Source organism: Danaus plexippus (assembly GCF_018135715.1).
Source record: "Danaus plexippus chromosome 16 unlocalized genomic scaffold, MEX_DaPlex mxdp_23, whole genome shotgun sequence".
Classification (NCBI taxonomy): Eukaryota; Metazoa; Arthropoda; class Insecta; order Lepidoptera; family Nymphalidae; genus Danaus; species Danaus plexippus.
In genome coordinates, this window is record NW_026869851.1 from 1,221,116 (window position 1) to 1,365,294 (window position 144,179).

General features: G+C 30.8%; 6 protein-coding genes and 3 non-coding genes across 9 annotated transcripts; 5 read left to right on the forward strand and 4 right to left on the reverse strand.

Annotated features, from left to right (window-relative positions):
• Positions 1-330: 330 nt before the first annotated feature.
• On the forward strand, positions 331-3,518 carry LOC116772128 (uncharacterized). The gene is made up of 5 exons (XM_032664177.2): positions 331-1,149; positions 1,255-1,352; positions 1,679-1,998; positions 2,363-2,621; positions 2,836-3,518. The coding sequence occupies exons 1-5, from the start codon at positions 496-498 to the stop codon at positions 3,224-3,226; spliced, it is 1,722 nt and encodes a 573-aa protein (XP_032520068.2). The 5' UTR covers positions 331-495; the 3' UTR covers positions 3,227-3,518.
• Positions 3,519-3,631: 113 nt separating this feature from the next.
• Positions 3,632-47,983, reverse strand: LOC116771830 (uncharacterized). Its single transcript, XM_032663809.2, has 10 exons — positions 47,744-47,983; positions 38,671-38,702; positions 13,492-13,623; positions 11,730-11,867; positions 9,237-9,347; positions 8,989-9,122; positions 8,665-8,833; positions 7,521-7,948; positions 7,220-7,429; positions 3,632-7,126 (listed from the first exon to the last, which is right to left on the reverse strand). Exons 3-10 carry the CDS (start codon positions 13,583-13,585, stop codon positions 4,712-4,714), a joined length of 3,699 nt encoding a protein of 1,232 aa, XP_032519700.2. The 5' UTR covers positions 13,586-13,623; positions 38,671-38,702; positions 47,744-47,983; the 3' UTR covers positions 3,632-4,711.
• A 1,554-nt stretch (positions 47,984-49,537) lies between these two features.
• Trnal-aag (transfer RNA leucine (anticodon AAG)) lies at positions 49,538-49,619 on the reverse strand. Its single transcript has one exon. It is a non-coding gene; the product is annotated as a tRNA-Leu (tRNA).
• A 2,517-nt stretch (positions 49,620-52,136) lies between these two features.
• On the forward strand, positions 52,137-52,210 carry Trnai-aau (transfer RNA isoleucine (anticodon AAU)). Its single transcript has one exon. It is a non-coding gene; the product is annotated as a tRNA-Ile (tRNA).
• Positions 52,211-52,303: 93 nt separating this feature from the next.
• Positions 52,304-87,521, reverse strand: LOC116771831 (uncharacterized). The gene is given in 11 exon segments (XM_032663811.2): positions 52,304-54,492; positions 54,495-55,212; positions 55,301-55,585; positions 55,653-55,763; positions 55,831-56,090; positions 56,505-56,649; positions 59,445-59,578; positions 59,920-60,030; positions 61,025-61,174; positions 61,453-61,778; positions 87,319-87,521. Coding segments are annotated over 10 exon segments (3,633 nt in total). The 5' UTR covers positions 61,568-61,778; positions 87,319-87,521; the 3' UTR covers positions 52,304-52,888.
• Trnae-cuc (transfer RNA glutamic acid (anticodon CUC)) lies at positions 59,698-59,769 on the forward strand. Its single transcript has one exon. It is a non-coding gene; the product is annotated as a tRNA-Glu (tRNA).
• Positions 87,522-90,394: 2,873 nt separating the features above from the next.
• On the reverse strand, positions 90,395-93,521 carry LOC116771891 (DNA-directed RNA polymerases I, II, and III subunit RPABC1). The gene is made up of 6 exons (XM_032663882.2): positions 93,357-93,521; positions 92,792-92,880; positions 91,891-92,069; positions 91,526-91,688; positions 91,044-91,122; positions 90,395-90,490 (listed from the first exon to the last, which is right to left on the reverse strand). Exons 1-6 carry the CDS (start codon positions 93,411-93,413, stop codon positions 90,425-90,427), a joined length of 633 nt encoding a protein of 210 aa, XP_032519773.1. The 5' UTR covers positions 93,414-93,521; the 3' UTR covers positions 90,395-90,424.
• Positions 93,522-93,959: 438 nt separating this feature from the next.
• LOC116771892 (leptin receptor gene-related protein) lies at positions 93,960-97,602 on the forward strand. Its single transcript, XM_032663886.2, has 4 exons — positions 93,960-94,096; positions 94,430-94,504; positions 95,901-96,087; positions 96,493-97,602. The coding sequence occupies exons 1-4, from the start codon at positions 94,086-94,088 to the stop codon at positions 96,604-96,606; spliced, it is 387 nt and encodes a 128-aa protein (XP_032519777.1). The 5' UTR covers positions 93,960-94,085; the 3' UTR covers positions 96,607-97,602.
• An 827-nt stretch (positions 97,603-98,429) lies between these two features.
• Positions 98,430-100,062, forward strand: LOC116771914 (actin-related protein 3). The gene has a single exon (XM_032663914.2). It carries the CDS (start codon positions 98,531-98,533, stop codon positions 99,785-99,787), a length of 1,257 nt encoding a protein of 418 aa, XP_032519805.1. The 5' UTR covers positions 98,430-98,530; the 3' UTR covers positions 99,788-100,062.
• The last annotated feature ends 44,117 nt before the right edge of the window (positions 100,063-144,179 follow it).

The following is a 144,179-nucleotide window of genomic DNA, read 5'->3' on the forward strand; positions in this document are numbered from 1 at the left end:
ATTGTTTAATATTACAAAAACATTCGAAATAATTGCTTCATAATGTCACTACTTAAAGACTTGATATACACTTAAATAAACCCATTATGACGTAAATTGACTTTAAAAACCTATAATTATTTTAAACTTGCTATTTATTTATTTATTGTTGAAAAAATTATTATTTTTTCAATTATTACATTTTTAATATTATCCTCGTTTACACGGTAAATAAAAAAAGTTCAAAATTTTGTTGAAAGTTGCGCTAGTTCAAACTTTTAAAATTACAACATCCAATCGATCTCGACCTGTCAGAAACGGAACTTTGAAGTTTGAGTGGCCGCAGTATGCTGTATGTCAAATGACAAACAATAAAAAGATATTGTTATCAGTTATTTAAAACAACTTTAACTGAGGTTTTTTGTTTCAAAAATTTATATTTTAAAAAAGATACGTTTTTTAAGTTTCGGTATCTTAAAGTTCAATAACGTATGAAGTTTTCCAATCATTATTAAAATGAATACAATCGTTAATAATTGTCAGAATATTCTGCAAAATTTGCTTCCTGCATCTGCTTTATCAGACGTAAACTGTTTTGTATTCTATGATAATCATCCTATGGACCAGAGACCGTTAGACATTACTATCTGCTCGAAATGTGAAGTACGAGAATATTTCCAACGAGAATTGATATCTTCGATACAAATTTTTAATGCTTCCGATATAAGAATAGTTAGGAATGCTAAATGTCAATTATTTTATCTAGTTTCATGCCCTAATGAAATTTTTATACTATCATCAAGTCAAGGCAAAATGGGTGTATACAAACACATCCCACATGTTAAATCTTTCACAATGGAAGATTGTTCTTGCACAGGGAAAGAAACTCTCAAAATTATCCAGGAACATGATGCCATACCTCTGATTTTGGATGATAATTTTAATATTATTGAACACCAATTTGCTATGACCAAACCTGGAACGGATACTGAACATATGTTGTCTTTAAACTGTAAATTGAATACCAAATTAACTGAAGCAATGTTTATAACAAAATGTAATGAAAAAACTTTGGATGAGTATATCAAAATAAGACAATTAGCTTCATTTTCTTTATACCAAAAGGCATGTAATCAAGGTTATTCTGCCATAAACCTCAGTTTAGAAAGGGTAAGTTAAACTCCATTGTCAATAGTATGATTGTATTATGTGTGTATCCTGTGTATTTAAATGTCTAATTTGTTAACAATAAATTTGAAATAGTCTTAATTACAGGTATCCAGTGCACTGAAGGTTGAGACTAAAGATCCCATTGTAAAATTATGTAATAAAAAAATTCTAGTAATTTTAAAAATATGCAACAAAAATCCAGAGTAAGTTTTTCTATTTCATGTAGTTAGTGTATACAAAAAATTATATATGAATCTATAATTTACTAATGATTTAAAATAAAAATATAAATTAAAATTATTCAACCAACTAAATTTATATGTATAAATCTATAATCTATATATGATAATTAAGTCCATATATAATTAGTACTAGTCTAAATTGTCTTGTTCCAAAAATTCATTTAAGCTATAGCCGAGACAATTCTTTGCTTCTATGTGTTTTAAAGAAAAATTACTGTAAATAGAAATATTATTCATTTTATAAGTCTATAAATAGATACATTTTTAAATACTTTTTGAAATTTAAGGTCATTGGAAAATGTTGTAGTATTACTTCAAGGAACTAATTTACCTTCAATAGATTATACCACAATACTATTGAAAGAAACTTCTGATGCACCACATTTGAAGAAAATTGATTCTCAGATAGACAGTAACTCGGAGGTAATAGTTATAGCAGTTGTTGACTTAGACGAACTTAAATATAATGTTTCAAGTAGATTGGATTTTGATGTTGTTGTATCATATAAAAGGAATGACGAAATTTACTTGCTGCCATTTAAAAGTGTTTCAATATCAGCCATGGACACTATGGGGACAGATTTTGATATTTTAGCCTGTAATGAAGGTATGTTCTATATTTGAATACAATTAATTCCTTGCAAAGTTCTAGTACATCTGTATTGCATCTGCAAAAGCTTATTTTTAATCTGTACATTTATTTGCTCTTATACAAAAATGGACTGATTTAAATAGATATAACTTTGTATATAACTAGTCCTAAAAGATTTATATACAATTTTTTTGTCCCAATAATTCTACTCAATTAGATACAAATTTATCTAAGATATAGATAGAGATTTAATTTTATTTGTTATATAGTCATAATTTAGACAGACAATAGATACAGTAATTCTATATTTCATTATACTTGTAACTGAATATATTTTGTATATATCTGTTAGATATATTGAAAAAACTAATCATTTCAGATTACAAATCCATAGTGTTAGCTGTAATTGCAACATCTCAAAAATTTGATTTAAAATTAAGACACGTTAAGAGTAATAACGAAGCGAGTGTTGATCCTTCAAACATATTCCTGAATTACTTAAAAATGAGATCAATATCTAATATTGAGAATGTTGCCCTTCATAATGAATCACCCTTCCATATATTACATGGTGTGATGGTAGTTTACAACACCAGCATCATTCAAGATCACACCATAGACATTCAGGTGTATACGAGGTATTTATATAGTCATAAACAAGCAATATATCTTAGTTATTTTAATTATCAATTAAAATTATTATATGAAAATTAATTTAAAACTAACAGTTGAATTTCACTACAACAGTTTTTCTTGGATCTTCATTAACTATTGTATAATAATGAAAAATATATACTTATTCTATTAAAAATTTGAAACTTATATGGAATAATAACTAATTTTTTTCTTCAGACAACCATCACAAGTGCTGGCATTAATCCATTATATGTATCAGAAAGTACCGCACAGAATAATTGTAACCACATCTAGGTTACAACTTAAGCCAATTGTAGATGAATATAATTTAAATGATTTTAAAGAAGAAACAGACGCTATTAGATATGATTATCAAGATTATGCTATATCTATTGTGAAACAGATTGAAATAATACAGAAATATTTACATGAATGTTTGGAGAATATGAAAGAAAACGGTGATCAAACCCAGAATAAAGTTGACATTACGGCACAAGGATTACATGAATATAACAAATTTAGAGAGGAATTATTAAAAATATTACAATCGCAGAAAAATATCAAACAAGTGAAAGAAAATGAGCTCCAAATTCCCATGTCGGAATAATGTCTTTGGAAAAAGATGAATTAATATTGAAATATTCATCAGTGTAATTTAAATTTACATAAAAGAATTGAAGTAATTTTACATGTATTTAAGGAGGATAGATATTATATTTTTATTACCTATATGTTTAAGAAAGCGACTATTTTTATAGATATGATGCATAGTTACCAAAAGAAATATTTTATAATAAAAGTGAAAAATGTTGTGTCTTATTTGATATGAAAATACTGGTTGAATTGTACAGGGTTAAAAATGAAGTTGAATAAATTTGTAATACTTTTTTTTATTCTAACATCATGGTTCTAGAATATATTCTTAATATTATTTTAACCAACTCAAAAACGAAATAAAATAATTTAGTATTAAAATAAATATAATGTATTTTTATAAATAAATACTGTTTGTAAAGAGAGCATTTATAGAAACATGTTAACGAATACCTAAAATTATAAAAAAATTGAGCATTATAATTTCAAAGACAACATAACCTATTATTACCTTATAAATTATAGATTTTCACTAATTTAAACATACGAATAAATTTAACTAAAAATATAAATATCAATACCCGAATATTCCTTCTATTAGCACCATTCATCAGCAATAACTATAAAAAACTTATTTTTTATTAATAAGTTATCCTAATTGACATATAAATAACCCACAACCTTGCCCTTCAATGTTGGAAAAAACCAAGAATTTAACTTATCATTTTACTGACATACCATAGTTGTAACTATTTTGGCGGGAAAAAGTTCAATCAAACAAAATCTTAAATTTTTGTTATAAATATGTATCATCAAATTTATTCTACCTTTTAATTAAAGTCACAAAACACCTGTGCCTTAGATTTATTGTTTTTTATTTGCTTAGACCATGATAACGTGGCATTTGGTTATTCCCAACATTTCACAATGAAAATAATATTTCGCTCTGCGAACAACAGAGAGCAATCTCTCCGGAGCAATCTATGTATTTGTCAGGTACTAGGAAGCTTTAATATGCCGCCTGACTCCACAACTTCATATATATACATATTTTAAATTACTTAAAATACTTATTTTATTCATATTATCATAAAGTTGTCTATAATTTTTATTTACATAACTAAAAATATAACCTCCAATTAAGTTATTTTACATTAGATAACTTTGTCATATAATAAATTATATTGATTTTATTGCACGAAGCCATTCTTATGATACTATACAATACACAATCATATTAAAACGGAAATTAGAAATATAATATTTAGTAAATATAATTGCATTTCATGCACTATTACAGATTATTATTAATATAAAATTCTTAAGGCTAATTACACTATTATTGCATTGCACGACCGGCCATTATGTCATAAATTTACACACGATAATATTATAATAATATATTCTATAAAATTCTTATTATTTAATAAATACGCAAGAGGTATTTTACTTGACTACTGATATCTACGGAATAATATTTTATTCTATTTAACATTTTTTATTCATTATTTACATCATTATTAACTATAACTTTGCGTTTGCTGTCCCTTGTGGTTTTAATTGTGTTTTTGATGCTCTCCTCATTTTTACGTAATCTAGGACAATTACCAAAATATACGGAATGTGTTTCAACACTTTCTGCACCTGATTCACTTCTAGCTTCGTCTTCTGTTTCGTCACTGTCACTACAACTGTCAATTTTCGCTATTACTATTTTCCTTTGAAACTGTTTTGAACATGTTGAATCACTGCTGAGATATCCGGAATCTTCTATGTTGGAACCTTTTCTGCGACGTAATTTTGTTCTATTACTCTCGGCTTTTTGTCCTTTAATGAATGTGTTTGTATTTACAACGCTGCTACAACTGCTTGATGCTCTCCTACAGTTACGACCACTTTCTGATCTTTGATCATTTTCGCACAATTTTATACTATTCATATCATCGGTTTCTGCAATTTTTAATGAGCTACAAGATATTGAATTACGCGGAAATATTTGTCGTTTTTCAGTGATGGTTTGTGGTACCGGGCTTCCGTATGGAACCCTCTTTGGCGGGATTGTCGGCTTTTCGTATATAGGGGTGTCCTCAGTTGGCGGTAGAGGAGGCAAAATATCAGGTCGAGCCAAATTTTTCATTTGCTTTATAGACGGTGGCGTGGATTGTCGTTGCCGCTTCGAGTGTCTAAGCTCTAATGTTAATATTCTGCCTTCCTCAGAACTCCAACCTGCGTTATCATCCCATGTGTCATCAGTTGCAGTTTCAAGAGATTTTGAACCACTGTACAAAATAGGCGACAACTTAGTTCGATCAAAGCCATGCTCGTGGTCATTTCTTAAACTGTTAAATTTGTTACTATTCTCTTTTTGTCCGTTATTTTTACAGAAAGTTTCGCTGCTTCCTAGTTTAATTTTTTTGTCTCTTTTTTCGGAATTGTCACAGTCGGTTAGGAAGTCTTGTCGATCTAATTGAATACTCTCTACACTTTCTTTATGTTTAAGATGCTTACGGTCCAAAGTGTCTGGTTCAAAGCCATCCGACTCGTGAATTTTGATATAATTTTCAGGGGGATCTTTTAATTCTATGGTTAAACATCCAGGTTTTGCTACAGAATTGTTAAATTGAATCAATTTTCTGTTACCCATCGAAGACTCCGAACCACTAGGTGAAGTAGGCGCACTACCAAAATTGTAATTATTATTAACGTATACTTCGCTTACTAAACTGTAACTATTACTAGGCTTAACCGTAATGTCTATCGTTTCTTCGATATTGTCAGTTTTCTTAACGTCTATAGTCTCATAGTGATTCTCTTCTATGCCAATATGTGCTTCGGGCGACGGAGTATTACTGTTACCACTAGAGGGCGTCTTGTAAACAGCGTTTCTCATAGTTAGTTCTTCTTCTAACGGCAGAGCAGTACTTAAACTCGGAGAAGCTTGAGATGACGGTACTTCAAGATAATCAAGGGTCGTAGTTTTGTTCCTCTTATGAGACGACCTCTCAAGACTATCAGTTTCATATTCGTTTCCAGAAGGACTATCTGAATTGCTTTTTTCTGGCGCATTTCTAGAACATCTCTCCTCATCTGAACTGCTGGTATTATATAGAGATTTTGAAAAATGATCAAGTGCTATAGCCTCGTTGACCATGTCGGGTAAACCACTTTTATTTTTCAATGTCTGCATGTTTTGTCTCGAGACTTCTCTTTCATTTTGTACGTCAAACGCTCTTTCGTTTAATTCTATATTTTTTAATTCATTTATACGAGACATAGTTAGGTAGTTGTTATTTTCAGTGGTTTCGCTATTAAATTCTGGTAAAGGTATATTATAGTTTCTTAATGATGGCTCAGATCTCACAGAACGGGATGTGGATCTGTGTGACGTGAGGTTGTCTGTTGAGTGCGTCACATGGGAGAAGCTATTTTGTTTTTGTAATTTACATTGGCTTCCCTCGCTCGGTAAGGCATGCAGTGAATGCGTTAAATTGTTTGGAGCGTCACTATCGTTGAAGAAAAGTGAGTTTTTGACATTTGGGATGTTTTCGAGCCACTTCCGAATACTGTTTTGTTTCTCTCCTTTCTCGTTGAAGCAATTAGTGCATGATTTTGTAACGTTTTGTTTAACAAGATTTTGAATATCATTGCTTACATTGTTTTTACATCCTGGGCAACCCATACAATTTGTTGATCTTTTCCTGCTATTTTCTCTTTTCAAACTAACAAGGCTGCCACTACGTTGGCTCCCCACGCCGTGGTACATATCTATGCTGTTTGCGTTTGAAGGATATGTTTCTTCTTCTGGTATTTCGTTTAGCACTGGATGAAAACGTTTTGCTGCCATCTTTTGCTTAGCGATTGATATTACTTCTCGAATTTTTGAGAGAAACTCAATAGCTGCAGGAGGGGGATCCTGGAACAATTTATTAATTCTGTTATTTTTATTTTAGAATTAGAATAATTAATTTTTGCATAGCTAATTGATAAGGTTTATTAAGGTACTAACAGCCATTAGTTGTGGTTCAAAGTATGCTGGGTTGAAGTAAAGTTTCCGGCGTGTGGTTCCAACCGGTCGCGTTATTTCTCTATCATCTATAGTTTCTACAATGCTGACATGTTCGTCTGGTAATCTTTCAATACTCTCTTCTCTGTGATGATCTACATTATCACATTTCAAGTCTATATGTCTGTGTATCACTGCTGATGTTAGTTGATTCTGAAAATTTATATTTAATTACATTAATTGGGAATTTCGATTCAACAGTGTTATATCTAGTTTTGTTTATAAAAATATTTATATTTCTTACATGGCAGGAATTATCATCCTTGCGCAAAGTGTCCGCAAAATCATCTGAATCAGAGAGATCACTAGGAAACGTTTTGTTATCAAACTGCCGTCCTACACTCAATAGTGGATTTTTTTTGACAACACCGTCATCTTGACCCATAACATTTGGCAGGGATTGTATACGTTCATTGTTTATCCTTATTATATCACGTTCCGTTATAGTCAAGCCATCCTTTTTCAGTCCTTTAAGTTTTCTTAAGCCGTTCTCTTTTGCCGTTGCATTCCTTTTCTTTTTAATGTGTAGATATAAAAATACAGATGCTACATAAATTAAACCTAAAAGCAAGGAACTGATACCAATGGCTATATATTCTGATACAGTTAAACCAGTCGCTGTCGAGCCTTCTGATGTCTGTACGTTTGGTGCAAACTGAACTTCGGTTATATCTGTAACAAAGGCAAAAATAAAATATACACGCTAAAATAAAAGTAACAGTTTCGGATTTACTACGCGCAGGTTACGGGCAGACCATTCTCATTTCGCCTGCCCGTGATCACGGTTGCTGCAAAATAAGCAAAAATAATTAAGAACGGGTAGTAAATCCGAAATATTAGTTATATTTTAATGAATAGTCGCCAAATTCTTAAATTAAATATACGCTGTCCCTTGTTTATGATTTAAATAAATAGTTTCTCATTTCTAATAGCGATGTTATATAGCGCTTCATTTGAAAATAAGCAAAATGACATTCTTTCGTATGACTCAATATGCTCAACAAGTCATGTAAAAGAATGGTTCACGAAGATAGCGTCGGATGCAGTACAGTAATCCCTCCTATAACACGGTACTCTTATAACGCGTTTTCATATAACGCTATTTCATGTCCCCCATATAACACGGGGATTCCCAAATGTTCTTGGTTTGATTTTAATAAAACTCATATATTTCGTTCATAACATAGGTTTTCCTTAATATTCGATTTAAACCCTCTTTAACAAGAACAGTTAAACGTGAATCATTTGTATATAACACGTTATACGAGGTCATACGAGCGCGTTTTACGAGAATTTTCGTACAACGCGTTTTCCTATAACGCGGAACAAATATACCGTGTAATAGGGGGGATTACTGTATATGTACGTAAAGCTGGATCATAGCTCACTATTGGAATGTCGAGGCGGTGTTCCCTGGACTCTGAATGCAACGCATGGCGTGAATACTCCACGAAGGTCGAGCGGCGAAGACGCTGCGGCGGATATATCACGACACAGCAGCCTGACCACCATCATACGACCTGACATGCGCTTGCGCACTTCGTCCTCCCCACTCCACTGAAATTTACATCATGTATATGATTCGACTTTTTGCTGGTATATTTTCGTTAGACGTGGATATGGCCATCTTTTAAAAGAATTTGCAATAACAAAAACGGGTTGAATGCGCGAATATACGAATTATTTTTTTAAGTTCGACGTATTGCTATTACCTGAAGAAATGTTCTGCCTTCATCACGGAATAAATTAAACGGAACATCAGCGTCGAGTGTATTCCTAAGATCGAGGAATCCCTTTCGTGTTAAAAACTGTGCTCCCGAAACTGCGCATATTGGAGTCTTGACATCTATATAAGATGAAAAGTAATTTAGTCATGATGACTATTGTTACATCCAACATTACACTTGCATATGGTATGGTATGTTAATATATGGTATTTAAAATAAAAACATAAACTTACTTTGAAAAGTAATTTCTCTGGATGGATGGATTATTTGACCCTTCAATGGGAGATAAACGAAGGGTATCCTCTGCGTGCCAAGACCAGTGCCGAAAGTTGCGAGGGAGCATTCTGGATATAATTACAATTGTCTAAATATTTTGAAATTACTTCATTACGTCTTTACTGTAAAACGTATGATTTTTTTTATGTTCTAACATAAATGATAAGACGTCAAAGATTTTCTATAATTTAGTCAAGAAAATCTTATTTATTACATAGTTTCTTATTTATTACATATGTTTCGATTTAACGTGAACCGCTTTCCATGTTACCGAAACTTTACCAACAGTCATCGTGATATGACATTAAATTCAAATAAAAACTTTAAAATTTGTGAACATTAATTTTATTAGACATTAAAAACGATAAAATCAGATACCTTTCAAATGTTCTAGAAAAAATATGTTACAAAATGTTTGCTTTAAATGATCTTACTAAAATTAAGAAATGAAAATATTTATGTGTATCTGTATCCCTTTTGTGTGTTTGCTACTTAAACTATTAAACTGACTTTTAAAACTATTATATTGAGGTTGCTTTTAAATTGTACTCTTATAAAAAGTTTGTTCTGTCAAACTAAATGAAGATAGTTCCTACTTTCTCATTTATAGCTTCGTACATAATTATTTAAAGATTGTTCTTATTAATTTGTTGGTAAAAATACGATTTATATAACAATTACTGATTCCGTAAGATTAAAACAATTTTCCAGAACAGTTGAACAGTCATTTAAGTATAGACTGTATGTATATATATATATAAATACCTTATAATAAAAAAAATCAAAGATAACGTAGGGATGAGGAAGGCTGCCAACATTGAGGCGAATCAAACCTATATATTTTTAGGACGAAACTTTCTTAGAAAGAAAAAAGAAAACAAACAAAAAAATATGTACACAATAATAATACAAAAATTAATAATAATCTTGTTCTATATTTCGAAGATATATGAAGGAAGTTCTGACTTATTTAATTTGATTATGCTAACTAGTGATAATTATTAAATTTGTGTACATTAAACACTTCTGTAACCGCTAAACAAAGTTGTGGACAAAAACTAGTGTTATCTGTTGAAAATATAAATATAAGCAAATCGATATTTATCTTAAGTCAGTGTATTGATATCAAAAGAGAAAGCTTTAGGCAAATAAATATATCGTTTCTCAAATCCTTTCTAAATAACATATTCTAATGGGGCTTAATAAAATTAAATCTTTAAATATTGTCAGCACTAACCATCCAGTCATTATATATTTTAAGAGATATCTAGAAATGACTCAGCTCCTAATATAATATCAGCGTCTTAGAACTATAAAGTGCGGTACTTATTTACCATTTGAGTTTATCGGCTTAAAATCAATGGTTACTAGAAAATTATACATCGAAATTCTAGAAACATCCATAATAAATGAACTGACTGACATTTTAAACAGTTTTCATACTTTAATAGTTCTATTGATACATTTATTCGACGCTAATAATCTTAAAATGACTCCGCATGTGAGACGCCAAAGAAAACATCTGATGCAAATCTACGGAACGGAACATGACTTGCCAGATTCAGCTGACATTCGTGAAAGGCAGAACACTAACAAATATGTATTCAACAATCGTAAACAAATTATTAAAACACTTCTCAAACTTGACTATATCTTTTTTTTTTTTAAATAATATTTCGCTAAACTTCTATGTAATAGGACACAACTTTAAAGTTAAGGAACAACTCAAAGAAAAAACAAATTAAAAAACAATATGAATCGTTACATTCACTTAGCTTAGAGAAATATCAATACGACATACTTGTAGAGGAGAATTTCTAGGATTTAATACGTTAGGAGTATAAAAATTGCGTAAAAAATAATAACGTGAGGCCTTATAAAGCCACACATAGCAAACAACGTCGCCACAATTAACGGTTATCAAAAATTGAGCTATGCGTGTTAAACGCTATCTCATTGCGTTAATTAAGCAAATGGTGTATTTTTTTTAACAAATATTTATCATTTCGCCGATAGCCGAATTATTTCTCATATCTATTTAACTCTGATAAGGAATTTAATTAAAACATACACGCCGCTGTTTCAATAAACTAACCTGATACAGTTATACGTCGCGTGTTGATAATTTATATACATTATAAATTCTATAACTTTAGATTTAGTATTTCCATATATTCGGTAACATTGTTTTTTGAATTTTTTAAAATATTTTTCTAACGTAATTATTTTATGAAATATGTATTCTGTTATGAAAAAAACATCACACATAAACGTTTAAAAAAAAGACTTTAACGATACAAATTTTATTTCACAAAAATCATTTTATATTCTCATTTCTTATTGGCTATGGCTGAATTAGGTAGCCATTGATAGGACAATATTCATAAACGTAAGCAAAGTGATGATTTGTAAATGAGGTCAATGACTTCAGTATTGTAACTAGCAGGTACCTGGTAGGTCGTCAACACACAATTCCCTGTCCTCTCTGAACAGGGGAGCTCGTTGGGGACACGCGCAGGAGCACTCGAGGTCTTCTACGCCTTTTCCAGCTCCGTGCTCCGCGCATCTTGCAGCACCACATTCACCATCTTAAATATAATTACGGGTGTAAAATTTTTACTAAATATTTGTACTTGATAAATATTCTATAGTCCTTAAAGCGAAATACTCACAAATTTCAATAAGTATTTGTTTAAGCGTAACATAAAAATGATTAGAACATCTAAATGAATTAATTGACTTTGCCAAACAACAAAATGCTCTTTAAACATGTGTGACGATAAATAAATGAAAATTTAGAAACTGGTAATTCCCCGGGCTTAAGGAACTGGTAATTCTGATTATTTTTATAATATCAACTTGTGGTAGAGATACGGTTATAATCCTCAAACAGACATGAAATAATATAAGTCATAATTAATTAATGTTAAAATTATTCATTTACGTAATAAACGAGTTCTGAATTACGTAAAGGCTAAGATGATACAAACATTTATACCTGTTATATTATAAGCAAAATATAAGAAAATACAACAGCTTTATATCAGATTTTATTTTCAATATTAAGGATGAGAGAGAGTTGAGAGGAGAGAGACTTTAAAGTTTATCTCATTTTAATAAACGAAGTATTCATAATGTGCACTAGTGATATCGAATGTTTAATGAGAGATTTAAATATTGTCTACAACTACTGTAGTTATGTTTGTCTTAATCGAATGGCGGTTATTTGCAATTTCTCAATGTCATTGTATTTAAACATTACATACAGAGAAAGTTCTTGATTAAAAAAGGACTCAATTTTTAAATATCCACAAAGTTTTTTTTTAAATAATCTAGCGAAGTGAAAGATTTTCTTATGAACAATTAAAAATATATGCTCTGATCCTTTCTCTGTATATACTTTAATATCTGTTTCCTTACCGTGAGATTTAAACGCAAACTACATACAAAGTCTCCAGGTTTCCAAACATAGCTTTGATGGTAACACATGAAATATTTATGACCGAAACTGTAGAAAAGTTTGTAGTTTTGGCAAAGGTATTGAATTTAACTGGTCGGCTTTAATTTTTTTTATATACAACTTCATTAACATTATAATATTGTAAACCATACGTCGTTGGCTCTAATGCTTAACTCTCTAACACATGTGACGTAAACTTATGCAATTCAATTGTATTATTAAATACATCATAAAAGGCAGAATATAAATTAAAAATGTTAAATATGCAATTTGAATTGCAAAATTGTTATGTTCGTAGGTTATGCGAACATTAACATTTTTATTCATAGCTTAAGGTAGATGAATTAATAAAACCGAGTTACATGATCTGAATTAAGTAATTTATAATAATATTTTCAACTAGTGATATAGTTCGTTAAAATCACTTAAAGATAAAAGCCGACTTATATAAGAAATAGGCAAAAGATCAGCACAGATTAAAAAAATAAAAAAAATACTATCACATCGACCAAAACTATTTATTTCACGGCAAACTGTCCTAGTAAACCTTGTTCTATAATATTGTACCTTCGTTATCTTTCAAAGATATTATCTTAATATAAATAAATTATTATAATTCATATTCTATTAAATGAATCAAGATTGTTTGTTGTTTAAATTGTCTGTACTCAATACTGTTAAGAGTTATAAAATCTGTTCATCCTAACAAGCATTCTAGAAGCATCCACATTTAAACCGGTTTTAATACAAACCAAGTATAGTGAAGACGTCTCCAGAATCCTTTCTCGTGAGGTCTCCGAGGCTCGTTGCGCCCGCGACTGCCACCAGCAACAGCAGCAGGGCCATGCTAGCCTGCAGCAGTACATCTCTGCAGCATTCTCAACCTTTGAAAAAATGAAGAACCTTACAATTATAATTCATAGTTTGAGTACCTAATCATTAGCGAGCGGAAACAAATATTATACGTATTTTTATATATATCCAAAGTTGCAAAGGTTTTTGTATGAAGAGCTTTTAAAAAAAATTCTTATGCTGTAAATGAAACTTATATTTTTGGATTATTGATGGTTTTCCTCGTCTGCAAGGGATCACGGTTGGTGTGAAGGAACCGAAACGTCGGGAGTTTGTAGTCCGAAAACATTAGTTTCATTTAAATGAATACTCGTGAAAGTCTTAAATATCATTATTCTTATGCCGTGTTTTAATTATATAGAGCTTTAATACAAAAATACATTTCATTAATCAGATTTTTGCATGTTATGAAATGTACTTATTGAAAGATGCTTAAATTGTTCCAATAATGTAATGTGAACCAAAGTTTAATTTATTTATTTTTCAGTTAAATTTTATTGTTATTCTAAAAACAACAAGATAAATTGCCAATGTATTAGATATTATTTTTATTAAAAATACTCAAATTAAGATTGTTTATGTAGTAGGTCTTAAAAAAACGGAAACATTATAATATCATATAGATAATACGATACAAACAAGATATCTGATTTAAATGTTACATAGCACCATTTGTCACGAAAAAAGAATCTCTACTGTCGCACTTTGAAGAGCATACTAAAGTTGAATCATATTAAATCGGAAAAAAATGCATGAATTCATAAACAGTTTTATTAATAAATAATAAGAAATTTCAAGATTTTTTTTCTCTCAGATATCAAATATCCAATGATCTAATCGACTATACGGATTTCGTGTAACAAATTGTCAATAGTTCACACAAAGAATTCATATTTGCTTCGTCTGGGTATGTGTGTGTCACAACAGACAATTTGGAATTGAGTTTTTTATCTATTTCATGTTGACTTTCGCTTCCAATACATATTCAGTCATGTATTTACTTAAAGAATTTGCAATGTTACGAGTAAATTTTTTATGAGCAAGCTAACTACCAAAGCAAAAATCTTATATTCGGTATAATCTAACGGTCCTCTTTGGTTTTACCGAAAACAGTCACACATGAAAATAAATTTATCTTCTAGGAAATCCAAGTTTCATATTTGCTTAAAATTTATACTACATGAAATAACTATTAACTTGTATATGAAAGATTCTCTGAAAAACATAATAATAAATGAGTTTACGAGACAGTCGACGCTGAGAATGCTTTGGCCATTTTTCATTTACTTTTCTCTCCTTTACAAAAAGTGATAGCAAATAAACCTATCCCGTATACCCAGCACACAAATACAATATCCCCTTTTATCGTAAACTTCAAAATAAATAGCTAGAGATTACAACAATATTAATAACGAATAGTATATATATATATATATATATACTATTCGTTTTAGGTTTTAATGGATTTAATTTAAAATATTTTCAAAAATTTGGGTTAAAACAAGTTTTAAACAGGTTTTTTTTTAAAGTCAAGACTTTAAAAGTAAAAAAAAACATGTCTTAAGAAATAAAGTATTGGAATGATAAAAACTTTTCATATCTTATATACGTCCCACACGTAAGGATCATAATTAATCCACACGTAATTCAGGCGAGGCACTGCGACGGAATTGATGTTTAAAATCCGTAAATAGTAATTTGTACGAGCTTGTAATTAATTTAAACCACAACAGTTATGTTTCTCGTTTGTGTACAAAAATTTAAAATGCAGTCTAATTTGAGACAAAAATAGAATGAAATTAACCGCTAACATGGAGAAAATATTAAACAGATAGGAACATTGGTCATAAGTTTGACTTCTTTCAGACGTTTTTTGTACATTTGTAATTACTAAGTCGAATTTATAGTACTGTGGTCTCGGTACTCGGAAGAAAATAATGTTCCTTTAATTAAACCTATAAATAAATTAAAGTAATTTAATTAAAACATTGTCTTATCTTTTATCTTTTGAATAATTAATGTCACTGTCTAATATTTTAAAAACAGAACTGTCTGTCACACCTTGACATGTCAAAGAAGCAAATAAGTTTATTGCTAATAAATTATATATATTCCATTGTCCATTGTTTAAGATGCCTTTTGCGTGTTCTTAAACAAATAGCAAATATCATCCTAAACAAAATTCATCTGCGAAGCCTCGTTAAATATAAAAAAAACAATTTTCGTACTCGGTACTATAATTCATTAATAGAGACTCTTAACTATCCAACGTAACATACAAAATAATAAAATTACAGCAATGACATCTGAATGTAGAAGAAGTATGAAATGAGTTCCGATAAAATAATAGCCCAGTGAAAGCTCGCACGGTATTGCAAAAATTCATTGTGTTTTGTTCGATTTCACTTAGTTCACATTATTACTTGGCCAAGATAACCTTAGAAAATTGATGAGAAAACGTAGGCTTAGTTTACAATATAATGCATTGTCGATAAACAAAAAGTTATTTAATAAGCATCCGGATGGCGGTTTTAAGTTACACACATCAAATACTATTTATACACAGTTATTATAGATCGAATATGACGCGACGAATTGTGACAATATTTAGCTAATTTTGTATATATTTTAGTTTATAATATCGACGTTTTGATCGATGAAATTTTGTCTTTAAAAATATATACGTTTTTATAATAACATTATTTATATTCTAAAATCTTTCGAACCTGCATCTATTGAGGTTAAATCAAATTATTTTGCTCATTAATTAAAACAATACCGGTACTTTCATTGAGTAATTATTAAAAAAATATAGTCTAATATCAAAACGCCTTTGGCTGTTTACAGTCACGAAGCAACAGATCATTTATGTCCCACAATAAAATATTATTACACCATATTGTAATTCGTTATTCCCATGTCAGACGGCACGCGTCCACTACTGTTGACACTACCAAAATCTGTTTCCATGTTCAAGCGTTGGTAGTGTTTGCTCCCACGAACAAACAAGCCTCTAAAATGGACGCGGTTTAAGATATTATTGAAGTGACAATGTTTCACGGCGTTATGACATTGACGCAGTCACTCAGCGGTGGTCGGACCCCCCAGGGCCCGGGTTTCGATGATAAACAGACAATCACTTATCAAAATCTATTTATTAGATTTGAGAATAATGTTGATGTATTGTGATATATTGTAGCCAGTTTCGCACGGCTTGTTTTCCTTGTTTATCAGCTTTTGTGACGCGGGAAAGAGTATCAATACGGTTTTCACAGTCTCCGAAGGGTTATACGTATGGGCCATTGTTACCAAGCAGACAGCGACGGAGGTAACAAAGACCACAGAGTTTTCATTTAAGTTTTTACTGCTTGTCGTTGCCGAGTATTGCCTTCACAGAGAAGCGGCAATTTGTGGCCCAAAGTGCATAGGGCCAGATTATTAGCAATAGATACATATAAACTAAAGAATTAATTTAGAAAAGACGGTTACGTTAATAGAAAAGCATTGTAACGTAGATTTATGTTTGTAGGGCTTAGTTACTTTCAAGAAATAACGAGAGTCGGTTAGGTAAGGATCTCGTTGTATCTGAAGTTGTTAAACCTAGTAATAATTATACATTTTAAATGTTTAAATATGCGGAACCCGCTTTTAGTTCCGTTTGTGAATAACTTTGAATATTTTAGTGAAATTCTATGAAGAGTGCTTTTTAAACAAAACCATTAGTTGGACGAACATATTAGTTAAGTTACGACATATATAATTGTTAACTAATATTTATCTCATCTTTAAATAACTAAAAATTATTTTCTTAACGTAATGCACGCGGCTTTGCTTATGATAATTAAAAGCCATCTAAATCTGCACACTCCATGTTAACAGACACCTTCTCATTCATTAAAGTTGATTGACATTGCGATAAATATGTTCGGAATATTGAAAATATATAGTAATGATCGAAAGTTCTCCCTGGAATTCCATATCTACTGTTCTAACACGATTTATATGAAATGTCTGCTTTGTTTAATAGACCACGTATTTCAATTTCATTACAGATGTAGAACAAGAACAAGTTAATGTCAGTGTTCAGAGAGCCATTAGGTATTATTCCAGGAACCGCGGCTACCAGATGGATTGATGTCAATGATAATAATTGATGCATAGCTACCGTTTGAGGCACGGTACTACGATTATTTTAAGTAGCTCCTCAATATCTGATTCAGAAATTGATTATCGAAATACCTAACCGTCTTGCAATTCGTTCGAATTATACAAGGAAAATTAATTTAAATTTAATAGATCCGTTTATTTTAGATCTCCATTTCACGGATTAATTTTTATTTAGAACGTTTACAACGTTCCTTATTTGTAATTATTCGACTTTGTTTTTAAGCTTATTGTATTTATAGAATTTGAAATCGGAATACCGGAATATATACAACCTATTCGGATTGTCAAAAATTAATAGATTAATATATTATACATGCAAATCTCTATATTAGAACTCATTAGTGCCACAAAAATTAAAAAAAAAAATAGCTGCTATATAAACGTCAGGAGAATATCTACTTCACCATAGATTATATAATTTTATGTGTCTGTTTGATGTATTATGATTATCATTAAAAATACCAGTAGCTAAAATATAAAGTGTACCGTAAGGAATGTTATACGGAAACGTACCTTTAAATATATTATACTATGATCTATTTTCGTGTAAGCATAAATAACAGTCCAGCAACGGTGATTGACGCAGACTGACTAGTTAATTGTTAGCTATTATTTACATTAAATACGACTTCTTTGTACTTATGAAGATGAATGATTAGTGGTTTAAGGATTTCTACTTCGAACACTTCATACCCTGAGGATACATAATACGGTGTCATTTGAAACGGGCGTGTATTTGTCATGATTCTTACTAGTATTTAACGGGAATATATATATATATATATATATATATATATTCGTTCTACTCACTAGTTCCCATTACTTATTAAGTAATTTCGTTATTGTGTTTACCAATATGATTAATAATATTTAGAATATCTGCTCTACCAACTTTTGATTTCTTGATGGAGAGCCAGTTTCCCAGACAGGGCTGGGTAAATTTGTATAGTAGCTCTCTGTTTTATTAGAGCTCCCTTACTCATAAAATATGCCAAACAATTCAGTTTGTTCTAAGATTTGATGTTGGAAAATAATAACATGGTACATTCAAGAGAGGAATGGATAGTTACAATTGAAAGACAAATACATCCATCATTTGTGTGTCGTAATTCAGAAAATGGTTACTTTAAGTTGATTATGTAAAAGAAACGCTAGTCCATTGAAGCTGTCTGGAATATAAGCTGCAAGCAAAATACATCTTGTTTTTTTTTTTTTGTTTTTTTTTTGATGACGCAGGGAAACTCTTTTTACGAGCCGTCTCACCGGCCTTGGTGGGGCCGGAGAGGATGTGTGAGACTCGACCTGGGCAGGTCCCTACTCACTAAAACCACTGCGAAAGCCATCGGCCGCTATGTTGGTGCACCCCGGATCTGTCAGCGACAGGGCACACCAGCGATTGGCCGGTCCTGGCAAAGACCGGACTTACTCCCTCGGAGAAAGGGGGCGATCCCGGCAATTAGGACCGCCCCGACGACGCCGGGCTTTCACAGGAGCCGGGTTACCAGCCCGACCCCAGCCCGGGGCGCAGGGGCGCTATTGGAGGAGGCGTTGATATCGCCCCCGGCGCGCCCCCGTCCGTCGTCTGCGGAGGGAGGGTGCATCAGCCGCAACCTCCCGTTCCCGCTCAGATGCCTCCTTCGTGGACATGACCGTCTCACAGAAGGAGGACACCGCCATCCAGAACCTGTCACTCTCGAGCATCTTCTCCGCGACACTCGAAAGCGACAAGCCCACTCCGCCGAGTGCCGCCACAAGGTCTTGGCGCTGCGCAGCCCATCTCGGGCACACCTCGAGGGTGTGCTGGGCTGAGTCCACCGCAGCGCCGCACTCATGGCAGCCTCCTTCCGGCTCTCTCCTGGCCACCCGACACAAGTAGTCACCGAAGCAGCCGTGCCCGGTGAAAACCTGCGTCAGACGGAAAGTGAGAGGCTTGCGTTTCCGCCTCATCCAACGCTCTAGGACCGGACGGAGCGCAGCCGTTGTACGTTTACCGTACGGCTGGCCCGCCAGGTCCTCCCCCCACTCCCGCATAAGGCGCGACTCCCCCTGCCGGCGAACCGCCCGGATCTCCTCTGTCGAAGGGTTCTCTCCGAGAGCCCTCCTACCCGAGACGTAAGAGAACACCTCGGCGAGAACCGACGCCACAAGATCCCAAGGCGGATCGCCGGCAAGAGCCGTCGCTGCGGCCCAGGAGACCGTACGGTACCCCCTAACCACCCTCACCGCGGGCGCCCTTTGCGCCGAGCGCAGAAGGGCCTTGACCCCGCGGCTCATCGGGCGATCAGCCCAAACGGGAGCACCGTACGTGGCTATACTCCGACAGACCCCAGAGTATAGCCGCCTGCAAGCTGCGCTGGGACCTCCGAGGTTCGGGAGGAATTTCCCCAGCGCACCTGCCGTCCTCATGACCTTCGGCCCCAACTCTCTGAAATGGGGCACGAAGGTCCACCCTCCGTCAAGGGTGAGCCCCAGATATTTCATGGTAGGGCTCACCCTGACCCTCCCTCCTCCTATGAGGAGGGTGGCACCCGGCGGGGGTCCTTTCCGCCCAGTCCCGCGGAAGAGGAGGGCTTCGGTCTTGTCGATTCTGACCCGAAGCCCCAACCTCTCTATGCGGCTGACCACGAGAGCAGTTCCGACCTCGGCCAGCCGCGCCGCCTCCTTGTAGCTCCGTCCCCGAGATAAGACGAGGGTGTCATCAGCGTAGCATATGACACCCATCCCGGGGAGGAGGCGGCTCCGCAGGACCCAGTCATACCCGACGTTCCACAGGACAGGTCCCAATACCGAACCCTGTGGAACGCCGTTGTCGACTGTCCACCACTCTATGGACCCCCTCCGGTTCTCGACTGCCACCCTCCTCTGGGAGAGGTAGCTGCCTAACAGCCTCCTCAGATACAGGGGCACTCCGAAGTATACGAGTGCCGCCCGTATCGCGCTGTGTGGGAGGCTGTTGAAGGCGTTGGCGATGTCCAGCGACACCGCCAACACTACCTCTCCTCTGCGTTCCGCCTCTTCCGTCACCGCCCTCAGGCGTTTGAGGGCATCAACGGTCGACCGGTGGGCTCGGAACCCGAACTGGGACTCTGAAAGTCCCGGTCCCGAGCCTTCCTCCAGGTGCCGAACGAGACGGGTGGCTATAATCTTCTCAAAAGCCTTCCCCGCCTCGTTCAGCACAACCACCGGTCGCACCGCCGAAGCCGAGTCCGGAGGCCGGCTGCCTTTCGGAAGTAGGCATAGCCGGCCTTCTTTCCAGGCCCTCGGGAACTGCCCGGACCTCAGACAGAGGTCGAACAGCTCCTCCGAGGTGCACCAGGGAGAGGGCCAGAACCCTCCCGTGCACCCCGTCCGGACCCGGTGCGCTCTTCTTACTCTGGAGGCGAGCCAGAATCGCCTCCATTTCAGACTCCGTGACGGTGGGCGGAACGCGGTCGTCCTCTTCCAGCGTCTGCCGAGCCATTCTGGGGGGAGTGAATCCCGCCGGGGCGTCGGGGAAGAGTTCCCCGACGATCCCCCTCAGAACAGCCGGCTGGAGCACCTCCGTGATGGGAGCCGACTGGGCGCAGATTTTGTTCCGCGCCCGCTTGTACGGTCGGCCCCAGGAGTCTCGATCGAGCCCCTCCACCAGCTCCAGCCAGGCTGCCTCTTTGGCTCGGCAGATGGCCTGCTGCAGGATCAACTTTTTCGCCACGTAGACCCTGTACAGCCGGCCATCACGCTCCTCGTCCTGGGGGCGGCGTCGCCTGCTCCGGGTGTATGCCCTCCTGGCCCCGTTGCAGGCGACCCGGAGGTCGGAAATGTGGTCCGACCACCAGTACACCGCACCCCGCGGGGTAGGACGTCCAACGGGGGGCATCGCCGCTCTGCAGATGTTATGGAGAACGTCCCCAAAGCGACTAGCCCCCTCGTCCACCCCCAACTCCTCACTACCCGGGAGACTCCAGCGGCCGACAACGGCCGCTTCCTCAGCCAGTTCCCGGTTGAGCCTTGACAGGGCCCAACGCGGGAACCGACTTCTCTCCCGGGACGACGAGGAACTCGACGCTGGACTCCGGCGACCGGCAGGAGTGGCAGTCACTTCGAACCGTATGTAGCGGTGGTCCGAAAGCGTCTCCACTCCTGCCTCAACCCTCCATCCCTCCACTCTGCGTGCGATGGTCGGAGTGGCGAACGAGACGTCCACCACTGAACCTCCCAACCGTCGCACGCACGTCTGGACTGTCCCCGTGTTGAGTAGGGACAGCCCGGCAGTTAGCGCCCATTCCTCCAGCTCCCTCCCTCTGGGTGTTGTGAGGGGATTTCCCCACGCCGTGGACTTGGCGTTGAGGTCCCCCATCACAACCACCTGTAGAGGCGCTAACTGCCCTACCACCGGCCCGAGAGAGTCGAGAAATCTCTCAAAGGCCGGCAGGTCGCGGTTAGGAGAGAAATATACCCCGACTATGGCAATCTCCCCCCGAACCGCCGCCACATACCCATGGCCCCTCGCCTTGACTGCGAGGGGGGGCACGGCGCCCGGCCGCGTGACGATCGCCACGGAGCCGCCCGTGTCTCCCGCCCAATGAGGTAGGGCAGGGACATAGTACGGCTCCGCTATGACCGCCACGTCAACGGCCCACTCCACCATGGACTGCAGGAAGAGGTCCTGAGCCCCGGCGGAGTGGTTCCCGTTGGCCTGCAGGAAACTGAGATGTCCGGCCATTATTCGGACATCTCAGCTCCCGACGCCCGCCTCGAAACGCCCGCCCTTTGTGGCTGGGCCGGGAGTTTCCCACGGGTGGATGGGGGGCGGCACGAATGACCCCCCATAACATGGTCCGCCGGCTTGCTCGCGTCAGCGCACACAGCGCAGCGCGGTGACGCCCCCGGTGGTGACGCGGTGCCCCGTTCCCAAGCACTTGAAGCAGTGCTTGGGTCGTGCCTCCATGTGCGAGAGCCGCACCTGGCTCCACCCGACTGACAGGCTGCCCAGCTGCAGCAGCTTTTTAGCCGCCGTAGCCGGCACCTCCACCAGGGCGGAGCCTGTGCCGCGAGGCCCAGGCCGCACGCTACGAACCCTGACCTGGGCCTCGGTGCAGCCCCCCTCCTGCGCGACCGCGGCTATCAGCCGGTCCGCGGTCGTCGCGTCGTTGAGGCCCGTTACTCTTACGTCCGTGAATTTCACGGGCCTCGACACCTCCGCCTCCTCCGCCAGCACAGACTTCAGCTTAGCGGCCAAAGCGTCGGCTTTGTCCGCGCTGGCTGAGCCGGGCACCTCGATGATGCGGGCCCCTGTTGCCGATGAACGGATTTTCAGGGGCCCGATACCCAGCTCCTTCGTATTTACCTCCCTCTCGGCCCTTAAGAGGACCGACAAGTAGGTCGCCCCCTTAGCCGCTGCTTCAGGCCGTAACTTCAACATTACGGCCTGTGAGCGTGGGAGCGCCACTTTCTTGGGGCCCTCCTTAGGGCCCGCCTTCTTTTTTGGTTGTGGCGCCGGTGTTTTGGGTACCGGCACCACTTCCTTCTTTTTGGGGGCCTTGCGGCGGACCACCTCCGTCCACCCCGCCGCAACGGTCCCGGCCCCGGTAGTTATCGCCTCAGCCCTTCCACCGGAGGTGGATGGACCGAAGGCGGTCCAGGCAACCTCCTTCCCCCCCTTTGATTTCTTGGCCTTCCCCTTGGAGGGCGCAGGGAGGGAAGGGAAATCATCCTCTGACACTAATATTACCGGTGCCGGTGACGCCGGTAAAGGGGCTGAGGATTTGGCCCCTCTTTGTATGGCCGCCTGGTGGATCGCCGCTCTGGCAGCCACGGCGACGGCCGAGTTATCTCCCGCCAGGGGAGGGCGGGCGACCTCTTCCCGCCTAAGCCGGGACTCCAACGCGGTCAGCCGTCCATCCACCAGGTTGCCCACCAACCTGGCGATGTTTGCTTCAAGCGCCTGAAGCTGGTCCTGGCCGACCGGCCCACCTGCCTTAACCGCCGCCGCCCTCTCTCTCATCATCTCCTCGTATTGGAGACGGTGAGCGCGTACCTCTTCTTTGAGACCCGCGTTCTCCCTCTGGAGCCGACCAATGTCGGCTCTGAGGCGGTGGGTCTCTTCAGCCTCGGTGCGCGATACGAGCGCATCCAGGGACTCCCTCAGGAAGGCAGAGGCCTTCATAATTCGGGACGAGTAGCCCCCTTTGAGGTTTCTACTCTTTCCCACCAACTCTTTGATAAGGTCGAGGCTTTTCTCGGCCTCGACCTTTATCGCCTCCGCCCCCATTGCTTGCAGGTCCAAAGGGACCTCCCTCCCCTTCCCCTTCGCCGAGGCAGGAGTCGAAGGCAGCCTCCGACTCCTCCTCCTTCCTTTCCCTTAAAAATTTGCGGGCTCTCGCCAGCGTACGGCCGCGGCCCCGCCTTCCCGACACTACCGGACCCCGAAACATCCCACCCCCGGTCTCGGTGTCGGAACCAGATACGTCCGAGAACAGCCGTTTGGCTCCTAACACCGATTCCGGGCGCGATGACATTGAGTCATCCGCACACACACTCTCCTTCCACTCCTTACCCGGTATTTCCCCCCGGGAACCCCCCCCACCATCATACTCTCTCTCACTCATCATCTAACACTCAACCACACTCAAAACAACTTCTAACAAACACGAAAGCAAACGAAAAGCAGAAACGAAAAGCGATCAATTAGAACCGTAGTATGTCATGATATTGACATTTAAACCTACAACAAATGTTTTTTCAAGCAAAATACATCTGAACTATAGGTGATTAAGCAGAACTGACCTGAAAACTCTGCGCATATTCTCCTGTAACACCTGATAATCATACCTTATGTTTCTGGAAACAATTTTGGATCCCGACTGTAATTGGGACGAATAGAAATCGCTTACTTATAAAACTAATAAATAAAATGGATTCTTTAAGATATTTTTATTAATAATTCTTCAACGCTATAGACATATAAAAAGATTTATGAAGTAATGTTGATTGTGTTGGTAACATTTAAATCAGGTTGGTTAAATTAACACACAAGAAATAATTAATAATATCTATATAATTGGTAAATAGTATACCTACGTATTACGTAAACAATAGGTCCTATTATTTAAGACAGTGACCAATGACGGTATTAAGCTATGATATGTGAATTATTATAACATTAAAACGAGCAACATTCAGTGATTTAATGTACATTAAATATATTATAAATACACCGTTAAAGCAACAATTTACAGCCCCTGTATCCGTCTTAGTGTTTTTATATCATTTAGATGCGTCACTCCTGAACTTTGACTTTGACATTGACGTTTAAGATTATCATAATCAGTAGGTACTGGATAGTGGATACTGTACATAAATGAAACGATAAAAGTTTTATTACTTTGTGCACTTAGAGGATTAATTGATAAATCTATTCACTACTAATATATTGTTTATTATGTAAGGAGGCTGTACACTAAGTGCTATGTTGTACGATTTTAGAATTCCTTGAAAAAAAAAAAAGATATTTAAATTTGAAGCTCAATAGAACATATATTCTGTAGTTCTTTATGATATACGGAATGAATGTGTTTTATACATTAAAGTCACGAGTAATAAAACATTGGCATGAGAATCAATAAAATGTACGAGACGAATTGTATGTTTTTTTTTTTCAATTTTTCCATCTAAGCAACTGATGTTAATCTTTAAGTCGGTATGAAATTAACCATTAATACCCTGTGAAGTGTTAGTGCTGTAAACATTTTGCGTTGACATTAAGAATAATCAAATCATTAATTACTGAATTAATAAAGTTGACTTTTATTACAATCATAATTAAATACTATGTCTCTAGAAAATTATTTTTATGACTATATTTTACAACTGTTACACGATTTATTTAGAAATGTGACTGTTATGGGCATTTAATGCTTTATTTATAATAGACAAATATAAATTATTGTTAGGTATAAATATATTTTTGAATATCGTAATAATTAAAGGATTTAATATGACGTAAATCTTAATTTTTTTGTTTTGTACAATAATTATATCTTTTAATGTACTCCTATTAAGTCATTTAACAAGAAAATACAATAAGAAGAGGCGTTACAATGTAATTGATTCTCAAATCTGTCAATATCATGACTAATAACAGCACAATGAGATCTAAGACTTTCGCGAGTTTTATTCATTTACGATGTCGACATTCACATCTCGTCTGCCCGTGATCACGGTTGCTGAAAAGTAACCTAAACGTCGGGAGTATGTGATTTTAACAAAAAAATAAAGCACGCGTAGTATAGCCGAAAAAAAAAATTTATTTTAAATAATAACAGCACTTTATCTTATATTATTTTTAATATAAACATATTAAATGTAGCTCATGACTTAGTCTCGTTAAATATGATTAAAACGCTCACAAATATATTTCATCCATAGCTAATGATGGCTCTGATGGTACCGCGAGCCCTTCTGTCTGTCGGTTGGAAGCAAATATAAACAAGGGAAGTATACTTCAGCAGAAAGCAATAATAGAATTAGAAGACCAGGACATAATGGAGAAAGGTTCTTGAAATAAAACCGTATAATCATTCATCAAAGGTACCATCGCCCATCCTATTGACTACTATATAATTATGTTTAAAAATAATTCTATAAAAAAATACTAATATACAAGAGTTATTAGTCTGATATAAATAAATTATCCATGATTAAGTTACTAGCTAACGTTTACGAGACGCACAATTTTCTTTTATAAAACTAAATGACAGTCGCATTTATTATCTACATAAAAAGGGAAATTCAGAACGAGATACTACGAAATTTGACTTCTTTAAGTGATGTACACACTTAAAAAAATGTAACGACAACTACATATGTGAAATGTAGTCGAATGAGTTAACGAGTCGTCAAACTACTTATATATATCTTGGTTTACTTGTCTATAAAGAAAACCGTGTCGTTAACTAAATATATGTAAATATAAACTGAGTAACGTCTCCATATTAGTGAATATAAAGTTTTTTTTTGTCTTATCTTTAAATCTGAATTTAAATATGTTCATATTTATTCTTCTTTCAACAGAATGTTTTAATAAAAAAAAGTTTTTACCATATTTTTGACAGAACTTTTATTTAATTTGTTAATAATAAAATATAGTGGCCGCCATGATTATTCCTCGTTAGCGTCATTAATGAAAAGACAACAAGTTTATGTTTTTTTAAGCTTTTATAAAAAAAAAAAAACTTGATAATTTTGACAATTAATTAAGCCATCAGAGATTTACGTCAATGTTTAATAGTAATAACAAGAGCTGTGAAAAATATTTATCTGACAAATGGACATGTATTAACATACGCATATTAATAAATAAACGATTTCTTTTTAAAATACGTTGTCGATTACAAAGGTAAGAATCCAGGCGGAAATGTAACGTTCTTGAGAGAAAAAAATTAAAATATGGAAATTTAAGTTAATTTTTGCCTTTTTAAACACTATTTATGTATATAATTAATGGATATGTAACGTTATGTATTTCGAAATGATAGTCGTATAAATGTAAATACATTTAAATAAAAAGTTGATGAAATGTCCCCGTGGAACCTGTTTTATTCTTTTTTTTTTTCAAAAAACTTTCAAAGGACTTGTCTATTCTGACGCGTGCGAAACTGGTAATTAAAAATTTGTTTTTAAATCAGATTCTCAAAAAAACTATAAAATTAAATAGCATCGTAAATTTTATTGACGTTTAAATGCGAATTTGAGTTCGGTCGATGATCGCCGAAATCATGTTAGACGTTTGTTTGGTCATTCTTGAAAACGTTACAAAATTAAGTGTCACTTTGACGTCCAAGTGCGAGTTCTGGCGGTAAAAATCATCCATTTGTCAAAATTTTTGTGACCGTTACAGTAAGTGGCATGTTTACCTCCGAAAAAAAAAATTACTCATATTCATAATAGCCGTCAAGAATTCACTTATGTTTGTTTGTTAAAGTGATTTTTTCAAATATAAATTTAGGTACTTATATTATTCAGATCTATCACGATATATAGTAGCATTATCTGTATCCACAAGTAATAATGTTTGATAGTCTGTAATTTACAATGAAAGTATAAAAGAAACTGATATAAATCGAGGTGCTTGTAGTGTAATTGATGATGTTTAAAATGTGTAATGGAATTGCTCATTTTTTCCTTCTGAAACTATTAATTATATGTATTAAAATACCAAATGATAATCACATGGAACTATGTATTACCGAAATTTTGTAAATCATTGTCTTTAATTTCACACCTATTGCTATTAAAAAAAAAAACGATATAAAAGTCCGTCGATATTAATTTGAACTATCGAGACATAATTTAGAATCATCAATCATTAAAACGGAATGGATTTGAGGACAATACCGGCGTCTAAGAAAGTGATCAATCATTAGTAACGTCTCATTAATGCGGCTTACGAATGAGGTTATTGGTTTTAGTCGAGGATTAAAAATGATTTTCAACACCTGTCTACATTGATGTTACAACAGAGCAATTGAAAATATCGCTTGTTAAGACCTCACATTGTATGATACCCATTGTGTTGCTGTTGGCACAAACACTAATTATTTTTATTATTTTTAACAATATTTAAACACGTACACTTTATGTGTTCAAATGCCTATAATATTAAACGTTTTCGTCAATTAAACAGATAGCGGTGTCAACAGCATTTTGTTGAAGAAACTTTTAAATCGAAAAATATAATTTCATATAATAGATTGATGATGTGTACTTATTTAATGATATTTCCTCTGATAGTTAATATAAAATTCTTTATAAGTAACTGTACTTATATTAATTTAGAAAACAATATTGGTATTGTATCGTTCATTGTTGGAGAAGCCTCCGTGTGAAATGTTCTATCGTGATGTACGGCTGTCAATGCGATTTGTCTTCATTAATACCGTTAAGGGAATACCGCCATTAATACATAGCAGCATAGATCATTATATCATGTATATATTAAGTGGTCCTGTACAAATGAAGCATGTCAATTGTCAATCTGCTGGGTTCGGGCCGCAGACGCAGTTCCCATGATAGCGATTTCGCATACATACGTGACGCTGCGACTCTCATTATGAAGAGAGTTTTACCGACACAAGTGCCATTTTGTAGTTGCTTAGGTAGAAAGCGGGTGATCTAATTTGAAACCGACATTATATTTTTAAGATTAAAGTAATTCACAGCTACTAATTATAATAACATAGTTAATAAAGAATAAAGAATTCATCGATACATGCTAGCCTAATAAGGTCTCGTATTAGTACCCATACAAATTAAACTATCGTACATAGTCAAACTTCTTATTGGCTGTATAGATTAAACTTGTGTTTAAAAAAAACTATTATTGAGCCAATTATTGAGGTTATATATCAAATCACAGACAATTTACGGCCATAATATTTTTTATATAATCTTCGTATCTTCGGGAAAGTTTACGAAAACAGTTATAATATCAAAGGATGCTATATATTTACATTATCGAATATTAAGATGTCCTTAAATTTAAGTGATCTCTCAAGTATTTTATTTGCGTTTAATTTTATTTGATACTTTTAATGTGTCGGCGACGTAATAAAATACCTATATCAAAAAATTTATATACATCAATAAAATGTGATCCGTACCATTAACTTGGCTACCATGAGGAGAAAAAGCGTGTTAAAATGAAATTTAAGAAAAAACTTAAGTGAGTAAAGTAAATAAATAGTTTCCTTTAAATGAAACTAATATATTTCGGATATACTAAACAATTTTATTATTTAAAACTACATAATCGCGACGTTTCGGTTACTTTTCAGCAACCGTGATCCCGGGCAGACGAGATGTTTTAAATAATAAAATTAGCATAGTATATCCGAAATATATTAGTTTCATTTAAATGAATAAAACTCGCGAAAGTCTTAGATCACATTAAATAGTTTCCTTCGATTTAAAGTATAAAACAAGATAATTTGTTCCCATTCGCATGATATTTAACGGATTACCTTCAATCTGAATTTATATTAGCGAGTATTTGTTTAAATAAAACTAATATTATCTGATATACCAACTACGCGGTTTTTATTATTTTAAACTACATACTAGATATTCATCTCGTCTGCTCGTGATGACGGTTGCTGCAGAGTAACCGAAACATCGGGAGTATGTAATTTAAAATAATAAAAAAAACTCGTAATACATCCGAAAATGATAGTTTTATTTAAACGAATACTCGCTAAGTTTTAAGTATATTTATATTGTTAATATAGGTATTTTTTGCAACTTCAATTTCTCGTTAAATATAGCCTGTGTAATGGTAAATAATTTTCTTTAATATATTTTATATACTATGCGCCGATTCTCTCTATGGAAACATATTTAAATTTGTCTGAGAAGTTATTAATGTAGCGTTAAAATAACAGAGGCGATCATAAAACTTGACATCTTCATATTTACAGTAACTTCAAGTCAATGTTCATTATGCTTACTCCGAGTTCACGACGTCACTGCATACGGCGAGTTACCAGTTTTGCATTTATAAATATTCGCACATTACATTATTAACTTAGGTTGTTGAATGAGAAAAGGAAATGCTTCGTGTATGTGAAGATTCAAAGTTGTGCTGCAGATACGAGTAAACATATACCTAATATTCTTTATAATTGATCTTCTTTACACTTTTACTATATTAATATATAATCTTTAGAAAGCGTACATATATGAGATATATCACTTAAATAAATATTTCTTCCCAACAAAGAGTCGTAATTAAATAATACTCCCAAAAAAAAAAAATATTTTTAATACTCTTATCTTATTAAATGAATTAAACTTAAACGTCTCTCAAAAAACTCAAGAACCAAAAATTGAGGTCGTTATTTTTATAAGTAATGAATAGTTATATGAATCTAGAAGTTTTTATTGAGACAACTTCACCATTGATTCCTCTGACAAAACATTTTCAAACATATGCAAAAAACATAAATGCAACACGTCTGTGTATGGATAATCAAAGATCACTAATGAACCTAAGTACGCGTCTGACAGCGATAGTTATAACTTATATATTAAACTAAATTTAACAAAGTTTCCGTTAAATTAACTTTATTGAGTGACAATAATGGAATATTTGAATTTATTTTCCTTTAAACAAACACGAGCACAATGATTCGAATAAAAGCTCATAAAGTTTCAACTTTTGACAAATAAAGTCAATACTAATCCAACCTAAGGTTAAGATTAACGTTCGTCAAATATCCCAACAATGTAAACATACAACATACAAGTATATTCTTATACGGTCAAACCATTAGTCATTACCGCTTAAAACAGGATGGCCTGTGCCTTAAGGGCTCATACATTTACAACCAAGGATATCCTCGGCCTGTTGTTAGATGTCTTAGTGTTTTCACTTTATATTAGCCGGTAATAGACCATTCCATAACAATGTAGGCTTAGCGTTTGTATAGGCTCTATCCTGTTTTTGATCATCACACATTATTAGAGGTATCATTAGGTGTATTATGACTCTTAACCTGCGACTACATAGTTGAAAGTATGAATAAAAAATAATAAGGCGTGTACATATTTAATAATATTAATTTAGGTATAAATATTTCACGAAATATCTAACCTGACGAATATATTTAAGTATACAAGTTAATTAAAATTTAACTCAGTAATGCAAATTTTATTCATATACAGTAAAAGCAGCGGGTGATACGCTAGCAAATATAACTGTTAAATATTGTATGTCTAAGTTTCTAAAGATATAAAAAATTTGAACATAAAATTCGTATATTTAAATTAAGCATAAAGAAAATAAAGTTGGTTTAGTCATGTGTCAAATTTTCAATCAAATGTTTACAAAAAAAAACTGTATTGACACTTAATAGGTGAGTGTTGCATTATATTTAGGAAATAAAAAATTTTAGGCAAAAACTCCTTATTGATAGTAATTTTTCTTTCTTGAGAAACCATAAATCTACAAATGTATACTAATTGCATGGCAATAGCATGTTTTTTTACACAAATAAGTCGATAAGAGCATAATTTTTTCATTGTACTCCTACCATGCCACTCGGGATTCGTGTCTAGAGGCAATTTATATTATATGGCAACATTAGCTTAACATATGTCATTTATGACTGTTACAGTACAATGAAGTTAAAAAGCCGGACAAACGATCAGAATTCGCTATATCTTTTCACCTTTCTGTCAAAGTCATATCAAGAAAAGCGTCTATACAAGCTATTACAGTCAGTAAAATTGTTATTTCTTATTGTACAATGACCATCGTTAGGAATTTCGGTCTGCGGCCTCCTGACCTCAACATTTGTAGAAATTCTGTGTATGACAATAATATTTCTGAAACTGTTATAGTCCGTGTTACCGAGAAGTCGTAAATGGACTATGATAAATGTATTTTTTTTAGAGTAAACATTAGGTACCAAAATAATTTTCGGTAATCGGACAGTAAAATAAAAGAATACTTTTCTTATCAACATTCGAATGTAAGCTGACTGTTTTTAATTAAGTTGAAAGTGGATTTAAAACAAATAATGTTCCGTTAAAGAAATTTGTCAACGAAAATGAACTTGATTGTAGTTATCGTATCTCTGATATTTAAAATATCACAAGAAATATTACTTATGATATACAAGGTTTCTTATAATTTTGTTCAAACCTACTGAGAAAACAATAGCTTCTAGCTCAGAGCTACTGGTTATAGACGTCCGATAGTTATCTCGAGTGTAGAGCGAAAAGATTAAAATCGCATTTTCAACACTAGTGTAGATAGTAGTTAAGATATATCAATTGTCTTCTACAACGTTATCAAAGTGAGTAGTGACGGTAAGAGAGTAGTGTATGTACCTACATGTATACAGTTATTTATTCGATTACATATCAAAATCGATTTTAATATAATTCGTCTCGCATTTGAGTTCGCTTACGTGTCTATATTAGTGAACGTCTAACGGATGCTGTTGCGGGGTGTAATCGAAGATTGCGCACGCACATGATGCGACGCGATCAACTTTATATCGATTAAATAATCGATATAAATCGGGGATTCATTCATAAGTCCTAAAAATTATTAAATACTAGTTAATACACATGGCTTTGTCTACGTTGTTTGATTTGGGTTTAAATAATACAAGAACACACTGATTATTAAACAGGTAATGATAATGCGATTAATTGTTTTTAAAACCTTCAGTTTTATAAATATTTGCTAGATATCTATCGGCCAAGTGGTTAAGAAATAAAACTAAGAAAATTTTATTGAAATCCATCCTATATTTGACGCGATGCGAGCAAGATTACAGTCCTGTCTGTCTATAATTTTATACATATATGAAAATGTACAAAAAAGCTCACAATTTTCTCATATAATATACACGTATATTTGACGTCAAGAGTTAAACAATCTACGGGTGACATTCGCTAGATTTAATTAGATACATGGTTTTAATGTTTATTTATATCAATAGCCATTAGCGACTGAATGTGACCAAAGTCGTAAATGAGACTAGTATATATAATATTCATATGTAACGATCATTCTATATTTAAAACGAGTTTTCTTTGTTAAATTCAACTTGAATGAAGTAGTTAATCGTGGTATAATCACGTTAAAAAAAGAGGATCACTTAATTAATTTACTGCGTCTAGACCAATTTATGATTTGAGCGTAAATTATATGTATTGGGTCGTAAATTATTATAATAAGGCTATTTATTAAAGTTTTATAATTATTTATTTATTTGATGAAAAATAACATGTACGTGGTGATAAACTTCTGTTTTTTTGGTAACATAACGCTTAAATGTAAATAAACATCCAGGATAGCTCGCTATAGATAATAAATGATATTTAACAACTTTTCATTTTAGAACGATTTATTCAATATTGATTAATATTCATTTTTGAAACATCTGCCTTATATTGATTTCATTTAAATTAACTTGTTCTTTAATTATATTTGTTAATTTTAACGAAATCAATAAAAGACAGATTTTTCAAAAATAACATCACATTAAACAAAACGATGCCTTATTAATTACTTTATTTAAATTACTCATACAATTTATTGATTTATTTTTATTCTAAGTTGTTTTTGGAAAAAAAATATATATTTCTTATAAGCGTATGCTTATAATAAGATATCTATTTGAAGTTTCATTGGAAACTTTTCAATTATATGACGGTTTTGTATTCTTTCCTGTGCATTTAAAACATTGTCATGCCCACAAACATACAAACAAACAGACTTCACACAGCCTTCTTAAAGCCTTAAAGGTCACATGTGAATTTAGATTTCTAAAATATTTCTGGATGTGTGAATTTTTTTTTTATTATTATGACATATTACGTACATCCTTATATAAATTAATTCTGTATGTGCATGTTTGTATGTGGTACACACTAACTCACTGACGGTGTATGAAATCTAACCGACAATTATATTAGAAAAATTCATAGACCATTCTGTCTCCCACATAGTTATGAAAATCTATTATGAAGAAATATAGTAAAGAAACATAAAACGTCTTATTATAGAGCTTCCATTTTAGACTAATGAATAGGAACTCAGCTTTAATAGTTATTTACACATATTAACATATCGGGAGCTCAGAATGATTGAAACACAGCAATCTCTTGGCAATTACAGAGTCTCCTACAGTTTTTCCAACCCCATACAATTAAACTATGAAACTACAGCACGCCTTAAATCAACTCTCACGACACACGGCTCGTGCCACGAGAATATGTCCAAAGAAAAACATTTATTATAACACAACACTTACAACTACAAATATTTCGAAACATCACTTACAATAAAGGCGACGGTTATATTAACAGATTATTATCATTATACATCATTTGATAATCAAATGTATACTTTAAGTTATCAATAATAAGGGTTAACGAGCTTTCTGATATGTGACTGTTTGCTTTATAGAGTTACATTAATAGGATAAGTAAGACGTAATTGTTGATTTGGAATTGCTTGACCTCAATATAGATTTAAAAAAAAAATCATGACTCGTTCGTTATAAATGAATAGTTCGTAAATACTTTACGAAGTCATTTCGTTTCATTTGTATGAATACCACTGTATTTTTATTCAGACGGTAGCTATTTGAGCCCATTATGATACAACAAAAAAAAAATTGAAACATATTGTCCGTTTATTAAAATGTTAGGTTAAAATAAATTGGTAAGCAAATTGCTTGTATTAGGGTATGTTTGATGATAATTTATTATGTTTTCAAGTTTTCGCCGCCAGAGGTCGCTCGCAGCTATAGTTATGATTAAGCCGAGTTATACATGACGTGCGCAGGCGCAGGACGTCTTGTTAACGTAATTAATGATGTTGGGGGTAATGCAAATTTTCTTATACACCCACTGAGCCGGATCAAGATAACGCTATTAAATATTTTAATTGCATAGGCTTCTGAATTCTGATGTATAATTATATGAAAGAATATATATTACTAATCTCACTTATGTATTGTGTTTGATGTATGATAAAGTTATTACCTTATGTAGTTTTATATACAGTTATCGGACAATTAATTATGTGGTTGTGTGTCTATTAACTTAAAGGTAACACCCACTGGTCGGACGCACGCAGGTCGTTAGAATATCTGATCCATTATCGCTCCTTGATAAATAATCGCACATTCACAACGGTCTCGCTATGTTATGACGATGCTCAATTTTATATAAAATATACCATTACTATAAATAATTGTTTGTATTAACTATACTTGATGTAATGATTCATATCAAAGCATTACAGATAATAAAACAATTCCACGTTTATTTCGTCGGAGCTAAACCTCGACAAATATACGAGAGAACATTATGTTTTTTTATGAAACCTGTACGTTACGCTCCATAGAAATAACCCTTTATAGCTATCATTAACGGTGTGCAATGGAGTCAGACTTTGACGTTCTTCTAAGACATTCTTAAATACCTAAGTTGATATATAAACTTTTTAACAAATTATCTTAAAATCATGTAAAATGAGAACCCAGAACTGTTACTTTATTTATTTAAAATTTGATTTACTTTTATTCTTTTCAAACCATAAAATAAATAACTACACTGAAAATCAAAATGATACGTTGATTATTCAGTACAATAAAACTATCGTGTTAATTTTTTATGAAGTCCAAAATGAGATGTGACCCGAGAGTAAAAGATTTTTAACAAAGGTCAACTATCAGATTGTATTAACACACCAATAATCATCTCGCCTTAAAAATATCAATGGTGACCATCAGTGCCATAGACAACGACGAATTACAAAGATGTCTATTAAGGATTATGTGTTGAATTGTGAGAGACAATAAAAATAAATTATATTTGAGAAAGTATGACTGTTTCTTTCATATTATTTTAAGAACGAACTGTATTTTAAAGACGATTATAATGTATAATAAAAAATATTTTTTTATATGCAATGTAAATCGTTTGTAAAAGTATGAGCGGCTCTATGTATTTCTAATTGGAATTTCAGTACTGTTTATGATGAGTAACAAAAAAAAAATTCACATCGGACAATTTCTTTGATACGTTTGCAAGTATAGCAATAAAATTTTAAGAATTTCATAACGTTCTATGGAATTTGTAGTCAATAAATCAATCGTAAATCAAATTATGCAAGTCAAATTGCTCAACTAACAAGTAGAACCAGGTGCTCACCATAAAGAGTCAAGTAACGCTATTGAGAAAGTATCCGTTTTAATAGGAAAATACTTCAGTCACTGTTTACATTCGATCTTGTTCACTAGAAAGTTGAGATATTTTTAAATTGCATTCGATGTTACACATGATATGCGTGCAAGTAATTTTATTTGCAATTTTGCAATTCTCTATGACATATGGCAGACGGCGCACTTGCCATTATATAATTAGCTTATTATTTAAATATATATATGTTTAAGTTCATTATTATATAATATTTAAATCTGTCAGTAATTTTTTAAATCTTATTTGTCCTATAATATATTATTACCGTCTGGTATCTTTGCATCTAATTTAATAGAACTAATGACATCTAGTGATTGCTTATTCGAAGGGTTGGTTGTTATAAGAAAATGTCATTAATCAATGAACACAAGGAAGCGGCGGGAATCATGAAATTCCTATATGATTCTTAATCAAAAATCAAGCAAAAAGTGATAATGCAGATAAATAGCAAATTAAGAAGTAACCGATTGATTTATAATTCCGTCTATCATTTTATAATCAAAGATTCATTACGGGAATCCATTATTGGAGAACAATCATTGGATATCTGTGTTCTCCGCCGCTTTGGGTGGTGACCCTCTGACCTCGATCCGTTACCATCGATTTGAGGACCAAAATCTATACAAATGGTATTCTGCAAATCATCTTTAAATATGAGAAATGATGAGGAATGTTCATATTACATAGCGTATTAAAATAAATCGGCTACGTAATGATACTGTCCGTAACTATGGAGTCCATTTCCTACTTGAAGGTATTAGAAAAAAAAACTTGTATTGAGCTGCGCACGCGTCGTATTGCATTTATTAAGCGCTTCCAGTGCTGTTTTTATGACATATGTAATTTGTTCTGGGGACGCTGCTTCTATTGCTTGAGGTGTAAGAATGTCTGGTCTTCGTATGACAACGATCGCGTGCCTTAGTTATGCGTGGCTAATACCTTACTATTTGCGGTTGGTCACACTGAGTATAAACGTAATGTCCTGATAGGATGCAGCCATTAAATCAGGAAATAATAATGTATGGTTACTGGTATCTTATAAAATGTCATATATTCTTTATACTGCTGTACTTAAGCGCATCATGAAAGCAACAAATAAGTTCATATAAGACGTTTTTCTTTCCCAACAAAAGTAGTTATTGATGAGTATATCCCTGTTTAAGATTTTAAGTCAGTCATGTTAAGAGACTGTGGTATTATTAATGGGCATTTGATTATAAACGCTACTTACTTTATAGGTAATATCGCATGTTGTTATAGTGTTTACGACTAATAACACTGCATATTCTAATCATCTAGAAAGTAGTAGCAATACACCACTTCACATTTCATACGTATTTTTAATACAGTGTCGACTACACATAAAATTATTAACACGGTTTTTTAAGTTATAAAGATAATCAATAATTCGTTAACTCGCAATCAATCAATTACGTCACATGTTTCTTAATGGATTTGAAATTCTAAACATCAAAACCATTTTTACAGAATGTAATTTTATAGATATATTATTTTGCATAGATAAAAGCAACATAACTATCCATTAGTGATGCCGTTTTAAGTTGATCTAAATCAGATAACTTGTAATAAATCGGAAAAGAGATATACAAGGCGGATTTACATTTTTTTTTAATTTATTAAATAAATATATCATGTACGAACGTAATAATTAGAAAGGTTATAAACATATAATTTGTGATGAAGTTATTTCGTTGAAGTTATGGAAAGTTATTTAAAATAACCAATATTCTGTGTATGCTCGTGAGACATCAATATGATCGTAATGGCCGTTCGATCTTTACGCTCACGATAACCTTCATGTATCATTTATTGTTGAAGTCGATCGTTAAACTGGACCCGATGTCCTGTCTCCGGTAGATGAGATCGCTGATTTCGTGCATACTTACAAACTGGTCTTCGCCATGAACCTATTTGTCTTGGTTATATTTTGGCGAACACCATTTATAACCGCATCACAGATTTATCAATTCGAAATGGCTTTAAATCTCATTCTCGATGTGCAATTTCATCTCGATATCTCCTACATTCTATGTTGAGACGTCTCACATAAATAATATACATACATCGGTTCAAAATTTAAACTAATATAGTATTCTAATATAAGGAGACATTTATATCTATGAGCTTACCTTATGACGTCATCGTGGTCAAAAGAACCGTTCTGAAATTTAAAAAAGAAAATTAATAACTGTTATGCCATCACGGAGAATTTATTAGAAATTGAAACGTATTTTTAAAAATAAAAAATAATAATAAGTTTAATATCTATATTTTATTAGGATTTGTTTAATTAAATATCAGTCACCACAATTTTATATTTTCATGCAGTACATAATAGATACGCGAATTTATGAAGTTAAAACTTGAAACGTTCCGTATATAGTGTGACGATGCAAACTTGTTATAAGCGTACAGATATATTGTTTAGTTCTGAAAAAATTTATTATTTATAATACATACCTCCACTATAAAACAAATATTATCAGTTCTAATAAATTAACTTAATATAAGTGATATTTGAATTGTTAGTTTCATTTTGAATTAGTTACTTGTTATGTCTTATCATAAACTTTTAGCCCGGTGGCTACATGGTTTATAAATGACTTAATAATAAAGTCTTTTACATTTGGTACAGATTAAAAAATAATGTCTCTAAAAATCGGACCTGTGCCTAACGCACAATCAACTTAAAAAAGAAATAATAATAATTATATCAATTATTATTTTAACAGCACGCGCTATATAGACCGCTCATTGCGTTAGTTCATTCACTTATGCTGCTTATTATGTTATGGCCATTTTATATTTTTCATATAACCCTTATTTCTTTCACAATAAGGTCCATTGTTAAGTTAATATCAAAACCATAAACCCGTGCGATATGGTAGGCTGGTCTTCGCTCGAGCGTTTCCTAACTGCCCAAGAATAACTCTTGTACACTTCTTCCTTGGTTTTTATTATAATTGATTCATAGAATTCGCTCTGAATTGTAACTTTTTATAACATCGGAGGGATCGAATGAAAAAATTGATGCGTTCAATCAACTGTCTTTTCTAAAGTACTTTTAAAAATTAAAAATTCTTCATATTCATTTTTATATTTTATTTTAATCCTTATGAACAACCATCTAATTTTTTATGTTGATATTTATCCGATATATAATTCATAAAAAACTACATAGGTAGGTACATATATAATTTATTTCACTTCATCACTTCATAGACAAACTCGTTGGTAATAAGCAAGCACTAACCTTATCAATACGACTAATGAAGAAAACATGTGAAAAACCTTTTATTGGTATTAAACTCCTTAATAATAGAACAATAAATTAATAATGGACTCAATGAAACAACCATTATAGTTGCCGAAATAATCTTATCTTTGAGCATAAAATGGCGGACCCGTCCAGCTGTTTCTCACAGCTCACATTTAAGATATAACATAATTTGTAATTCTATTTACCGAAAGCCTAATTAGATCCCGTTATAAGTTATGTTTTATGTTTATTATATATTATACGATATGTAAGAAAAAAAACTAATAAGACATTAAAATTGATGAAATACACACAAAAGATATAAAATAAACATTGAATAAAGTCATAAATGATTTAAGTATTGTGTAAATTCTATCATAGACATGACTAGGCATCAATATTTTTAATCTCCATATAAATACACAGGAATAAACATTTGAATTATTCATTTGTTTGTCCTCCATTCGCTTTTCTCTGATTGAAAAAAAAAAAACAAATTATTTGAAACCTTTTTTTTATATACAGCCAAAGTCGAAGCTAAAAATGTATTATCTGCGATATCTAATCATAAGTTAGAAACTTTCGCACGGTTAAAAAGATTAGTAGATTGAAACCGTAGTGGAATGGTGTGAGAGCTCATCGCTGCTACTAAGTGCTTACTTATAAACTTGACATGCTTGTTAGGACACCTATTAGGTTACCACTATGACTCGCAACATTTAAATATATGAAATCTGTCCGTGTAACTGCTTATGTGCATAAGTACAACGGGATTAGCGGTTTCAATGTAACGTGCTGCTAAAAACGGTTATACATAATATGGAGAAGTCAGAATAAGCATGACCTTGCTCGTTAGATAAAATATCATTAAGAGGCGAAATATACTCTTAATTGGTTATATTGGAACTTTATATTCCAGTGGATCCCGGAACAAGTCTTGCTCGTGATTATTAAATTTTAAACCTTAATTTTCTATTCTAATTATATTTCAAGCACTAACGCAACATAACTTTAATACTAAAAACAAAATTATACGAATAAGTAATATGTATGTTTTAACAGAAATCAAATACAATTTTATAATAGATACTAATAATAATAATTAACTTGCGTATTCATTATTTATTCTTAGCAATAATGGTGTTATAAAGGAAGATATAATTTTAATGAAAGGCAAAACAACATCTTCAGAAATAATACAAAACTATCTAATCTATGTAAAGTACACTTAAAAAACGTCCTCAATTAAATAAGGTTGAAACAATCACTTTTTTATTTAAATCAACTACAGAATGATAATTTCTACATTTTAATGACCACCCTACGTGTATCTTGCAATGACAAGTGACAACCCTAGCTTATATGCAAATATTGTTCACTTTATTATCAATACAGATTACATCTTTATAAGGCCGTGAGCATCGATAATGTATCTCAATTAAAGTTGAAAACTAAAGGATTTTACTATAATTAATACGACGTGTTGAACTAATGTTATGCATGGTACGCTAAACATAAAAATTAAGTTATCTAAGTTCCTGAATACTATATATTGGTGTGTGATCCATTATAGAACAGTAAAAATTCCAATCACATATTATTTGAACTGTTTACGTAATATTTTGCAACACTTTATATGCATTGGTTGTACGAATTGAAAGTCTATTTGCTTCACGGAGACATGATGTCATCTGGACTAAGAGTAAATGTTCTATGCTCTGGGTTTTCGGATAATAGTTCGCCTTATTGGAGTGTTAAATCACGTTTGATTGGTACTTTTAGAGATCGTTGTTTGAAATTTAAAAATCATTGTTTAATCGCACTTGGAAATATTCAAGATTCTTTAGTGTAACATTATGGCATTATAAACTTTATTTTGCCATCGTTTACTGTTTACTATTTCATAGTTTTGGGTGCATATTGTTAATGATTAATAAACATTGTTTAACGTTTCTAAACGTTAATAATATCAAATGGTACAAATAATTTTTAAACTATGACATACAAATTAACAATTAAATAGTTCTGTAGTTAAACTATATAATCTTTATCTTCTATTTTATTTATTCAAAAGAAAAGACATTTTAGTTTTGATATGGGAGATATAAAATGTTATATTATTATTACTGTGTAACAGATTTCGAGCTAAATATTTTGGTTGAATGAATAAAACTGTATGCTGATATAAATTAAAAATTTATATGTATTATGAAAGATGACAAATATTTTATTGTCTTTGGTATTATGGATATGAAAACTTATGTCATTTGAAACGCACTTTATTGTTTTTTTTTTGTTGATTTTTTCCCTTTAAAAATGCAATTACTTCAATATTATTGTTAATTACAAACGCTTAGTAACCTGTATTATAAAAAAAACATAAATAACCACATTACGTGAGATATTTCAATAGTTATGTTTAAAAACCTGACTTTGACATTTCCTGTAGATTTTTAAATGATACCTTTCGCGCACTCTATGTAGTCTATCGGTGAAAGAAAATATGGAATACTTGAGTATTATAGTGAATTATACCCAAATTAAACTAACAGTTATTATGAATATAGTTATAAGAAACTCGTCCATTTGCAAAGATGCCTCAGCAGAATCTATGCTTAGATTTTAAAGTAAAAAAAAATAAAAAACAAATTTAAATTTCCAACGAATAAATTACAACAAAAAATGCAGACTATTGCTTCAGTTTTGTTAAAGAAACTAGTTATGAAAATTATGCCTCGTATCCGACATTATGAGTATCCAGTGTTGCCAGAACGTGTTCGCACATCACTGTTGCCTTAAATACACAATACATTGTCTCAAATAAAATATTTACAAACTATCAAACTTGTGGATTTCACGTTGTTTAATATAATAATAAATTTTGTACATAACAAACCTCATTTATTATATATCGACATGTTGTATACTTTTAGATCTGTTATCGATTATTATTTAACAATTGTATTTAATGTTACATTATTCTATATATTTTGAGAAAATATAATTTTTACACACTATGATTTATTAATTTTAAATTCACAACGTCAGGATATTGAATACGATTGAAAGAGGCGAACATAGAACAGTAGGCTAAAAGCAATTTTAGATGCTTGAAACCAGAATTACTTAATAATTATAAATAACTAGTTCAGAATAAAATACGAAAGATGTATTTATTTCATATTTCATTCACAAAGCGAAGATAAACATCCTTCATTTCAGTAAGAATAATGATAAAATTTATGTATACATACCTAAATATTGTCAAATTAAATGAGTCAAATTGCTTTATCAAACGATAAAAAATATATAGTAAGGACGTAAATTAGTACATTTACAGTATTAACAGTAAAAACTAAACGATTGCATGATCTACATGTTACGGAGTGTAGTATATGCCTCCGTTAGTCTTATACCGTTACCAAATTGACCACACCGCGTTTACATCACTAGTTTACGATTTTTTTACGATATCGTCTTATATTACGCCGTATGAAGTTCTTGTGAGGTTATGTCGTATCGATTTTTTGTATCACATCTCCAATTTAAGTAAGAATTTTTAAGCTGACCTGATACTTTTATTGCTTTTAATTCATAAGTTATGCTTATATTCATTTATTAAATCAATCAATAATATATAAGAATAATAACTGTTGAAAAAATATCTTAACCTAAAATGTTACGTAAATTCAACTATTTATAAATTTAAAACTTGCCGCTCGACGCTGTCACATCTGAAGAACTTTGATGTCGGACCAAAGGAATGTAAACGGAATATAAAAATTTTAACAAAAATAACGGCACGTGCGCGTCACGTTTTAATTTTTATGATAATTCAAATAGTTCCGCTTATTTCTTGATTCACTTACTTCTGTTCGATTATATTACATTGATATATGAAGCATATATTTATTGAAAAAGACGTTCAGAAATTTTAATGACATTTTCAATACGAAAATAGTTTATTAGGTGATTTGTAGAGTTATAAAGAAATGTTTCTAAATAAATTAATATTTTTATTTTATTATTTTACTTATTTTTAATAGTATTTATTTTAAATAAAGCTTAATAAAAATTTAGAGTTTCATATACTTAATGGTTTTAGAAAAGAAAATTTAATATACAATAAAATCTATACACTAATATGTTAGGCACAATAGAGGACTTTTCAGAATTTTATACTATGAATTTAAAACCCAATTAATAATTAGTAAAAGCATATATGTCATTCAAATTTTTATGCATTCTTGATTCTATGGCTTTATACACATACATATGCATATATTTTTTAAATTTCCCTGCTTACCTTTTTAATGTCAACGTCATTGCTGTCAAAACAGTTGTTTTTTTCATATTTCGCTCGGAGTCGTGACAATTAAGTATGTATAAACGATGATATTGAATTGTCATGTATCAGATTGCTTAAAACACGGGTTACTAATACATTGGAGGGGATTGACACCGTTAAGGTTAAGCCACATTGGTCACCATCAGTAACGCCTGCTAAAAGGCGTTGCCTACAGCATATTAGCAAAAGGCCACACGAATCCGATGGTAAGTGGTACCACATCTTAAATGCGACAATTGAATGTCTTATATTGTATAAATATTTTCATTGTACTTGTAGCGTTACTTGATCATAATTACATTGGTAAAAAAAACGTAAATTTTTCACGGACTGCGAAACTAATAGTTTGCGTGTCTTATTTACGGTAAGTTTGTTCGTGTCTTAAAACGTTCGTGTCGAACTGAAAAACTGGTTTTCGGATTCTGATATATTGTGCATTGTTTGTCACTGTAGCGAAAGTACTTAAAATGTTTAATAAATTGAAAAGGTTTGTTTTTCCATAAATTTTAGCATTAACATTAAGTATTTATAATTTTTTGTAACCGATTTTAGAAACTATTCATTTTAGTCTTAATTTTTTCCCGTCCCCTTTGTTACAATGAACATTTTCACTAATAAGAGTGAATTTAGTAAATCTAAAACTAAATTTCTTAGAAATTTGGACGAATATATAGAAGCGAACAAATTAAAAAAAGTTTAACACCTTTTTTTAGGTAAGGTCATAAGGGACCTTAAGAAATTATTACAAAAATATATAACACTTATAGTAAATTGTAAATTAAGTGGTTAATGAGCACACCAAGAAAGATATAAGACTCTATAAACAATAATTTTAAAAAATACTACAAATAAGGCAACTAAAAAGATAGATCGAAAGATAATGTTACAATTTTTTTTGTTAATTCTGATTTTAGCATAATTTTATTCATATTTTTTTATTTTCGATTTATTTGTTGTTTTATACGATGGTTCGTGTTGTTATTCAGAACACTTTAGTTAAAATGGCACAAAACTGTTTATATATATTTGAATCTCTTAAAACCTATTGTCAACCAACAAGGAAACGTGAATGCGCCCTGTTAATATAAATATTTATATACAAACATAGAATTCTTGATGAAAAGGTATATCAAACAAAGGTAGATTAACCTACAACATACAATATATTCAAAGAAAATAAAATTATTTACACACAGTTTAACAAAGGAAACGTGTTGACAACGAGCTCATTGAGAATATTTTAGAATCGGCTATTCTCTTAGGTAAGCAATAAATAGTTACGATCTTTTCTATTCAGTGTCTTTACTATCCACGATATATTATACATTATCAAGACTCTTTAGCACTTGGCTGTATATGTTTTTTTTTTAATGACATTATGTCATTATAGTGACATTAGGTCGAAGACTCGTTTAGTTACCGTCGAAGGTATATATTTTGTTATGATTGTAAAATGTAATCTTTAATTTTTTCTTTTTCTCTTTTACATATTAAGAAAAATTTGTATTTAGCACAACACGTGTTATAATATTTTTTTACGCAGGATCTACACACTTATAGACAGATCAGAATTAAAAAATGAATAGTCCTCCTTTAAATTCTATATTTAAAACACAAATGTCAAAGTTATAACCGAGCTGACATTTAATTGAGGCTTTCTCATCAAACTATTATACTGACGTTGAGAGGTATGATTTCTGTTTAATCGCCATTAATTCCGTATCAGACGTCTGTTCACGAGTGTATCAATACACTACGGTCCCATACAAGACAAGTTTAAGAACACTTGAATGCAATACAATCACATTATATTGTTACCAATTATCAATTCTTTTACCGGCAACTGTGGGAACATGGAAAAAGTCAGAAGCTGTGGTTTACAAGAATCAGTAATAGATTGAATTACAATTTTATTTTTTTTGTAAATATTTTTACGGCTCTGGATACGAGTCCTTTTGAGATTACAATTTTATGGTTGAAAATGTTGTCATCAGTTATAAAATTTAAAACTGTTATCCTATTGCAATATGGCAAACTAATTAATAAACGTATTTTGTTTATACTATTAAATTAAGAATTCTTTGAATTTGGATCTTCAAATATATTTAAAAAAAGTAAGTTTTAGTTCGTGAAGATAATATTACAGTTCATAGTTTAGATCTATACGTATAAATAAAACTGAAATTTTAAAACAACTCTTCCGTTTTATTCATAGAATAATTTAAACAATGCCATAAATTATTTTTAGATTTGTCAATCAGTTCGTCCTTCCTGGTTGGACTTTGATGGGATAACCAAATGAATGAGGCGCTCGTAAATAACCGTATAGTTATTATAGATAAAGGGTTCCCTTACAAAATTTAGTAAAAAAATTAATTAAAAAAAGCTTTCATAAAATAAACTGAGTAAAATACTTTTTATTTGGTTATAAGTGATGTAATTTATCAATAGACAGTAACTGTATTTATTCTGAAAATATAATAAACACATGAAATCTTGCCAAACATACCTACGAGAATCCGGTTCAAAAACTAGTTATTAATCAGCTTCCAAATATTAAAAATCGTTATGAGCAGAATTTAAAATAGATTTTGTCATCCTCATAACATATTTTTATTTCTATCACTGTCTATTTTTAGTACAAAATCTATAAATATTTAAGCGTTTCACTAAGAATAACTTCGTATTATTATCAAAAAAATTACGACTGTACTGAAATGAAATTAATTTGAATTTAGGTGCTAAATAAAAAAAACGACTTCATACCGTTTAATATTTGTACATAATTTTGAATATAAATAATATATTTATTTAAAGCGATAGATTAAAAATACGCGCAATTTCAGAAAAATTTATATGTTATTATAAATGCAGATTAATATTTTAAATTATTATGACATTTGAAACAGTCTCCGAATACTTTATAGTTTATATAAATACCTGAATCGCGGGTTTTTTCAATACTATTAATATTTTATTTATATCTATTAAATGTTTTAATTCTATTGTTTTCTTGATAAGTATCATAAATTTTGACTTAAATTAAAATTTTATTTTGTTAATTATGTTTTCTATGATTTTTATAAGACTTACAATTTAAATCATAAAGTATTCGAAAATAATTTTTATTTAATAAATTTAATAATTTAAAATACTGTCTATTTAAATTTTCCACTTTTAGTATTAAAAAAGCTTTTGTGTCAAAATTGACGCTTATTTCTTATTCCGTGACATACATGATCTTTTTTATTATAACAACTACATTGCAAGGTATAAAAAGTAAATAATTATTGTTTTTTCTTAATTTTATTTCATTGCATAAAATTTAAATTAAATTTAAAATTGTTTGTTCTTCGTATGTTATACAAGTTCAATGTTTATTATTAATTTTATTTACTACTTGGCTTTAGGATAGTTAGATATTTTTAAATAAAATAAAACTATACGAGCTTCTTATAACAGTGAGCAGCGAAAAGAAAATATGAAATCTCGCTTATTGAATATCGTTTAATAAACGGTAGCTCTTCTATATTAATATTAGTAAAAAATATAAAATTTATTTCGTATAACAATATTTTATAATATACAAACTCACCTCTCTATCGGCACGTACAAACGCTTGGGAGATTCATTAATATAATTTATCACAAAAAAGTTTGAACCACATACACATGTTACATGATTATTTTTAATCTGTTAAAAAAGGGACGTGCGAGTGTCGACTGTCGCGTTTAGTTCGTCAATCGTCTGTGAGTCGAATAGACTCGTTGGTGCCGCGCGTGTCGGATAAATGGCGGCAAGCACCTGCCAACGCGCATATTGTGGTAATGCACGGGGATGTGCTATGATATCAACGCTTCGCAGATAAAAACAATGCCTTTTGATCGTCTGCTGCTGAAAAACGTCATCATTATAGAATGCAGTCGTAAATAATAAGAATTTAATGAGTTTTGTCACTATAAAATCATTTTGTACCGAACGTTTAAATCATTTTATGGGGTTGTAAACATTTTTGTTCTTAAGACGCTGTGTGGTTAATATATCTAATAAGGAAATAAATATGGCGTGTTTGTTTGTATTTGAAATATATAAATTATAAAGGGAGTTATGTATTGGATTAAAAATATTATGCTTTTTCTCTTCTAGCAATAAGGCTATAAAAGTCCACCATATTCACAATTCATACTAGTCTATTTTTTATTTACATTGAATAAAAGAAATGAAACAAGTGCGAGTCGGTCTCGCCCATGAAGGGTTCCGTAGCAGCAAGTAGATGACATATTATAAAAGTTATTGTAGTGCGTCATAACTTGATCGATGTTTTATAAAAATATAACTTGGTTTTATATAGTGTTTGTATGAACGACACAATTTTATATGCGTTTTTTGAAAATGTATTATTTCTTAAAAAAATAATAATGATATCTCATTCAAACCAATTTTCGTTGAATGTTTCCATTGAATTCTATAGCATATATTTTTTTAAATTTAAAAGTTAGAGGGGGGGGGGGACATTAATTTTTCCCTTTTTTAAGCGTCTATTTTTCAAACAATTGCTTTTGACGAAAAAAGGTTCCAGATACTTTTGTCTTTTTTAAAGCCCTATCCATAAATACCCATCACGTATAGGTTAGCTGAATTTTTTTTTTATCAGTTCCATCTATGGAGTGCCCCTTTTAAATTTTTAAATTTATAAATTTTTATTCAAAATTCAAATAGCGGTTACCAGAATACATCCACCTACAAAGTTTCAACTATGTAGGTTGATGTATTCGGAAATAAGTGGCTGTGACATACGGACGGACAGACAGACATGACGAATCTATAAGGGTTCCGTTTTTTGTCATTTGGCTACGGATCCCTAAATATAAACTATAAGTGTTAAAAATTTTACTTAGAAGCAATAAATGTATAAATCTATGAATTAAGTCACCGAATTTATTCTTCAGTGGATGTATTTTAAACTTTTGTATTGTAAAGTAAATAAACTTAAAAATATGTATATATATATACTGTTAACGTTACATACCTTTTATCATACCATAATACAGTCGTTGTTACGTGAAAAGTACATTAGAATATACAGATGCATAAAGTTATTTAAAATTCTTTAAGAGATTATTTTTTATTATATTTTTTTTTTTTAAGAATTCGAACAGCGGACCACCGGTTTTTTTTTTAAATTCTTTTGGGATTCACATAACAGCTCTTGCCTAATCGGAGGATGTGTTTTCAGTTTTGATAATGTGTATTAATGTTATATATCTCAAATGTAAATAAAAAAGCTATGCGTTTTTTATTTATGTTTAAAAATATATGACTAGAAAATAAAAGTTAAGAAATACATTTAAAACTCTTAGAAAAATTGAAGGTATGCAAAAAGCTAACCTGGCAGCGGTGGGATTCGAACCCACGCCTCCGAAGAGACTGGTGCCTTAAACCAGCGCCTTAGACCGCTCGGCCACGCTACCGATGCCAACATGGTTGAAATTATAAATCGTATTCTAAGAATACTTTACTATACTAATTACAAAAAATTTAAAGGATTTTTTAATTCAAGAAATTTTACATATTTGTATTTCATTTGGTACCGCAGTAATACTTTAGATTGCAGAATTTATTTTATAAGAAATTTCAGTAACAAAATTAATTTTATTCCAATGATCTTTACATAAGTAAAAAATAAGCGAAATATCCAAAATATAATAAATAAATGTCTTGATACAGAAGTTCGTCCGTAATTTTATAATCTGTGGTATACTATAAACTATTAAAGACACGGCTTGTGCTTTGAAAATTTTTTCATACATAAGTTGCATGTAGCCCAAATTAAAGTGTACTATATACAATAACAGACTGGATTGAAAGCTTTCGGCTATATTTTTTTAAATACACTATTACTTAAAATATTATTTAAGGCGAATATTAGCTGCACTATTTTTGGTTTAACAATTTTTTTTATGAACCTATTATGATTATATAGTATAATAGTACGAATAATTATATATATATTATGCTCAGATAAATATATTATTATTTCCAATTAATATTTACAATCAGCAGAGGACATTTCATTTCAATAAAATTAAAAATTATTGTTTTGTACAAACGGTATCGATTTATATTATATTTTAATATCATCAATCGGTTAACGGCAATTGAATTGATCGTAAATTAAAAATATATACATGACATTTATATATATTTACATTTGTTTTATATATAATAGATGGATAATATTAACATAACATAACAAAAGGAAAGTTTTGTGAATAAGACATTTTAACAACTCATGATTAGTGTTGTGCAATGTTTCCGTTAATTTTAAGAAAAAAAAAAAAAACTTATGCTGAATAAATTTAACGATTTCATGCAAATTTCATGCTGTAGGTACACCGATCAAGTTATTCCATTTAAACAGAGGAATTTTTGCATAAAATGATCTGTACATGTTAAACATGCTATTAGGATCTGACGAATTCGTACTAAAGATCTTTCTCATAACATTATTTTGCTATACATTTTTTATAATAAACCTCATTATAGTACTATCTTTACAATGGGTCATTTGATAAACGTAATGCTTTTAAAGCTTCTTAAGGCAGTAAAAATATTATGGTGTATATTTTTTATTAATACAACAGTTCTCAGCCTGTAATCCGATGCATACAGCCAAACTGTCATGTAAGTGACAAGACAGTTAATTTATTTAAGTTTTATGTAACAAAAGTTACTGCTTCACAAATTTCTTTGAAGTGATGCAACTGTTTAAAATTTCATAGAAATGCGCTAAGGTGCTATTTACAAGCGCAATACGTGACTGATTTTAGTTTGTTTAACAGCGAAATTTTGACAAATTATGCAATAAAATGGTTTAAGAATATCAGTTTATATGTAAGTCACTACATTTCACCCTTATCTCATAATAGAATCAATATTTCGCAATTATCAGAGTATAAATACTTTGTCACTTTAAACACTTGTAACAATTTGTTGATATTAATTTTAAATTATTGGAATCGCAAATTATTTAATAGAATTAATTACTTTTGTTATCTTTAAAAAACATATTGTATTACAAATAGTTGGTAAGCAAACATTTTATCAGGAACAGGTTTTTCAGAAAAAGGACTAATGGTTTTCTTAATTTAAGAACAGCGCCACCTAGCGGTAAATAGTACCGATATTGTATAACAAGTACGACTATAATTTAGCTAATCATCACTTCTCAAGTTAATATGCTTTTTTATTAGTAGGGCGGCTAGTTTCAATTCAATGTTATATAGAGGAAATCACCTGGAGTCACTGCCCCGTTATAGACTTTATGATCCCACTCTAAATACATAATTCCTACCGTTTCTGTTACCAATTTTGCAACAAAGTTTTCTTCTAGACGTAATTTTTTTTTTATATTTTTTATAAGTCACTTCTGTATTAAGATTCATTACAATCAATTGTAAAATGAAATAAACCTGTTATCATATAAAATTTACTGATAACAAGTCTGTTTTTATAACCAGCAATGAAGTAGGGAATAACCGCTGTTAATGCGTATGGAATAGGTTCTAGAATCATTTGGGATAATCCGTTTTGAAGTCTTAAAAGATTGTGATTGCTTGCATTGTAAGATAATTTGAACTTTGTATTTTACCCACTTCGGTGGCACTTCGTCGTAATTATTAACAATACATGCTTATTGTGTTTTTTTTTGACTGTGTGCTGCCAGGTTAATTTCGTAATTGTATTTTTGTATTTATAGAACTTTTTAAATGTATGGGAACGCGTACACGAATACGAATAATACCTATCTTGCCTATAATAATCACGTCTTTAATTATTTTGTTTTTATAAATACTTGTATGATTGTTATTAATTGTATTATGTTGTTAACAAACTTTTTAACTATATAATTAAAAAAAAAGTTATTTTAAATGTAATTTAAAAAAAAAATTATTTATAAAATGTACAATTTTAATACTCATTCCAACGGCCCATTAGCTCAGTTGGTTAGAGCGTCGTGCTAATAACGCGAAGGTCGCGGGTTCGATCCCCTCATGGGCCACTTTCTTTTTTTGCTTTTTTTAGACCACTTCTCTTGTAAATAATATTTATTTAAATATAATATACGTAATCAAAAGAAAGGAAACACTTTGAATAAGTCGATATTTATTTGCAATATATCAATACAAGTCCATACGTATATATAAAAATCTCAAATACCAATATTTTATATAAAAATATAAATCCAACCACGTTATAACGATCCAAAGCCTCTTTTAACTATAAAAATAATTGCACAACCGGCCGGTCAGTAAAATATTTACAATATTATTTTCAATTGCCACTATACAGATAATAGTTAAATAACTACAATTACACAATATATACTTATTACGATAAAATTATACATAATAAGAAAATAAAATAAATTGCTTAAAACATAGAAGAATAAATTAAAGGAGACCTTAGAATTTTACATTCTTACAATTTTAGAGAGCTTTGGAAAAAAAAATGTTATTTCGAAAAAAAAAACATTTCCTTCTATAAAATAAAATTTTACAAATTCTAAAAAAAAAAAGATTATGAGGTAAACATCGGTGGCACTTATCCAATTAATAATTATATTCATTGCTACAACTTCACTAAATAAAAATTTATACGAGACTTATTTTCAAAAAAACGTTTTTATATTAATCATATTTTAAATTTGGCTGAATACAGTTAACACCACACCCAAACATTAAGAGCATTCAACCGACTGAACGTAGGAATCTTCTAGATTTGTTATAGAGGAGGCTGAAGCTCGACCGTCCCGGCCAGTGACTATTGATATGACACTCCTGTGTTCCGAGTCACTGTCGCCGCTTAAAATTATATTGGTCTCACCAAGGAAACCAGAATCTATTTGCTCCTGTCTATTTTGGGTTTCGAATTCATTCAGAACTAACCCTTGGAAAGTTTTACTTGGATCGTCAAAGTTCCTGAAGAACACCGAATCAGTCTCAACACTCTCCCCGCCCGATTCACTGTGACCGTCGCACAACGACTCCAATTCGTCTGTGTCCGTATCTATGTGTAAATTGGTGATTTTATTCTTTGCTATCACTTCAGGTGGTATCAGCTTAGGTTTGAGATGCATTAAGTATCTCGCCCTTCTTTTTGATTCGTTCGAATCGGTACTCAGGTATCCCGAGTCTTCGGTGCGACAGAATTTCTTTATATCTACTCGTCTCGGTCTCGTTCTTGACGATCTTCTGCCAGAGCGCCTCGCGTTTAGATTATCGTTTCTCGAGTAAGGCGGGAACCTATCTCTTTCTTCCGATGATCGATACCGGTCACTCGGTGGACTGTTCCTGGGTGTACTGCCTTTAGAATGTGTTTCTGATCCTCTGTTCTTTGGCGGTACTGGAGGTTTGGACTCTTTGCTATCTAAACTTCTTGGTTGCTCTAAATTTTTCATATACGCTGCTAATTCTTGAGTTCCATAGGGAACGCTTCCTCGCCGTTCATAAAACGGACGTACGTCACTTTGATTCGTCTTATTTTTCGCTTCATATATTTGTCTCAGACTTCCTATTTTCCTTGTGAAGGCTGCTTCTGGTGGGCTCTTTTCTTTTTGACAGGCAGGTGCGGTAAGTTTGTGCTTAAAGCTACCGCCGGATTTGAGAAGAATTTTCTCCACACATTTTTTGGTTTTCGTTTCTTCGACTATTCGTTTAGGTTTTCTGTCTAATGTGTCTGGATCGAAGTCTTCGTTATCTTTTTGTCTATTTTCCACCGGAGAGCCACGCACCTGTATCGTTAAGGGTCCCAATTGTTCGACATTATTGTAAATGGGCTCGGTAGGACCGTTAATAAAAATGTCATTTGTACTACTTTTAGATTCAAAACTAATTATTTGAGGAGACACATCACTATTGTTAGGTGCGACTTTAAAATCTCTCCAGCTTCTTGTCAGTCTGTCGCGTTTCATTGAAGTATTTTTTATGATGGACATATTCCTTTGAGATTCGGGTGAATGATCCAAAGAGAATCGCCTCTTTTTAGATAATCTTCTCTCTAAACTGTCACACTCGACTGACTTGTCATTTTCGAGATCCTTTTTGAGATTGTCGGAAAGTAGGTTGTCATCGCTAAAGTAGTGGGGTTCAGCTGTAACAGGAATGACTAATTTCGGTCCCGTCATTGGGGATTTGTTGGGTGAAACGGGTTCAATGCGTTTACACTTATTGAGTTCACGTATTACAGCTTCCATTTTCTTTTTGACTTCCGGCAAAACGGGTTCGACGTCCGCGCTAACGTTAACTTCGACCACATTCATTGGTGGCGGAGGTGGCGGTGGAGCTTCTTCCTTACTCGCCGCGTGCCATAATTGGGTTGACTTTTCGTTTCCGAAGTATTTGCACTTATTGGTATAGCTGTGGATTTGTCATTTATATCTTTGTTTGTGACGGTTAGGTTAATATTTTCCTCCCTCTTCGCTAGATTAACGTTTTCGTTCACTGAAGTTATATTCCTTAAATATTCTTTCACGATAGTTTCAGTGATTTTAATAGTTTCTGAATCTACGTTTCTAGGTGCTTCTATTGGACTGTTTGGACTGACTCTTAATTCTTCTTTACCTTTTGGATCTACGACTCTTGGTGTTCCACTTACTTTTGCGACGGATTTCACCGGTCGTACAAGTGTCGGAGACGGCGATGGGGCTTCGTCTAACCATTTCTGAACAATTCTCTGTTTGTAGTCGTCACTGACACAGGTTTTGCAGGAGTTAGACCTAATGAGGTTTGTAGCTTTATGGTTTTTACCATTATTGTCACAACCGGGACAGCCACCGCAATGTATGGACCTCCGACTGTTTTCACGCTTTAAACTTATCGCGCTAAATCTTCGTCCTCGTCTAGCGCAATGTATGTCCCATCCTAGATCGATAGTATGATATAGCTCTTCTTCAGGTATGTCGGATAATATCGGAATAAATCTCTTCGAAGTCATCTTTTCCTTAGCAACTGACATGACTTCCCTTAATTTGCACAGAAAGTCGATAGCAGCTGGCGGTGGATTCTGTTAAAAGATAAAATACTTATTAACAAATCAAGAATTATTATTATTATTACTATACAATATTCAAAAATAGTTATAATATACGAACCTTCAGATGTTCTACTTCGAAGAACACTGGGTTGAAGTATAACTTTTTCCTTATTATTGGTTCTCCAGTCGACTGTGGTGGTGGGAGCTCTGGCATGTTATTATCCATACTGCAATGAAGTATCGATAGATCTGAATGCGGTGCCTTTTCCAGCTCTGGTGAGGCGGAACGTCTTTGTAATCTTTCGTTGAGGCGTTCGGGTGTCGAAGTCGCTCGTATTGTTGGTCTCGACGGTTTTTTCCTTCTTGAATGGACAACCGCGGACACAACGTTTGAATTTTGACTCTGGAAACACGATAATATGTAAGAATTGTGCAAATAAAAAAAATATGTAGGTATAATAAATGATTACCATTTTCTGAGTATTGATTGATGAAGAATCAAATGTGTCCTCGGTTCGTTCGCTGACATCGGATAGACCAGCCTCACTGTCCAAGTTCATTAATGGATTATTTTTGATTCTCTGCGAGATAATCTGCCTTTAATACATATATTAACTAAACTAAAACACAGTTTTCTTTACAACGTACCATATTATTAATGCTTATTCGTGAATCTATGGTGGAGGCGTTCTCAGTGGAAAGTGTGTTATTTAATTCTGGATCTTTGGTCTTTTTTCTTTGTTTCTGTTTGTAATGAATGTAGAATATGATCCCAGTGGCATACACGAAAACCAACATCAGCACGCACACTCCTATAGCGAGTGATTCTAAAACGCTTAGACCTTGACTTTGTGCAGCCGGCTCCGTGGTCACAGTTTCACCAGCGTGGAATGGTATTGACCTAACATCTGGACAGAAATAAATAATACTTAAAAAACAGCAAAGAGATCTCCAAAACTTCGCCTTATAAATATATAAAAATATAACGTCTCTTTTATATAAAACAATTAAGAATATATTTATTATGTGCCATTTAATTACGTCACTTATAATCTGAATCGCGCTCTTATAATACTGAATGTTTGTTAAATATTTCTATAATTACGTCGTTAAAATCAAAACAACGTTGAACTAAACTTTGTTTGAAATTCGCATATAAAATAACTAGACCTGAAAATCAAGATTTTTGTCGTTTTAGGATGTAATCTTTCATATTTCATTGAGTTTCTCCTTCTATAATTACAATTTGCATAAATAGTTGTTTGTTTGTTACATCGCTTTTAGTATTGTATCTTGTAAGTAATATAAAGATTTTTTAATACCTAGTACAGTGTTATGAGTCACGCCAGCTACCCTGAATGCTGCGCAGGATGTAGCCAGGTGAGTCGGTTTTGGTGCAGAGCAAAGCACGTGAGCAGCAACCAGCCTCCCTTCAAGACGGCTATGGAGTGCTGGAGAACCACGCCACTTAAATAACGATAAGATTTACATTAATAAAAAAAAAAACTAAAAAGTTTTTATTTAAACAATATATAAACATGCGCATAGATAATCTTTTCTGTATTTTGTTTATAATAATTTATAAATAAAATTGTAACATTAGTTTAGATTTTCATTTTAATATCAGTGAACGGAAAAAAGTTATTGATTAATACTTAATCATATGTAACATTTTTAAGTGTACACATTTAAATGAAACTAAGCTTTTCTAATATTAGTAGTTTTATTATTATTTCGTATCTACATGATGAAAGTCACATGTCGTCTGTCAAATGTCAATGATCACGACTGCTGCAAAGGTTCGAAACGTCGGATCATGTAGATATAAAAATATAAAAAAGGCGTAGTGTCCGAAAAATGGTTCATTTAAATGACTAATCCTTATTTTTTTATGTAGTAACATATTTTGAAGACTTAAAATTAAGGTCCCGTCATATTCTATTCCATGGTTCAGACTTTTTTTACGCTATCCGATGAAACTATAAATAACGTTGCATAATAAGTTCCAAGGGGCTTTTTTAAGGAACGTTCTTAACAGACGTATCTCGTATAAGGTGTTGGCGTGTATAAATGTAAACGCTAAATATTTGGACATCTCAAACAAATTGTTTCTTTGACGCCCCCTTATCTCCGAATCTCGGTCCGAGTCGCAACGCCGACATATAACTTCCTATTGAACAGTTAAATTAGGTGATAACATCTGAATTAATACCATACTTTGGATGTGTGCATTAAAATAACTTGGAGATTTCTTAAACGCTTCACGATTTGTATGTAAAGTGTGAATTTAATAATAGTTTTAAAGTCGTCTCTAAAAGCTCTAATTCATTAGTATGTACATAGCGGTTAAATTTCACTTGGTTGTGATGGATGTCAAACTGGAGGCATGCGGGGACAACACAAATGTTACGTGTCGTTCAGATCATTGGCGGTACGCCAGAAGTAAACGACTCCAATGATGATTTCTTTTTCAGTTTCTATTCTGCTGATTTTTTTTATATTTTTCACTGAGTTATAACAAGATCATACAGCTACTAGCTTTTGATCCAGATTTGTCTGCAGATTTTGTTACTTATATAATACAAACAAAAAATAATTATAATATAAATACGTCGTCGGCTTAGTCTTCCGAGCAAATAATTTGAAAAATATTATATATTTTGCATTTCAGACTTAAAATATGAAACAATGTCAACTTATATATATATACAACTCTGTTTGAATGTTCTGGAATTTTTAATTTTTATGTATAAGTGAGAATTAATAGCTTCCAAAAACACAGCCATAACAATAAATTATTATTTTTTACATATATATTAAAATATTTATTCGATACTTAATTAGTAAAGATTGTTTTAAGTGTGTTTTAATAACCCGACTCAGTGGCACGGACGACTTTGTGTCGTTAAAATAATGTAAATAAAACTTTATTTACATGTGATATATAAATAAAAGATAATACGTTCACGATTTTCCTTAAACGTTTGTGAATAAAGATATTTATATGTGTGTAACTAACTATATGGCGATATATCATTAGCTTTGTATAGTAACTTTTTGTCTTTGTTAATTCATATCAAAATTTACCTCTGAGTTTACGAATAATAATTAATTTATAATCTCTGACAAATAAAATGTCCACATCACAACCAGACCACCAAAATATGCTTTTATTTTGAGTAGCGTTTATGTAGATGTTTTATCAAAACAGTAACATTCGCGATGGACGATAAAGATTTTACGATTCTACCGAAACCGATTCTATATTAAGTTGTACACGGATCCATAATACTGGATGCGGCATTAGCATTAATATTATTAATCTTTTAATACGAGATAATTTTATATTTATCATAAATATGTAACCCTGTTTTATGTTGAAGCAATGAAGATTGTATTAAGAGATCGTTACCAGCTCTGTTGACATATCCAGATATACAAGATCTTTGTCCACATATCGGTTAGGTTTACTTAAGATGTGCGTTTGTTTTTAAGTTTCATTTCCAGAATAACTTAATTGACTATCCACCTGATAAGGTAGCCAATAAATATATGGAAAAAGTGCCTTATTTTTTACAATAACTGACTTTGTTCATAATATAAAGAAAAATAACGCTTTTTTAATAAACAACCTGGGTGGTAATTCAATTAGGATTAATATTTAACGTAAGACACAATGATGATAATATTCTTCAAATACTAATTATAATAAGATGCACTGTAAAATTTTGGTCGTCATGAGAATTTAAATTTTATAAACTTGTAGGAACGGTTCCATAAAAATCGAAAGTATATTTTTATCTGCACTATTTTGTCTAAACGTACCAAATAAAAAAAAATAGATGCGTTCTATAACCAGCTTTTGAGGGTCACTCTAATACTAATCCTGGCTGTGACAACTATATATAGAGCATAATATAAATTGTTTTGTATAAACACATTAACATTTAACTGGAGACGGGGAAGGTATTTGATTATACTCAAATCAAGCCATAACAAGGAGTTTAAATAATAAAACATTCTCGTTTTTTTAACCACCTATGATATAGGATGTGATATCTTTTAGCTTGTAGGTAATACTTTAAAAAACTAACTCCATCTCCCCTACTACAAGTTTCCGACTGCAAACTAAATTCATTCATTTCCCGGTTTTCATTCTCACGCCGACTCTGATATTATCATTCATATATCGATAAAAAGCTATGAGCTATTTAGTTGCAAATTTTGGTAGGGGTAAATGTTAGTGATCATTAGATCCTTACTTGTAAGTAAGTGCTGCCCTCATCTCTGTAAAGACCGAATGGTACGTCGTTGTCAATCACATCCCGCAGCGTCACCCAACCAGTCGGAGACAGGTATTGAGCGCTTGTTACAGCACAGATAGCTTCCTCGACGTCTAAACACAATGATAACATTCTTAAAAACATGTTATGTCTATTATTATGACTTATAAATTTCAAGCTTAGTGGAAATAAGAAATAGAATTTTATTTATAAATTCAACACTCATGATAAGTCCGATATGGTCTAGTGGCTAGGATACCTGGCTCTCACCCAGGAGGCTCGGGTTCGATTCCCGGTATCGGAATTACTTTTTATATATATTTTTAAAATCTTAAGTATATTATAATATTATTTATTTATTTTTAAACTAATTACTTTTATCGATTCATTGAAAATTTCATTTGAATATAAAATTAAGTGACAATACTTATCTAAAATGCTGTAAATCACACACCTGTAAATATAATTTCTTTCGAAGGATAAATAATCTGTCCTTTTAAAGGCAGAAACACAAAAGGTATTTGGGGTTTGTTCGTTCCACGTCCGAAACTTGCCATTGGACATTCTGAAACGAAAAAAAAAAATACAAATCAATCAACTCATTGAACAATTACATCAAAACAAACAGTTATAACACGCCATTGTCTTCTAATAGTTAAGAGGAAGTTATTACACACAATAACATACAGGCATAGTATTTTAAGTTCAGCGTACACCCGACCCCGCATTGTAATGTCAAGCTCGTATGCCCATGTATAATGTATGATCTCATTTGACAAGCACTTTCCACTTTCTTTTTAACTCAGTATATAATCATATATTAAATGTAACCACTTATATATATGTATATATTAAAACTTGATCTTTACATATCCTTTTAATTTAACTCTCTTTCTAATCTTATCTCTTTTTAAATGTCAAAGAGGTTAAGTATTTTATCAAGTTGGAAATGAAATTAAATGTATCTAATGTGTATATTTTTAATAAAAATCGTGTTACAGCATGCGAGAATATTCTAAGAGGCGACTGTAATTTGTTATCGTATTAAATTCACGATTTATAAGAATAACTTATCTGTTAGAAATAATTCTCACGCTGCCTTCAATGAGCTAACAACAGTTTGATAGAAAACTGTATCATAAAGAGGTTATGATAACTCAATAATATAAAGATTATAATCAAGATGAATAGTAAAGAAATATTAATTTCGTACACAGTTAATGTTGGGGAATTAATAACTATTTTTTATAAAGTAAGGTTAAGTAGATGTTAAATTTATTGCGAATTATTTAGAGCCAAATTATTCAATAAATCCCGTTTTGTAATTATAATGAATATATTATACTGTTATATATCAAACCTACTCTTTTACTATTTACTTCAATTACTTTACTTTCAAATTTTTATTTTGATTTTTTTTCCAATTTTCCTAAACCTTAAAATTATCAGTTTATCTTTAATTAAATGTTTTGAAAATTTTTACAAGTGAAAAAAAATATTTTTTACGAAAATTCGATTAAAATTTAAATATTTTTGACGGAACTTTCTAGAATATTTACCATCAATATGGTTGACACATGTCCTCTGATCCTCCCTAAAGGCTGGCGTTTCACGGCGACATTGACAAACACAGCTATTGCCGCTTCCCAAAGACGCTAAGGCGGTACCACGAGAGACCTCCATGCATCTAGTTAAACCACAATGAGGACCTTAAAACATAAAAAAATATTTCAAATCTTGAAAGAATTTCATAAATATCATTTTACAAATTATTATTATTTGTTGTTTATTAAACTGTTTAAAAAAATAAAACCATTGAGGTTTTTCATACTAATCGGTTCTTAAATTTCGTGATCAAGTAATTTCTGAATATAAGTATTTCCTGTTTTACAATTTGTTTGAATTAGTTTTCTAAATACTTGGACAAATTTCTATAATGATCATATAAAAATATTTTCTTAATAATATGTGAAAATATTCAGCTTACCAGCCAAAGAAAAAATATCTCCATTCGCGAATCGTGTGACGTTGGCTAACGCCATCTCTCCTTCAAAAGTTAAAGCGTTCGGTATAGTGAACATAAGAAGAAGTAATATCGCCATCTCTCGGTAGTTTTAGCAAACACTTTAGAAAGCAGTTGGTTTTTTAGTGTTAACCATGTTCTCTAGATGTCACTGTTCTCAACGAATTAAATAGTTTAGAATGATTTCGGAATCCATGTTCAATTATTATAATCAGTTTTAATTATCGTTGCTTAATATGATCATTGTTTTTACTTGTGTATTGATTCACCGACAAAAACACTTCCTTTACCTGAAACAGGTTTTTTAAAATTATTATTTAATAACGAGAAACCCACGATCACGCATATACAGACACACGATTTACAAAAATCTAGGTAAATCGTTAACAACTTTTATTCTTTATTTTATTATGTTATTTATATATTAAAAATTACAATGAAGTAAAATAAAATCATAAAAATATTTTCATATATCTATTTTGAATTGGATGAAAGTCATAAGTAGAGTATTCAATTGAATTAATTAGTATTTAAACATACCTACCATTTATGTTAATCAATATCCTATAGAAACTGACTTTATTAACTTAATTGTTACGCATTCGCAAATATTTCCGTTCTACAAAATATCAATTATTCTTAAAATTCTAACCGTTATATTTATATATTTATTAGCTATATAATAAATATTAATTTATACTTTATTGTTTTTTTAATTATTACTTAATATAATTCATAAGCACTTGTACTCTTAATCATTGTTCAGAAACGTCCGTATTCAAATTCTGAACGAACATTGATTCTACAAACCTATTAATAAACAGATGTCATTACTGTCAGTTATTTAACAGACGGGCGGTGCTAACAATAAGTATGTTTATAACCTTTTTAATAAAACATAAGGCAATTTGAGAATGGACAGATTATAGACACATTCATCGTTTATTGTGAATAATTTAAACTAAAGGTTTATCTATAATCTTTGTTGACATTAATGTTTCGGCAGAGGTCGCTACCAGCCATTGTGTTGTCAAAATTCACACATAATTTACCGGGACATAAAAGTTGACAAATTGTTTTATGTTTTTTGTATAAAATCTCTGATCATCTGTTACTGCTGTTGTTTGATATTCTGTTCTTCGCGGCACATTACTTAACCTTTGTTAAAAATTATTTATGTATAAGAAAATTTCGATGTTTTGTATTAAATAAAAACATATCTATTCATCCATCAGCCTTTGTTGATAGATGCGTTTCTGTCAACAATTTTTTTTAATAGCCTCAAAATTTATTATGTCAGACTCAAAATTACAAAAATACGAAAACGAATATATCGCGCAAGTTTTTATAAGAAGTAGAAGTTCTTGTAATGTTTCACACGTTTTAGGTTCTATTAATACAGGTCAAAGGTCACGTGCTATAACACATAAAAGATTTTTTAAATTCCGAGTCGGATAGTCGGTCGGATACAGTTATAATGGCCATTAAACTTTAATAGTAGATCACGGGTTCTCTTGAGATTCGATGAGATTGAAAATTAATATGAGATGAAAATATCGGTTTTTAAAACAGGATGTAGGTACTTCACACAAAATTTCTGTTCCGTCCATTTATAAGATATTATCTGAAGTATAAATTTAATACACGATTTTCAATAAATCTTTGTATATCATATTCTATATTATTTTTACTGATATTTTATAGATATAGTACCTACTTTGTCCTATATATTTATTTTCTACTAGTTTCGGATTAATCCAAATGACTATAAAAGATAATGATCGATTGCCATTATTAGTATCTTATAAAATTATTCAATCAGAAACTTTCTCGGCCGAAGCCATTAGAAAAAAAAAATATAAATGAATTAATCCACAACATTATGCCCAAACTTCACCTAAATATTTCGCGTAATGTTACCAGTTAATATTCATAATTACCCACGTGTAAGTCACCTAGCGGGTGAATCTATGGTAATATAGACAGCGGATAAATTTATAATGCCGTTTCGAAGTATATTACCATTTAGTTGTATATGAGTTCAGTCCCAAATACAATATGGCGGAGTTTTTAAATTATGGTTTTATTCAAATTAATACGCATTTATCTGTCAATATTATTATTTTCTGTGTCAATTCGTAAGCGATATTCTTATGTTTAACATATTGTAATGGCTGGCAACCGTAAAAGTAGCGAAATTAATATAAATGATCACTAAATAAAAACAATCGTGAGACTTTACTCATGTTTTATTTACATATTTGATATATTTTTTCATATATAATTATGTTATGAAGTGATTATTCTAAACACTTTCTCTGAAGTGACGTTCAGAAAGCCTTTGTCACGATGTAACTTACTATTAACTTGTCATTGTTTTTTTTTCTAAATAAGGTTATTGAAAAGAGGTTCTCATTGCAATTTCATTTATATATACATGTATATAATTCAATAAACATATTCTTTCTAATTTAAATTTAAACGAACACAGTTTTGTAGTTACAATTCAGATACTGGATTGAGTTTTATTACTCGTGAAATACCTAACTCTTTAAATTAAGAGATTCATTTATTAAATGCCATAATTTATAACAATTATAATAACCTTCTTTTAATATAACGGATTAAGTTTTTTTTTTCCCGTAAAATCCATAAAAATATAATTGCATCTTTGTCTATGAGGTGTTAATTTACCTAAATTAAATTTTACTCGCATAGACAATTTTTTTTAGTACTGTCAACATCAAATTTTAGAGTGCATTTGTTCAGAAATAAAATAAAATAAAGTTAATAAAACAAATTTAATTTATAACTTTATTAATATATCATTATAAATTGAATTTACTGGTATTCATAATGACATTTATATCACATTGTTTTCATTGAATAAAACCTGCCCTGTGACTAAAAATGAATCTATACAGATTTGATAGTCTATGGTAATTTATACTGTACAAAAGAAGATTCTTAGAAGTACACAAAAGTGGGAGAATCGCAAACAACATTCTTTTGTAAATGTCTGTTATTTTGTTCCCGCTAGTCGGATCGTTCCTTTCATTACGATAGTATTACGAAACTATGTAAAGATTTAATACGTTTTAATGAGCTGATTTCACGTAATACGATTACAGTATCATACATAGTGTTTACGGATACAGTTCGTTTTACACTATAAGTAACGGTTCTTGTCAAGCACTATCGAATAGTTGCTATAAAGTTTTCTCAAACAACCAATATTTTTATGTCATCCTAAAACTTGCTGATAAGTATTTTTCCGATGTAAATAAGTACGAGATACATTCCGATATCTTTCTCCTTGATATGAAATTAAAATTAACATAAAAAGTCAAAGAAACTTCAAGAATTTGTATCATAAAGTCCGTAATAAGCTATTTAGTTTTTGACACATTCATAACTGATACATCTTTTAGTCAAATGACTTTCCGTTCATCGTGATATAAACGTCATCGTAAAATATAATTATAATATATATTTTTTAAATAACTGGCAGACGGATAGAGCGCAAACAACTTTCGAACTGAGGTGAAATATGATGTTAAAAACGAGAACTTAGCTGTTCCGCGACTCCGTTCGCTATTTTTTGGTTGTTTTAAAAGCAAATTATATAAAATTTTTGTCGATAAGCTGTCTGTTGGGTTGTTTTGAAAAAAATTACTGAACAAACAGGTTGTATAACACAAAACCGTGTGTCTAGGATATAAAAAAGTTAAATATAAATTAAGTTTTGACGTTTGAAATAGACATTTAAATCATATTTTTGTGTATATATATATTTTTTTAGCTTTTAACGAATACAAGCTTTAATAAGGATCATAAAGTTATTAATATTCTTGATTTCTATATTTATATTTTTGATATTAAATGAATATTTTATCTCTAATGACGTAATGATGAGTTTTTATTGAAAAATATGCCTCTAGCAACGTTATAACTTATAACTCATGTAAGTGCCTCGGGAATTTTATTGATTTATTTTTCTTTTACCGCTAAATAAATCGATTATTGAATACACTGAGTCATAACAAAAAGTAATTAATTTAATGGTAAAAGTAATTAATTTTCTTCTAATCTAATAAAAGCAAAGAAACTTATAAAATAAAGCGAAAATACAATTTATTTCCGTGTCATCGCTATTATTTTAATACGTAACAAAGAAACAATCTTTGTAACGCGTAAGTATGTATTATAAAAATTATATGGCATTTCCATCTGCTTTTCCTACAACAAACGATAATTCAGTCTCCTTAATGTTAAAATGAGGTCCTATATGCAATAAGAAACGTCACGTCTTATATTGACTAATCTGTGGTAATACGTGTTTCTATTTTGCTCTATATTTTCAACTTCGAATCGTTGTCGTTTTTGTATACACCGGATACAGATTATATTTCCAATGACATTTCGATTTCGAGAATAACTTTAACAGAAACAATTGACATAAGCAATCTTCAAGATTGTTTGTATTTGTTATACCGTTATAATTCAATAAACAAAACCACTCGCAGCCTATATACCTATTTATCTGAAGAATTCATTTCTGATAATTTAAATATTTTTTTTATTTTTTGTTATTAATTCTCACTTCAAAATTAAATAACATATATAATATTTACATATTACTACAACTCCGCATTCCTTGCATATTTTTTGTGGTAACCCTAAAAGTTAATTGGAACACACAAAAAAAGCCTTTCAACTTTTGATTAAGTTATGGAAATCTTGAATTTATTGTAAACGATTTGAATATTTCTCTTTTAAATTAATACGCTGCTTTTATACGTTAGCATAATGATTTAAAAACATAAGATGCAAAGATCTAATGTTTAAACTTTTAATTTTATATTTCTGACAGGAATTGAATTGTTTACGTAAATTTAGAATGAGTTTAATAAAAAATACAAAGAATCAGTTTTAACATTTAACGATCTATCAATACTGACACGTAACCCCAAACACTGTCAAGTACTATTGGATGGAGTGGATAAATTCTGTGAGTGGACGAATGGATTGAGGACAAAACCAAATAAATGTCACTGTCTGTGTCTCGGTAGGCGGAATACAAGATACACCTCATACCAGCCGGGATCATCGTTAGGCGGTCAGTGTGTTTCTACGGTAACGAAAAATGCACCATTTAAATTTCTCGGTCGTAAGATTGATAACATTGGTCTTACTGTATCCTAGAAGAAATAGTACATAGCTTATTAAACGATCTCAACAAGGGAGATAACTAAACGATCGGAAACATCAAAAAGCTTGGATCTTTGATAATTACCTAAGATCTTGTGTAAATTAAACTTTCCTCGTCTATGATTTTAATAAAACTCATTTATCAAAGTTAGATGCAAGCTTCATAAAGATGTTGAAGTTGTGGCTGGGGCTCGCGCTATCGGCTGATTCGTCACCTTTATTCGGGGTTGCAATAGATTCGGAATGAGTCTGAAGAGGCCATCGGAGCTCTACAAATACCTCAGAACTTCCAAGAGACATATTCTGGGGAAATCAAATGATGACGTCGTTACATCACTACAAAAAGACAAAGATGTCCCAGAGCTAAAGTCAAGACTCCGATTCCATAAACAGTTTAACAGCAGTATCGAAAAAACTTGCTATATCTGCGGGAAGGCAGTTGGAATTGCTAAGCATTTGCTCTTTTGATGTAGGGTCTCCCTAGATAGCGCTCAATAGTCGCGTCGCCACGATATGGGTTTTAGAAAACATACATGAAGCGGTTTGTCTTTCGGTAGCCAGAGCGCAAAAAGAAATAACCACAAGCAAGCTAACAATAAGTTTTGTGAGGGAAGTCACTAGGACTACATAATCAAACGTCAAGCCTTACTCTATCCTTCAAGCTGCTCCGGATTAGACTATAATCATGGATACGTATGAGAAAGAATATACAATCACAGAGGATATTTGTGAGTCGGCGTCCTAACCAGAAATATTTCTGAATTCGCCAATTTAAAGTGCGTTGTGTTATTAGATCTTACGGTTGTTTATATAATACTGACATGATAAAATTTCAGATGAAATATCGATATAAAAGTATCTAGTTACTATGCAGTTTTTAATATGCTAATAGTGAGGTCTATGACTTTCGCGAGTATCCATTTAAATAAAACTAATATTTTTCGGATTAACTACGCGAATTTTATTATTTTAAACATTAAATAATCCCGAAGTTTCTATTACTTTTCAGCAACCGTGATCACGAGCAGACGAGATGTCATTGACCTTAAAAATAATATTCGCGTAGTAAATCCGAAAAATATTAGTTTTATTTTAATATCCTTCTCAGCATTTGTTACTCGAACAGTATATGAAATGTCCTGACGTATAGATTCTGATGATTTTGACATTTGTTATTTTGATTTTGACAGAAATATAGAATGAGGTCGGACTTATGTGGTTATTTTTATTCTATATTCAAGCTAATCCCTGTTCGTATTCCCTACATTCTAGAAATTGGCAGAATATATTGTGCAAGTTTTTGCAACAAACCCATATATATTGTATGACAACAAGAGTATGTATTGTGATAATTAATTAACTGATAATTAATTAACTATAAGGGTGCGGCAGTCAATATGAACTTTGAACTATTAAGTGTAATACATAATATGCTGTTTATATATGTATGTATATGTATTATACAAATTTATTTTTTAAGGAAAGCAAGATGTATACGTTAAGCCCAATACTGAAGGTAATCCTTGACGAGTGAGAAAAAACGATGACAAAACAATGAGAATATATAAACCAACAGTATATTCAAAGCCACGTCTATAATCCAAGTAAAAGCTCTTACAACTTAACAATAATCAAACATTGCCCGTACATGGAATAAATTCTCAACTAAAAATTGTTTTTCCAACAACTCTTCAATGAGCACATAATATTCGTATACATGAATTTAGTTTTATATGAAAAAGATATTAAACATCTATAAATATACCGACAGTTAAACTGGCAAAAGATTCGAGCTATAAAATAAAACAACTTTTATCACAGGGTGTGCTTGTTGATTATAGTTTTGACCTGTAACCTATCTACTGTTTATTACCCAACCTCTATTTTCAAAAAAAAATATTATTATATTCTATTGTAACTAAATATTTTTATTATTATAATAAATACAATTTGAAAAATACTTTAGCAATTTATTGGAATTATAACATCCTGTATTTTAATATATCACATTTTCCTGTACGCTTACTTCAAATTTGCATCGTCTTACAACGTCTCAGCGTAAACAGTTCTAATTCAAAAATCTTCTCACATAGTACTCCAAGCGTAGGTTATCGATAAACAGGAAACGCTACTTATATAGTGTGATGCTGCAAACTTGTGCTAAGCATGATGTTATTTGGTCTCTTACAAGAAGATATTTGTTATAACGTATAAAATTTGTTAAATTCCTTATCTGAAATGCCCTTATTAAATATTAAAAAAAATGGGGTATTCATATTTGCTAGCGAGGTCGAGACTGTAACTGTCTTCGTCTAAATAATAAATTTTTATTGAACATATATAAAATTTAACAATCAAAATTCACATTTTTATTTATTTTTTCTTGAAAGTGTTTTGGATTTTCCCATGGTCGATTTAAAATACATTTAGGAATAGCAACTAATAACTGTTAACTAATAGGTACATGACATAAGCTAAATATGTAAGTCGTTTGTTTCCTTCTATCTAAATGAACACACACACACACACACACATATATATATACTGATTCAAGATGTCGGCAGAATAACAAGTGATCCATAATGACGTCTAAGACTTTCGAGAGTTTTATTCATTTAAATGAAACTAATATTTTTCGGATATATTACGCGTGCTTTTTTTTTGTCAAAAGCTACTTACTCCTTACGTTTCGGTTACTTTTCAGCAACCGTGATCAAGGGCAGACGAGGTGTGAAAGTCTGTCAGTTGTTCCTGTTATTTAGCACCTACCGCCATCAATTTCTTAATTTTCTGGCGTACAGCTCTGAATGCCGGCAGAATGCGCTTACTGTGTCATGAGGTCCTGCGGTGTGGTCACGGACATGGGATTTTATATTTTTAAGGAGGGGGTCACAGCTGTTGGATAGATTCCAGCCATATTCTCTATTGAAACTGGGATATTTTTAAATCTCAATAGCCTCGTGGATTAACATTCGTATATATCTTTCTTCACGTGCGAGGATTTGTGGTTTTTCAAACCGAATATAGTGACGTGGTTTGTCCATTGTCCACGATGATAAATAACAGGAACAACTGACAAAAATTCACATCTCGTCTGCCTAGGATCACAGTTGCAGAACAGTAACCGAAATTTCGGGAGTATGTAGTTTTTTTACAAAAAAAAGCACTCGTAGTATATCCGAAAAATATTAGTTTCATTTAAAAGTGATCCGTGTTTAAAAAAAAAAAACACAAAAAACTAATCAAAAAAGTGCTATTATATTTTAACTGGCCAGTATGTATCTAACCTACAGTTAAACGGTTTTTTTAATGTCATATTTCACGTATCAAACATTTTTTATACGAACAACCAGTCACTGCTTCTTTAAACGTCTGTAATAAAAAGTTATATATTACCAACGATTTATTGGATATGTTTTATTATTATAATAGATATTAGTTGAACTGGCAACACATCACAATACTATATCCGACGAATGTTCTAAGCTGCAATAAAAATTAATATACAAAAATAATACATGTACATTAATTTTATTGGTTAAGATTCCGTTAAGTGAGCCAAGTTTATATGAATATTTTAAAACAGTACGTCGAACTCATCCTAATAGCTGAGATTGCTTTGTGAAGTGTATTTTTTTGTTTTCTTAACATTCTTTTTTTTTATTGAAAACTATGGCATCTTAATATTCTGAAAACTTCAAATTTACACCGGTCTGATTGTGAGACATTTTTTTTGGCAACACGCAAATAATTTGCTATATTAAATTAATGAACATTTAATACGGGAATATCAAGAAAAAATTGTACGTATCTTATTATGAAAAAGTTAATCTCATTTTATTTTTTTGTTGTATGAAGATTTCACACAATTGTATCTAAGATTTTCGCGAGTACTCATTTAAATGAAACAAAGCTTCTGTGATAAAACTTTTAAATAATGTTATATTTTGATTATATTTAAGAATTATTATTTTATTATTATTTAATTGCATTATTAATACCATTATTATTAATATAAAATAATACGTAATAATAAATATAACATATCCGAAAGCTAAAACAGATTTATCTAGTAGGATAGCCATTGACAAAAACTATATTATTATGAGAAATATAACAAAAAGAGAATTAATAAAAATTACCAAAAAACAAACTACGATAGATATAAATTTGAATAATGATCCAATATTTTATTTAGAAAGCTTTTTATTGCAAAATCTTGTTAGTTCGATATTTTATGGATTTATTGTCAATTTCTTTTTTGACACTGAAATTTATATATAAAAAAAATCACTTACCTAACGGATATGTCACTAAAAAGTTTTATTGCACAAGCACAGATAACATAAATCCAGAGAGCGCGAAATGATATCAGTGATGATAGCACAACGGCCTTGGGACTAATGAAATATCTCGTTCTCCCGCCCTACGCTAAGAAGGTTACCAATACAAAGATGCGACCGCTTGAATAAGGTTAATGTAATTTGTGTAGGGCGCTCAGCTGGAACTTATAAACATCTAGTTTTAATTAATTCGGTAATGTTCGGTGTTTATTTTATTATAGATAATGTCAAATAGTTTTTAACCTTTTTAATTTAAGCAGATCGAAAATGTTTTATGATTAAATATTTCAAAAACAATTAGAACAAGAAAAAACTAACACAGACGAAGTAGGTTGAAAAGCGATCTTTATCTCGGTTTTGGACGTCAGTAAATAATTACGTACTGATTTGTCGCTCATGAACTTATCTTTTAAAGATTTCTTTTAATGAAATGTAAAAAAAAATATACATTTCTAATAATAACTTTTTTAATTTTTTTTATTTTGTGACGTATTATAAATGTTGTCTGTTTACAATATAAATATATATATATATATAATAAACATATATATATATATATATATATATATATATATATGTTTATTTAAATCACAAAAAACAGATCAGTCCTGTTATTTTCGTGTTTTGAAAACGATTTATTTAAACTAATAGAATTAGGACTGTATAATATAAGAAATGATTTAAGAGATCTGTCAGGGCTTCGATTTTATAAACGATTTATGGACACAATAACACAAGAAAAATACATACGTTAACATATCATTATATCAATACCTAACTTGTGATTAGATTTATTATAAGAAAGAACATGGTGTCTAATTAATAATACTCATAAAAAAATATATATTTTTTCTAAGTTAATTCTTAGATAATATTATATTTGAGAGTATATTTAATTCGGTAATTCATAAGCCTCCCGCTGGGTTAAAGGTTGTTGAATCTTATTTATTCAGACAACATGCATTAACACAGGTCAAGAAGTATTCAATAACCTTAAAAGCATTACCGCTTACGTTATTTGTATACAGGCCATATATTACTTATATTATCATTTAATTATCAAAATTAACATTAAATATTGCTGAAGGAGAGAAACTGTGAAAGTAAAAGTTTCTATGAAACATAAGTTTTTCCAGAAGTTAGATAAACATCGCTTAGAATTCAGAATCTGCCCTCAGCCCGCCATAGTAGAGCGTAAATCACGAACTTTCACGATCGTAATAACAGTTGTTAAACTTTTAATATAAGGTTGTTATCATACGATTTAATAATGATTAACGCCGAAAGTAACATCCCATTTTTAAATAACTATAGATAACTGACTAAAGCAAAAGCACAGCAATTAACAATAAATGCTAATTTAAAAAATAGAGCCAGTTACTTTGATAGCTGTCAATAGGAGAATTACTTGTACATAAACATAATATGTAATGTTTTGTGTTAGTGAAACAAAATTATAGCCAAAGAGACTACGTGTAAAGTTGAAAACAAGACTAATTCGAATAAAGGTAAAGGTAAAGGCATAAACATTAAAAAAATGGAACAACATAAGATTATGGCTGTAAAAAATGTACATTTCTATATTTTTAATCTTTATACTACATTTACACTCTCGACTCTTACCTCGTCTCGTAATACAGCTCGCGCCTCGCTTGCTCGCACCTCCGGACGCGAGACAAGACGCGAGGCGAGCCGCGAGCTACTATTTGCACTCTGACCTTGTGCTTCGGCTCGTGCCGCGTCTCGTGATTCGTACGAGAGTGTAAATCTACTATTAAAGAAGGATGATTGATTAAAAACTTTTTGCTCCTCTATTGTTTAAATCGAGAAAATATGTCTAAACTGAGACCTTACTAAGTTTACTAACAAGATAATTTAACGTTGTCAATTTATATTATCAACATCAATGAATTCTCCACACGATACAGAAGTAGCTCATAATATCCGTTGCACACGGATGCGTAATGCATGCAATATTTTGCATGTTTCTTATATAGAATAAAAAAATCATTGGAAAGTATGTCAGTAAATTAATATGTCGTGTTTAGATTACACTAATTATTTTCTAAACTTACTGTGAACTTAACGTTCTAGAAGGTTCTATTCATAAATCCACAGACCTGTGAATTCATAAAATGTTTTCGTATTTGTATGCGCATATTATTTATATATGATATAAAGATAATTTTACTGCATAATGTAAATATATATATTTATTAATTACAAAAGGGTTTGATCATAGATAAGAAGTTGTTAATTGATTAAATAATATTAAAAAGCTCTCCTCAAAGCCTAGTATAACTGTATACACAATACACTATTTTTATTATTATAAAATTTTACTTGGCAACAATATATTATTAAGTATAAGATTACACTTATCTAGCAAAATAAAAAAAATAAGTTTATTTTTTATGAATGTTAGAGTCAATATCGAGATTTTTGAATATAAAAATTTCTTAACGTCGGAATTCGCATAAAATGCGCACTTTATAATATTTACATTCTCTTGTATGGGAAATTATTATTACGTATGTATTTTTTAATTTGTATCGTTCTTATATTAAATTTTAGTTATAATTATTAACAATCTAACGTACATAATGAGATCTAAGATTTTCGCGAGTATTCATTTAAATGAAACTAGTGTTATTCGGATTTACTACGCGGATTTTATTATTTAAAAACTACATAATCCCGACGTTTCGGTTACTTTGCAGCTAACGTTAATCTAACGTACACTTTGGCATTAAAAAAATACTATTTATTTCAAATGACGTCAATGTCAAATTGGATGTTCAACTTGTTTTGATGTCATTTATGACTTTTGTTAGTTAAACCTTTTTTAATCTATAATATATCACAGGATCTTAAAATTACGTCCAAAAACCCAACATACAAAATGCTTTCTCTAATTGAATTTATAGCATTATTGTCAGTGTTGATATTCAGACTTTTATTACAGAAGTATGTCAAAGTTGTCATTAAATAAAACGACACGATTGAGATGTTCAGAAACACATGTATATGTTAATAAATTTCAATATTTTCGATTTTCAATCAATGAAAATACAAAATTTATTATAATTTATATATATTTTGTTTTCTATTACACTAAAATAATTTACATTCCATTGTATTCGCATTTCATCGAATATTAAAAAAATCCCTGATACACTTACGATCATTTTTAATGGATTCCGACGAAATTTCCGTTTTACCTTTATAATATATGCATAAAAAAATCAATTGTGAAATTTTATATAAATCGATTGATTAATATGTCCTTTACGTAAATCGCAATTGATATAAATAATGATGGCATAAACGTTAGATACATTTTTGACGATTCCTATAAATTAAGTTTATAAATTGTCCAATGAATAAAAGCCAAGGCTATCAAGCCAAGGCATATCAAGATATTATCAAAATATTCTACGATTCCAGTGCGAATGAAGCCATAGCATAAAAAAATAAGTTTATAAATTATGCCTGTGAGAGGAAAAAATTATCAAAAAAATATTTTAAACTTTAATACACACCTCTTTATTTGTGTAAACCTGAAGTCTTTTTAACGGCAGATTCTTCTGTAGAACTTAAGACAGTAAGTGTTAAGTTACGGTTTGTTCTACACGTATTATCTTTTCGATTAATTCAAACAGCTCATATCTTGTAGTGACACCAGGGATTCGTCATTAATCAATAATATTTTTATATGACCATAATCCGCATATAACAGACCTCGCCCCGAGCATAAACATAAATTTATAATTGATTGTTGATGTAACTTTTAAATTATGATATATTTTTTTTGCTGTACGTATGAGAATGATTAATAATATCACTAAAATAACGGTTACGTTATATTTTTTAAAGAAGTTTTTTACTATTGGAATTATATTTATAAATATCCGATTTTTTAATGAATAGAATGAAAAAAAAAACAGTTAAGTATCTTATAAACGAATTATATAAACTACCTTAGATATTAGTTTTAATATAAGAATCTCGTATTATATATATATATATATATATGTAAGTGTATATATATATACATATTAATATACAATGAAGAGGTTTAGTATCACTGTTTTCCCATACGGAACGCTACAAAGAAGTCGATATCCATGGCCGGTTTTGGTTTATGTAGTCTATGCTAATCATACCTACTCCACAAACCGATATTGACACGCGAACCAACTGGCATGCGGGAAATTATAGCTTTACACTAACAGTAATGTGATATCAAAACGAAAGAAAATCGGAGGAAATAGTTATAGCTTTATAAGTCTTAGATATATTTTTTTATGCTATGGCTTCATTCGCAATGGAATCGTGGAATATTTTACCAATGTCAACGTTTTTATTCGTAGGACGAATTATAAACTTGAGTACTGTGCGGAGAAAACACGAGGGAGTTTTTCGAATGGAATAAATGCGTTTATTTCAGTATAAGATATTATGTTTTTTATGATTAAACAAGCTATGACATCTGTCATACAATTCTATGTTCACTATGGCCAGTAAGAGTTAGCAGAGTCAACGTAAAAACATCGAGGTTTTCGATAAGAAAGTCTTCGGGAATACATGACAGATAAACATGAAAATCTTTAAATTTAAATACTTAATGCTTTTAATATTTGCTGAAATTAAAACTAATTACAAACTTTACAAATACATGTTAAATAACAGTTTGAACATTATATTGTAAGTCATTAAGGTAGATGTCAGCAAAAAGTAAATATAGCAGGAATGTGTGTCAATGTATTAACACCCTAAGAAAGTTCGAGGTAATATAAGTTAATATCGTAATTATTGGAGTAAGCAGGTATATGATGGATTACTGTCTTCGTTTCACTATAGATTAACTCAAAAATATTTAAATAATAATATATTTAACACATAATTACTAGATATCATAATCTTTTCAAGTTGATTCCATATATGTCGCTTTCCACCGTCCAGAAACGTGTGCACTGTGCAGTATATTCTGCCAATGTCAAATAAACGATATTTTAACCTGCGTTTGTTTTAATAATTTTTTTTGGAATTATATGCATTCAAATGTCAAAAAAAGAAAGTCACTGCATCGAATTATGTGTTTCATACATACTTAATTTTATATAAATATGGAAAATGATGCATAATTTAACATTTCTAGTATAATTATATATGTGAATATTTTATAGTAAGAAATAAATGATATGTCCATGAATGTATTCAGCGAATAAAATGGCGGGAATATCTAAACATTCCCCCAACGTCCGATGTTTTACAACAATGAATCATTATACAATCGAGTTAACTTCCCGGACGACTTTTTCTCACACGACGTTTCCTTGCATACCATTTTGTATTTAACGAACAAAAAAATTATGTGATCAATAATAAGACATTGAATTGACAAGAAAAATGCATTATACGAGAACTAGTCTAATACAAAATGTACTAAATGCATTAATAGGTTGAATGCATTTGTGCGAATTTTTGGGATTCTTTCAGTCAAAAACTTTTGAATAGATTTTAATGAAACTACAAAAATATATTACTAACATCAGAATAATACAGTGGCTTAACTTTTCCCGAAATTCACTATATTTCCCACGGGAACATTTCATAGCTGCTGTATGTATGAAGTCATATGAAACAGTAGATAGATGGCGCTGTAGAGTAACATAAATTTTTAAAAGCCCACGTTCGTTATTTCCTAAACCCAATTACGATTCTAGGACACGAATTCGCGGGCAAAAGCTAACGTTTAATCATTGTTGGACATTTTATTTATACATTGAACTAGAACTGAAATGTAAATGAAGAGATTTATCGGGGATAATTATTAATGTCGTGTTAATCGCCATAACAAACAATAATTAAAGCCTAATATAAAGTATTTTTTCAATATCTTAAGCTTTCCATTTTTTAGAAATAAAAATATATGTAAAATTTTCATATTAAATATCGTATAAATGAAAAAGAAATTTAAGATTCCATAACATTTAAGTATAATTGGCCCCAGCTTATTTTACTGTGATCAACACGGCTATAATTAATCGCTACATTAGATATTTATAAATTCACTAAAAGGGTTCTGACGGTAAAAAAAAAAACCGTAAACTAATGATGAGAAACCGAGCGTCTTCAATTATATTATTATATTTGCATAAGTGAATTTTAAATAAGCGAAAGTCTATAACGTAAGCATCCAATAAACTTATAACTTAAATATTAATAAATAATAACGTAACGGCATTTTGTGACGTTTAAAAATCTTTTAATTAACTTTTACTGAACAATTTTAGGTAACAATTATTGTCTCGCTAAATTATTATTATTATTATTTTTTTATCATAAAGATAAGCTTTATCATATATTGGTTTTTTATAGGAAGTTCTTGTTGTATAAATGTAAGGTAATAAATTATAAATTGGATACAATTTTATTACTCTTTAAATGGCATTTCTTTTTATATTCGTAAAAACTAAAACCAAAAATGGTAACAGTTGATATGCTAATGACCCCTAACAGTTATACATTCTAGACTTTGTCGCATATATAGATTTATACTATTAATAATAAATAAATTTACGATGCATTATAAAATTGTCCAATTAATAAAAGACTTTTTAGTTAAACCATGTTACCATATATATTTTTTATATTTTAAATAAATATTTTATTGTCACAATGTTGCCATGCTTAAATAAACGCATAAAAACAAGACGCGAGTCCGTAATTATATGCCAGTAATGTTGCCGTAATATAAAATGATCTATACAGACAGTTATAATATACGATGATAATTCAACCTTACCGGTAGTTATACAATTTATTATCGAATACGTTTACATAAGACAATCTGCTGAAACTGAATTTTATATACGCTACTGCGTTTAAATGTAATGTTTGCTAATTAATTCATCATCAATTCTAAACTCAATTATGTGATAAAAGCAATCAATTAAAAAAAAATTGTTTGTCACCGATTATAATTACAAAATATATTGTAAAAGTTTTAATTTAATGTTAGTGAATTGTTCAAGAGACTATAATATTAATACAAATAAGGATGAATGCTTTTTTTTAATTTTAGGTATTTTTAAGAAATTGTTTTATAACGAAATGACTAATATGAGTAATATATGATTAATTTCATCGTTCCATCCAAAGGTCTTAAAAAGGTAGCTACGATAGGAACTTAGTATGTATAACATTTTCATATATATATACCGAACGTTTACGAAGATATCAAAGAATAAAAGCCTTAAATCTATTACGAATTTATACACCGTAAGACGCTTAGGTTGATAGCACATATAAATATAAAAATAAATTCTAAAGATAAAGAATTAAAGAATTAAAAAATAATAATAATTTACAAGACCATAATTCTGTCAATTTATTAGAATATCCGATCACAAATACTTTATTCCACTCGTTATTGACACAAATTGTTTTCTTCCAACCATTAATAGATATTACAGGTTTCTTATAAGTATCACAAACCACGAATATAAACGACCATCGTCTTACTTTTCAAAGCTTGTAAACTATTATTTACATCTAAGTAGGAATTAAATTTTAAATAAAATTCTCTATTTAAAAAAATCGAATGTAATATGATGTTAATATAATTTTAATACAGATTAAAAATCTAGGAGATTGGCTGAATGTAGTCTATATTAGTACTAATGTATTTTTTACCAACTATATATTTTTATTCTGTTATATTTTACAGCGTATTATGCTAAATGGGTTTATAAGAGACTTTTTAATAAGAAAGCTTCATTTCTATAACACATTTATTTCAGGCATACTCGTAATAGATCACAGGCAAAACTACATGAATCAACAAATATTTTACTAAGGATATATATAAGTATTAAATACGCCTAGCAGTCACCTGATGTTTACTAGTCTCCAGGGTAGTATTCCGATAAGTCTATAAAGTTAAGCTGTTAAATTAAATGTAGGTTAATACATGATAATTAAGTTACAGTGTATAAATTACAAATTTAAAAGTAAATGCTTTGTCTCGTTCTATAATACGTTTCAGACGTAAGCTTATTTATTATAACTCCTTGTATTATATTCATATATTTCATTGGGTTTCTGTTATTGATAAAATATTATCCGGCTTAAGAATTGATAAGGAGTTTCATATTACATTAATGAACAGAATCGAGTTATCAAAACAGCAACAACGCCATAACCATGAGAAAACATGTTCCTTCTGGGAAATGGACCCTTGTTTGCATTGGACTATAATAATGACTTTTACCGTATAATTCCGAAGTATTCAATACGTTTGTATGTCTGTGTGTATTGACAAATTTATAGTATATAGAACTAAAAATATGATATGACACTTTAAGTATGATCTATTTAATATTTAAAACATTTTTATTATTAAATAGAAACTATTTTAAGTTCGTTACAAAATAATAATTAAAAATTACATTAAAAATGCGCGATGATGGAAGCATGAATTATATATTTTTTTACATTAATAATCAATATTTTAAGTTGTAATGAGTGAAGCGTTGTATTTTTTATTTTAATGTTAAAACCATGCAACGCATCTTCATGAATAGTAATGCGGATGTCGCAGTAAACAGGGGCTACGTATTTAAATTAAGAATAAAAAATGCGAATACAGTGTAGCCAGCAGAGAAAAAGTTTAATCAGAGCTTTATTAAAATCAGAATAAAGTAAAAACATACCCTACATTAAATAAAAAAAATATTCGTGTCTTCGAAATTTCTAAATGAGTCCTACTTGGGTGAGATTTTTCAATTCGATATATTTTATGTTGAATATATATTTACTTATAAATTTAATATATATTTACATAAATAAAATTTCGTCTATCCGTATGGAATTAATTTTCATCGTTTTAGAAGTTCACAAAAGCTCTTCCTACGAAAATTATAAACAAAAAGCTTTAAATTGGTCATAAATGGAATTCTAAACATAAATAAACTTAAGTGCTTCTGGGACAAGGAAATTGTCAAACGTTTGTCTGGGAATCCCTATGCATTAATATGCATATAAATTTACATTTTGTATATAATTTATTTATTGGATATGCGAGAGATTAAGAATTTTATTTACCTATACACAAGCAAGACATCCGCTTTCGTGAAAATTTCCAATTTGTATGAGAGATGGTTGTTTTTTTGCAAATAGGTAAACTAGTGTTTAGTTGTATCGGATTAACTTTCTTTTTAAAAGCTATTTGATTGGTTTACGTAAAAGCAATTTCGTGGGCAATTTTTAAATTAAGCTCATACGGAACATAGGAACAAGTTATTAATTAAAATTTGGGTAACGTAAACAGTTCCTGGGACTTACGACACAGGTGTAGGTTTAAGGGTTTAAGGGCCCAATAAACGTTAAACGCTCACCCCCACCGTCCAAGCTCTTCTCTACCTATCCACACCTAAAAGCTTAAAATTTTGTAATTTTGTATATAGATCTGTTTTATACAATTACTTGAGTTATAAATTATACTATGACATCTATTAATTTAAACGCGGTATTTCTCATCGATGAAACCCATTTTTAGAGATAAAGTTCTCGATACAGCTGTTCCAACTTTTATACGAACCGGTTTAAAATATGTCGGTTTATATATTAGTTAATTAATTTTTCATTCGTTATAACCAATTTTTCATCGAAGTGACTTTCATATCCATGAGAATAAATTTATAAAAACAGATAAAGGTTTGATTCGTAACAAAACTATTGACGATTTTTTATATGTATGAAGAAGGTTACATCAAAATTTAAAATAGCCTTAGTAAATATTTATATAATTTAATTGTAGTGTACATAATAAAATCTAAACGTATCTCATATAAACAAAATAATCATGTCGCCATTAATATATATAACACATTATTAGATAATGTATATATTTCATTTCCTTTAATACGTTTGATATAATTTTAATGTATTTTCTAATGCTTTAAAACATTTCCATACATTACAATCCAATCAAGTTGAAAACTTAAATGGGAAAACAAATAATCAAGTCGTTCTTGTTATGTTTATGGAAATTAAAGTGGACATTATATAAGTCAGTATAATTATTACTTAAAAATCGATCCTAATAAATAAGTAGGTAATGGTCGTGACAAAAAATACAGTTAAAATTGCAAAAATGCAACGAAGCATATGTGTATATATATTCCATACTTATATAGTACATAATAATTTGCCAAGTTGTTTCGTATTCCTCGAAACAATAAGTTCATAATTAATTTAAAAAATACTTATATGAGCTTGGTACAGTTAGTTGTTATAAGAATTTTGACCCGTGAATGAAACAGCTTTGGGAGCGAATGCCTTAGTAAAACTAGTCATCTAATGTGAAGTTAATTTGCCGTAAGAATTGCAGTAAACATTAAAAGACGCTCTATTGATACGCTTTGATTGATTTAATAGTGAAGTAATCACACTCATAATATAATATATTTTATATGAAACTTTCTGTTTCTGATTTATAATGTTTCGATTGTGTGTATAAGGGATTTATAACAAAATAAAACTTTCTTTGTCGTAGTACACTGCGCCCTGACGGTACTATAGGGCGAAATATTGAAATGAAAGCAATATTTATAAAGTTTGTCTTAAAGATACAATATGAGTTCACAAAAAAATTGTTTCTATCCCTACCTATGTTCATTTCAACATTACGTAGTATCACTTTTTCCTCGCGGAGGGACTTGTTACGTAACTGTTGGAATTTTAAATACTCTTGTTAAGGGTGGTTGTATTCTGACATTAGTATACAAGGTGTTGCCAGTAGTTGAACCGCTGGTGGGTTTTTAAGACATCAAACCTCATTATAACTTACACATCCGCCAAATATAAGCACAATTTAACATCAATTATTTGTAAACAAAATTTCAAAACTCGTCCGCAATGAACGACGGATGTTGTAAATTAATTAAAACTCAATTGCTTTGACGTATCGCGTGTCTAACCATAACAAACAATCTTTTGTTTAGTTAATGGTTGTAATGTCATATTTGGGTTAGTGTGTTTATTGACGAAAACATAATAGAACTGTTAATATAACATATATTCAATGTTTGAAACTTTGCTTTTAAATAATTTTCGGTTTTAGAATTTAAGTGCACTAATTACTGATTATGTTTTATATTATTGTGACGTTATTTTTACCTTATGTGGGTCTCAGCAGACGCCTAGTCTCCAGGGCTAACAGAAACACTCATTACCAATAACAGTGAATCATAATTGATACAAAATCAAGTTTGTATTGAAACTAAATAAGTATCAAATACGTAACAATAGTAGCAAATACATAAAAACAAGTTTTTTCTATAAAAATGTTTGCTCCTATATATATTCATCTAAGTATATTTAACATCACATTAATTGGCACAAGTAAAACATCTTCAAAACTTACATTGCAAGGATAAATAAGGTTGTATATTTTTTATACTTAAGTTAAAGAATTCTATTTTGATATTTATATAGTACATATCTCAGAATTTCATTAAACTAATTCAACTACATAATTCAAAACAATGAATACAAGAACTCCGAAGACAAAATTATCCCTTTAATATTCTCTTCTGTTTCTCTTTGTATTATTACGAGCCATAAGGGCCAAACAAATAGCTCAAACCACTGACTTTTATCACAATAAATATAGCGGATTGTACAAAGTTCCTTAGAAAGTATGATCAATTTATCAAACCACGATGTCTCCGGCATTAGACGACGCTCTGATAAACAACGAGCCCGGTCCGATGACGGTTATTTACCGAATATCGCGGCCCACAGATTATATTACATCGAATAGCACGAAATATTTTATTATAGATTATTGAAAAACTGACTTACGGACTAACGGAGATTTAAGAAAGACAAAATAACATTCTACTTAAAAAAAACAATGAAAAATTATAATTATGTTTGTTTGTAAACCAAATTCCAGGCAACGCAAACTGTAAATAAAAATACTGAGTATTTATACAAACATTACGTTTTTACCTACGTATGAAAGCGAGATATGTCAATATACATTGTCACTCTTGATTCATTCTTTCTTCAATACAAATATGTGATTGATGTATTTGTTGCATGTTTATATTCCATGAGTGTTGATTTCTTGAATAATAACTATAAAACTATGTGTCTTATTTGCTTTTCAAAACCAATTATATTGATACCTTCTCCTTTTTTTGCATACATATTTTAATGACAGTGACAATTAATTGAGAGGATCTCGTAATGGAGATTTTTTTACTATGCCTTGTTGCAATAATGGATAAAATTGCAAGCGATAAGCTTCATCCATTTCTGCTAGAAAGTTCTTTTTTTTTTTTACTAATACATTAATTATATACAGCCAGGACTAGGGATAATATACATTTCAAATTTAAGGAAATTCCTTTATATGAATTGAAAATGGATTTAAACTATTTTACTAGCGTTTAGTTCACACTTTAGCGAAAATTTTTACTTACTTACTATAACAAATCGATATCTTTAGTTACATTCTAATGAACATAACGGAACCGACTTCCATCTTAATAAATGTAATACAGTATTGAAAATAAAAAAAAACGATGTCTCAGTTTGGTTAAAGTGAAAATTGAAAGAAAAACCTTTACATACAAATTACATCTTCTATAAGTAACTTTTTTCATATTTCTTCATAATCTTTTAAAAAATTATTTGACCAAATGGACAAAACACAATATTTTTGTCTTCCCGTGAAAATTTTTACCGCAAAAGAAATCGAAGTTAAGATTTAAAATGCACCTAAACCCTAAATTGAAATCAGAATGTGAGTTCTCTAAACTTAAACTAATTCAATAAAAAAATATAAAATAGGTTTTAAACAAAGAACATGTGAAATTAAAGAAAAAACATATAGTCCCTTTTATTTTGGATGGGTTAATAAGCAAAGCGATAGCAATTACGGTTTATCTAATACAATTTCTAAACGAAATTCAAAAATTACGTCAATATAAAAATTATCATAGATTAATAATTAAAAAAAAACATATTACGTATACCCCATGTCCGTATACTATAAATATGTAAATAAAATTACGTTTAAATCATTTTTGCTTCTACATTAATAAGTATTATGAATAGTAAGTAACAGAAAGTAGGAAGTGATTATATTTTATCATATTAAGTTGTATATGTTAAATCTATTCATATAAATTAAATTTCGTACCGTCGTTGGCTAACTGTCAGCTGTCAGTGTGAAACATTGATTGTAATCTATATAATATATCAGACTATTATTTTAGTTTTTATTCAGTATTTAGTGATATTGACGGAAAATAATGTACATTTGGCACGGACGAAAACCATAAATAAAATAGTTGAATTGATGACATTTCTTTTAATTAAGATAAAGAGGAAGTAATGTTCATATATAATTATATACTTTAAGTTTTTGTTTTACTTCTGTTTTAAGAGGTTTATTATTGTAACAGCTGATCGGCTTGTAGTGAGACTTTTATTAAGTAATGAAATTTATAAGAGCCACGTTTACATAATATTTTAGTGTAGCAACAACAAGGGTTTGTTTTATTTCAATTTCAATAAGATATATTATTATACATGTTATAATCTTTATTTAGAAAGGCTGAACGACTGTCAAATACAAAAAAATAAAAAGTAGCATGTGCTTAAACGAGATATCAATTTGTTGAAATATTACAAACGTCTATCTGACATATAAAACGTGAGTGGGCAACCATTTTAATGAGTAATCACTGTGCGAAAAACAAGAGCTATTTTGTTTATGTATTTGCGAATTATATATTCGAAAGAATACATCAACAGATATAGATGAATCAGAACAGGGTCATGTGAAATAAATTTTATGCATATAACAAAGTATATTGGACGTAAAACATATTTGGAAAACAAAAATACTTTCTAATCTTACATTATCTATAGTGCCAATGTCAAGCACAGATCTATATATAAATGAATGCAGGACGTAATTGCCGATTTACTGCACATAGCGATGGGGCAATTATATACAATGAATTACATATTGCCAGTTACAAAACTACCGGTAAATTTTCCTTATTTTACGGTAGCTGACCACTGAACTGAGTTAATAAAAAATATTTGTTAAAAAGATTGATTATGATAATAAAATTTTGATTTATATTTACAGCAACATTTATGGGCTAATATGATTAAATAATAAAAAATGTCTAAATAAGAACTACATTATATGCCACTTGCAGTTGGGACATACATCTACTAACCACTTGACATAAAAAATGTCACTCATATATATTTACTAATATTATATCCTATACTATATTGTATTTTTTGTTTAGATATAACCCATCGCATAATATATATGTAAGTAACAAAACATTCTACCGTTGCCTTATACGTAAAAAATATAAAAATCTAAGTTTAAAATTTTCAGAACCTACAACATACATCTAAACAAAAATACAATAAAACCTACTTACTTAGTTTCGTACAATTTCCCATTTTCATTTATTTGAACTTTAACTATTCCTCCTTAAATTCTATCCTTTAAATATATAAGATTTTATCATTTCAAATCTATGCGATCGTTTGATTTTTAAAAGTATACCGTAAGTAACAGAAACATATCGAATAACTCTTAACAGATATTTAATTATTGTAATTAAAAACTCGCAGACGTCTGATAAATCAGACATTACCGTTAGCAAATCTCGAAAAACAACTTATTTCGTTAAAATATTTGAATATTTCAATAACTTACGCTTTACACATTAATACTATTTACATAGATTATAAAGAATTGTCATTAATCAATGTCCTGCACAGTTAATATATCATAATTTTTTACTCTATTTATTGTGTAATACTTATAAACTCAAAGGAGCTTACATAGAAATGACTTATGAAATAAAAAAAATTCTCGTGTTAGTCGGTGGCATTCACAGCGACCCTTGTTTTTATAACATACATCAAAAATATTTTTATTACATAAAATAACAATACGTAGGTACATAATTTACCTTATCATAAATTTTTTGTCTATTATATTACTTATCACATCTCGTTTAAACCCTTTACAAATGAATTTAAAAACTGAGAATCTTTCCTAATTAAAGCCTTCAGACCGGTCTCATTTAAATATGTAAACAGTCGGATCGTCACGACTTTTCAACTTTCTAACTTGAATTCCGTGATAGACCGATCAAGAATAATAGTTATTAAAAATTTCTTGTTTTAATTGAGTTGATAGCACGTCTCATTTTATATCAAAGCGATTTTCTACAAGAGAGCTATCCATGGTTTACAACCTTTAACCTATTCGTCACGGGAAAATCTATCAATGTCATCACTAGCACTCTCTCCACGAATTTGCTTCTCAACATTTATCATTCATAAATTGTCACTAACGAAGGCATGCTATCAGTGACGATAAAGGCCACTACTAAGGGTAAAACAGTATCTTACTATCAAAGACTATTAAAATAAAGTTATCTTAAAAATATAAATACCTCATATAATATAAAAGATATTTTACATTTTTACTTTAGGTAGAACAAAATTAAAAATTGTTTTTCCTTAATAGATTCCTGTAATTATAATAGTTGGAACCGCTTATGTACACAATTTCAAATTAATCAATTGAACGGTTTCTCCTGTAACTTCTTAGTTAGGCAATAACCAGACGTAATTAACAGTTCAACGTTACAAAAACAACAAACTTATGTGTTTCTTTAATAACACTGAATGTTTCCTTTGATTTAAAAATATTTTAGTAAAATAAATAAATGATTATCATTTAGGTATATTTAACTGAAAGAAAGGTGGGTTAAAACTTTTTTCAATTCTGTTTTAATATCGTATTCCTAATAAAATAAAAATAAATTTAATAAATTCAAAAAAAAATTTACAGAAACCATAGACAAAGTCTACTTTATTTAGGACACTATTATTCATAACATTTTTTTAAACGATTTTGCCTTTCCATTTCAAGACTATTATTCATAGTAGAAAAAAAAATATTACTTATATATAGTAGCAGTGCTGACTGCTGATTAACGCGTTAATCGTGCCTTACCGTCAAATTTACAAACACGTCTCTTTCAAATTATACGCTAATCGAGTATAATGATACACGCGACTTGAAAAGATGGATTGAATGACCGGTTAATATTTCCATATGTATTATTCATGAGGAGCCCTCAATATGTTTTGATGAAAAATCTTAATGTGTTTTGATGAAAAATCTTAACAAAAATAAACTTACCCGGATAAAATTTATAAAATTCCATATAAAAATAGTAACGTATATATTTCACTAGCACTTTAATATCCATAACAATTAATTTGACAAAAAGAAACAAAACAAAAAAAAAATCTGTTATTGCAATATCGCGAATTTCTCAACGTGCGCTGGTTGCGATGCGCATGCGCCGTTTGAAACGCTCTGCGCATGCGCGCCTTCAAGTGTGAACTGTTTTAGCGTTACATATTAATATTATGGTATTTTACGAAAGTTATAGTTTACTGGAATCTTCAATTGTTGCGGTCGTGATAACGGTGACGGCATTTTATTTACAATTTAATACAATTTGGTTATTGACATCGTTGGTTAAAGATTTTGTGGTAAAATAGATCCAACCAATATTAATAATATCAGATGTTTTTGAAATAGATTCATTTAGTCAAAATTATGTATACAGGGAAAATATTTTACATGTTATTACTATTATAAAAAAAAACATCACATTCTTATTCTTTTATTCCCGTATATTTTACACTTCCGACTTGATAAACGACTCTCCTTTTTTGATACCATAATGTTAAGTTTTATCTATATTCTATTGTGATGGCGAATATATTTTGTCAAAAAACACCTTGACAGAGGATGACGTGCAATAATTTTGAAAATGAATAATCTAAACTATTGAAGCCTGTTTATTTTAACTTTCGTTTTTACTATATACGAAAAAAAAAATGTTGAATTATTTTTCATAATACCTTTTCCATTGTTAACTATTCTAGCAATTTCTATATAAGCTTTTAAACATTATAAGTAGGTAATGCTTGTTCGTATGTTCGGAGTTTATCTCGCAATATTAAATCACTTAAAAGTGGTTTTCGTTACCTGATTTATGTCAAATTACGTAGAAGTACACTTTGAAGTTAAAATTCATGTGATCTTTCTAAATCTAAAATTCGGGTATCGAGAAAACAGCGACCTATTTATTTTTTGTATATTCCTTCGTAAAAAAAAGCAATAAAATATCGGAAGAAATAAGAAGAGAATTCACGACATAATAACTTCGCTCTATATTTTATACGGTTGAAGATTAAAATCGAAGACTAGTTAGTTTTATGCTCTCCCAAGTAATGGATTGATTTAATATACAATGTATAAATTGAATTTATATTTTCAAATTTTATTTGGACCCATTAAAAACATTTTTAAAAGGACATAAAAAGAAAAAAACAACAATTATTTTCTAATTAATGATGTCTAAGTAAATATCTACAGTTGTGACTCAGTTCAGCTTAACATCCGCTGTAAAAACTTGTCATAAAACATAATGTTAAAAAAAACACTAATTAGTGATTGGATCGTTATGATTTCGGGTCAACTTTACATGAACCCCAATACTGTACGGATGCTTTTACATTAACGAGTCATAAGGTTAGTTTATTCAACTGAAGTAGCAGGTCAAAATATTAAGGTGAAAACGATATTCTGAAACTCAAAGCGTTGTTGTGATTAATTCCAACATTCATGTGTACAAACATCCCACCACTAAGGTATACACTGCCGGCCAAAAGTTTGAGAGTACTTACACCGAAATAGGAAAGAAATAAAACTCAAAATACACGGTAAGAGGTATAATCATTAATTTAAATCTATAAATACCTTAAGAAGATATAAAAAATAAATATCAAACTTTTTTATTAGGAATGATTTTTAATCAAAATCTTGCACTTTTTGTTCTTTTAGTCTCGACATATAAGCTAAAAAATTGTAAGATATTCTTGCAACATTCCTGTAAAGCCTTTAACAAATCTCCTTTCATGGAAGGGCAACAACTGCAAACATTTCCATTAGGTAGACTGACCACAAAATGTCCATTGAGCTGAAATCCGAACTTTCAGAGGACAACGTTATTTTGTATAAGATTCTTAAGATTTCCTGTACAATTTTTTTTACTTTTTCATAATCTCTTTGAATCGTATGAACTCTCTGGTTCCGTGAACTGGTGAAGAAACCCTAGACACAATGAAACCACCACTATGCTTGGTTTTTGGCACAACATCATTCAATTTATCATCGTCCTTTTCTGAGCCCTACGTCCAACAAAAATTCATTGTTTTAAACCTAATACTTCTGATTTGGGTTTATGTGTCAGAAAAAAAGGTCTTCAGTCTCGCATCAATTCGAAACGTTGGGTTCCGTCCTTCATAGTGGTTTACAAGGAGCGACACGACCGAATAACTTAATATCTCCCAATCGTCTTTATACTATAAAGATTGGTTTAGATTGGCATTTGTTCATTTTTAGTCGCATTTCTGGTGTTGTAATGTGTCTATCCAGCTAGTTGGTGCCAACGTATTTTAAATACTTCTTTATATTTATACTTTTGAAATAGTTTATTAATAATAACGACTTTTACAAGTGGTCCCAAACTATAAAACCGTATTGTATACTAGGAACGCAAGTTAGGTAGTGAATAAAAAATAGGAATACTATAATTATGCATCGTGATTTGATGTAAAATTTTGTAGTGTTTTATTAAAGAAATGCACATATTTTATTCTCAGTTGAGCTTCTAAATTCACGTAAATATGAAAAAAAAAAGACAAATGATTTTCTAACTACAAAACGCTGAGAATGGGCCCTCAAAAACTCGCAGTAGTTATAATGTTAATCTTGTATTATAATTAGTTAATTGGTATATATATATATATATATATATATATATATATATATATATATTTACATATGTATTTTAAAATTCTATTATCAATTATTTTGATATTTCATGCAAAAAATAAAAAATAAACACTAAATTTTTTTTCTCTGTTGTCAACAGTGACATTACTCAGTTTAATGTAATGTACTTTCATGATCTTATCTGAAAACCTGCATAGGTTTTGATGAAGTTAGGAAACAGAAAATTGGCCTTGAGTTTTACACAATGGTTTTTTTGTATTATTTTGATTTATAAGTATTTTTTTATGTGGCAAACCTGAATTTAACACATTAATTATATTTAATCTCAAGATAATAAGGTTCTAATGTGACGGATGACAAGTTGTAAGGGTGTTAATCAAATAAAGTTAAATAAAAGACAAAATATAATTAAAATGGAATTTATTGATCATAACTAACAAACTAATCTATATGATATATATCTCCCAGCTGTTTCCGATGATCTTATAATTTTGACGACCTGAAACAAAAAGCGTCTTCAGCGTTTTCACATACATATTCAATATATGATATTTTTTAAATACACTGCCACTTCAGGTGGCTATGTGATAATTTTGGACGGAACCTACATATGTGGATAAAATTATTTTTTTATAATAATCTTAATATAAACGATCCGTTTGCTTGAAATGACATGAATATCGCCCAAGCAGCATCACAATCATATATCGTCTATAGTTGACCAAACTAAATCTTAGATATTAAGGTGTACTACAGTTAACATGAATAAAGTTGAAAATTAGAGTTCAGGATTCTGTTCATCAATTAATATCTTTATAAAATCAGAAAAAAAAAATTTGAATTATTTCTAATGATGAATGGAAGGACAATATTTATAAACTACATATACATAATCATTATTTTATATATATATATATTTGTATACAGATGTATTATAATTTTATTCAAAATGACCGAAATGTGACATTGTTTTGTTAAGAAACAGCGGAGAGTACTTGTTTGTAATATGCTGTAGTACCCTAATATTGTTATATTATATTTACTTAACCGACCTGTCCTCTCTTCAGACCAAAATATCTCGCCACTGGATCCCCTGCCTGTATTCTCATTAACATGTTCTCTTTTAATTTACTGAGAAGTGTTTAAGGAAATATTATTACAAAAGATATCTAATTTTTTACTAATGTTTTCATTTAATTTCGAAAATAGCAAATATTTATTTAACTTAGATGAAAAACTAAAGGAATATTAAAAAAAAAAAATCTTTATGGACTAATAAATTTCTGAAAAGTTTTTTAAAATATAAAGGCAAATTTTATTAAATAAGAACCCCCTAAACAATAATTGTAATATAAAACTGGCTTACAAATGAAAAAAAAGTGCATTGGAGTAGGTCGATCCGCTTGAGACCTATGATGGCACACAACATTCACCCGCAGACATCAACAAGAAACTAATAAAACCCCTCATTTTCCATTAAATACGTACATACAAAAATGAAAGAAAATTATAAACAATTATTTAAAAAGGATACTATCTAGCCAATAACTCTTGCTTCTCATCAGGTGTCAATACAATATGTTCTGGGACCAATTCATGTTCTGTTATATTGATTAAAAGCTCGGATTCCAGGAAATGTTCCAAAATATACTTCGGAGCCATATCCACTAGAGACTGTTTCGCAGATGGCGTCATTCCTGTAAAAATTACAAGATAATATAAATGTTTTGGCAAAATTTTCTTTATGGAAGACTGAAACAGTGTTTTAGTAGCCATTATGAATATATTTTCCTATGAAAATTAAAATAAAAAATTACTGCCACATTATATAAGTATGATTATAATTGTCAAATACTTTTTTAACACAATAAAGTTTTATTTAAACAATAAAATTTATACCTGCTTGAACAACTACAATCGCTCTATGTATGTTCTCTTCCTGCATTCTTGTACAGTAAGTTTTGATAGTTTTGATACCAATTTTAGCTTCATCCGGAAAGAACACAAACATTTGATCTGTTGGATCATCGTTGTGGGCTACAAGCACTATAAGATCACTTCTCGCTGGGCGCTTGTCACTAAAACATATATGAATTTTTTTTTTTTAAATAACATTATCATTAAGTTATGGCAGATTGCGAAATAAAAAAAAAATTATAAGGTATTAGGTTAGTGTATAAAAGACTTTTTTATATAACATCACATTATATTGCATATGTGATATGATTATGTATTTCAAAAATCATAATTTTTGTAAAATAGTGTTACTTGAGTTCTAATAATTTACAAGTAATAATAGGTTATGTATTATTCATTAATATTCTGTTAGGTTTATCATTCTATTGTTTCATTAAAACAGTAGTTTTGCTATATAATGAATATATTTATTTTTATATTTTCTGATTTTTCTAATTAGTATTAAAAATAAAAAATTTAATTATGAAAAAGTTTACATATTTATAACATGACATTAGAAATGACAGATTCAAAATGTCAAATACAAAATTATCAGAATAGTATTACAAGTTTCATTAAAAATTTTCATTTACATAATTAACATGCAAGTCTTAGATGAGAAAATAAAAAAAAATATAGTTGAAAGGAATTTATCACAGACAACAAAGTTACATGTGGGTAAGGTTTTAATATATCAAGATGATTTTATATTGATCTTTAATAACTTGGAAGTTTTTGAAGCAAAAAAAAATAATTGAATAGAAATGTAATTGTGGGAATATATAAATATAGAAAATTTTAAATAGTTAGCTAGGAATTTGTAAGGGTAAAAATATATACAAACCTTGGTTTATCACCAAATTGTTCTTTAAACTGGTCTAATGTTTGATCCAATTCATCCTGAGTGACCAAATAGCCACGGTCATGACATAACTAAAAAAAGTGACAATTACACAAGTAGAAGTCTTCTAAGATATGATTTAATTGTGTTATCAAAACAGTAATTAAAAATTGTTTATCTAGGAAATTACAATGATTTATAGCGACGAATTTTCTCCGTGTTCTATGAATTCACTGTGCGGGTGCCGGGTCCATCAATTATAAATTTTAAGATAAGCATGAGGTATAAAAGTGTTATAAAGGCCTTGCAAGGAGAACTGCTCACTACATTTTCATATTTTAATATTTATTATGTCAGGTAGTCCGAAAGCTGGACCGTTTAAGTTAGCACATTGTGTTAAAATAATTACGATTAGAGGAATAATCTTTTAAAAAATTCTATATGTGCAAAACTTGATGATAACTATCTATTTAATCTATTAAAGTGCAATATAATATTTCATAAAAAGGCCATTAAGTTTAAGTAAAAAAAGTTAAGGATTATTTAATATACATAACCTCTTGTTTACCTGCATGACAGTTTTGCGAATACGCCACAGTTTATAAGTTTCCGCGTCGTCATCCATCTTAAATAATTCTTAAACTGTGTTCTTTATAAATTGTAATCTATTAAAATCAAGCTTTTTATTAAAAAAATAAAGTTTATTTGAGATCTTCAAATAATAACAACAGAATGTCATACGTCAACCAACGAAGCTATTATTGACATATGCATAGCCTTAAGCCTGAGACAAGTATTGCCATAGGAGTGTATAGAAATCAAATCATGTATTTCTAGCTGTTCAATAATGAGGAGTAAGAAGATTATGTTTTTTCCAAGAAAATGATTTAAAATAATCATCAATTTCTATTATTTGAGTTTACATTACAATTTAATATACCAGCACATTACTTTCGTTTTTTATTATTGTATTTTTTTATCTACCGTGTACAATGAACTATTATTTATCTGTACATGTGACTTTTCCAATTTCTTCATTAATCTGAAAGTTTTTAATAATTCTAAAACCTAATTTATTAGATGTAAGATAAAGTTGAAGATTTTTGAATTTTTATTAAAAACCATGGCTGGTATTAAAGGTGAGAAAACTTTTAGTATAACAAAATCATGTTGGGCTTTTTTTGGTCGTATGAGTCATAACGTGTTATATTTACAAACAGTATTATTTTAGTTTTTTTGAGTTTAACTAATAATTGTTATCAATAATTGTTCTTATTTTACATGTACTCCTCATGGAATGCTTACAGGGTAAGTAATAATTTTATTAATGCTTGAAAAGGGAAAATAAACTTAAAATCAATACAATATTGTGATATAATTAATTGCATTAATGGGTTTAAACGTACTTTTTCTTCCCAATAGTTATTATATACTATCTTTTCTTTGCACCTTTTCTCTAATACGTAATTGCTGTTATTTTACATAAAAGTAAAGCCATCTAGATTTTTAATTTAAATATATCGAAATACATTATTATATGGATAATATTATAAAATTATTGTTGGGGTAGTAATAAAATTACTTGATAGACGTTTTAATGATATGGAATGGATGTTGACCAATTTTATTCGATATTTTCAGTTTGGTGTCCCTGGCCTTTGCTGGGTCTATTGGAATGACATTTGTCATACTAGCCTGTGCCTTACCACAGTATAAGTAAGTGGAATTATCCTGAATACTAAAAGAATATTCTAGCGTTTTTTGGTTACATAATAACAGGTATTAAATAGTTTGTCAGCCATTATATGACACTATGAGGGTACCTTAATAAATATTATGATTAATTGTTAACACACTAAGATAAATTTAAATAATTTTAAATTCTTTGTTTTCATATACCTTTGTTCCATTCTCTTTTTATAATAGTAACCTATATAATTTTATTGAAAGTAATGTTAATATGCAAACTCTCAATATAAATTTATTTATTATAATTTTTAAAATACTGACTCAGAAAGAGTCTCTATAGTTGTGTGACCCAATTATTCAAACAAGGTTCATTAAGGTGTCATTTTTTTTAATGAATTAATATATGTTATAACTTGTCTGTGAAAAGTAAAAAAAAAAAACATTTATTCAGCAACAAAAACAAATAGCTGATAGTAGATATTAATACTTATCATATCTTTAAGTTCAATAAACCTTTTTTATTGTTGTATATACAATACTATAATTTTATTTCCAATAAACTTGAATATTAGCTTTGTATCAATAGATACTTCCTAATAACATAATAAAAGCAATGCTCTGACGACATTTATTTATAATCCATATATAGTTTTTACGACTTATGCAGTAAATTATTAAAAAAATTTAAGTCATTGTTAAATTAATTCCTATAAGAAGAGCTTATCTCACCTTGTATGAAATGGTATGGGACAGGCCTCTTAGTGTTCTTTACATTTGTTAGTAAAGATATTATGTAACATTTATTTTTAAATCATATTTGTTGCACAATTCAAATGTTTATGATTTATGTTTGAACAAAATTTATATATATATATAAATTGATAAAAAAGAAATACTTGGTAAATTTTCATTTAAAGATATATATATTTCCATTCAAATCATCAGAGACTTCTAAATGTATATTATGTTAATAAAATTTCATCATAACAATAACCCAGTGTATGTGTCTATAAGAGAAATGTAAATAAAAATTTTCTTTAAAGAAAACAGTAAAAAATATATATATCAGTGTTCTCATTAATAATTTAAATAAGTTATCAACATACTAGCTGTTCGTCAGCATAAAGAAAAAACATAACACACTGAAAAAACTTTTAAGGGTGTTAATGTTTAATTTTAGGATTTGGATAAAATGTAGGCTAAGTTACTCCTTGTTAAATTTGCTACCTACCACTAAAAGTCCCGTCAAAATCGGTCCAGCCATTTCAGAGATTAGCTGCAACAAACAGACAAACATTGTGAACAATGTTATTATGGTATATGTATATATACTCATGTGCATGTAACAAAAAACTATTTTAATATTACCAAAAGACACTCAAATTTTATTTATATGTATATATTAAAAGTATATAAATTGCAGGTATTGGTGGCCGTTCTTTGTGGTTCTTTTCTATGTGCTATGTCCCATACCAACAATGATTGCAAGACGTCACACCGACAGCGCCGGTGGTACAAATTCACCATGTATGGAAACAGCTATTTTTATAACCATGGGGATCCTTGTCAGTTCATTTGCCCTGCCGATAGTGCTGGCTAGAACTGGCGCGGTGAGTTATAAAAAATAATATAAAATATTTGACTGAAAAGTCAGCAGAATATAATATTATAGAGATGACAAATGACTTCCATAAATAATCATGAAAAAAACCTTTAAAACCAAACTGAAACAAGCTAGAATTAACTATTAAAACATTATTATGGAAATTGAATAATATCAGATATTTCCTTTATCTTATCTGTTGAATAGGACCAAAACACTTAGACATAAGTTTTTATAATTAAACTTAAACCTGGGATATGTAATTTTAATCTCAATGTATATGATTGAATAATAAATAGCTCGATTGTTCTAACTGTCTCAAATATAGGAACAAAAACTGTTTTAACTTGACACCATCATATAGTTTTCTCCATACCTATATATATATATGTGATTTTAATTCATTTTCCAGATCATGTGGGGTGCTTGTTACCTGACCTTGGCCGGGAATGTTATTGTTTATTTGACTATTTTAGGTTTCTTCACAATCTTTGATATGGATGATTCGGACTATGCGATGTGGTGAGAGATCTAAATATTGTCTGTGACAATAATGAGAACGATCTATGTATAAGTAATGTTGTGGTTATGTCCACCCGTACGTAATTAAGTCTGATATATTGATACTGATATTTTTTATTGAAATTATTGTGTTTTGATTATATGAACGGTTTATGTTTTGCTTTCATTGTTCCGAGTCGGATATGTAGACTGGCATCATATATGTAATCTTTAAATAGTTAAATTATGTCGTCTTTATTTAAGTCTATACTAACTCACTGGCTGGTTTTAGAATACTTAATTAAGTGTAAAAGAAATATAAAGGTATATTTGTATTTTTTTACATGTGTAGATGGTTCATTCTATTAACATAAATAATATATTAATTTATAACTACAATACTGTTTTCATCTTACTATAGCTAAGTACATATTCAAATGCAAAACAATAATTATCTCAATTAATAATCATTATTTAAAATTTATATTAGAAAAATTATAGCATATGTTCATTATTCCTTTTTGAACTGGTAAAAATACATAAAAGCATTGTTTTTTTTAAAGATGACAATATTTTCAATACAATGCATGTATGTCCCGTCGCTGATGTATAAGATTTGTGTGTACTTTCTCATATAGATCACATGAAAGTAGGATCATTTAAACAATATGTTTTTGCCATCCTTATATATTTGATTGAATTCCAATTTCAAAATTGCGACAAATAAAGCGTGCTTTTCACACACTTACTGAAATTTTTGTTATTTTTTAATTATAGAAATGTTGACTGCTGAAATGTTTATTTGTAACTTTCATCCACGTGAAAGTACAAAAATTATGCTATTATTTTGAAAGTATATGATTAAAATTTGGATAAATATATTTTTTTTGTCACTGAAAATAGTAAAATTTGACACCAATATTGCTAACATGGTACATAGTTACATTCCTGCGATGTATAGTGTAAATAATATGTTAAATTTAGTAATACCGGTCACAATAAAATGTCACTACCTGCTTTATGGACTCTTTTATTTTTATGCCTTTTAGATATCAATTGGTTCAATACTAAAAATATTTGTACAATATTATTATAGATGAATCTACTTTTTGATCCGAAATACTAATTACTTGTCCATTTCATTTTATTTTATTTTTCAATAAAATATTTTTTTTTGAGATAATTTATTTAACAGTACCTATTTAAAAAATAAAAATAGTTCTTTAAGAACTTGAGCTTGAATAAGTCGCCAGAGGATTTAAGGACAAAACACTAGTCAAAAGGTAAAACGACATGGTTCGATGATTTTTAAAGAAAAACAATACCAACTTATAATTCTTTTAGCGGACTGACGATTACACACGGAGGGAATTTTTTTAATGTAAATACTAGTTTTTGCCCGCGACTTCGTCTGCTTTCGTTTCAGAATTAGAAATGTATAGCTGACCGGGCGAACTCTATTCCTCCTTAAAGACGGTAGATAAGAAAATTTTGAATTTGATCAACTTTTTTTTTCTTTTACAATCGGATGAAAAGTATCCTGTGTCCTTTCCTTTGCCCTAGGCTATCTTTCCTCCAATTTCCAGCCAAACCCGTACAGCCGTTCTGGATTTATAAATAGCGTAACTAACACGACTTTCTTTTATATATAAAAGATATATTTAAATGTATTTGTACATTAAAATTAGCTTTTACTAAATTATATTTTAAGAAAAGCGTGAGTTGTTATTGTATTATGAAATATGAATGAAAGGTGTTTTGTTAAGTTTTTATTTCTCCTGAATTTTTACTGTAAATATTATGAACGGAACGTGGTGTGACTCACAAACTGCATCTGACATCTTAACGTGTTTGACATTTTCATGTTGTTCTCCCACGTCAAAACTGTGAGAGTTTGCCGCACCCATATAAATATTTTATATATCTGAAGTAAATAGTATTTTATAAAAATGGATAATAATTTACCAGCTTGTGTTATAGATGTGGGAACTGGGTACACAAAATTAGGTTTCGCTGGTAACAAGGAACCACAGTTTATCATCCCGTCAGCCATAGCGATAAAAGAAACTGCTAAAGTTGGTGATCAAAGTACTAGACGTATGACTAAGGCAGTGGAGGATTTAGATTTTTTCATCGGCGATGAAGCTTTCGAAGCGACGGGATATTCAGTGAAATATCCCGTTCGTCACGGTCTAGTGGAGGACTGGGATCTTATGGAAAGGTACATTGAACAATGTATCTTTAAATATTTGCGTGCCGAACCCGAAGATCATCATTTTTTGATTACCGAACCTCCATTAAACACACCGGAAAACCGAGAATATTTGGCTGAGATAATGTTTGAGTCATTCAATGTTCCGGGATTGTATATCGCTGTCCAAGCCGTTCTCGCTCTTGCTGCTTCATGGAAGTCGCGTACATCCGCGGGACGTACGTTTACCGGAATTGTCGTGGACAGTGGTGATGGTGTAACACACATTGTGCCTGTAGCTGAAGGTTATGTTATTGGATCCTGTATCAAGCATATCCCCATAGCTGGGAGGAATATCACTTCATTTATCCAATCACTCCTACGAGAACGTGAAGTAGGAATTCCTCCTGAGCAAAGTTTAGAGACTGCAAAGGCAATTAAGGAGAGATACAGTTATATTTGCCCAGATATTGCTAAGGAATTTGCTAAATATGATTCAGATCCCGGAAAATGGATGAAAAAGTATACTGGTATAAATGCAATCACTAAAAACCCATTTTCAGTTGATGTTGGTTATGAAAGATTTCTAGGTCCTGAAATTTTCTTCCATCCCGAGTTTTCTAATGCTGATTTTACTGTACCTTTAAATGAAATGGTCGATGAAGTAATACAAAGTTGTCCAATTGATGTCCGTAGAGGATTATATGGTAATATTGTTCTGTCCGGTGGTTCAACTATGTTTAGAGACTTTGGCAGGAGACTTCAGCGAGACATCAAGCGTACAGTGGATGCTAGGTTAAAACTATCAACTATGTTGTCCGAGGGGCGTATAACGCCAAAGCCGATTGATGTCCAAGTCATTTCTCACAACATGCAAAGATATGCAGTGTGGTTTGGTGGAAGTATGTTGGGTTCAACACCAGAATTCTATCAAGTATGCCACACAAAGCAGGCATACATGGAGTATGGTCCTAGTATTTGCCGGCACAATCCAGTTTTTGGAACCATGACATAATTTTTTTCCATATTATCATCAGTATTGGAAATATACAGTTATTTTGAATTGACTTATTCAAATAATACATAAGTCTATAACTTTGTAATGAGTAGGCAATTATATAGCACTTAATAATTATGATTCTGTGCATCAATAATTTTTTTTTTCTTTAATTTTGTATACTATTACTAAATAGGCTGAACATTTATTATTTGTGGCTGGACATTGTATATTAATAAGCATTTAAATAAATTGCATTCCAGCATTATACCAAATAAAAACTTTTTAAATTACACATGATTTTATTTTTAGAACATTGCACATATTTAGCATTTGTCGGGGAAATGAAAATCTTAAGAAGCGAGTGGGGTTTTTGTATAGCTTTTTCGCTAAACCCATTATAACTATAATGCTTTCTTATAAGAAATCATAATGTTATACGTACATAATGTATAAAATTGATAATTAATATTGGTCTATCAAATTTCAGTTAAAATATTCAATTCTATTTCACAGATTATGATAATTTATAAAAAATAAATAAAGATATCTTACAATCAGTGTCTTAAAACATCTAGCCATATTAATGTTTTACAAATTGGTCATACTAATAATCAAGTATTCAGAACATTTCTGAATTCTTTTATTTTAATTTTTCTCCATTTTAGTCACGTAATAATGTATTTCATTAGGTGTTAGATTTAGAGCTGAGTTTATTAGTTTAATAAAGTTGAATGATTTAGTTAATGTATAGAGTACATTGTTACTATTTTAATATAAATGATTAGAAAACTTACAAAAATATTCACTTTTAAAGAAAAATTACGTGATCCAACTGAACAACTGTGTCTCAACCAGGTATTTTAATAGGCTTATTACATTAATTTTAACAAAAAAATTGGTCACTATTATGGGTTTACTGGTAGTTGGGTGGGACAATTTAATTTTACCGTTCAGTATTACAAACACATAATTAATATGAGAATAAATACTTTCTGTTTTATTTTTATCTGGAGCACAAAACATTTTTCAATGTGTGGTGGTAATGGAATGTTTATAAATAAAATACCAACATGTGTTTATATTATAGCCCTAAACTTGTGTTTCTACTTTGTAATTTTTAAGTGAATTTTTTTTTGTATTGCTTAATTCTTAACTGTTCGTGTAAACTATCCTATGTCGCATTAGATTTCGTCACGGAGTAAAGGCTAAGTGTGAAAAGCGTGTTCCAATGTAGGTATCCAAAGCCACTATGGAAGCACCAGAAATAACATTGGATCACATCAACTGTCCGTGAAGCATTTATACTCTCACTCATTAACAGTAAAAACTTGACAAAATATATATCCACTTCCTTTCTTGTGTCTGAAAACTGAAAACATCGCATTAATATTGCTCAGAAGTGAACATTACATTTTGTGCCAATAGATGGCGTTACTTGTGATGTTTAGAGTTTGAAATGTTGCAGTTGATATTTATAAGGATATAGGGTGCTTATACTAAACAGGAAAAGTTGAATAAACAGCACAGTCATACGTTTTTACTATCTAAACAACAACTTCTGATAATGAAGCCATTATACTGTATTTTTAATCTTATATAGGGCATTGTCCTCTCATTTCTGTTGCAAATTCCTTGTAAACACAACGTATCAACGTAGGATTAAGTAAGACCGTCCTAATAATTTAAAAAACGGAATTAACCTGCGGATTTCGCTACATTCAAAAGGCATCCAATTTACCCCAACACCGCAGGCAGTGAGCTGGGTGCTAATGCTCTTTTAGTCCTCTCTAATTAATGTCTGCGATGTGCTATGTAAAATTATGAAGGAGTTGTGCTTAGCCGTCAATGTCTCATTCCGTGATTCGAGTTCGCTGAGCTGAGAAATATTAAACATACCAACACCTTGCTAAGTATACGGCTTATATTGTCAGTGTCGCCCGCTGAATCAGTGACCTTCTTTTAGGATTAATATTGTGAGAACAAATTATTTTCGTGTTCGTACTGATGAAAATATTTTTCTACTTTTAAATAGGGTACCTTAGCTTGTTAATTGAAAATAGGTAGAGGTATTTTTTAAATATAGTTAGAACTTATACCTAAGAAGTAAAATAGGGTGTATAGCATTTTAAGTATAACAAAGAGCTTCTAATTAGTCTGCACTCACTCAGCTTACCGCAGGCTTTAAAAGACTCGATTTCTTAAGGATCCGGTTATATTCAATAGCGTGTTGACGATCCGAGGGAAAAAATATATCTCAGCATGTACACATATGTATGTCAGTATATTTATAGTGAAGTTTTAAATTGTTTAAAGCTATTTTTATTAATAATATTTTATTATTATTTTATTAATAATAATATCTAACAAACATTCCTAACACCGATTCCTAAGAAAATATACCTACTTTCAACTTTCAAAAAATAATAAATTCTAAAATAGGTTTAAACTCTTTGAAGAACTTTCTTTACAAAATGTTTCGAACATAAAGCAAATAGTCGTGTTCGGAAAATAGTAAAGTTGTTACTGAAAGAATGCGGTAATAGGAAATCTTGCCAACATTGGGAAGGTTAACAACGAATGTAGTTTCCGCTTGAAGCTACTTTATTAACTTCAATAAACAAGCCATCTTTCATTTTTTCTGGCAGTGTCCCAGACTGGAAAATAAATTAAGTAAATTTGCGTTAATGATTTTGCTACTCATTCCCAAATCACAATTGATTATGGCCAATTTGAATTAATAAACTCTAAATAGAATGAAAATAATGTCTAGTTATAAAATATATGTCGATCCTATTGACCTACAACTATTGAAGTTATTGACGCCGCACATCTGTAGTTCACTGTAAATATCGTAAAGATGCCTGAATATTTAGATATAGGATTTAGAAAAGTAGTTTTTGCACGTCTAATACGGTCTTATATTGTGTAAATATTTTATCTTCACGTGAATAACTCAGAACAAAGGTCGGATACTTTGAAATTTTTGTATTTAAATATCTTTTACCGTACCTTCTTAAAGAGACATATGAGTAGATATATACATATTAGTCACATATGCATATGCCGCTTACTTATAAATACGAATTGAAGCTTAACTATTTCTTCAGAGCAGTCGGCTGTTTGTTAAGTTATTAAAATATTAACAATCACAGGCACTTCCTTGAACGCTTAATAAAGTTTCTCTCCAAAAGGAAAAAAAGATACCATTTTATCGTCTTGAGCTCATTATTAGTTGCGCGCTGTAAATATTTCCTTTTATGTTGGTCCAACAACAATATATTACGAAGTATTTCTATGCTCTCTGAATCTAGATTAGAAATATAATGAATTCTTATTAGTTTCTAGGTTTATTAACTGCTTGGTACTAATATGGCTTTAGCACCACGATATTAACTGATATTTTTTGAGGGGATATGAATTTGTTATTCGTTATATATGTTTAACGTGTAAAGTAGCTACTTATAGTGGTCTAATACCGTAAAATTATGTTTATTTAAGAACACAAAAGAAGATTTACTATAATATGTGTTTCAATCGAAACTTCATCGTAATTCGACAGGACCATATTGTTATGAACTTAGGGATTGAAAATTATGAATGAAGATTATAATTATATATTATAAAACAAATTTGTCACTGAACTATTTAGATGATTATTTGAAATAAATTATACGATAGTTAGTTCTAAAATTTTTCGAAAAAGTATCTAATGAGAGAAAGAAAAACTTTATTGACTTAATACTTAACTTTTACTTCATAGATAATGTATTTAGGTAGATATTGAAGCCTATAACTCCTATTCACTGTAGTCGTTATCATTGATTAAGTACTGTTGCTGCTAGGTCGATTAACTCGGAGTACTTATATAATATTTACATTAACTGAAATACACTGTATTCTAAGAAACTTTATTCATGTAATTTCTAGCACGACTTTGTTTCAGCGTGGTTGTATCGAACTAATATTTTCACCTCAATCACTGATGCTAGACATTTGAAATGAATTTTATACGAAGATAATATAATCTGCGTAGTTTTGTTTTAATTAAAAAAATTACTGTGTTCAAGTTGTCCAGAAACTTATGCTAAATAAACAGGTCATAGTTTATATTTATATTAAGTTGCTACTCGCTCGCAGCAACATAACGAGAAGGATTAAGTAACGTACAAACAGCATCTATATTGTGTAATTGTATTATAGCTACATTACTTTGCATGTATTAAGCTGAGCTAAATAAGATTTTTTGTGTAATAGGACTTTTCGTTATAGAAAGCTAACCATTCTTCTTCGTGTCTTTTCCGTTGTATGCGATATTGACGGCATATATTGTGAAAGTGGTAAGTACGGTGAAGGTAGTTAATAAAAAAATTGTATTGACGATATTTTATTTTTACAATACAACTCATATATACATTTGCTAACTCAGCGTTAAAAATATAAAAGTTTTGTTTATAATTTTTTTTTTTTTGGCAGAGGTCCACATCCTAGAGCCACAGACATTGTTATAAAGAAATAAAAATAAAATAACATAGACCAACATTATTGGTCATCAAGCTTCACTGGGTTTATAATCTATGCAGCGAATTGCTATGAATAGTCTTCCGAGCGGGTTCCGTAGGTAATTGCAAAGTGCACCATTGTTTATGTGCCCTTTGCGCTACGTTACTTCCCATCATCTTTTACAATACATATTTTGAGATCATTTTCCACGCAGACAGTTTTTATTCAAAGGAATTTGAGAGCCGTGTTTTGAGCAGGTTTTTAAATGAATATCTCGTCAGCCGTGGGGAAAGAAATAGATATTGTTTTAAAAAATAACTCAGCCAGATGAGCAGAAATATATTATATTTACTCACAAAATAATAAAAGTTTACGTATAATGTTATACTATTTTGTTTTGCACCAATTTTTATACGACTCGACATTTAATACGAAAACTCTACCTACAGCGAAATATATAATGTAACTCGAAAAGGAATTTCGTTTCTGAAATCAAATTCAGCTGTTAATATTCTTTTACGTTCGGGAATAAATAACCAGTCACGTAAATCGTCCCAAAGGAACATTCTACAGCCACTGACAATATTAAATTTTTGTTTTCGAAATGGAATTGTAAAATATAAATCTCTCGTTAGCTTTAAGTAAGTTAAATGTTAAACATGAAAAGAACTAACTAGAAGTGTAGTGAAATTTTAAGCCTTAGACCAAGTAGGTCGCATTTGGCCTGAAAAGAAAGTTTTCACTAAAAAATTACTTTCGGCATGTGCTAATGGCTAGATGCTTGTCCTGTCTTTAAAGCACTCAAAAATTTGCCAGTCGTTTTTGGGTTAATTACTTCAACTTAACTAACATGTACGATTAAATATTGGGCACCAGTCATCACTAATGTGACACGTTTTCTTGTAATAGCTTAGTCGTCGACTTTATTTAAAGAAATAATTATTTGTTGTATTTTATCGGAATTTGTCTTTTTATAAATTATTATAGCCTCCAAGCGAAAATATATGAAAAATAGTAAAACCATTTCACTAACTTCTCAATGTTGACATCCGTAACATTTTTTGATCATCTTTAATGCACTCCTATTCATATATAGATCTAGTTTGAATACGTATTAAGGTGGAAGTGTTTCGTTTTTAAAACATCTTTAAAACATCCAAATAAAATTAGAAATAGTAATTTTTTATTATACAAATTCAATTCTAGGTACTCCCAGACTTCATTCATAAAGCACATAGGTTTTAAAAAAATTCTCTTGAATTCAAAACTGTTGTCGGTTCTAATATTAAAATAAAATTTTTTTCAGGTGTTGGCACACTCGATTTGTAATATTAAGTAAGATTTCCCAAATTGGTCACGTAAGTAATTTACGGACAGCTACTTAGATGGCATTCTACGATATTGTGCATCATAAACGTCATTTTTTATTTCATTCAATTTTCTAATGTGTTGCCATTATATAATTAAATACTGATGGTATTCTGGTGAAAGAACAGTGTCCCTTTTTATAAGCTTCTATTTGACTTGAAAATATATTCTGATATCTTATAATACTAATATTTTTAATCGGTTGAGCCTAAATTTTACAAAACTTTACTCGTAATTGTCTTACAGACTTATCACTTTTTCATATCTAACATGCTCGAACACTTTAGTTGGCGGATTATATATCAGATGATAAAAGTGAAAAGAAATTTAATAACAACTTGTTTAATTTTTTTTTATATTGTCTTAAAATGATTCCAATTGAAGTTATCACTAAAAAATACACGAAAAAAATAAAAATAAAAAGAACTACACGGTAGACACGTCTGTTATTTTTTCATCAAGTTATAATTTATCGAGGTAAGTTGTTACAAATATATTTTTGTAATGGAAACTTATTTTCAAAATAAACTTTGATATAAGATTTAATCTAAGATATCATTGCTTTGCAGAAATAAATAGTTTTCACAGAAAGAAGATATGAGATTATCTGTTAATGAATCAGAATATGAACCAGTGATTTCTTAATTTTCTCGCACCTATAACGTTCTGAAAGTGATTAAAAAAAAAAACCTTATTCAATCTACGTTATGTATAAGTTACATTATTTGGAAGTTTCCATGGAATATATAGAACTCTTTGTTTACAGTCGACTAACTAACTTTCATTCATTCTTAAACATTAGTAGGTCTGTCAAAACATTTCGATCAAACTTTTCATTGAACTTCTAATTGGAAAAAATATTCTATTACTGAGTCCCTTTTAAACGTTTCGTCCAGTCTCATACATAATATATACATTCGTGCATACAAAGATGGCCGGTCTAGTTTTAGCTTAGTCCAAAATATCTTTTAAAATCAATACTTGGTACACTGCATCCCAGATATTTCGTATCTATGGTTAAAATCATACATTTTTTAACGTATGGCGTTTTATTAAAAGATTTTTACTAACGAAAACGTTTAAAATTAGAATGGAAAGAAATTAATTATCATATTACCATAATGAAGCCAGAATAATAATAAAACTTTGATTGTTTATAACTAAATATAATTTAATTTTCATTGTTAGCATAATGAATATAAAACTAACTTACTTATAAAGTTCTAACGGCTTCTATTTTGTTATATCAAAGATGGCGAACGCTATTTCTATACGTAATTGCAGTTTGAGCATGAGGTATGAAACTTTATGCCCCATATCCGTTTTTAATTGCACTACTTTCCTGAACAGCGACTATCTTTTCATTGGCAGGCTGCCTTAAATAAAACGGGCTTAACCGACGCCATAACTAAGACCTCTGCCAGCTCGTTAAAGCCACCCTCGCGTCGTTGAATTGTGAAAGTGACGGGGCTCATATAAATAGGTACTACGAACAATGTGTAACGGTCTATGGAAGGCTATAAAGGCTTATATTGGTTAGGTCAATGGTAACGTTTCATGAAGTACGTATTTGGTGATCGGGAATATCTATTAGATCGGCTTAAATGAGTTTTCCACGGTCTAATGGCTGGTACACATTGTTTAATTAATAGCGGTTTTGGGGTTCGGTAATTTTTTAATTTTGTCTCACCATACGAAGGCTTTGATTTTAACATGAATAAACTTACAGTTATACAACATTTCAAGTCAAGTTACACTGATTTTCAATTAGAAGTACATTAAAGTGACACGTTATTATTATAATCTTAACATTACAAATACTATTTCTAATTAATATATATATGTATACATATATAATATATACATATACATATTTATAGATTAATACATATTTATATATATTTTAGTGAAAATAAATGCGTGTAATGTAATTTCGCTTTCCATATTATGTTATAGCGTCCAATGGTTATGGTGATAGTTTAGTAACATAGGTTACGTCATTTACGGTTTCATACAAGGGCGTATTAAATGTATTGGGTAATATCATTTGTTTCACTAATAGGTTCGGACAAGGGCCTAAGCTTGATGGATCGTCGTAACCATAGCTCCGGCTCGATCCTTACACGTCCACTTGTAATTGTAATCGATTTTGGCGTTTTGTTATAGATTTTGATGTTAAACCGTTCTGGCGCTTCTAACATGAAACAGTATACGAATATTGTGATTGTTGTTCTAATAAAATGTGACATGAACTTCGTGAATTACTATAGATATATTAAACTTACTTTAATTTTAGTTTCTATTAGTGAAAAGCGTCTATATGGGTTGTTTCATATATAATTACAGTGTATTTTTATACGTTCCATATCAGACACATCGTTCAGCAGTCTGTTAGTATAGGTTCTGTCAGCGACATTGATTAATCGTCTGCTAAACAAAGTTTCGCCACTAACGATTACTAATGATCACACCTTCGCGAACTCACGAGATTAAGCTTAGCTGTGTGATTTTTTTTTTTGATAATTTAATCATTTTTATGGAAAAACGGAAAGGTCATATGGGGCCTTAATATCAAATTCATTAACCGAGATCATTTTTCGTTAATGAAACGTTGAATATATTAATTAACTTTAAAGTATTTACTTTCATTTCAATAACGGTCTGTGTACACAGAATAAAATAAAATAATAATTTTTAAATTATTAATACTTTATTTCATGATATCTGTGCCCTACCAAAATAATTTTATTAGATCATTTAAGATTTACATTGTTTTTAAAAAAAATATATAGGTTATATAAATCTATAGAAATTTAAACATTTTTGATTTTTGTATTTTATATTTTAATGTTTTTTTTTTTTATCTCAACATTCTGAATGGAGACTATGGCTTAAATATAAAACGTTCTTCGTAAGATAATTAACATTTTAAATGTATTGTATGGTATCAGTGAAAACTGATTAAATAAAAAATATATACAAATAAATGAATATCTCTGATAATATATTATGGGAATATAAATTTTATAATTAAAACATCTATAATGTAAATATTCTTTATAAAATTCAAAGAACTGAAATTTTTTTTGGTTCCCGTCAACACAAAGTGTACTAGAAATATTAACTAAGCATTTTACTATAAAATCTCAATTAGTCCAATCTACCGGAACTATAGATTTAGGTAACTCACTTACGATAATGGTATCAACTAGGGACGAGTTTGTGATCTTAAAACAGTTGTTATTTGTTAAATTTTATTAATTATATCTTTATTATAATGTTTACTCCATTCTTTAGATCAGATTACTAATCTTGTACTATTTAATATAACTGCTATTTGTTAAAGTTGGTTTAAGAAACAAGTCGTAAGTATTCGGTGCGCGTGGTCAAACTATGTCCACTTTGTAATGCTACTTAAGTCTCTTCCACAAGAATCTTAAGTAACGATTTTTGTTTTGGAGATAGTATTTTAGAATTTATATTAAAATGTTACTTCTTCATAGCACTTTTAAACAATATCATGACAGAATAACTTGTACGTTAATTAAACCGTTATACAAAAGTAATCTTTCATCTAAATTAATTACATAATCAATAAGATTGACTGAGAAGCGTAGGTTTAGATATAATCTCACATTTTGAAAATATTGTTATAAATTTTTAAACGCATTAAAATCTATTTGAAAATGTGTTATATTTCAGTGGTAAAAAATTATAATCCTAAGAGCAAAATTATTATTTATTCTACGGTTTTAGCACGAAACTAAGTCATGCTCAAGAGCTTACCGTAAAGCTCTGCGGAGTTTTGAACACGTTGGCAATTAGGTTCGAAGTAAGGCTTCTTAATCTGATACTTAATAACTTCAACTATTATATGTGTTGTGTGGAGATTATAATATCAGTGTTGAAGTGTATTGAATAATAATTTGCTTTAACCTACGTTCCTATAATGAAATAAGTTTAAATTAAATACGCTTGTGATAAAGAAATAATTAATTATGAAGCATTGTTCATAATGAATTTTATTAAAAAATATATATATATATATTTATTTGGTTCCTATTCAAACGTATCAATATTTAATTTTAAATCAAGCCTATTTATATTAACACCAGTGTATTGGTTTAATATATTTTAGTTAATTAGTACATATAACAATAACAATGTTCGCACGTAGATTTATTAGGTAACTGTTAGTTATGATGGAACGAATTACGTGTTTATAAAGGTATATATATGTTTTGAACAACAAAGAGAAATCTACATAGTGCTGACGTGTAACTTCAGCGGGTATCTGGATATAAGTAAACTGCGTAAAAACGTTCGTATCACTGGCGTCTACACAACCCCATTCTATTTAAAGGTTAAAATAGACCCCCGACCCTTACTATGACAATGCTAGAGGGTTTCCTATTTTGCTGTCATACCTGAACTGTACAGATCGTGATGTATGGTGTCCTTGTTATGAATATGCGAAATTATATTATTTTGATCGAATGTGAACGTTATACGGAGTCCTAATGTTTCCGCATAATCATGCATACATAGAAATATATAAATGTGTTGCTTTTCGTGTCTGTACATTTGTACATTATATATATAAGTATATACATGTTTTATTTGTTCATTATGTTGATTTATGAAACAAATAGCAATATATATTACTTTGTCCTCTAAACTTGAGTGAAGCCGTGGATCAAGCTTTATGTATGAAAAACATATACAGTGAACAGTTATACAAATTTTATGAAACCACGATGTAAGTGATTTTTTTGGATTGTGGATATTCGAATGAAAATTTTAGAATAATTGTCCGTATAAAATACAATGTGATCACTGGAAGATCTGATTCAACTTTAAATAAAAAAAAATAATTGTTACATATAAAAAAAAAAATTCCTCTGTCAATTTGCGAGAGCCATCGGAACTGCTATATTTCCTTCGGCCGCTCCGATGAGCGTTTTTCACTTTAATTTTATTCTGTGGCTGGCTGTATCACGACATTAGACAGACAGATAGAAAAAATTTAAGGCCTTACAGTACACATTTGGCTTCCATAGATCATTTAAAAACCTAACCAACATTTTGATACTATAATTCAAACGTCTTCAGACATTGGTCCTAATACGTTTGAATTTATTAAATTTTTATATTAAACAGATATTAATTATAATTAACAAACAGTTAAATTTTATTTATATATATGTTTTTATTTTAATAAATTTTTCATTGGTATAACATTTGATATCTACAAACTCTAATAGTAGCTAACTTGATAAAGGCTAAGTCTAGTAGATGAAACGATATTACTTACGAAGGTTTTACGATCTTAGATCTAGTTACTTTATGTGTTGGAGAATGTAATATTTGTCACAGAGTTTAAATGTATCTGAAGTAAATGTTTTATCATTTTTATAGTCCCATTAATGTGTGTGTATATATATATATATCAATTATTATAGAATTATACCACAAAAGTGAAGATGAATTTTAACACCTATTCAAAAGCTGTTGTCAGTTTAACGTCTATTTCTGTATGTGGCATCATAGCTTCTAAACGGATCGACTGATATAGATACGGTTTTTTGTTTTTCGCAAGTCAGATTCTTTGCGGTTGTTCTTAACTATGTTTGGTAAATATCAGCTTGCATTGCATGAGTATCAGTTCGTTTCAAAAATGATGTACGCCATTTTTGGGTTCTGATTACTAGATTAATTGCTTCATACGCGCCAGTATAATCGTGTTATTAATTAATGTGTAGGATGTTTTAGAATTCAATATAATTTTGTTATTATCATCATTACTTAGATATAAAAATAGTATGTGGTCATTGATGTAATTATATCTCAATATAGTTGCAGACAAATATATGATTATGAGAACCTTGCCTTTTTTTTTTTTGATGACGCAGGGAAACTCTTTTTACGAGCCGTCTCACCGGCCTTGGTGGGGCCGGAGAGGATGTGTGAGACTCGACCTGGGCAGGTCCCTACTCACTAAAACCACTGCGAAAGCCATCGGCCGCTACGTTGGTGCACCCCGGATCTGTCAGCGACAGGGCACACCAGCGACTGGCCGGTCCTGGCAAAGACCGGACTTACTCCCTCGGAGAAAGGAGGCGATCCCGGCAATTAGGATCGCCCCGACGACGCCGGGCTTTCACAGGAGCCGGGTTACCAGCCCGACCCCAGCCCGTAGTGGAGGGGCGCTATTGGAGGCGTTGCGAATATCGCCTCCGGCGCACCCCCGTCCGTCGTCTGCGGAGAGAGAGTGCATCAGCCGCAACCTCCCGTTCCCGCTCAGATGCCTCCTTCGTAGACATGACCGTCTCACAGAAGGAGGACACCGCCATCTAGGACCTGTCACTCTCAAGCATCTTCTCCGTGACACTCGAAAGCGACAAGCCCACTCCGCCGAGCGCCGCCACACGTCTTGGCGCTGCGCAGCCCATCTCGGGCACACCTCGAGGGTGTGCTGGGCTGAGTCCACCGCAGCGCCGCACTCATGGCAGCCTCCTCCCAGCTCTCTCCTGGCCACCCGACACAAGTATGAGAACCTTGCCTTAATTTAATCTAGCTTAATGATTTTAATAAACAATTAAGACATTTCACGTATAATATAATTAATCCTATTAACATATTATGTTGTTATTCTGTTTCGTGCGTTACATATATAAACAAATAAAAAATTTATAATCATACACAGTTCACAATTTTCTCTGTATTCAATACCTATCGTTCTATTCATGTTTTAATCAAAATTATATATATATATATATCTGAATTATTCATGGATTCGTAATAAATCACAGATTAATTTTAAGCTACTTATACATAAATTTATCATAACATATTTAGATCACTGAACTGAATACACGTTTTTTAATAAATTATTTTGAATTGCGATAAGATGAGTATCTATTTAATTCGCCGTCTTCATTCCCAGCGACACTTTGACAAATAAAAAGTTTCTTCAGCAAGAACTTAGTGTAGTAGTTGCTCAACTTTTTGAGTAAACATTGTTCGTTGACTACTTTTTGGAATAATTTCACTGGAGTTCTTAGTGAGTTGATTGAAATGAAGTGTTCAGATTTTAACATTGCATTTTAAAAGATGGGCGAACTGAGAACACTTGACGGCTGTGCACTGCGCATGCGCGGGCAGGGTCGCCATTAATAAAATATTAAATTATTAATTTAATTACCACAGTTGGTCTGAAGTTTTAATGACGTCTCTTGATATAACCCGCGTGTTAGTTGTATGTTGGTTTTATTGGTCATAAAAATGTTTGTGTATAAAAAATTAATAAAACATTAACTAGGAGAAATTTATTTATCTAATTGGTTCAACTGTCCATCTATTTATAGCCCAATGCTTTTTCGTTACTAATCTCATATACGTATAAATTTGAACAAAATGTCAAAATTTTTCTTGCAGCTTCCTTATACACATCGAGGTTGTAATCATGAAAACTAAGTTAGGTTTATCATCTCTGTTAAATTACAATCCACAGATATATATTTAATTGATGCGTGTCACCCCTGAAAATTCGGCCGACGTACTACGACCAAGGAGTAGAGCTGAAAACAAAGAGCCGTAGACGCGCCACATTATATGATACTGCTTTTAAATATATTAAAACATAGTATTTTACAAACTTAACACATTTAATAAGAGTAATTACTAATTAAGAATACATATAGGATTATTGTGATTATCTGTTACTACCTTCTTTTTTAGGGTCTAATATATTCTTTTTGACGTTTAATAGCGTTATAGTAATTTTTGTCTATTTAATTAATATAAACACTGAAATTTAGAATTTGAAATCTAATTTGAATAGTATATTACTTAAGACACATTAAACGTATAGGTGATTGCATATAAAAAAAATCAAGATATAATCGCAGAAGCATACATTTAGTAGCTACACGGACGTCTACAGGGGTGTACTACGAGGAGGGGAAATCCCCCTCTGGCGAGGGGAGGGGATGTAGCGACGCAGCCTCCATTCCCGACAACGATTACTGATTAGTGAGGCAGCGTGAGCGGCAACGAGCTAGCCTCGGACGCCGCTCACACGTTTGATAACGTCGCATACACCAAATATACGTATCAATTGATTATCCGAAGAATAGCTGATCACGTGCCATACATGTGCTTACTAGAACGTGTAACATGAATGTAACTTACTGATGTGTGCGTGCGCGGTAAAGGTAAGTGACACGGACCTTGTCCATATATTTTTACTATATCTTGTTTAAATTTTTGTATACAAGTCACTTTAAGATCGGTCAGTGAGATTTAGAGCAGCGCTGAGGCTGCTTTATGTTTGTGTTTGCTATAGTTTTGCGTATTCTTGAATATCTGAAAAGTGAGGTTATGAACAGCACGCCTGTAAGCCATGTACATAAGCTGTGTTTATATACTTTTCAGTTATGACAATTTCCGTTCCGTATCTATATAATAGTCTGACAAATTCAAATGTAAGTGAATTTTATATTCCTTGTAGAAGTTAAAACAACATTTTAAATATTTACATGATAATATATCTCAATATTTCTCGTATAACACGAATTTTATAAGTTGATGTATGTGTGTTTAGAAACGCATATTTATTTCATCTTGTGCACAAAGGATTCGTTTTCGTTATTTAAAAAAATATATTTTTTATATTAAAACTTTTTCTCCACTCTGTTTAACTTTACTTATTTCTGAGAGATATTTTAATTCAGCATTTAGTAATTTTTTTATTATTTTAAAATATTTTTTTTTCAATTATTTCGTATTTTCTATATACTAAACGAACGGATAAGGATATATTTAGAACGCTATATATAGTCATGATCAAGTGCTTTGTCATTAGCCTATGATATCAATAATTTGTGATTGAGAAGTGCTTAGGACACATAAATTAATTATTTGATTGAAACGGGAATTCAGAGAATCGCCAATAAAGACCGTGAATATTAATTTCCTGTTTACTTAAAAACGAAATATTTATATTTTTTAACAATAATAATAATGAAAAAACACAAATAACATATCTGTCAATGATGTTTAAATTTGTTACAATTAGATTGGGAAATAGAGTTGAAATTTCTACCAATGTTATTAGTCTGAAGATCTTATCTAAGGTTGACCCATTGCTTTCCTCGTTTTGCTCTCGTTTTGTTACACTTAAACCCTCATCGTCTCAAAGGTAGTCTCGCAAATTTCTTTGGGTATGGATTAACCACATATCATCAAAGTAGCTGGCTTCTTTCTGGCCTCAGATATGGAAGGGCAAAACGGTTGAAATAAATATTCTATTACGGCTATAAATGTATGCCTCAAATTCTTTTTAGATTACGTATATAAGAAATGTATATTAATTTTTACTACTACCTACCTACCTATACTATTTTTAAATAAACTTAACTTAAAAGACTACCACAAAGTTGAATTATTTTGTTTCCTTAGACGTCTAGAAACTCTTAAGAAGAAGGCAAAATTATTTAGTATTGTTATAAAATTGGACAAATGCAAGCTAAATAATAGACAAGCACTGTCAGTTGTGTAAGAGTTCTCGTTCTGTAGTAGAATATGAATTAAGTTGGTCTTAAATTTGAATAAGACTTGAATTCTTAAAAAAATAAAGGATAATCAAATAAATACTTCAAAAACTTATTTCTATATTTTAAAATCGCATCAAATTTAAAACTATATATATTCAAAGTAAAATAGATCGACTATGAATCTTTCTACAATTGCTCTAAAAATGCTGAACAAATTTAATAGGCAAGGTTTCAATATACAGAGAGCATTATACAAACAGGCTGACAATGAACCGATCTTTAAGTTTTCCTCTTTTACTTCTGAGCTACGGAACCATAAATGTAAACCGTATTTATACCAAGTCACCTTTTGACACCTGAAAGTAGTTTTTATAGGTCAGATATCAACAAGTTAAAATCAATAACCCCATAGTTTCTATTACGTCTTGAACTTTATTCGCTTTTAAAACTAATGATGAGAACAGCTTCCCTATTACTGGTTTTTGTCTTCACTAAACAAGTTTCCGAGTTTCTTCTTCATAAATTTTATTATCTCTACCGTGCAGTTTACAAAGTAAACACATGTAATGGAATTATGAGACAGTTTTAGAGTTACAAAATTTCTGTTTTCAAAACACTATAATAAAAATATTGACAAAGGTTAAATATTAAAGATTTTTAATAAATCGTTAGATTTTTTGGTTGTATTGCTCCAATTTATTATAATTGCTCGTTTGTGAGGTGAAAATATTGTCTGATGGTAATCTTGATCGCCCACGCATCGATTTGTCTCGTTATCTTTGTTTGAATAAAAAAATAAATTATATCTAATTATCAACACACACGAATCTTAGCTTTTAATTATTTGGTATTATTGTTGTTTATGTATTATTCTGTTATTGTAGTTAAGACAAAAGCTTATATATGAAGTCGACGAAAGACATATACTAGGAGTATCTTTTACATTTATATTATAAGCGCGATGCAGGGAGATATTATTTATACATTTTAAGTGACATTTCGAAATGGATTTCATGAAATATTTGCTCCCGTCCCATTCACATCTAAGGATATATATATAGAATGTATTTTGTTCATAATAAAACATTGCTCAAAGTTAAAATAGCAAACAAAGACCCAGTTATAATATATTACAAGCACTTCCAACTATAAACATGTCGATACGCATACCACATTAACATTTCAACAAATATATTAAAACCTAAATGACTCTAGTGTTGGCCTGGTTTGTTTTACATTTACCAATAGCTCCCGGCTTCGCCCCCAATTTGTGTGTGAATTTTATGTTAGCTTAATTATTCGTCCGGCTGTTTAAGTAGAGAAGAAACAAATACATACATACAAACATACCTATACGTTACATGTACATTTTCAGCTGCAACATAACACCTATTAGAAACATTATCCGTATATGTTTAATGTACAGTACAATTACAGCACTTCTTCTTATTTAGTCATCAGAATGTAATAATTAGAGAAGAAATAGGTATTTTCTTGAGTGTATGAGTGTAATATAATTGATATATGATTGTTTGTTACTTAAAAAAACTACTCAATTTTACCGTGTCAAAGCTAATGTAGCATATATATACATATAATAAGAATAGATTTATACCATTGTATATAATTTGTGTGTTATTTTTTTTGGACACAAAACTATTTTGTTGTTATGTATGAGGATTTAATAATTAATTTATATTATTTATAAATAAGACAGTAATAATTTTATTACAAGAAGGTGTTATTGGATTGCTTTGAATTCTTTTTTTAAATAATCATTCGTCACATATAAAAACTCTTTATTAACTCACAATATATATGATTATTATTATTTTTTTTGGCAATATTCTTTGATTTTTATATATTGGTTTGTAGACAAGCCTTTATTCTTATTCGGTATGTAAACAACTTATAAACATATTCGGTCTTCCTTAAAAAGTTCAACGTTTATTTTACCAACATTAACCTTAATATTTCGTGGTTAGTAGTTAAGATTTTCACGTAATATTTAATAATGATCTCAAATAAAATTTAATTTCTCAATTTCCTCATGTTTCAAACACAAAAATATGATTGATATTCGGTAATATATATAACTATTATTTAGTTTCATTTTCAAATATAAATTCTTAATATTTTTTATGGATATTTTTTTTCTTGATTTTTTTTTTATAGATTTCGGAATGACAGGTACTAGATCATCAATACATAATATAATTTAAGTGTGTAGTGGTCAGGCTTATAAAGATTAGATTTATATCTGAAAATTGTTCTCATAAAATGTCTCTTTAGTATTATACAGAGAATCAATGGCCTAGTCCTATTTATGTGATCGCATCGCTTGTATCGTCATACTAGCATCAAATCTTAACGTTTCGTTGCTGGCACACAAATATTTATGAGTGAATAACCGTGTTACTGTCGGTTTTCATTTAGACGATAAAACTTGTATTAAGTTTACTAAACTTCGGGAATCGAGATGACGATCTAAAATATACGTTTCAGTTGATGTATTCAGTATGGATTGGTCTATTTGTGTGCTCGTAAAACTGTGATCGAAAGATTTGATAAGCTTTTGTACTAGGATTAATATGTTTTATCCTTTATCACATTAAGACCATTATATATTTTTTTAGGTTTCAATAATGTGATCGCCAAACGCAAAACAGGCTATTAAAAGACAGACGAAGATGACAAATTTGATATTAATGCCAGCCAATTCATTTATAAAATTGATTGACGCAAAATTTTCCAGCAAAGTTTTTAGATAGAAATAAATATTAAACAAAAAATTCTAGTAAAGATGTTTCGGAAATATGTTTAACAAAAAAGAATATTTAGACAAATTATTACGTTAATAATGGACTCACAAAGACTTTATAACGAGGTGGAATAATAGCTTTTGTATGTGCCAACGACTTCGGAAACAAAAATGTACTGTGTAATTATATATTTTTGATACCATCGGTACAGTAAATCTTCCAAATCCAACAGAGCATTAGTGGTAGATTTTTAATGAGGTACTGAATCTCTTATAACCTTCTGAAGAAATAACAAGATCACTAGTTCTATTTTGTCATCAACATCTGAACTAATACCTCAAATTAAAAATTATCTTAAACATTCAATAAAAAACCGGATTAATGGTATTTTTTTAACAAATGCCATATACATCAGTTAGAGTTTGGTTCATCATCAAATATTCCGTTTCTATAATGACCAGAATTATTTTATTATAATATTTATACATTCCGTAAATATTCGGGAAATGAACCGAATATTCTGACGAATATGAACATAGGAGTGTAGGAAGAACGTACCTAATGCTTGTAAAGGTTGTAGGATTCCTGTTTTGTTCTTTTGACTGACTTGATATAAAGTAACGATTTTTATAATAGGAATGTGTTAAATTTATGTGAGATATACTAGATTTTTATTTACCTTTTTTTTATGCTATGGCAACACGCACACTGAAAATGTTTAATATTTTGCCAATGTCAACTGTGTGGTGTAAACACGAATACATTTTTGTTCGTCGAATGAATTTTTTTAAGACACCGTTCATAATATTATCAGCTCCTATCACTAAAAATACATAAATAATAATCTAAACAACTTAGTACATAGTAAATTGTTAAAGGAACTGCTACAGCTTTAAGTTATTAGATATAATAAATTTACACCCGAACCAGACAGAAGGTGTTAAAACGAAACTTATAAAAATGTTCAGCGCTAATTGGTCGGTGAATATTATTAGGAAAAACATTGTATAAGAGACAAGTTGTTTTTGGACTAAAAATAAAACATGGATATTCAATATATACCTCTGACAATAGTCCTTCAAATATTTCAGGTAATTTTCAATAGTGTTAGAAATTGTTTTATAATTTAACTGTGGTTTAAAATACTTCAAAGTTTTGCTTATGTATAATATTCATATTACATAGTATGAGTTATAAGTATAAACGTACTCAACATATTGGCATTTACCAGTGAAACATCGTTATTGTAACGAAATACATTGTTTGAAAATTTCCTTCATTCACACACGTATACTTTAGAATTTTATTAACAAATCAAATGCCATTTACTTCTAAGAAACTATGTTTGCTATACAATGTTATACTTCTTAAAAGCTAATAAAGAATACGACTTATAAAACCGAGCTCAAAATAAATAGTAATATATATGAATATTTACAATGTATTGGTATAACGGTTATGACATAAAAGGCGATTTAATGTACGCGATTTATGAATATAGAATTGAAATTTATCGTACATACATAAAATGTATGAAATTTAATGTTGAAGTGGATGACTTGAATTATTAAAGATAAACAAGTGAACGCTGAAAAAATATAGCCTCTTAATCCAACGTTCCAAGTGTTCCCTACAGATTTTTTCGTGACATTAAACATTTTTATACAATAAATACTTTTTGGCATTAAGAATATTTGAAATGAATACTCCTTGTATGCCGTTACTAAAATAAAAAACTGATTATTGTCTTTACAACATAGAAAAAATACTATTTGTGCGATATATTTAATATACGTATTTTGATTTTGACCACAGTATTTAAACATAAGTTAAAGTGTCAAATGTATAAATGAACATTTCTGAACGTGAGATCCTGTCACTGTCACGATCTACATAAAGGGTGGAAAGAAGTCTGTAATATCAATCCCCCCGAGCACTCCGAGTGACTGATAACTATGTATTGAATGTATGTACTTGAACATTGATTATTTGAAAGTACGTACAAATTAAACATTTAAATTGAATCTACGTGTTATCTTGACGTATATCTTTGTTAATCATTGGAAGGTGCCTGTGACTTTTACAGACCCATAAGTTCTTTTCTATTTTTCTGTGTAAAAATATATAAATATATTAAAATAATATAGCTTAAAACCTCTCTATAGGTATCAAAATTTAATAGACATTCAATGAACAGCACTATCGTAAACAATAAAATGTTATAAATCTAAAAAAAATAATCTCCTACACTAAATGCAGGAATACTGTTTTCGAAAATTTAAATATTTTTGATAATAACCCTCATGCTACTTTTGCTCCTCATTTTATGAGTCGAGGGTTATTACGTCACTGATTTTATCATTACTAGGCGATACGGGTAGACGTTATCACATCATAAGTCAGTACAAGTCAGTTTATTTACCAAATTTATTTTGTTTCGCTGGATCATATTTGTACTAATTTCACGCATTGTTTATGGATGCTATCCTCAATAAACCATGTGGAGGTATATATTTAAATATAAAAAATATAAAATACATACATGTATGCAATCAATTAATAGTACAAACCCTTAACTGTAACAAACGTACATACGAGTATGTATTATAAATATATATTGCTATAGTTTTTTTTATAATTTTACTGTTTTCAGACTCGTTTACGTAATCATATATAATTTATATAGTTTAGGATTAAATTATAAAATAAGGGCGTTATCCGGTAATCTTTTAATTTGAATCCAATAGTAATATGGAACGAGACAAAGAGAGGAATACATTTTATATTTAAAAGTGGTAATGCTAATGAATTCTTACCTAAGATAACTCTATAACAGAGTTTCGATAAATAATATATTATATATTATTTACCGTTATGGTATTTATGTAATGCAAATTAAATTCGTAGTAAATTTTCATTGCAAAATGATGATACTATTGAAAATGTATCAGACTCAGCTGAAATGGTATTTGTTATCTCATTATAGCTATGTTAAATTTAGCAGTTAGTGACAAGTAATAAGTCATTGATTTACGAGGGAACACACACAGATAATATAATAAATAACCAAAGAGGTTTCTGTTCGATTGTCATTCTAATTAGAATAATAAAAATATCTATACCATCTTAATACAGTAGTTTTCTTTATAAGAAACTAAGTGTCAAGTATTATTATTAAAATACAATTAATTTCGGATTTAATTCTGAATTATCATTTTGTTTATGAACCCTCATAAGCATTATTAACTGGATATACTTACATAAATAATGCTTAATACTTCAGCAATGTAACGTAAAATCGGTAATCTGTAGCAAGTTAATCGAGCATAATATGTTTCAAGCATTGAAATAATACATTCCGTATTTCAATATACTCTCAATTTATATAAAAGTAATATTCCAGCAGTTATATAGTGATGTTATATTTTAAGTGGTTTTTATTTGAATGGAATAAAGCGCATAAAGAGCTTAAAGCGAACACAATACGGAAATGGGGGATGGGATTTAAGTAACAACATTTAAAAAAAATATGTATATAATTAAAGGCACTGTATAATAGTTTACAGCCAACATTTTAATTTGATTTAATATTATTGATAAGTTGTTTGTAAAAATAATATTCAAACTATTAAGCAATTTTATTTTCCTGTTTAGTAAGTAAATGATTATTCCTTTTATGTTTTGTTTCAACAATATCGTATTACATATACGATAAGACAAATATGTTTAGGCTGTTATGGAAATAATATAAATTAACATAGAAACGTAATTATTGATATATGTAGGTCTTTTTACGAATAATTCCTAGACGTACATTTTTATAAGTTGTAATTTAGTTGTATTTATGTGAAAACAAATGAATAAATAAATAAACATTTTATTTTATTTTTTATAGTACAACAACACATATTTTTACAGCAAGGAAAACATTCTAAATAGAATTTATCTCTGCTTCTAGTATATAAATGGGATCAAATTGTCCATTGTAAGTTGAGCTGAACTTACTGATATGGAGCACTGATGTTAGAAACGTAATACCACAGCACCGGTACTCCTATAAAACCTGAAATCGACACTAAATTATTGCTAGAGCCTCATAAATCACTAAAAGAAGGTGTTTCGTGTAAACAATATGTTAAAATAATAACAATCTATACTAAAGTACGTTTCTATTTTAAAATAAATTTGCATTAATAATAAATTAAACAGTAGAGTCGTAAATTTGCATTAATAATAACTTAACTTGTAGAGTCTTATAATACATCAATCATAAAAACGTTCAAAATGGAATACAGTACAACCGTATAAAAAACATAATAGTTTTTTTTTTGTTTCCAATTAAAAAAAAATCATTATATTAAAAACAATGAGCCCCTCAGAAAATTAGGGTCTAAGTTTGAGTAAAATTGTTGATGAATAAAAGCATTTAAATAGGAAAGCGTCAACGAGCTTGTCAGGCGTCACGTTTCAAGATGGCGTCCGCTTGGCGGCAACCACTTTGGCGGGAAACGTGACAGGGGCTTACTTCGTTTGGAATTAGGACATGGATATGAGGGACGTTACCCATATTTAAAAATCCTGTTTAATATTCAATCGCTTATTAAATTTTCTTCAAATCCATCACGGATAATACACTTATGTTGTTATGAAGTATCGGCTACGATTGATTCATATAAAAAGAATATTTTTTTTTAGCATTGGAAATATGATCGCGAAATGGTGTAAAATAGATATGTATATGTTGATTTCTTGTTTATGGTCTCTTGTTTACATTGATGACGTGCCTTTTGTGATTACAATACAATATTATTAGAAATATTTCATTCAGTGTCTCAGCATTGACCCACTCTCCCGGTGACGCCGCAAAAGCCGCAGGGCTAACAGCAATACACATTACAATAATAATAATAATAATAATAATAATAATAATAATATAGCGTATTATACAAGGTGGGCCAGAAGGCGTGCGAATTTCAAAATTGAACGGATCGTGAGAGGGACGCGGCAGCGGGCCGCGGGTAGTGGGGATAGGTAGCGTGGTTCTCGGAAATTTTGTCGCCATAGAGCGTTTCACCGGTGAGCAGCTTGCGTTCTGCGAAAAGGCTTTTTACAAAAATGGCGATTCGTGCACTTATGCGGCGTCTCTTTCGCTCTGAGTTTAGTTTACATGATTTAAATCAATGTCCTAGCGAAAGTTTTATTAGATCGTGGGCCAAAAAGTTTGAGTCTACGGGTTCGAAACTGAATCAAAAACCTTCGGGGCGTCCAAGGTCAATAAGAACGGAAGAAACTGTAAGCGAAGTCTCGACGTCCGTACGGCGCGATCCCCAGTTATCAACTCGAAATAGAGCAACTGAGCTCACTATATCAAGAACATCATTAAGGCGTATTTTGGCAAAAGATCTTAAATTTCACCCGTATAAGCTTCAATTAGTCCAGGAATTGAAACCAAATGACCACCATCTTCGCCGTGATTTTGCCGAAAAAATTTACAGCGTTTTCGAAGTTTGAATAATATTCTCTTCTCGGATGAAGCACATTTTCATTTAAGTGGATATGTGAATAAGCAAAATTGTCGGTATTGGGCCTCAGAAAATCCCAAATTAAAACATCAAAGGCCATTGCATTCGCTTAAAGAGACTGTTTGGGCAGCCATGTCGGCTGAAGGAATCATCGGACCCCATTTCTTCGAAAATGAGCGACGCCAAACCTTAACAGTAAATTCTGATCACTATACAGACATGTTATGTAACTTTTTCTTCCCACAACTGCTTAATTTTGAAGTCTACAACAGCAGGACCTGGTTTCAACAAGACAGCGTGACATCTCATACATCCAATGAGTTCTTAGCAGTAGTAAACGAAATGTTTACTGGAAAACTGATATCGCGTCAAGGGGACATTCCTTAGCCTTCTCGGAGCCCAGATCTCACGCCACTGGTTTTTTTTCTGGGGTACCTCAAGAGCCGCGTTTATGCCAATAAACCGACGACAATTGACCAGCTCAAGAATAAAATTTGTGAGGAAATGTCCGCTATCCCAAAAGCGATGTGTCAGTAAGATTTTACGAATTTGAGGTCCAGATTCGAGGAGTGTGTACGTGTGGATGGTGCACATCTCAGTGATGTTATTTTTAAAAAATAAAATTCCCATTAATTTACATTATTATAAAAAAGATTATCTTTCCTATGCCTTTTAGTTTTTTTTCTATGATTTTTAAATTCGCAAAAACTAATGGCCCAACCTGTACATTGTTATTTTAGAAAAAAACCCAACAAAATATTATTTTGCAGCTTATGGAAAAATATCACCTTCACATTCCGAACCAACACATTTAACTTTTTAATTAAATTTTAAAATTACGTTCCAAAAAACAACAACCGCAAAAAGGTTTTATTATTATTATCGAAAATATTTTAAAGGTAAATTATATTGGGTATGTATCATAAATAAAAAACGGAATCATTTTACATGAATCCTTATGCTCTTTTTAAAATAACTTATTTTGCCATAGGTAAAATAGAAACGCTATATATCTGACATATATGGATGTATATTTGCGTCACTTGCAGGTAGCGATTGATCGCAGGGCATGTGTATATATGTATATCTATATATAATATGATTTGTGGCTTACGTTGTCACAAATTGACAGCTGAAATTTATAACTAGGATATCATTAAATGACATATTAATTTATTTACAAATATTTGCAATTGGATAAGCTAACAAACTTCGATTTGTAAATTCATCATTTGACAGTCGAGAACAGTTTAATTTAAGTTTTTTTTAGTCTAAACAGAAACTTTTCAAATGACATTTAAAAATCCTACAAGTCTTGCATGTAACTTTTTAATCTGTACATTACTTTCATGTAATAATAAATATATATATTTTTAAAGCATAAACCTCTAAAGTATTGTTACCTGCTATATAAAAGTATTATCGATGTGAAGCCTTCCGACCTTTTTTTTACACAGTAATTCATGTATCCAATGAATCGCCTTAAGTAGCGACACAGGTTTATAGTTACGTTTCATTGCCAGCCAGAGCTTCCAGGAAAACTACGAAACTTATTACAATGAAAATAACATAATTGAAACTTAATGAGATTTAAGACTGTCGCGAGTATTCATTTAAATGAAACTAATATATTTCGGATTATTGCATTTGATTAGTGCATTTTATTATTTTAAAAACCACATATTCCCGATGTTTCGGTTATTTTGCAGCAATCATGATCACGAGCAGACGGGAGTATGTAGTTTTTAAAAGAATAAAATGCACGTAGTAATCCGAAAAATATTAGTTTCATCATAAAAACTTATAAACTGAGACTGAATGATTTCATCGATGTTATGAAAGAAATCCCATTACATATCTCGAGTGGTATCAGGAATCTTCTGGATCACAGGGCCAGGAGCTCGTTTCGGGGAGTCAGCAACTTCACTTGTTATACATTTTATCCATACAATGATATTGCCGCGGCGTCGTTCGTTAAATTATACCGCGTTGCTCGAACGTAACAAGAACAAAAATATCAAATAATTGAATTTGAATAATATGATTTTATCACATATTAGTGCACTTAATGTCGATAACCTAAACACCATTCTAGTTTATTGTGTCAAGTTACCTTATTAGATCCTAGAAGTGCACCTTTAACGTACGATAATATTGTTAATTATAAAGTTATTAAGTAACAGCCGAGCTACAAAGCTTGTACGCACATTCTCTCTAAATGTTATTACTAAAGTTGCTGCTCTGACGTGTCGAAACAGTTTGTTAGCGAGCGCTGTACCAGTAAATAATACTTGTAATTATTCTTATTAAAACAAATTTCTTAATTGATGAAATTTTTGTTATCGAAATACTTCATAGTATAAATTTTATTTCGATTTTCGATGTGATTAACATTTACAAGTGATGGTAATTATGGAGGGATGGTTTTGAATTTGACTCTTTCGTGGAAAATAATATCGTTGTTGTAGCGATCAGAATAAAAGGTACGGAAATTTTAAAGACGTATTTATCGGCAGACGTCGTTGAGGCTAATAAGGGTGTCAGATAATATTAAAAATAACATTAATTTTGAATTAAGAAAAGTAATTATTGTACCTGGAACTTCAGATGACACTTTCGATTTCTTTTGTTTTACATTTATTTATTGATAATTAGCTATGGGTTCATAATTTTTCAGATTCAAAATTATTTATGAAATATCTACAAATTATTTAAAGTATCATTAAAAATGTGTTAAAATAAAAATATAAAGTGATTCCAGTTTGCACTTTAAAAACATGATGCTGTTGCTAGCTGGTTTTTGTAAAAAAAAAAACAACAATTTCTACGTGAGTGTGTAAATTTGAAATGTTATATATTGAACAGAAACATTTTTTGTAGGTTTATTTTTAAAGCTGAAATGACTCAAACGTTACGTAAAATGAATTGACTAAAAAGATTCTATTAGCTAACTATTCTTAATATTCTCGAGGCATAAAATCAGTTGAATGCAAACATACATATATCAGTAAAATTCTTTGTATGTAAATCTTAAGTCGAGATTAAGCAAGGGGTAACAATATCCGCGGGCGCTCGATACAGCTATCTTAACACGATTCATTATGTAGGGGGTAATTGTAACATAACGGCGTAATTAACGAGGCCAAGCAAACTTCGGATAAAGTTGGGATTGCTTAGGGGAAGGGGTAATTCATCCTAGGTACTTAGAAACTTTCACTGGCTGGCGCTTAATTAGTAAAAATGCTGAGAATCCTGTAGCTTCGACGATAACCAGAATTGGGGTATAAAGTATGCGAAGTGGTTTTAATAAAGATAACCAAACTTAATAAATATTGAAGTCATAGAGATTTTATATGATGGTATTGATTTAAGTCCTATATAAACAGCTGTTTAAAAACTGACTAAATATAAGCTTGTTTATAACATAAAACAAGATATCTGATCTCATGAAAGCCTTATTTTTATTTTCAATTTAAATATATTGATGCTTAGTCGATCTACAATTAATGCAAATGCACTAAGGGAACCTATTAGTATTGATGAATTGTACAAGGTTATATTTAGTTTGCAATGTTATATTTGTATGCACGTAACTATGTTTGTTTGGGTGGATCTTGCACTCAACTTTGAAGCAGATATCTTCAACCGATTGAACTGAAATTTGTATTCACGTTTACTGGCATGTTAATGTAAGGTTATGTATGTGAGTTCATATCCAATCCAAGATGGCGGAACATGCAAGATGGCGAACATGACATTTTTAATACACTCCTACAAAATGGATATGAAATGAAAAAACTTGCTGAGATTAAGTCGAATAAAACCTTGTTTAAAGATAAATATTTTTACTTTAAAATTATTTAATGTCATAGCGTATAATAAAAGAATTATATCATGGTTTTGCGTTCGGTCGTCTAAATTAAAAAAGGTTTTATATCTCAGATTCGAATTAATAAATAGTCAGATATGTGAATACCACCTTTTGTGAAAGTTGCATTATTAGTGGACTATGTTAAAGCAATACTTTGACATGTGAATAAAATATTGACAAAAATTTACTTATTTCTTAGCATAAGATTTTAGTGCTTGTGAAATAAAAGCAATATAAGAGCGTAACGATTAGTTTTTTCATATAAATAGGGATTACGATAATAAATTCAATTTATTTTCAATTAATTGCCAGAGATTTCATGACATGTTATTTAATAAATGTTGTAGTTATTATGAAAGTATTGTCTTATACATACATAAGATATGTATATGTTTGTTCGATACATATAAATCTAAGCCTGTCTGTTACGATGGTAATCTTAAAATTCTTCAAGATGATGCAATCGAGTTTTAAACTCAATTCCAAGTATGAAACAAGCATTCCCTTCTCGTTATTAAGACCATTTGAATAATTACGTTTTCAAGTATCAAATTCATTAATGTTTTTGGTCTTACTAATAATTAAATTTCTAATGTCTTATAATGTGTTATAATTATTAATAATTTTTAATATCCATGAGAGCGAGATATGTATAGGAAGTCTGTAGGTCAGCTTTAGACCCACTTAGCCTCTAACAAAGTTGTGGATCAAAATTGTTAACTCAATAAAATCTGCGAGGATGTCGTAAGTTCACTCTGGATAAGTTTAGCGAAGAATCCTCATTCTTAAGGCCCTTTGTAAAATATGTTAAAAAGTTACTCAATTTTAATATTACTAAGTTTTGCTTTCAATTTTACGTCGTATTTGTGTTGACTCAATTTTTTATCAAATATAATACTTGGTTTATACGAGACATAAAGCTAAGATATATATTTGGGAGTACAAACAGAGCAGTGATGGTAATATGTGCCATTTTTAAAAGTAGAAAAGTCGTTCATATAAACGTTGCACATTTACGGAATGGCTCCAAGGAGGTATCTCATATATTTTAAACTACGATATAGTAAATGGGAACTGCGTGTGTTGTTCTTACTTAAACAACAACAGATTAAGACCGAACTTGTCAATCACCAAAATAATATTAGAGCCAGGAACTTAATTGAAGTGAGATCGGTTTAGGTGGAGTAGAATTTGCAATTGAGATGGTTCTTATGTTTAAATAGTTAATATCCATTGATTGTATAAATGAATTTGTAGTTTTATCTTAGTTATATTCAAGAATGAATAAAAGGACCTAAATTAAATTAAGCAAATACCATAAGAAAGAAATGTAATAAAACAAAATAAACACAGTAATGACTTAGTCGAAAGTTTGAACAAAGACAATTTGTTCAATAAAACAGTTAATAAAGGAGTTTTAGTAACAACAATTTTCATTTACAACGAACAATGTTTGATATTTAATGAAATTTTCTTACGTTAATTAGAAGAGAAATAACAAAATACCTCTCTTTGTGCATGTACTTCTAAAGTGTTGTTTTTTTTTGGACGTTCCAAATGTAAATAAGTTCTAGGAGCTAGTTTCTCTCAAGAAAGCCTGAATAATGCTCGTAGTTTTGAATCATTTATTTTGTTAAGCTCACTTTAAGTATCTACTTCTGTTTTTGAAGTCCTGAGTCACAATATTAGGTACTTTTTTCAAGTACATTAGCATTAACATTGTTATGACTACTTACAACAAATTACTTACTTATATATAAAAGGTATTACTTATATTTATATTTATAATTTTTCAACTAATATATGATCTTCCAATGTAATAAGATGCTCCTACATTTTGACATTCACATGGAGGAGAATATGCCATCCTTTAAAAAATATGTCACCGTTTAAACTATATTTTAAAATTTCCAATCATGGCTTTTTTATAATATGGTAAAGTCATTTTAAATAACTACTGACGCCATCAGAGAAAATATTGTTACCTTTTCCGTAAACTTCACACGAAAAATAAATCATAAAGTATAATAGGACATTTTTCTTAACGAAATAAAGTTAATTTATGTATGTAAATAAGTTACTTTTTAAAAGTGTTTTTAAAAGAAATAGGACAAAGGAATAGTATTTCCTGTCTGTGTTTCTTTTAAAAAAGTTTTTTTAAGAATACTCAGTCCTTTTTTACAAAGTTGAAGAAAACAACGCTGGAATAACTTTTTAATATAAACAAAATAACGGAGGAGGGTCTATGTACGTTTTTTGGTGAAAAGTTTTTACGTTTCTTCTTAATTAAATTTGTGTCTTCTAAGAAAAGCAGGTCCTACATAAAATAACTGATGGCTGTTATTTTTAAAATGTTCGATAAATGTGAAAGTTGTTTCCTAGCCGAAGAATTTATGAGTTTCAGAAATTATCTCTTTGTACTCTTTATTCCTCTACAGCTATAACACAGGAAGGTTGAACCTTACAATCAGCTATTTGTTATTTTTAAAACAAAATTTCCTTATATACCTTCTTTTTAAAAAATTTCCAATTCTTAAGCTAATATAAGTTTCTATTATTTGAAAAACTACACTTTATAGATTCACAAACAGGTTTAGTACTTACATGAATTGTCCTATGTCATACTTGTGTCAAAAGAGTAAGGTTTCTTTTAAGGTGCCATGAAAACTATTTTATTATGTTTTTTACCTATAAAACAGTTTGTTTCGCGTTCAAGTTAACATTTGCAGTCAAAATAAATGATAACACAGTGTACCGTGCTTTCTTTTTTGTTTTTATATGATTTTCTATAACTTTCAGAAACTGCTACAGGTATAAATGGTCTTCAGACGTATTGTATGTTATCTCATCAACACATTTCCGTAAATGAAAATCATTGTATGTACTAGAGAGTGTTTAGTGATAAAGCTCAACATGAAGGCGGGAAACGTTTGTAAATGCCCACTTTGGTGTAACGAGAAATACCTATAACAAAAGACAAGGCTTAACAAGAAGATTAGTTCCAAATTCGCAGGCGCAGGAAAATCATTCAATATATAATTTATGATCTCTGTAAATATTTAATATTTAAGTCGTAAATCTGTACATGGTGTAAGAATTCGGAATGAGCGCCACGCCGTGCAATATCGCTTGAAATGAAACATTAGTTCGCGGCAATACATATTAAAGGATGAATAAGCAAAAGAGGTTTTCCTTGCTGATGAAAGACGTGGTTTGATTTGGAACAAGATTCAATATAGGGAGACTTTAACCGCCTATTATTTTTAAATTAAAACGTTCCATATAAAAAACCTTTATTCAATATTTTATAATGCCACTTATATGACTAAGCAAGCAAGCAAGCGTAACAATTTAGTACAATTAGACTAGTGCTTTTGAAATTAACTGAAATTATAAATATTTTAAATAATTTCATATCAGCTTATATCTTAATTGTTTCGAATATTACCTATTCAAGAAATGTTATGAAACTCCCTTATTGATAGGTTTTATAAGCCTCGTCCATTGCTTTCTTTATGAAAACAAATATTTTATATATATTATTTTTTATATGAACATGGTTTATCTGATTGTTAACAAATGTGAGTTTTATTTTTAACGATTTTATGTTTGCAACTAGTTCTAATGTAAAGGGATTGTATACATGTTCAAACCAATGTATATTTGGCTTAAATTGTACACGAGAGAAGTATGACGATAATAATTTTTCCGGTCGTATAATTTGTTTTTCATTACATCGTGCCTTAAACCGATATTTATATTAATTTATTTAAAGTTATGATGTATTAGAAGCGCCCTTTGTTCTGTCGAAGATATTCATATACATTTTACAGAAGATATTTGCATTTCCAAAGATTGCTATAAAAAATGTTATGTTTAAAGCCGACTTTAAGGTTCGAATGCCTCTTTATTTCTACACTAAAATTTTTACCAAATAAACAATGTAATACAGAAAATAACAATGGTAATAATAATAACTTAAAATTTTGATCTTTTTCTTGAGACGAAACCTCTCAGCATTCCATGGATTCACCGTGCGGGTGCCGGTTTTCAATTAGGGTATAAAAATATATATATACTGAAAATTACGTTATAGCGACGTTACAGAAGGAAAAATATTTGGTAATATGAAGCATAATACAAAGAAAATGAGCTTTAAATTGGTTTTAAAAAATGGAAATGGGTTGACCTGGATGGATAGACAGAGACAAGGAATTTCAGAGGAACAGTGAAGAGGTTGGCGTAAAACCTTGTCAAGTGGTGAGGAATTTTAGGGTTTAAGTAGATTTCGTGAAGAACTAAGTCAATGATAATGAGAGTTACCGAAAAACTTAAATTACTGCTTTAGGCACGTAAGAATAGCTGCAAACAAGAAAGAATATTGTAAAATAGATAGAGAATTAAGTTTTCCTGCGAAAGAAAATGGCAGCTACCTGAGTGTTACGTGAAGTAAAGACGCATGGTCATAAATGCATAAGCCAAATATAAACTATATGCAGAGATATAACAGGCCCTCAAATTTGTTTGCCTGCTCTTCAGTGACATCTAGAAATAAGATTAGTAGGTGTAATCAAAGGCAGGAAGAATTAATGATTTTGTAAGAATAATTTTTGTTCTATTTGGCAATTTATTCTAAACTCTGCCTAAAAAGACAAAAAATCTTGCACCATAAGACATCAATTTGCGAACATTAAGATAGGTTTTTTACTTCTTCATTATAATGGACTTAAAACTTTTAAGAACTAAAGATTGTAATTTGAAACGATCAACTTTGAATTATAGTTTTGAGTTTACCATTCTTGATTTTGCAGGATATACTTTAATCCCAAAAGATTCCTCCAGGTATTCTCGAAGTTAGAGCCATATTTGTATTATTAATTTTATCTGTAAGCTCTGGGATTTTAGACTGGCGGTATTTTTGCAAATCGTCAGCATATTAGTACACGTGGTAGAAATGGAAAAGATTTTACATTAAAATTTTATAAACAAGAAGTGATTATACGCCAGCTTGCAGAAATATTACTATTTCATATTATTAGTCTATTTCGATATGCAAATATGGAAGGGATATTTATAAAATTTTGTCTGCGACCATATATTTGATATCTTGACATATCCATGCACTAAATAGAATGAACAATGAAGAGCTAAGATGAATCTAACTTTACATAAAAATTACAGACAAATGGGAAAGTCAAAGAAATCCTGGCACTCAGCCAATGTTATACTTGGTCCAGAAGTCTAGATTACAAATCGAAATCGGGTCATAGAGCACCTCTAACTGAAACTAGAAATACAACATTTATTTCTAAACCTATGACCTAAAACATCTTTATAAAAGTTTTGAAAACTTAGAATGCTTTAAATAAAATACTATTGAATCACTATAAACGTTGCACTCGAATATTTTATTTAGCGAACGACTTCTACAACAGAAACTTTAAATTCAGATCAAATCAAAAGTCGCTATTCCGACTAAATGACGTTCATCAATTTATCAATACACAATAATGAGATTCAAATTTCAATGAGTTGTATCAATAATGTCGAGCTTTGGCAGTACAATCAATTTCAATCCTGGGACCAACGGGGTAGATCTCTCACCATACTTGAATTTCCATCGCATTTGGATGAAAGAAAGGTGTCCGGTTCGCTGGTTGAGGGAGCCCTCAAATGGGTTAATCGTTCGAAGTCGGTGGCAGCTGCATCTGACGGCTTGAATTACGACGTCGTCGTTATAGGCCTGACACGGTTATAAAAACCAGTCGGTCCTGTGGTTCGTTATTGCTCCTACAGTTATACTGTACTGGTCAAATGTATTTAGTAGACTTTAGACATAATGACAGTTTTGTTTCATGCGGTGTAATGTTTTCATATCCTTTTTGAGTGAATAGAAACAAAAATAGTGGAAAGCTTTCATACAAATAAACATTCTGTAGAATATCAATTACTTTGACAAAAGAATATTTATAGGACTCTATTTGAATAGATTTTCTAGTAAAAATAAATATATCTATTTATTATAACTCTTTTGTATATCTTAGGTGTAATAATTCTTTTCAACATTTAATAACAATGATATTTAAGATAACAATGATTTATGTTATAAATAACTTATTATTTATTTTATTTGCTTGCCACTTACCAGTATATTATATTAAATCATAAAATAATCCGTTTTGATTGAGTTTATTTATCATTTACATATTCATATAACATTCTGTTAAAAGCCACCGTAAATAATATAAACGTTGATACTGAACTTTAATTACTAATTCTGTTAGTTGCGTTGCCTTTTGTTGTAGGAAGGTTGAAAGCTTTCATAAAACATAATAAAAATAAAAACAATTAGGCCAATATACTTTATCGTATAGAAATAAAAAATCTTTTTGTTTACTTTATCAAAGAGGTTTGTTGGTCAGAAATTTGTTTAAAATTCAATTAGGAGCATTGGGTTACTGAGATATCGCACTGCATGGGCTCCAGAAAATATTGAGTATCTAACTAACGAGCCTAGCAGTTACAAATATGCTGAATGAGTTTTAAGGTCCTGATCTAATTAATATGACAAAGGATTATTAATTACCTTGAAAATTAACATGGACCATTTTTGAAACAAAAATTACTAGAAATCTGTCAACCCTTTTCTGGAATATTTGCGAACATATATGTGTGCAGGAACAGAAAAAATCCCTCACATCAAATGCGAATAGCGTCCCCAATCCGTCGAGGGTAGAAAACTTTATTTTTGCACACAATAGATTTTATTCAAATCATATAATATAATAAAATAATACGCTCATAAGAATGTTTTATCGCTAAGCGAACCTCTTCCAGGCAATTTTATAGTAAAAATTACGAGTATTGTACGTTTAAGTTAGTATAGTCACTAGAAATAAGTACCGTAACCTTTGTGTTGCTTTAAGTATTCATAAATATGTAGACACAAACGAGGGTTGCTAAAGGTAGTTTAATAGGAATCGAAGGAAACTTTCTGAGGAGAAGAGGTTCTCGAGTTCATAGCCTAATTAATCAATTTGCTACTCGATTTAATGTATCGATACTAAATACGTTTCGCTTATAAACTAATTAGTTAGATAAATTTGACTGCATTTAGTTGCGCTTTAACACTACGATCGATACGATGTTCTGGCATATAAGTATTCTAAGTCGCAGATAAAGAAAGAAATTTTATTGTCAAATGTCTTGGAAAGGAAACAATATGTCATTCGTCTATTTTTTTACAATCAACGCTATGAAAAGGAATAGTTTTTTGGTTAATAGGTAAAGTTCTAGGATCTTGTTTCATTATAAAACATATATGTTATTTTATTTCACTTTTAGCTATGCGTTTTAATAGAAAAATTTGATCTGGACGAAATTATGGAGTTGTTTAATTGCATTGATAGTTTTCACAAAATGCGTAGATATTTTTTAATAGAATATTATTTAAAAGTGTAAAATATTCCGCCTGATTCAAAATTATTTTAATATAACTCATTCTTGTTCAACCGACCATTACATCTAACTGCGTTCCCAGCCTCGAAAAGTATTCAATTCTCGCCCATCTCATATCATACTGGTACAGCCATTTAAACCTTTATATCAAAAAAATATAAACGCCCTTGCCATTTTATTTAATCAAATATTTATTATCATTTGTACACAACGTGGGTCTGACGTTTCTTTTCACTGTGTCAATAACAAATTTACCTACACGATGTGCCTGACAGCTAGCTACCTTTGAATTAAAAAGTGACTGAATTCTCAGTGAATATTATCATAAAATGTAATCTTAAATAAAATTTGTGACTTTATTTCATATAGAATAAGAAATAAATGTCTTGTTTTGTATAAAATTCATAAGGAATAAGAAGTGAAATTATAAACAAATATTGGTAGTAAGTATACTTATGTAAATTTAATTTAAGTTTCATTAAAATAAAACAATAGAGCGAAACAAAAAAGCGTTTGTGTTATCACGGACCTCAGGGAGTTTGAACTTGAGCTTAAATGTGTTATTTATGAAAAGAGACGATGCAAAGACACGTAGAGCGCTACTTATAATAATATAATGATCATTTTTAATTAATTATTTATTATCAGTTTCATAGAAAAAATATATTTTCAATTCGTCTTTTGGAAGTTAAAAGAATGCATCTTCTCAATTATACCTACAGAATGTAATATTTATAAAAGGACCCTAGTTTTCAAGTGAAATTTCCTGTAAATAATGAGCTTGACATTTAAATTCAAAAAATAACATCCAAAAAAGCAATGGCCGAGCTGCAAGTGTGCTTACCGCTGCAATTTGAGATGATGAATTCGTTTAATAAAAGACCGGTTGTGCATTCGTTGTGCCAGATTTACACTAACACCGTTACGATCTTCCGTTTTTTGTTCTATCTATACTGTAAAATGACAAATTTTGAGATTTTTTACATATCGAAAAAAACTAATTAGATCTTTGTTCAAGTTATATGCAATTTAGTAATAATATTAATTTTAGGTTCGTAATTTTTTTCTCCCAACACCTTTAATATCTCAATATTGTAGCACACAACACGGTGAGAAATGCTCTCTGTTAAAAAAAAACTCAGAGTTTTTTTTTTTCAAATTAAAATAATATCTTACACGGTCAAAATTTTAAAATTTTTGTAAGTAAAAAAATAAAGGTCTCTTTAAGTTGCACACAGTCTAGAAAAAATATCGTTCTCTATGTATTGTAAAAAATGATGTAGAAATTGTTTTATATGTAGAAATTTTAACCTATATACATATTTTCTATGCGAGGTAATTAATTGTATGAAACATTCATAAAAATTGTGGTTTAACTGCGAGTTTCAAAGCTACGAAAAGTTTATACAGTTTAATTAACTTCATAACATGAATAGAAATAGATGTTTTAAAAATATAAACGTGCTAACAAAACGTATAAAGATCTTTATATACACATACATATACATTATTCATTAAACATAATCATCTTTAAAATATTTTATTCTTTTGATAATCTTATACTAAAATCTTTGATACTAGTAGTATTAAACTTCGAGACGCAATTCCCTGTTACTTAATTTTTATTTTAATATATGTTTTGTGTTCCCTCATTATATTACCTTTCATTTTGAAATTTTAATACAATTTTTGTTTACGTATAATATATTGAATTTGTAACTATAAGCAGAGACATATTTTATTGAAATCTATTACTGTTTTAGGGCATTTTTTGATCAAATTATATATCAAACCAATAGATTTTTCTCCCAATCATCGAATATTTAAAGTTGAAGTTAAAATATTCTATAGGATTTAATTGAAATTTCTGTCGTAACATTGTTCAGTCAGCGACTGCAAATATGTCAAGAGGTTGCATTCACCCCGACTTTAGTATCAATAATAATGACCCATTTTATCGTCTTAGCAAGTAAAATGACCTTTGACGTGATAAATTATATGTTTAAAAAAATTTATTGTTTAAACTTTAATGTTAAGACCCAGTTTCTCCAATCAATGTTGAATAAATAACGCCTTGATAAGGCGTTTGGAAATGTCTGTTTAAGTGTCTTGACAAGACATTAATATTTATTAATGCTCTAGAGCTCCGTCAAATGACTCACGGACTGTTAATCTATTGTATTGTCAAAACTCAAATGTCCAATCCCACCCCTGATCTTTTGTAGCCATAGTAACAGCATCTGTTTTGTCATTTTCGTCTACTTAATTGTATTTATTAATAAGGTGAATTAAAATTTCTTTTTCACATGATGCAACATTTTGCCCCCGGCTTTTCTATGATAAAATTTGATCGAATTAGTTAACAAGTTACGTTTTGAGGAATATATACGGTCAAGGGATAAAGTGTTGCATCGCAGCAAACATGTCTTAATAAACGCTAAAACTTCAATTTGTCGTCTTATAACAAGAAGGAATATATAATTTGGTAGGAAGGGAGGAAAATATAATTCGGTAGCCGGTCATTTAACGTGTCATTTAATAATGCCTTGTTAATTTTTCATCGTGGGATGTAAATAGTTTGATAGACAATTATATTTTTAAAGGTTCGCTAGTAAATGCTTCGTTTAGATTTAACAAACAGATTTTGGTGAAAGTGGGTCTTAGTATGTTCAATATAGTCAAACTATATTTCATATACAACCATTTTAAATATGGTTGGGTATAAATTTTTTTCGCGTATATGTAAAAAAATATCGAACGGTCAGTACGCTTTTTAAGGGATTCACTGTGTACAAAATTATATAACAACTTTTTTAAGCAAGCAATTTGGTGTAGCTGCTTTTTTTGCTTTTTATTAGACCGTAATATCCTTGTTTGTATTAAACCAAAAATTATGTGTTAAAAATGAATACAGCCAGTGTCCATTAAGTAGCCGGTAAGGGTTCGAAGTTATGAGTCCTTGCTCTAATGTGTTATATACTTTCAAGAAGAAAGGCGTCTGTCATCAGTCATGATGAATATTTTCTTGGGCGGGGATTAAAGAAGTGTGAAAATCCAGAAAGGGAAGGGAGTGTTAGAAAAAAAGATAATACAAATGACATTATCACTAAATTTAGGGTCTTTGTACAATGTTAATGACTTACTCTCAAGAATCGATTACTTCTTACTCCTGTTTTCAGGTCGACAGTAAAACCACCCTGCCCTTTAGAGATTCAACGCAAAGATAAAACCTATAAGTTGTTCTTTGTTACGCAGTCTGTATTTAGTATTGGTGGGAAAAGCGGTTTTAGTTCCCTTTAAACCACTGGAAACTACAAATTTTAGTGGTTTTGTGACCACGAAGCGTAACATTCCTAAAACGTTGGTAGGATTGTTAAACACTATTCTTAATTTAATTTAAACATTTTTAAAACGATAAAGATTAAAAAAAAGGTTATATGGTAAATTAAAATAAAGTAAAGTACAGTAAAAAGACAATTTTTTACAGAAATTTATACAGACTTTAATATCGTTTTTATAAAACGTACTCTTTGACTTTGAAACTCGACATATTTTACTAAGTTTACTTTTACAAATTCATAGAAGGTTGCTTTTTAGAGGAAAGAATAAAAAATAAATTGTACTACAGTGAGCTTCCAGTTTCAAATGAAAATTTTCTTTAGTCAAACTGTTAATTCTCTGTTAAGTCTTTTTCTTCTTACACTTTGTTTTCAGCGGCCTTTCTATGGGCTCATTAATATCCGGTAGAACATATACCCATCTTATTGATTTAGAATGAATACTGACTGGACTTTATTGGTCACTGTTGGTGTTTCAATCTTATTACTTTGTTTGAAATAGAATCCATTGTTCGGAAGAAACGTGCAAGTCTGCCTTCAATAAAATGTTGCAAATATATTGCTATATTGTAAAGTTTTCTTATTTTACCAATGCAAAAGCTTTCTATTTTTGTATTCTGTTACAATTTATAAAATTTTAAAATCAGTATATAGAATACATATAAGAACTGTAATTTTATAATTTTAAAGGTAATCAGAATTTAGTTTCTCCTTGTAGAATTTAGCAAATGAATTGTTATATTTTTTGTGATCAAAAAGGACTTATGTTTGTTAAAATCAAAAAGGTTTATTGAATTTTCTTTCAAGATAATTGTTCATTCTGTTGGATTATTTTAGTCATAATGTTATGATGGTAAACGGGTATTTTGGAGAACTAATAGAGAACACATACCATATCACGTGTCTTCAATAACAGCATTTTGTTAGTCAATAAAAACAATCAAATGATATTTTTTTTTTTTATTTAAGTATTTTGATCACGGTACATATTCAAACTTTTTTGTATTATAAAGCCATCAATAATAATTTGATATCTGGTTTAAGATGAAATAACCTTAACAACGTCAATGGTACTACCCGTTAATCGAAAATCAATACAGTTGCATTTTCTACAATGCATTTTCTCATTTTCTGAAGAGTTTCTTCTGTGTTTTTAATTATAAGTCTATAAATAAATATTCTTTTAGTCGGACAATATTTTAGTTTTAAGAAAGTAAAACATTGCGTAGGTACTTTTGGTAATTTCACGTTAGAACGCTCGTGAACGACCCGAACGAAGAACGATTAAGAACGATTTGTCAATAAAAAATATGTTTATAATAAAAATATTGAATTTATCGACATCGTTAAGGTACTTATCAGAGGAGCCACTTTACAAGAGCCAGTTATTTTGAAGCATTCGATAATGTTCTTTCCAAATTAGTATTAAACGAAAAAATACTTCTCTGAAAAGAAAAAAAACGAAACGGTGTTTTACAGTCATAAAAATATATGAGTCAAGAATTTAAACATTATATATATTTTATTCTATGTTATACAGTGTGTAGGAATCAAATAGGAATAATTATATCAGGAACATTTAAATATATTTGTGTACTATGTTATTATTATAACCGTAATGTTATACATATAAATTTAATTCTATCCTCTAGGATATTTATCTGAATTTAGTAAACAATTGTATAATTTCGAAACGTCAATAAAAGCCAATAAACCGACAGTACATTGTCTATCTGTAAACGGTTGTGGCTGTTTCGAACAGAGGTAAAAGCGGATATTAACGGTCCAATAGAACAACATGGCGTGACTTACAACATTCACTATAGATATTTCAATTGATTAACACACGAATACAAAGGAAATTTGACTTTATAAGCTCTTGTAGATAATCTTGTAGAAATACTTGTAGATATAATAAAAGTTTAAATGAAACTAATATATTTCGGATATACTATGCGAATTTTATTATTTTAAAACAACATAATCCCGACGTTTCGGTTACTTTTCAGCAACCGTGATCACGGGCAGACGAGATGTGAATGTCTGTTAGTTGGTCCTTGTTATTTATCATCTACCGCCATCGATTTCTTAAATTTCTGGCGGACCGCTCTGGATATCGGCAGAATGCGCTAACGGTGTCGCGAGGTCCTGCGGTGTGCTCACGGACATGGGATTTTATATTTTTAAGGAGGGGGTCCCAGGTGAGGGATAGATTCCAACCATCTTCTTTATTGGGATTCGGATGTTTTTTAATTTCAATAGCCTCGCGGATTAACCTCGGTATGTACCTGTCTTCACGAGCGAGGATTTGTGGTTTATCAAACCGAATGAAGTGGCCTGGTTTGTCCATTGTGTGTTCACACACTGCTGACTTTGGCGCGCGTCTATTTTTGATGTCTGAGATGTGTTCATTCACCCTTGTACCGACGCTCCTCTTTGTTTGTCCAATGTATGATAAGCCACAATCACAATCGAGTTTGTATACACCCGCTTGTTGCAAAGAAATGGTACTCTTGATAGGTCTCAAAAATTGGCTCACTTTCTTATGTGGTTTGTAAATAGTCTTGATCGAAACCTTCTTCAAGATGTTGCCTATTCTGTCACAATGTCTCCCTTCACAATGGTAATATTGCAGGTTGTCGCTCAACTGTGGGTGGTTTCAGGTGGTTCTTGCGATGCTGGCGAGGCACGGGTAGGTTGTTGGTGTGAGAGCATGTTTTACATGCTGCAGCTAGGCCTCTAGGTGGTCAACATCACAAAGGCGTCGGGCTCTCCTTAACAAAGATTTGCCAACGTTAACTAACTGGATATGATGGTGGTGTGGGTTTCCTATAAACAGTATGCCCCAAAGTATTGTCAGGGTTCCTAATGACGTTTAGTATATCGAAAATTAGTTTCATTTAAATGAATAAAACTCGCGAAAGTCTTAGATTTCGTTATGTAATAAAAGTTTATTTTAGGAAATATGTTAATAAATAGAATGAAAATAGATAGATTCTAACAATATTTAGAGATGAGTAGGCATTGAATGTAACGCCAGAAGCTGGACCAACGGAATTCCGACCACAGCCATTTAATATTAGACACGGATGTATTTTATGAAATTTACTATTGAAACATTGACAGCGTTACGTGAAATGCAATTAATGTAAAATATTCATGCAATTAATGGAAAAAATCAATGGAATGCAATGTGAATCCAGCATAAACGTCCACGCTTGATGTTGTATTATGCCTTTTTTATCTAGAGATAGTGTTTGTGATACTTGATAAAAATGTGGTGATGGAAATAGATCCGTTAATTCATCTGAACAGATCTCAAAAATTTTATTTATATTTGGAAAATATCTCCTCGTATAGATTCCATAGAAGAGGGTGTTTGTGGTAAAAAGTAAACATTAGTCTTCTAAGAGTTACCTAGAAATAGTCTTCATTACTTGTAATCTGCTTTACAGACGGACGACTCTCGTTGAGCTCTGAAACATCAAAGTTACACTCAATCTAGCTGGCAGTACTATTAGCTGGTATAAAATACAATGTGGCCGCATAATATACCACTATGAACAAATCAACAAAAAAGGATTCACTATTAGCTCATACGAAATATGTTCCTGAAATATAGATAACATCTGAAATAGAGTGTTACGATCGAGTAAATTTCGTCTCAAATCGGTTACCACTACTATTGTACTTACTATGTTATTAAGTATATGTACCTATTACTACTGAAGATCACTATCTTGAAAATTAATTATATGTTTAATTTATATTTGTATTTTATTATACATGTAAAGTACCTTATTCTTTCAAATTTTTGGTTTTAAATTTAAAAAACTTCGATGAATTTTCAAATCTTTCTTGTGTAAGATCGAGATATAAATGATATTTTTCTTCATATTTTTTATCGTCTTTGTGTTTTGGTTAATCTTAAGTGGAGTTTAATGAGTTACATAGATGAGAAAACTGCTTGCAAAAGTCTGAGCTTTCATAAAAAAACCTCTCGAAATTAAATCAAAAATATAATATTCGTCTCATTTTCAATCTTGTTTTTTTTAATCTCTCACATTTCGTTCAAGTCACTCGTTCACAATACGAAACATTTATATTTCAGAGCTCTGTCGATAACGTCGTAAATTTCAGTATGATTTATAGAAAAGAGGTCTTGTTTTGGAATGCCAGTACTTCAATTACTTTGAGTTGTTTTATTCCGTAATGCAATTTTATATAATTAATGATGTTAGTCAATATTTTCTCTGTCTAATACGTATTGTTGTCGTTTGAATCATATTTTTATATTAAATATATACGATGAAAGAGATTTTTTTTTTATTTGCATTGTTTGTACTCGTTTGATGTTTGTTTAATAAAATGAACATTTTCATTTTCCCATTTTATGAAATCTTTTTTTATTATTCAAAAAACTATTAAGTTTATGTGTATACATCTTTAAAATTACACTCTTTATTAAAAACAATAATTACATTTATTTTATTCAAAAAAAAATACGTTTATTTTATTCAAAACATATCTCGCAAAAGTTTCTATAGTAATTGAGAAAAATAACATTGGAAGATGATTTCTCCTTGAAATACTACATAGTCCAATGTTTAAAAACCTTTTCCATAATTTAGCAAAACTTATAATAATAATAATAGCTTCTAACTAATTTCAATATATGAATTAAATTAATAAATTATCAATAATTTAAAGCATTTTCATTTCTATTATTAGCTTATTTCCTAAGCTCCGACCGCGTAAATTATTTGTTATTTCAGATTGAAATTGTATTTCAATAAAGTTACGCGAATTGTTTTCTGATAAAAAAAATTATGTTTTAAAGACACACACACACACACACATACACACACACACACACATACACACACACACACACACACACACACATGTATATACAAGTGTAATATAACATGTAGGGACATCACAGATTAAAAGCACTTAAGAAATAACTTGTGTTTAATACATATCTTTTTAAACTTAAGTCAGTGATTACCAAACTGGTCAAAACTGATAAACCAATTTAGTAATTGCGTTAGTTTTAGTTATCTTATCCTAAGAATATGTACTCCAACATAAGGAACTGTAACTAGCTTCATATATGTAAGTAGCAAGCAAAGAATTTATATAATTTTGACAGTAGTGCCCGCATGCTATGTTACAGTGAAACAATATGTCGATAAAGGAAATTTTTGCTATTTCCATTTCCCGCGTTATTAAAATGAATTCCAATTTAATAACGTCCTTACAACTGTTCGAGTGAAAGAGTTTCTTTATAATATTTACATATTTAAAACAAACTATTATCCAGTAAAAGGTACATATGTAGATAATAGTTCGTGAGTTATAAAAATTTATAAATTATATATATATATATATATATATAGGAGCGTCAGGATGGTGGCTCATGGCGGTCTCGGCTATACATATTCATCATGGACGTTGTAACGATTGGAACTCAAAATGAGAGCACATTTGTACTGTCCAATATCTTATTACTCGATTTAGTTACCACTATATTTAAAATATCACACTCAAATAATAAGTTGAAAATGGATTATGAGCCAAAAGGTCAGATTTGTGCACTTCGTTTGACGGCTGTCCATAGGGTAATGGCCGTCCTCACTCTCAGTGACAATAGCTACCCTATTCGGAACTGGCCGCTCATAATTTTTATGAAACAAATCGACTGAATTACTTATAAGGTTTATTATTAAACCAATTCAAAATCGATACGACATATATATAAAACAGACTTGTCTCTATAGAAAATTATTATATAATATGTTATGTTTACGTGTAAGTAATCACGAATCAACCTAAAAATATAGATAGATACACAATGATAGTCATGCGATAATTGAAAATAAAAACAATAGAAAAAAAAATGGAAGATAATGCTGATGTATTCTTTTATTCTTCTGCTATCAACAGAATTATTCTTCGTTATTCACATAATTGTTAATTCTTTCATATTTAAAATCTTTTATTTATGTTGCCTAGTGACTTCCATTAA

Bases quoted from the DNA above. Each gene is read 5' to 3' on its own strand.
- LOC116771914 (XM_032663914.2), top strand. From the start codon at position 98,531: ATGGATAATAATTTACCAGCTTGTGTTATAGATGTGGGAACTGGGTAC.
- LOC116771891 (XM_032663882.2), bottom strand. From the start codon at position 93,413: ATGGATGACGACGCGGAAACTTATAAACTGTGGCGTATTCGCAAAACT. The intron at 92,881-93,356 runs GTAAACAAGAGG...CACTTTTTTTAG, and splicing joins TTCGCAAAACTGTCATGCAG to TTATGTCATGACCGTGGCTA. The intron at 92,070-92,791 runs GTTTGTATATAT...TATATGTTTTAG, and splicing joins CAATTTGGTGATAAACCAAG to TGACAAGCGCCCAGCGAGAA.
- LOC116772128 (XM_032664177.2), top strand. From the start codon at position 496: ATGAATACAATCGTTAATAATTGTCAGAATATTCTGCAAAATTTGCTT. The intron at 1,353-1,678 runs GTAAGTTTTTCT...TTGAAATTTAAG, and splicing joins ATATGCAACAAAAATCCAGA to GTCATTGGAAAATGTTGTAG. The intron at 2,622-2,835 runs GTATTTATATAG...TTTTTTCTTCAG, and splicing joins GACATTCAGGTGTATACGAG to ACAACCATCACAAGTGCTGG.
- LOC116771892 (XM_032663886.2), top strand. The intron at 94,505-95,900 runs GTAAGTGGAATT...TATAAATTGCAG, and splicing joins TGTGCCTTACCACAGTATAA to GTATTGGTGGCCGTTCTTTG. The intron at 96,088-96,492 runs GTGAGTTATAAA...TTCATTTTCCAG, and splicing joins TGCTGGCTAGAACTGGCGCG to ATCATGTGGGGTGCTTGTTA.
- LOC116771830 (XM_032663809.2), bottom strand. From the start codon at position 13,585: ATGGCCCTGCTGCTGTTGCTGGTGGCAGTCGCGGGCGCAACGAGCCTC. The intron at 9,348-11,729 runs GTACCTGCTAGT...AATTATATCCAG, and splicing joins GTGTGTTGACGACCTACCAG to AATGCTCCCTCGCAACTTTC. The intron at 7,127-7,219 runs GTTAGTACCTTA...AAATTGTTCCAG, and splicing joins TTGAACCACAACTAATGGCT to GATCCCCCTCCTGCAGCTAT.